General features: G+C 34.6%; 8 protein-coding genes across 57 annotated transcripts in view; 4 read left to right on the forward strand and 4 right to left on the reverse strand.

The window, feature by feature from the left end:
• Positions 1-961: 961 nt before the first annotated feature.
• On the reverse strand, positions 962-14,900 carry LOC106076171 (probable peptidyl-alpha-hydroxyglycine alpha-amidating lyase pgal-1). The gene is made up of 11 exons (XM_056030553.1): positions 14,741-14,900; positions 13,593-13,717; positions 12,620-12,747; positions 11,809-11,928; positions 5,679-5,751; positions 5,436-5,575; positions 4,882-4,958; positions 4,577-4,670; positions 3,387-3,508; positions 3,158-3,291; positions 962-1,977 (listed from the first exon to the last, which is right to left on the reverse strand). The coding sequence occupies exons 2-11, from the start codon at positions 13,713-13,715 to the stop codon at positions 1,837-1,839; spliced, it is 1,152 nt and encodes a 383-aa protein (XP_055886528.1). The 5' UTR covers positions 13,716-13,717; positions 14,741-14,900; the 3' UTR covers positions 962-1,836.
• Positions 14,901-17,905: 3,005 nt separating this feature from the next.
• Positions 17,906-30,106, forward strand: LOC106060398 (tubulin alpha-1A chain-like). Of its 2 annotated transcripts, none has more exons than XM_056030542.1 (10): positions 17,906-17,922; positions 18,177-18,388; positions 19,277-19,366; positions 20,216-20,348; positions 20,496-20,605; positions 20,830-21,021; positions 21,573-21,812; positions 23,791-23,950; positions 25,659-25,786; positions 26,604-26,771. In XM_056030542.1, the coding sequence occupies exons 2-10, from the start codon at positions 18,386-18,388 to the stop codon at positions 26,769-26,771; spliced, it is 1,224 nt and encodes a 407-aa protein (XP_055886517.1). In that variant the 5' UTR covers positions 17,906-17,922; positions 18,177-18,385. The 2 variants fall into 2 exon arrangements, with proteins under 2 accessions (XP_055886517.1, XP_055886507.1); XM_056030532.1 differs by lacking the exon at positions 17,906-17,922 and adding an exon at positions 29,562-30,106 and having other exon boundaries at positions 18,157-18,388; positions 26,604-26,767.
• Positions 30,107-30,493: 387 nt separating this feature from the next.
• On the reverse strand, positions 30,494-69,518 carry LOC106060397 (zinc finger protein 236-like). Of its 26 annotated transcripts, XM_056030450.1 has the most exons (4): positions 68,889-69,104; positions 61,809-62,920; positions 45,720-46,207; positions 44,136-44,251 (listed from the first exon to the last, which is right to left on the reverse strand). In XM_056030450.1, exons 2-3 carry the CDS (start codon positions 62,905-62,907, stop codon positions 45,756-45,758), a joined length of 1,551 nt encoding a protein of 516 aa, XP_055886425.1. In that variant the 5' UTR covers positions 62,908-62,920; positions 68,889-69,104; the 3' UTR covers positions 44,136-44,251; positions 45,720-45,755. The 26 variants fall into 26 exon arrangements, with proteins under 26 accessions (XP_013073711.2, XP_013073710.2, XP_013073714.2 ...); XM_013218257.2 differs by lacking the exons at positions 44,136-44,251; positions 45,720-46,207 and adding an exon at positions 30,494-31,109 and having other exon boundaries at positions 68,889-69,093; XM_013218256.2 differs by lacking the exons at positions 44,136-44,251; positions 45,720-46,207 and adding an exon at positions 30,966-31,588 and having other exon boundaries at positions 68,889-69,095.
• Positions 48,927-53,399, forward strand: LOC129926462 (uncharacterized). 3 transcript variants are annotated; one of them, XR_008778137.1, is made up of 5 exons: positions 48,927-50,251; positions 51,357-52,653; positions 52,772-52,836; positions 52,992-53,073; positions 53,181-53,399. XR_008778137.1 is itself a non-coding variant. In XM_056030666.1 (4 exons), the coding sequence occupies exons 1-4, from the start codon at positions 52,410-52,412 to the stop codon at positions 53,243-53,245; spliced, it is 456 nt and encodes a 151-aa protein (XP_055886641.1). In that variant the 5' UTR covers positions 48,927-52,409; the 3' UTR covers positions 53,246-53,399. The 3 variants fall into 3 exon arrangements, 1 of the variants encoding a protein (XP_055886641.1); XR_008778134.1 differs by having other exon boundaries at positions 48,927-49,804; XM_056030666.1 differs by having other exon boundaries at positions 48,927-52,653.
• Positions 69,519-73,780: 4,262 nt separating the features above from the next.
• LOC106060395 (methionine aminopeptidase 1D, mitochondrial-like) lies at positions 73,781-86,898 on the reverse strand. Of its 9 annotated transcripts, none has more exons than XM_056030583.1 (7): positions 86,774-86,898; positions 80,498-80,876; positions 78,179-78,370; positions 77,169-77,332; positions 76,717-76,814; positions 76,500-76,553; positions 73,781-75,944 (listed from the first exon to the last, which is right to left on the reverse strand). In XM_056030583.1, exons 2-7 carry the CDS (start codon positions 80,792-80,794, stop codon positions 75,796-75,798), a joined length of 954 nt encoding a protein of 317 aa, XP_055886558.1. In that variant the 5' UTR covers positions 80,795-80,876; positions 86,774-86,898; the 3' UTR covers positions 73,781-75,795. The 9 variants fall into 9 exon arrangements, with proteins under 9 accessions (XP_055886558.1, XP_055886586.1, XP_013073693.2 ...); XM_056030611.1 differs by having other exon boundaries at positions 86,782-86,841; XM_013218239.2 differs by having other exon boundaries at positions 86,663-86,798.
• LOC106060396 (protein canopy homolog 2-like) lies at positions 86,825-91,646 on the forward strand. 7 transcript variants are annotated; one of them, XM_056030626.1, is made up of 6 exons: positions 86,825-86,935; positions 89,127-89,224; positions 89,928-90,043; positions 90,538-90,735; positions 90,941-91,040; positions 91,217-91,646. In XM_056030626.1, exons 2-6 carry the CDS (start codon positions 89,140-89,142, stop codon positions 91,414-91,416), a joined length of 699 nt encoding a protein of 232 aa, XP_055886601.1. In that variant the 5' UTR covers positions 86,825-86,935; positions 89,127-89,139; the 3' UTR covers positions 91,417-91,646. The 7 variants fall into 7 exon arrangements, with proteins under 7 accessions (XP_055886601.1, XP_013073695.1, XP_055886613.1 ...); XM_013218241.2 differs by having other exon boundaries at positions 86,837-86,935; positions 89,132-89,224; XM_056030638.1 differs by lacking the exon at positions 86,825-86,935 and adding an exon at positions 87,035-87,212.
• Positions 91,647-99,015: 7,369 nt separating this feature from the next.
• LOC106059576 (negative elongation factor A-like) lies at positions 99,016-113,030 on the forward strand. The gene is made up of 11 exons (XM_013217244.2): positions 99,016-99,220; positions 100,587-100,764; positions 102,156-102,314; positions 103,450-103,536; positions 103,714-103,874; positions 104,612-104,675; positions 104,927-105,081; positions 105,186-105,291; positions 105,495-105,868; positions 108,097-108,196; positions 108,582-113,030. The coding sequence occupies exons 1-11, from the start codon at positions 99,020-99,022 to the stop codon at positions 108,758-108,760; spliced, it is 1,764 nt and encodes a 587-aa protein (XP_013072698.1). The 5' UTR covers positions 99,016-99,019; the 3' UTR covers positions 108,761-113,030.
• Positions 113,031-118,136: 5,106 nt separating this feature from the next.
• Positions 118,137-144,179, reverse strand: part of LOC106059561 (secretin receptor-like) — a 212,499-nt gene continuing 186,456 nt past the window's right edge. For 7 of the 8 annotated variants that reach the window (XM_056030692.1, XM_056030722.1, XM_056030698.1 and 4 more), the window contains 10 exons: positions 140,612-140,742; positions 138,259-138,353; positions 136,838-137,006; positions 134,721-134,877; positions 133,907-133,967; positions 132,558-132,627; positions 129,660-129,751; positions 121,937-122,075; positions 121,777-121,818; positions 118,137-120,916 (listed from right to left, as the gene is read on the reverse strand). In XM_056030692.1, coding sequence (XP_055886667.1) covers positions 120,566-120,916; positions 121,777-121,818; positions 121,937-122,075; positions 129,660-129,751; positions 132,558-132,627; positions 133,907-133,967; positions 134,721-134,877; positions 136,838-137,006; positions 138,259-138,353; positions 140,612-140,742 — 1,307 coding nt within the window. In that variant the 3' untranslated portion in view covers positions 118,137-120,565. The remainder of the gene's footprint in view (positions 120,917-121,776; positions 121,819-121,936; positions 122,076-129,659; positions 129,752-132,557; positions 132,628-133,906; positions 133,968-134,720; positions 134,878-136,837; positions 137,007-138,258; positions 138,354-140,611; positions 140,743-144,179) is intronic. The other variant, XM_056030704.1, reaches the window with a different exon arrangement.

Genomic DNA, 144,179 nt, shown 5'->3' on the forward strand with positions numbered 1-144,179 from the left:
AATCATCTTTTTTTAAAAGTAAAGTCTGTATTTTATAACATAAGATAAGGTCCAAAACAATGACTTATACTATAATACTATAATCGCGAGTAATAGGTCTTTTTACTATGCCTCTAATATCATAGTTACTTCTCATTCAAACCTCGAGAAAGACATACTCTCGTTTTTTTTCAATTGGAAGCTCTACTTTTTGTTTGAATCGGACAGAAATAAAGGCGTTGAATTAGTCATAGATTTATTACTATAATGTTTTTTGTTTGGTGTAATGCACAAATTGTAAGACAAATTTCCTTACGGATAATAAAGATTATTATTATTATTACAAAATTAATTTTTTGGACAAATGATACAGTTCTGTGCCAAAGTTGATTTTTAAATAAATGGGTAATTGACAATTATTGTTATGATTACAAAAAAATAAAACAAACAAAAAAACACCCAAACAACTCTGTACTGATAGGTTTGCAAAAATGTTACAGATTTGAACCTATACTGCTCTGTTTGAAAGTTGCGTAATCTGTACAATTATGAAACCTCTCACATTGTCGAACAAACCATCAACAGGAACATTCTGACCTGTTACATTCACTTCAACTCGACTGTTTCTTTGATTCTAGAACAGAAGTTTGTCCGTTACAGAAAGAAGGAGAGAATAAGAAAAGGAAAACATGAAAATAAAAGAGAGAAAGAATGAGATTGAAAAAGAGAAAAAAAAAAGAGAGATAGGAAAAGAAAGAATGAAATAGGGAAAAGGAAAACGGAAGGAGAAAGACAAAACAAAGAATGAAATAGGGAAAAGGAAAACGGAAGGAGAAAGACAAAACAAAGAATGAAATAGGGAAAAGGAAAACGGAAGGAGAAAGACAAAACAAAGAATGAAAGAAAAAAAAGAAACTTGAGAAAGTCAAATGAGTTGAACGTTACAGTCTAGACCAAGAAATGTAAATCAATGAAAACGTCGAACGATCAAAAGAATGAATTTTAATTTACTTTTAATAAAATATCACAAACAAAAATATCACTAACTTCTTTTGAAATAAAAGGTAAATTAACATTCTTGATGTGGCTTTATGGGGCGAAACAAATCAAAACATATGATATTTGGATTGCTGGGGGGAAAAACAACAACAATAACATATGATATTAACATGATCACATGACTAACAAAACAACATTCAATATTTTGTCAACAACATCTGACCTAACACTGCACCAATGTAGTGACTAAGACTTTTGTTCAAATTATTTTATAAGTGTAGCTCAGTTTGCTAACACCATAACTACATACATGCTACACCAATATAAACTCTAAAAGTGTCCGCTGTAGGCTTATAGAAAATTTTAGATTTAGAATATAATTTTTTTGTCTAAATCAACAATACACTACATGTCATAGATCAGCGTTATACCAAAATAAATAGGTTTGGCCTGTTGCAGCTTGAGCTAAAGAAAGTCAACTCATAGTTTGTGTCGACTAGTTCAACTTATAGTTCCAGCTAGTGTTGGTAGTAACAATAGTAATATTCCTATATCCGTTGTAATAGTTATATATTTAATGTATTGGTCTTTTAACAATAATTCAATTCTGACTTATAGGTCTACAATATAAGTTCCAAGTTGATGTAACACAATTTTAAATTAAACAAAATGGACAACTCTGGGTTAGCCATTTACTTTTTTGAATTACAAAATCTTCGCTACTTGATATTCATATTGTTTGTCACTTTGTGCAAAGTTCATGTTAAGAATCTATGTTTGTAACCAAGCATGGTAACATTTAGTCAAGTTGGTGCTAGCGGTTGATGGAATGCTCACATCGACCTGCCAATCAAGACATTAGGCCCCTCCCAGGACAGCTTCCCAGTTGGTTGTATATTTGTACACTCGCTGCTGGTCAAGATCTGCCAGGTAAAAGTCTTGTCCGTTTTTAGAGACACACAAGTCGTGGATCAAGGAGGGTCCAAGTTCAGCCATCTCCTGGACAATCGAAACAGTATCTCTTGAAATCAAAGAATTATTTTTGTTGTTTACATTAGTCGGTTGAAATGGATGGATTTAAATTAAATCTTTTCAATTGTGTACATACTTTTTGATATGAAATACAAACATTTACTTCATTTCAAAAATTTTATCTGTAACACTAGAAAGCTCATGTAGCCTGTAGGCTTGTAGTAAGGTCATTTGACAAGTTTTTCTTAGTAAATGATTTGTATCGGCAAGATACGTACCTGTATATTTTCTTCTATATTTTTTAAGAAGTAATGTACAGCCAAATATCAAATTGTAAGTTCGTGTTGACGAAATATTTTCTTTCTTTTTCTCTCCATCTCATTCTATTTGTCTGTTTCTCTCTCTCTCTCTCTCTTTCTCTCTCTCTCTCTCTCTCTCTCTCTTTCTCTCTCTCTCTCTCTCTCTCGATTTATCACAACGTGATCACAATTTCATTTTGACTCAAAATATACTTTACTTTTATCAAATGAAGTTAGTGAAAAGATAAAAGATTCAAGAAAACCATAAAACTAGGGAAGTAACCGGCTAAACTTCTTCGTATCTTTAGATTTATGATATTGGAGACTTTGATTATATCCCTTCAATATTGGAATACTGTTTATGGTAATCTTTGTATTTAAAAAAAATTCTAATTTAATATATAGTTTCCTTCTTTTTAACCGTGTTGACATGTTAAAAATAAAAGCACATTTCGTATTCCATATGCTGGGACAAAGTCATACAAGTGCTCCTTCTTCCCTAGTGCCGTTAGAGTACTGGATCAGCTAGGAAAATTCTAAGGATTACTTAATTATCCTTTAGGGTAGGTAGTGGAGGTGAAGCGATTTTGTTCTTTTTGTCAACTTTTCTTTTGTATCATGAAAATGCAGGTAGAACTCGTTATAGTTGGTATTTTAGATAACGTCACCAATAGCCTATAGCCTAAGGATAAAGTATATGTTTTTAAAAAAAATATTATCTTCAAAATTAAGGTCGCTATTGAAGAGTCCCTTATTTTCCGCCTAATCAAAAAGTTTCCAATTTAAAGGTGTCTAAATTACCGGGTGTTAAATTGCCGTTGTCTAAAGTACCGGGTGCCTATATTGCCGTTGCCTAAAGTACCGTTGCCTAAATTTACAGTTCTCAAACTTCCTAGATTCCTAATTACCTGTGTGATAAACGCCCAAGAAGTGACAAGGCGACCCTCGAGATCATAGGTGAAGGCCCGAGGTGGGTACAGAATTGAGTCGTTCTCAATAATGGGGGCCTCAGAAACAACTCCAGCAGCGACAACTTCCTGAGCTGTCAGGGGAAGTAATTATTATGTTTAAGAGACTGATGATGTTATTTAAAAAAATTGCTTAATTTAAAAAAAAAATTCTAATTAGTGAACCTACCAGCCTTGTTGTAAGCTATAGCAAACACTCGGCCAATCTCAGACTGTGGTATCAGAGTTCTGTTGAACTGTGCCTGGGATGGTGTCTGTGCTGAATGAAGGCCGGCGTTGTAGCATAACGCTCTAGACACGAAAAAAATTGTTGGAAACCAATGAAACTAACTGAATGAGATCTATACATGATTAATAAATAGAGTCAAGAAACAGGGACAACCGTAATAGTGTGGCTACAAATGGAACCAGATAGATTAAAAAGATACTTAGACACTCAATGTAGACTATCATAAAATTTGGCTGGAAAGATACAAAGTCACTTAATGTAGGCTATCAAAGAATCTGTATGGAATGATACAAAGTCACTTAATGTAGTCTATCAAAGAATCTGTCTGGAATGATACAAAGTCACTTAATATAGGCTATCAAAGAATCTGTCTGGAATGATATAAAGTCACTTAATGTAGGCTATCAAAGAATCTGTATGGAATGATACAAAGTCACTGAATATAGGCTATCAAAGAATCTGGAATGATACAAAGTCACTTAATGTAGGCTATCAAAGGTTCTGGAATGATACAAAGTCACTTAATGTAGGCTATCAAAGACTCTGGAATGATACAAAGTCACTTAATGTAGGCTATCAAAGACTCTGGAATGATACAAAGCCACTTAATGTAGGCTATCAAAGACTCTGGAATGATACAAAGCCACTTAATGTAGGCTATCAAAGACTCTGGAATGATACAAAGTCACTTAATGTAGGCTATCAAAGACTCTGGAATGATACAAAGTCACTTAATGTAAGCTATCAAAGACTCTGGAATGATACAAAGCCACTTAATGTAGGCTATCAAAGACTCTGGAATGATACTTTGTCGTTTTCTCTCCTTCAACTGCAGCACATTTTTATTCCCCCCCCCCCTGCTGCTTGATCTCTTGCAATTATAGTCAGCAGCTTTTTAATAGTATTTATGATCATTATATCATCTTGTAAGGTTTATAAGTGTGTCTTCTTTAATATGTAAGCAAACGTAAATATTGTGTCTATATAAGTAGGCTACTGTAAGCCTGTTTGGAACTCCATAATTGCTATCGTTAAATTTTGAAAACGATGACAGTGTTCTTGTCTAATATTTGTGAAAAGTGAGGTGTGTTTCAATTATCTTCAGCGCCTCATTTGAGCTGTTCTCTAACCTGCTATTTTCTCTGTCTGCTACACAGATCAGGTCCAACTCCTCTATAAGTGTCAGACTGTGAGGTATGTTCAATGTATATGGAGTCATGCCATCTGGAAATATTATTTTTAATCCAATGTTACATTTAGGCTACATGTTACATATAGGCTACATTTACATGCATACATTTATAACTAATCAAATTGAACTAGAAAAAATCATTTTCTTAACCAACTTTAAAAAAAAAATGCGTTTTGTACTTATACTGGTATTTCAAGAAAACAGATTCAAAGTTGACTAAGACTACAACTTCTAATTGCTTACTATTTCCTTCTTGAGCGCCCCACTGGGAAAGAAGTTTTCCTGTGCTGGAGAACTTGAGAACTCGATTGTTACAATAACTGGAGAATGTTAGAACACTTTGTGAAATAAGACACACACATATAGACACAGACTCATGCTCGCATATATAGACACATATATGACATAGGCTAACATTACAATCACATTGCAACAGATAAATTAATGAGAACTATTCCGGATTTATGTTTAACTTTTCTGTTGTTAATAAAGTTCTGGTGTTTTTTTTTTTAATTTTACAATGATACTTTATAATAAAGCGTTAACTTTTAGTGTTATGTAATCAAAACCAAAAAGATTTTAAAATTGTATTAGGATTAAGAAAAACAAAACACAAAATCTAACATTACTTGTAGGATTGGTTCAAGAAAATGTAACATGCTCAAAGTAGGAGAAAATCTTTGGTTAATCAGAAGTGACATAGCAAGAGTAAGTAAATCTAATTATTGGCTAACATTGACATTTGTGTGACAAATATGAATTCTATTGGTTAATTCTAAAGAAAAGTTGGCATTCACCCGTCAGCAACAAAAAAATCACCGTTGCTGGCCACAGCGACATCTGTCGGCTTACAGAAGTGTTTGTCATCGTCTCCAGACACAAATTTCTCGCCCAGTTCCAAGTCAGGCTTGGTGGCTCCCTTAGGAATTCTTAACACCTTTCAAAATACACACACACACACAAAAACAGAGAGTTGTCAAAAATATAATTGCAATTAATAGATTTAAAAAAATATTAGTATTCCTACATCTAATATTTACCTGATGTCTGCCGACGTCTGTGACCCAGATATTGTCTTTGTGATCGATTGTTAGACCATGAGGTACGTTGAAACTGGATGAATCAAAAATAAAAATGGATCAAAATTTCTACAAATTGCCAGCTCAAAGCCAACAAGTTTTCTTTCATATAGTCAAAAAGATTTCACTACAGAAAGATGATCTGAACAATTAGATATGTGAACGTCAAGTCCATTGTGAAGAAAAAAGGGCAACTTGGCAGACTGCAACAACTGGAGGGGCATTACTCTCCTCTCTGTCCCGGGCAAAGTTTTCAGCACTGTTTTGTTGAGATGGCTTCAACAGTCTGTAGATGAGAGGCTCAGAGAAGAACAAGCAGGTTTCCGAAGAGGCAGATCATGTGCAGAGCAGATCTTCGATCTACGAAATATCATAGAACAAAGTCTCGAGTACCGACAACGGCTAAAGATCAGTTTCGTAGACATTAAGAAAGCGTTTGATAGTGTCCACCGAGAATCACTATAGAAAATAGTTAGAGAATACGGCATCCCAGAAAAATTCGTCCAGATCCAACGACATCTATACAGTCAATCTAGTTTAAAACAGAAGAAGGAACAACCGAGTTTTTTTAGCACAGGTGTGAGACAGGGGTGCATCTTATCTCCCTTCCGTTTCCTCCTAGCCATCGACTACATAATGAGGAGAGCAATGAACCAGACTACCTTTGGTATTCCATGGTGTGAACAAAACCGAATGGCGGACTTGGACTTTGCCGACGACGTTGCTACTCGGGCTACAAATAAAAGCATACAAGAAATGACGGAGAGCCTAGATAGAGAGGCACCCAAAATTAGCCTCCTCATAAACTTGGATAAGACTAAAATATTGCGAGTGGGATATAATGCAAAGGATGCCCCCGTCAGACTTGGCGAGTCAAAGCTTGAAGAGTTGGACAAGTTCACATACTTTGGCAGCATTATAACAAATGATGGGTGTAGAATATTTGTATTACACAAATAACAAACTAGTGTTTAAGAGGGAAGACATATTAGGAACTCCGTTTATTACGTAAACACAAGCGGTGTTGCACTGACGCGCTAGTGTGCAAATGTACATATAATACTATTATGTTACATCTCTCTTCTTTAATTTAGAAAATCTATTTATCAGAATAACTAACAAACTAGTCAAACTAGTTCATCATAAATCAAGTCTCTTGGGGTTGTTAACTATTCTGCCTGAGCGTGTCACATAAGGTTCATTTGGTCTAGAGGTGTTAGAAGAAGCAGTGTGTAGTGGCGGCTCAAAATCTAGTGTAGTTTGTAATCTTGGACTCTCTAGATCTAGTGGTTCTGGTTGTTCTGAGATGTCATCTGGAAAGTCATAATTATTGTCAAATCTGTTTGCTTTCTCAGAAGACTTTCTGATGTGTTTTCTGTTTCTTCTGTAGACCTTATTTCCACTTTTGACATTATATGATCTAGGCTTAGAATGCTTCGAAACTACTGTTCCTGGTTTCCATTTAGAATTAAGTTGCATTCTGACTGTCGTTCCGTCTTGTAGTGGATTATGACTCTTAACTCCTTTCCTCTTATCAAAATAATGTTTCTGAGACTGTTTCTCGGAGTCAAAGTGTTTCTTCACCATCTTGAGATCTGGTGTCTTAGGTGTGAGTATTTCCTCGCTAGAAGGTAACAAATTTCTGGGTCGGCGTCCCATGAGTAATTGTGCTGGCGACAAATTAATATTACTCAGTGGAGTAGTTCTGTAGTCTAATAGCGACAGAAATTTGTCTTCGCTTTTCTTCCAAAGTTTCTTCACTGTTTGAATAGCTCTTTCAGCCTCACCATTAGAACTCTGAAAATGAGGACTCGACATTTCATGCTCTATTCCGTATGATTTACAGAAGTTCAGGAATTCCCTTGAAGCCAACTGTGGCCCGCTATCTGACCTTAACCTTCTAGGTATTCCATGGCATGCGAATATACTCTTCATTGCTTCGATGATGTCTGATGTAGTTCCCTGTGACAGTTCTTTGACATCAATAAACTTTGAGAAGTAGTCAACTAGAAGCACATACTTTTTCCCCTCAAAGTTAAACAGATCACACCCAACCATGCTGTATGGAAGGTCTGGTGTCTTGGTAGGCATTAGCGGTTCTGACACATTTTGATTCTGATGTTCAGCACACCTGCTACAATCCCTAACTGTCACTTCAATGTCTGCATTCATGCCTGGCCAATACATGACTTCTCTGGCTCGCTGCTTACACTTGACTATTCCTAAGTGAGACTTGTGAATCAGATTTAGCATGTATTTACGTAAGCTTGGTGGCATGACTATTCTCAGACCTTTGTATATAATACCATCCGAAGTTGATAACTGGTCTCTTGAATCCCAATATGGCCTGACTTCAATTGGAGTCTCGCTTCTTGTGTCTGGCCAACCAGTCATAATTACTTCCAGAAGCATTGAAAGTTCCTTGCTTGTACAGTCTTTAATTTCACTGTATTTCGAATCACTTACAGAGATCATATGCACTGAATCATCTGTAAATTCACATGTCTGTGTATCAGTATTTGGTAGATGTGCACGAGAAAGTGTATCGGAGATAAACATTTCCTTGCCTTTTCATGTATCGGAGATAAACATTTCCTTGCCTTTTCTATAACAGACTTTCAGATCATACCACTGCAGTCTTATTAGCATCTTCTGTATTCTCATTCGTGCTGACAATAGAGATTTCTTGAAGATTTGCTCCAGAGATTTGTGATCATTATAAACTGTTACTTCTTTACCAAATATGTAGCAGTGAAATTTGCTTGTACTATACACAATTGAGAGCATTTCCTTCTCAATTTGAGCATATCTTGTTTCTGTATCTGTGAGAGCTCTTGATGCGTATGCAATTATACGACCATCCTGAAGTAATACTGCTCGAAGTCCATCTTTACTTGCATCACATTCTATCTCTACGTTCTTGTTGACATCATAATATGCTAAAACTGGAGGGTTTGTACAAAGATGTTTCAATTCTTTGAAACTCTTGTTTTGTTCATGATTCCATTGAAATTCTACATCATCTTTTAGAAGCTTTCGTATTGGAGCTTCTGCTTGACTTAGATTAGGAATAAATTTGCTAGGTACTGAATTAAACCTAGAAATCTTCTGATTCCATCTTTGTCTTGAGGAGCTGGCATGTCAATAATTGCCTTTATCTTTGCTGAATCTGGTTCTAAACCTTTCTCTGACAAGATATGGCCGATATAAGGTACTCTGTTTTGCCTTATCTTGCACTTGTCATAGTTCAGCTTTAGATTGTACTTCGTTGCTCTTTGCATGACTTGTTTCAAAATGTGATCATGATGCTCAACATCTCTACCAGCTACTAGAATGTCGTCTATGATGACATATGCTCCTTCAATTCCTTGAAGCATTTCATCCATAATTCTTTGGTAAATTTCTGGCGCTGATTTAATACCATAAGGTAATCGTAACCATCTATATCTTCCCAGAGGTGTGTTGAAAGTTGTGAGAAATGAAGATTCTCTTTCAAGCTTTATTTGCATAAACCCTGACTTGGCATCGAGAACTGAGAATATCTTCGAATCTGGAATATTAGTGATCACATCTTCAATAGTTTTCATCGGGTGATGTTCCCTTCTGATTGCTTTATTGAGATCTTTTGGATCAATACATATTCTAACTTTGTCATTCCTGAACGAAACAACCATGGGGCTAACCCATTCAGTAGGTTCATGTACGGCAGTAATAAATCCATCAGCTTGCATTTCTATAAGTTTTTCTTCAACTTTATTGCGTAGAGATGCTGCTAAGCGACGTGGTGGATGAATAACTCCTTTAGCATTTTCCTGTAACTGAATCTTGTATTCTCCTGGCAGTGTTCCAGTTGTTTTCAGCATTTCAGGAAATTCTCTTTGTAACTCGTCTTTTGCCTTGGATTCTATGCTGTCTATCCGTTGTAGTAGTCCTAAACATTCTGCTGTGTCACCACTCAAAATGTTCTCTTGGCTAATGTCTACTACCTCAAACCTTGCTTTCACCTCTTGGATATTATTTTTCAAAGGTAGCACCACTGCTCCTAAAGTCTTAATAACATGATTAGAGTAAGACTTGAGCGACTTTGCAGAATAAGCAAGTTTTACTTTGTCTTTGAGCTTTTCAAACTCTGACTTGACAAGAATGTTACATCTTGCACCAGTGTCGATACGAAAAATTAATGTCTTGCCATGCACGACTAGTTTTACAGTCCACTTGTCTTCGACGACATTGATGTTCTCAATATTACCCTTTCTATACTGGCTACTTGCAGTGCTAACAGGTATAATATTTTCATCACTGTGACTGTCATCTTCTACTAGATTGACGTTGCGTCTTTTTCTGCACATTTGAAACCAGTGGTTTTTCTTTTTGCAGAAATTGCATGTGGTTCCTATTGCTGGACATTTTCCCTTTTCATGGTTCTTGCCGCATTTACTACATAACCTTTCTGAGTTGTCTTTAGACTTCTGCTTGAGTACATTGTGTGACCCTCTCTTGATTGTTAGAACTTCTTGGCCCCTAAACATTTTCACTTGGCTTTGCGACATCTCATATTGTTGTCCAATTTCTATAGCCTTGCTTAGAGTCAACTTCTGTCCCTGATCAAGAAGTCTTAATTGTACCTTTTCGTGTATGACTTCACTAATGATCAAATCAATAAGCATATCGTCTGGGTTGTCATACTCACAGTCCATAATGAGAAGCTTTAGGTCTTTAACAAAGTTATCAAAACTTTCTCCTTCTTCCTGCTTTCTCTGATGTGCTCTAAATCTAGACACTCTCTTATTTTGTCTTGGCCTTATGTAGTCTTCTATTTTCTTTAATAGCAATTGCGGATCTCCCTCTTCACTATCAGTAATATTTAGAGTTTTGTAAACCTCACGGCCTTGCTGACCTATCCACATTCCCAGCCATCCGGCTTTTTGTTTACTATCGGCACCAGCTAACGGTCCTTTGAAACAAAAGCTCACCTGCTGTTGAAAACTTATAAACTCTTGATACAGATCTTTAGCATTCCAATTCAAGATTGGTTGCTCAAAATAAAAAGAAGCCATTATTAGATTAATAAAAACCTTTGTCTGGACAGCTTTTCAAGTTTTATTCTGACACCATGTAGAATATTTGTATTACACAAATAACAAACTAGTGTTTAAGAGGGAAGACATATTAGGAACTCCGTTTATTACGTAAACACAAGCGGTGTTGCACTGACGCGTTAGTGTGCAAATGTACATATAATACTATTATGTTACAATGGGGATGTCTACCATGATGTAGCGTGCCGAACAGGAAAGGCGGGGAGCATTTTCCAAAAGGCTGCAGCCTATTTGGACAAGCCAAGCCATTGAACTTGAGACAAAATTACACCTTTTCAACACAATCGTCATCTCAACAGCAACATATGCATGTGAGACATGGAAGTCGTCTATCGAAATTGAGAAAAGACTAAATGTGACTCAACAAAAATGGTTGAGACGGATTTTGGGAGTCAGTCACACAGATCGGGTCTCAAACAAAGAAATCCTATGCCGAACTGGGAGTCGAACACTTAGTGAGGTTGTGACAGAGCGTCGCATGAGGTTTTCGGGGCATGTTCTCCGACTAAATGAACTACGCATACCGGTACCAAGAGTTGCGATGATATGGAGGCCAATACGAGGAAAGCGCAAACAGGGACGTCCTCGTATAACTTGGCGCCACATCTTCATGGAGGACCGCAAAACAGTAGACACCAGGTGGGAGGAGGCTTCAGACATTGCCAGTGACAGATCTTTGTGGAGACAACTTGCCGCCCAATGCGCCGAACGGCGCGGGAGGACTTAAGTAAGTAAGTAAGTAAGAAGAAATATAGTCAACTATAACTAAATAGTTTAGAATTTTAATCATCAAAATGTGACTGAAATTGTTGATCAATGATGAAGTGAAATTTTAATAAAATGTGTCACGCAGAAAAAATTCAGTTCGATTCGATAATGAAAAGTCAAAAGTCAATAAATGATTCAAAGTTTTTACTATGACGAAAGTGTAAGCTAACAATAGTAGGGAATTAAAACTAAAAAACATTTCTGTTAGTCTTTAGATAACTCACATATCTTTTCCAAAGCTTTCAATCTTCTGGCCAGATTTCGGATCAACTTTCAATATTGTGTCTTTTCCAATTGGTGTTTTGGCTTCGTCAGTCAGAATATCACTGTTTGCTTTATAAGTACTAAAAATAGAAGAACTAACATTTATAATTCATGCAGTGAAGTTGATTCAAAGAACGAATAAAGTATGCCAAAGAATATCTTGTAGTATTCATAAATAATTGTATAGATAAGAGAAAAAAAAATGTATTGGTCCAAACCAATGGAAATTCAGTTTGACTTCAATTGTTGACATCAGCATTACAATAATGATGTAAATGCAAATAGAAACAACTACTAAAAACACACACACATACAAACACAACCAGCGCTTAATAAATTGGGATCCTGCGTACTTCTTGGTGACGACGCATGACCTTGACTCACCCTAACTGGAGTGAAATAAAGTCGTTTTTGTTAGATCTTTCTGTTCCAGCCTTCAGCCAGAGTTGATGTAACGTAGTTAAATAGGTGCAGATTGTCTTACAGGGTTTTAAGTTTTGGAAAGGCATCTTTTATGAAAAAAGTTCTTTAAGAGAAGCTAGCTGTGCTGGACTGATATATGATGCTTTTTTTAATTAGTCTATTTAGTCGATGTATTTGTGCCATGAAAGTATTACTATATCCTACACTTTATAAATCTCTATATTATATTACCATATCCTGCAATTTATAAATCTCTATATTATATTTTTATATACATTATCATATACGTAGTGATAGTCTTTTTATGTCAGTGTTCTACCTTTCTACAACATTGTAGATTGTACTCACCTCATTGTCCAGGGTCTGTCTGCTCTGTGAAACACGTAGACATGTCCATCAGAGTCAACGTCAACTGCAGACACCTGACCAAGCTCGTCTCCCCCAATGTTGAAGTTTGGGTCCAGAACAGGGCGTGACTAAACAAAGAGCCGTTAGTTACTTGAAATAAACATTGAACATAGTATTTGTAGCTCTAGTTTATACATGTTTGTCTGGATGATTACTCTACTATGTAACAGTAGCCGTTTAATAATGTTATTTGTATTCCTGTTGCATTGTGTTACAAACTTCAGAATAGTTTCTACTGTCATAGGTGTAGGTGTAAGGAGGGAGAACGTTGAAATGAGAAAAATAGTATAGGCAGACATACAAACAGACAGACATACAGACAGGCAGACAGACATACAGACAGACAGACAGACATACAGACAGGCAGACATACAGACAGGCAGGCAGACATACAAACGGGCAGACAGACAGACAGACATACAGGCAGACATACAGACAGGCAGGCAGACATACAGACAGGCAGACAGACAGACAGGCAGACACCAGAAAGTCAAACAGTTAGATAATAGATAGATAGATAGATAGATAGATAGATAGATAGATAGATAGATAGATAGATAGATAGATAGAGACAGACAGACAGACAGACAGACAGGCAGACATCAGAAAGTCCAACAGTTAGATAATAGATAGATAATAGATAGATAGATAGATAGATAGATAGATAGATAGATAGATAGATAGATAGATAGATAGATAGATAGATAGATACAGACATACAGACAGGCAGACACCAGAAAGTCAAACAGTTAGATAATAGATAGATAGATAGATAGATAGATAGATAGATAGATAGATAGATAGATAGATAGATAGATACAGACAGACAGACAGACAAACAGAGACAGATAGACAGACTGACTGATTGATTGATTGATTGATGATTGATTGATTGATGGTACTCTACGTTTACCTGGTCGTTAGCACGCTGTAGAAAGTAATCCTTTAAATCCTGTGCTGTCCAATCATCATACAATAAAGGATAGGCTTTCGAGGTTGTTACTAAGGCAACAGCACAGAGCAGCCAGAGATACATGACTATAAACAATATATACACAAGTTGTTGGACGCGAGAAAGGCCAAAAAAAAAAAGTGAAAATGTTTACTACCTATTTATTACTATAATTACACCATAACATAAAAACACGACACACTGATATGAAATCGACTATTTCAACCTTTCAGAAAGATACCAAAGTTTGAATTATTGACAAGGCGGCGTGATATAAACTGCTTTGCAAGGCCATTCCAGCTGGGATATTCACTTTCGAATCTCGATTTAATTTTTTTTTCTTTTGATTTAACCAAGCCTCATGATGAGATCTGTTTGCATGGTCGCAATCTCTTAGGACTTATGAGCCTGACGGGAATCCCATCCCCCACAAAGAGGACCTGGGTTTAATGAGAATGCTATATATAAAAATAACAATAATGATAATATGAGAAGACTAATCAATGAATGTAGCCTACTTTCTAAGTTAATATTACAGTGTAAAAAAAATGGCGATTGAATTTTTTTTTTAATTTAATTTTTTTTTCTTCAATTTAATTAACCTAATGGATTTCATAAATGTTTTTGTGACACAATAACCGCAATCAGTGGAGCCTTGGTGCTGTTAGTAGATAATATCAGTGGCGTAACAAGGGATTTGGGGGCCCGGGGGGGGCTTGGCCTCTTTAGGGGCCCCTACATTTTTGATATTTTACATTTATGACATGAGATGATGCCGTAATATTTAATTTAAAAAAAATCGAACACTCATTTGGAGGACCTCCTCAAATTCTCCCACCATAGGTACGCCACTGGATAATATATAAATGTTTTTAACAATTTTACCCAAATTTCTCAATTGAAGTTACGTTTGTGAATAAACGTATAGTCTTAAGTCTATATTTACAGTACAGTGGGCGAAGATTTATATTGCAATTACTCGTCACAATACAATATCTCTGAAAAGAAAGTAATCCCACTAGATAACTTGATATTGAAATATCAATGGTACAATAGACTCAAACTTTTAGTAAATGTATACATGATCGATGATAATTAAAACTACGTACCTCCTATGAAGATCTACCTGTACTGTAGAGATGACTATGTCACTGGTCAGTGGATCAGCTTGAACTACAAATAAACAACACGCCTACACAACATGGCGGAACTTCTCAATGGCCCAATATGATAATGCGGGAGGACAACCCCAAAGAGCGCTATCGATTTTCTGGTTGCCAAGGAAACGAGAAGATCGATAGTTCTCATCCTATGACGTAAAAACAGGTCATCGCGCAGCGAGCATGGGAGAGTTTAGTAAGTGACGAGTGTTGGCATTGGGGGATGGAAAAGCTTGAGATATGTGACGTCACCTTGTCCAACAACAGGAAATATATCTCAATGTAACTAGCTGACACGATGTATTGCCCACGTTTTCAAGGATTCGTCTTGCAGGGAATGTTTCTATATTTTAGGAAGGAGATGGGGGGCTACTCCTCCCTTGAAACTTAGGAGAAGGAGGAAGTGTAGACACGTTTTACATACAAACTAAAAGATGGTTTTCTAAACTAAGACAACTAGTTGTTGCCTTCAATAAAAGGTTTCCAAATCAGTGTGTTTATGTTCGCGCTCGTGTGTGTGTATATGTGTTTGTTTACTCAATTTAAATTTCTTGTCCCCTGTAATCATTAAATCCATTCTTCATCGACCCCATTACATACACACGCACACATGTTTAGTGCAAAGTAGCGTCCCTTCAATAACTGTTTGATTTTAGTCCTTATTTGATTTCAGTCATTGTTTGATTTCAGTCATTATTTGATTTGAGTCATTGTTTGATTTGAGTCATTGTTTGATTTCAATCATTATTTTATTTCAGTCACTGTTTGATTTGAGTCCTTATTTGATTTCAGTCATTGTTTGATTTCTGTCATTATTTGATTTCAGTCATTGTTTGATTTCTGTCACTGTTTGATTTCAGTCACTGTTTGATTTCAGTCATTATTTGTTTTCAGTCATTGTTTGATTTCAGTCATTGTTTGATTTCAGTCATTAATTGATTTGAGTATTTGTTTGATTTCAGTCATTGTTTGATTTCAATCATTATTTGATTTCAGTCATTGTTTGATTTCAGTCCTTGTTTGATTTCAGTCATTGTTTGATTTCAGTCATTAATCGATTTGAGTCATTGTTTGATTTGAGTCATTTTTTTATTTCAGTCATGGTTTGATTTCAGTCATTGTTTGATTTCAGTCATTGTTTGATTTCAGTCATTGTTTGATTTCGGTCACTGTTTGATATCAGTCGTTGTTTGATTTCAGTCACTGTTTGTTTTCAGTCACTGTTTGATTTCAGTCATTTTTTGATTTCAGTCATTGTTTGATTTCAGTTATTGTTTGATTTCGGTCACTGTTTGATATCAGTAGTTGTTTGATTTCAGTCACTGTTTGTTTTCAGTCACTGTTTGATTTCAGTCATTGTTTGATTTCAGTCATTGTTTGATTTCAGTCATTGTTTGATTTCAGTCATTGTTTGATTTCAGTCATCGTTTGATTTCAGTCACTGTTTGATTTCAGTCACTGTTTGATTTCATTCATTGATTGATTTCAGTAATTGTTTGATTTCAGTCACTGTTTGATTTCAGTCATTGTTTGATTTCAGTCATTGTTTGATTTCAGCCATTGTTTGATTTCAGTCACTGTTTAATTTTAGTCACTGTTTGTTTTCAGTCATTGTTTGATTTCAGTCATTGTTTGATTTCCGTCACTGTTTGATTTCAGTCACTATTTGATTTCAGTCATTGTTTGATTTCAGTCACTGTTTTATTTCAGTCATTTTTTGACTTTATGAGAGCGAATTATTCATGTCTTCATCACAAATATTATTTTTTTTTGGGGGGGGGGGGTAAAAATTCTTTACTGGTTTATTTTCTTTTTATTTACATTTAATTTTTTACTTTTCCAGAGGAATCTATTTGTTGCTCACATTCCCACTTGATATTCCGCTGTTGATTTAGAAATGGCTGGTACCGGTAATAAGTATCTCGTGGGTTTGCATTTCTTGCTCCTCTATCATTGACCAGCAATGTCTTCCAAGAGGTCAAGGTCTTTGCAAGGCATTTCGTGTCTACTTGCAGCTATTGAGGTCTATTTAAGCCCGGAATCAGGGCCACCGCTGTAGCTGGCCGAGACCGGTTGAGTACGATATTTCTTTACTTTGTCGCTGGTACAAAAGTCTTATCCTAGAAATGTGGCCTGCCCATCAAAGTTGACACTACATTAGAATTGTAGACTATATGCACTGACTTTGTAGTATTATAGTGCCACGCCAATAAACAACAGCGAGTCTTCTTGAATATTCCCGTAAAATATTGTTACATCATCTATAATGACTGGATCGTGTGTCTTTCTTCAAGGTTTTCTTCACTGCGATCATGCAAAAAGAAATATATGATACTGTTTGTCTGTAAACCAGTTGTCTGTGAGACGCCAATGATTATGGGTCTGTTTATTGCCTAGGCCTACGTATTCTAAAAAAAAATTGTTTTAAGACTTAAATCGCATATTTATGTTGCAGAAAAGTTCTATAAAAGTATGAATATATACAGTGAGAGATATTTAGGAAATGTAGAGTCACCTGAACCAAAACCTACTTAGTCCTGGTTTTGAAATGTTTCATACAGGCAATAAGTAAGTGAGACTCAGGTCATTGGGACGTATGTACTCGCTCAATCTCTTTTCTCTCGTATGTATTTCCGCTACTCTAAAGATTACGTTTTTGTCGTTTTGTTAATAAATTGAAATAAATTTTCATAAGAAGCCTAAGTCCGATGTTTTCTTTGCAAAGCAAATTAATATTCAGCAATCAATTCTCTTCTCCTCCCCGTCACAACCACCCCTTACACATTTATAGGAAGCTTAAATGGAAGCTAGCCAAAAAAATATTGGTATTCTTTAAGTATTACGTTACCATGGCAATAGAAATCGATTATCGGTTACTACAAGCTGGCTAAATTCTTTTTATTTGATGCCACGAACATGGCGGAACTGAGACACAGCAAACGTGCCACAAAACCTGCACAGAGCCTATATATATAGGTACTGAGGTTTCTTATAAGAACAAAATACTAGGTCGATCTCCTTTTTGTTTGATCATGTGAAGATAAAAAGGCTAAAAGTTAAAAGAAAAAAAAAGTGAATTCCAAGGGGCAGTGTGCCATTTTTAAACAACTTTTCTTTTGATGTATTTCAATGTATGTATCTCTATTGTTATTTAGTTTTCTATCATATGCCAATTTTTCATATTTTGTAAAATGTATCTCACCTACTCTAATTGCTAATTAACCATAATAAACATATTCCACTACTCAAAACAAGAGCATATATAAACTCTTAAAATATAGTTCCGGCAATAAATCGGCCAGTTATTAATGCGCTGTAGCGATGCGTTTTGTCAAAATTCAGAGTTGTCGTGGTCTATTGAATGATTTTTTCTCTCTCCCCTAAGTGCCCGTTGCGGTGCCAGACCAGCAAGCTCCCCTACTGACCATCGCCTCATCATAGAGTGTCGATCCGGAAGCCTGGCACTCTCCGTGCTAGTGACCTCTGCAACAACAGAGATAACGTGCTGTTGGCAGAAGGTTTCAATTATTCAGATCATCAGTTTCAGTCACCCTATAGCTGTTGTGGACTTGTCGGGGTGAAAACATTTTGACAATGGTAAGTTTAATAGATCGTAGGCTTGCATGCACATTTATAAGTACAAGAAGGACTGTGAACCATGGAGCCAGAAAAATGTTATCTACTTGTCAATACTTTGGTTTCTTAAACACACTGTGTGTATTCTACAAACACACGCGCTAAAAAGCTTTATCTCAATTCAAGCCACCATCTTATTTAATGTTCAATGTTGTTCGCAAAGTGGATGTACATTTATTGGATTATATAAAAATATTATTTTATTGAGTCGCATTCGTTTATAGTTTTGATTGAAACATGGACACGATGGACTGCTAAAACTTAATACATTAACAAACAAATTGTTGTTGAATGTGCGCTTGGATTAAAAAAATCATTCCAATATTACATTTTCTTGGGATGCGTTCTACGAAGTAGGCCTACATTATTTTGTAAATTGCTTGTTACACAGCTAATTTAGGGACAAACATTTCAAATATTGTGATTGACTTGATCTGTTTGAGAGCGATATATGTTTTCAGGCTGAACCTAGAATAAACGGGTTAGACCTATACACGTAATCTTTAGCGTCCCGAACCAATTATTTACAACAACTCTGGTTCACAGACAAATGGTATATTAATAACTGTTAAACGACACCGAAATGGTACCCACGATAAATGATTACTAACATTAGGCTGGTTCACTAACAACTACTTAACGGGATATAAATAAATTAAATAATAATTAAATATTAATTATACCGCTCGATTAATTTATTTGCATTGAAAGTACCCACTGGAGATAAACGTTATGCATTTAAAATTAGTTTATAGCCACAATGCCCTGCACTTAATCTAGCTGACAAAGATAAACAGGGTACCTCAAGTAAAGAGAGAATAAGTTAAACATATTCCGAAATTCTTTCAGCGTGAATGTATCAGTGTCCACATTGGACAGGCCGGTGTCCAGATTGGCAACTCATGCTGGGAACTGTATTGTTTGGAGCATGGCATCCAGGTAAGAACTGAGTCGACGTGTTTTGTGTTCACAGACTGTATTTTAACGCATCAGATGTCCCCGAGTCCTACGCCTATTAATGTCCTAGTCTCATCGCTGAACCATGACATGTCTTGCTATCAAGACGCTATTCAATATTCTCTGTACTTACTTGTTCTAATATAAACAGTTAAAAGCCTTTGTCCATAGGGCCTACATTTTGTTAAAAGACTTTATCCAAAAACTGAGGCTCTTAAGTTTCCATCCCCTGCATTTTTTACTTGCATTATTGAAGCAAACTTGAGTCCAACAAGCTTCAATACACTTACGATACCTCTGAAGGCAAATAAAAAATACTTCGTTGTTTGACTAAAATTTTAAAGCACTTGAAATCTTTGAACATTTGTATACAATTAGGCTAATATAAAAATCCATCGACTCCAGGTAAACATCCCCCCCCCCCCAATAAAAAAATAGATAGGGTAAGATTTTAACAAATAATAGCAACTAATAAAATAAATAAAAAGGCCTATACTACGAAACGAAAAGGAAAAAATAAATCATAAAACATTTGAATAAATACATTGTCAATAAGTGTAAAACATCTTTTCATCTATAACGTTGTTTGTTACAAACGACATCTTTGGCCAATATACTAGTAGCCTATGACTAACACCTAAAACAAAATCGAACATAGGCCTAATTATAAAACCTGTGTCTAAATTGTATAGAAAATTCATTAGGATACACATAGGCTATTAGAATATCTTCTTCAGTTTCGACCAAGAGGTTGAATTAAACTATGAAAACAATGTTTGAATGTTTGTATTGATGTAGTGAATCACAAACATGGTATTCTCATCCAACCAGCCTGATGGTCAAATGCCATCCGACAAAACTGTTGGTAGTGGCGACGATTCTTTCAACACGTTCTTCAGTGAAACAGGTTCCGGCAAACATGTTCCTAGAGCAGTCTTTGTAGACTTGGAACCAACTGTTGTGGGTGAGACTTAGAGAACACGATTCCTTTGTATAGTGAACCTAGAATGTCTTTATAGAAAGTGAACTTGAAAAAAAAAACACATGCGTGTGTTGTTAATAATCATAGATTGTCCAAAGGAGTACGCACTTAACTCCTGTTTCTTTACAGATGAAGTTCGCAATGGCACATACCGGCAACTGTTTCATCCGGAACAACTTTTAACTGGCAAAGAAGATGCCGCCAATAATTACGCCAGAGGACATTACACAATTGGAAAGGCGAGTCAACAATTTTATAGATGAGATGAAGTTGGGAGAGATTTTTTAAAGAGAAGATTTAATGGCTTTTTTAAAATTTTAAGGTTTCCATTATATCGAGTACCGTACCTATAGTAATGGTATTAGTAATATGGGCTTTAATCTGTGCATTGCGATTAAAGGCTATATTATGGTACTTGATGTACTTACATGCGTTAAGTGGAGTTTTGTTTTTTTTCTTTTAGGAGATCGTAGACCTTGTCCAAGACAAGATCAGAAAGCTGGCCGAGATGTGCACAGGTCTGCAAGGATTCTTGTTGTTCCACAGTTTCGGTGGGGGCACTGGCTCGGGGTTTACCTCGCTCCTAATGGAGAAACTCAGTGTGGACTACGGGAAGAAGTCAAAGTTAGAGTTTTCCATCTATCCGGCACCTCAGGTAAGTCGACGTTTTGTTTTTTGGCGGTCTAATAATTGTAAAATGTGAAAAAGGGGGGGGGGGAAGGTTCATTTGTGGTCTAATAATTGTAAAAAAAAATGTTTGTTTGTAAAATGTTTTACATGTTTCGGATATTCCTTCAGAGTTGAAGATAGTTTACTTCCTAGTCCAGACCTCCCCTAGGACGACGGGGGATGGGAGCGGGCAGGGTTTGAATCCGGGACCATCGATAAATCCAAACGACAGACCAGTGCGCAAGCCGCACGACCAGGCAACCATCCAACGTTATTAAATGTGAGACTGGGTCATTTTTGGTATAATAATTGTAAAATGTGAGGGGGGGGGTCATTTGTGGTCTAATACCGTAATTGTAAAATGTGAGAGGGGGTCAATTGTGGTCTAATAATTGTAAAACATGAGTGAAAGGTCAATTGTCTTCTAATTGTTGTAGAACAATGTCCTAATGTCGCTTTGTTTAAAATGACTCGAAGTAAGTCCCAGTGATGTCTACTTGTCTAAATCTAATCCTTCCTTATTTTTTTTTGTTTTAGGTTTCCACTGCGGTTGTCGAGCCGTACAACTCTATTCTTACAACTCATACTACTCTGGAACATTCGGACTGTGCATTCATGGTCGATAATGAGGCTATCTATGACATCTGTCGCCGTAGCCTTGACATTGGACGTCCTTCTTACACCAACCTCAACCGTCTGATTGGACAAATCGTGTCTTCCATCACCGCCTCCCTCAGGTTTGACGGCGCCCTAAATGTGGATCTTACAGAATTTCAGGTCAGAACATCTCGGTATTCAACGACCTCAAATTTAAGTATTCCTCCTAAATCAAAATACAACCCTCTCATATTTCATGACAATATCTTACATATGAGCCAACGTAAGCTTTAACAAGATAAGGGGTTATATCTTAGGAGTCCGACCATCCTACACGACATGTTTGTGTCAATTCTTTTTACGTACAGAAAGTTTGAGCTGAGGTAAGAGTTTCTTAGTTTGTTACAAAGCTTAGATGAACTCACTCTGTCTGATTAAAGGTTGGACATGTTATTTCTCCCACACCCAAATCTGTGATCAAACTGAAATTTTGCACAATTGCTTCTTTTACCTGTGTTGGTTTAAGCCGAATTATTCCCCCTTTATATGTCATCGTCTGAGTCTTAGTGAACACAAACCTGAAAAATAGGACGGGACTATAGAAACAATAGATAGTTAACTATTTGTAATTTTTTTTTTTTGGTATCTCGAACAAGGGAAAGAAATTGTACTTGACTGATGTGGTGATATATACTTTGTAGAGAGAAAAATCTGAAACTAACAATAGATAACTATAAAACCTTCTACTTTCATAAGCACTTCCCTGGCACAGTGGTTAGTGTATTGGCCTGAGGAGGCTTAGCCCTCGAGTTTGAATTCAGGTCGATCTCTTTTTTTTTTTAATAAATGCATTTTAAAAGCCAGATATACCGGTACCCTTCTTCTCCTCCTACCCCCTTCCAACTGGTCCAGACATGTGATAGGATTATATAAGATAAGATCATAGAAAGCTAAGATTATGAAATTGCGCTAAACAAAAACAATTGATTTTAAAAAATGTAATGGATCAGTTTTATTATTGTTAGTTTAGATCTATTACAAATCTGATTATGCCTACGTGACTCATAAAACTAATTGATACAGCTACGCTTAATATAAGCTTTGTTTTTTTTTTTTTTTGTTTTTTTCTTGTCTTTGCTTTACGATTGATCATCTTAACTTTAGTGTGTGTATATGTGTGTGTGTGTGTGAGAGAGAGAGAGAGAGAGAGAGAGAGAGAGAGAGAGAGAGAAAGAAAGAAAGAGAAAGTCAGCGTTGAGGTTCGTGCTAACAGTTTATACGTGTGTGCTAACTACTATAGATACTGCCTTGCCTGTGTGCTAACTACTACAGATACTGCCTTGCCTGTGTGCTAACTACTACAGATACTGCCTTGCCTGTGTGCTAACTACTACAGATACTGCCTTGCCTGTGTGCTAACTACTACAGATACTGCCTTGCCTGTGTGCTAACTACTACAGATACTGCCTGACCTGTGTGCTAACTACTACAGATACTGCCTTGCCTGTGTGCTAACTACTACAGATACTGCCTTGCCTGTGCTTATTCAATGGCTATAAGAGCGACTCACTTGTCCTTTAACATTAGACAACACAGGTCAAGACATAGATAATAACAATAAATCTTTTTTAAAAAACAAATTTGCAACATAGGACTGCGATTCTGTCATGGAGGAAACAAAAACGCGAACGATTACGATCCGGTACAACATTGTAATTGCGGTATCGAATAATTTAGAACAACAATCCCATCTATGGTACTGTAGTTCGGGTATGACATTTCTAGAAGATAGAACACGTCCTTTAGAATTAGAGTGAAAGTTACTTACATCCCCGTGCAAAAGGCTATCATCCTAGTGCAATTTTTTTTTCTATGAATAAATCCCATCAGAATTCTATCACTTGGTACAGTCACTCAGTAAAACTATCCCCCTCTCCTTGGTTAGTTTAGCGATGGACTACTACAGACTTCTGATACTGAATTTATACGTTCTTTTAAATTTTATTCTTTTCTGTCCTTTCGTCAAATAAATTCTATAGATTATATATTATGTTTTTTATTCAGCCCTGTCGGTATTTTTAAGCTTCTGTTACTCTCCAATTATCTCGACTATTAGATTTCACTCTTTCCTATTATCAATGTCTTCATCCATACGCAGACCAACTTAGTGCCGTATCCACGCATCCACTTCCCACTGGCCACTTATGCACCTGTGATTTCAGCAGAGAAAGCCTGCCACGAACAATTGACTGTGGCAGAAATCACCAATGCTTGCTTTGAACCAGCTAACCAAATGGTCAAATGCAATCCTATGCAAGGTAATTTGTTTTTCTCTGGAAACTACAATGAATTATGGCTCGTGAGAGACATTTTGCAACGTAACATTTTACTTGGTTATCCACCCTGGGTTAAGTCTTTATATGTATTGGGAACAGTTGACACTAAATATCTTACTTGTTCTGAGTGATATCCAAGAGACGTTTAGAAAGAGAACCCTTGGACCGCGTCAAAAAAAGTGGTCATGACAAACTAGTGAGACTAAGCTTACAGGACCAGTAGTGACCAGGACTTGTATGTACCTCGATCGTGAATGACTAGATTTTGAACAGCTCTGTTTAGACAACACCTTCCTGACCGCGCATCACATTTTGGTTAGACTTTCTCTTGTTCTCTGGCTAACTGGCTTTGGTTAGACTTTCTCTTGTTCTCTGGCTAACTGGCTTTGGTTAGACTTTCTCTTGTTCTCTGGCTAACTGGCTTTGGTTAGACTTTCTCTTGTTCTCTGGCTAACTGGCTTTGGCCTAAGTGACACACAAGGGCGTAGCTAGGAATTTTCCATTGTTTGTGGGTCTGGGGGCTTGACCTCATTGGGGGCCCCTGCATTTTACGTAATATTCAATTTTTGATGTAAAAAAAAAAACTTATTGGGGGCCCCCCTCAAGTGGAGGCCCGGGGGGATTTTCAAATTCTCCCCCCCCCCTCCCACTGAGTGACAAATGTCCGTTTTTTTTTCCCTCTAGTTTATTGCAGTGGTGTATTTTTTTTAATAAAACTCGTCGAATCATGATCATTTTTTTACAGCTTATTAATTAAAAGTTATTTGTATTCACAACTGCTGATGAGTAGAAGACTCAGGGACATTATTCCAACTGATCCCAAACTATTGAAACCATCGGTAGCTGAAAATGCAGAGACATTACTCAACGAACGACAGATGAAAAGCAAAGTGAAATACGATGCAAAAGCAAGGTTACCTAAAGATTACTCTGTCGGGGAGAAGGTGAGAGTTCGTCTAGGACAAACATGGCAGAAAGCAGTCGTCATTAAGAAACATCCATCACCCAGATCTTACATCATAAAGACAAATGATGGAAAAATATACAGACGAAATCAACGGGTTTTAAACATGAGATACGAAGAAGACATTTCTGGATACTATGATACCGACAAAGACAATGAACAGCAAACTGTTAGAACAAACGAAACAGACAATTATAAACCAACATCTAGAGAACTTGTTGTGCCAGTCAAGACAACCAAAAGTGGTCGAGTTGTCAAAATTCCTTGTAACTTTAAAAGGAAGGATGTGATAATAGCTTCAAAAGGAAGGATGTGCTAATATTATATGATATTACGTCATTGTTTGTTGTTTATGTTTTGTGCGAAAGCAAAGAATCGGACGGAAATAAAAAGTTAGTTATATATGTCTACCTTGATAAAGACAGTCTCGTTATTATCATTATTAATTAGTAACGTCTATAATAATTTATTATTAATCTGTGACAACAGAACAGTGTTCATAGTACGCATTTATTGTTTCCTATTGGGGTGTAGGTGTCATGTTCATAGTACGCATTTATTGTTTCCTATTGGGGGGTAGGTGTCATGTTCATAGTACGCATTTATTGTTTCCTATTGGGGTGCAGGCCTATGTGTCATGTGACTACATATAGTCTCAAACCTGTACTCTGCTGCTACTTTCATTTGGTGGTATGAGTTGTCTTTTTCTGTACCGTATTTCTGCAGGTAAATATATGGCGTGTTGTCTCCTGTACCGAGGTGACGTGGTACCCAAGGATGTTAATGTCGCCATAGCAACAATTAAAACTAAACGAACCATACAGTTTGTAGACTGGTGCCCAACTGGTTTTAAGGTCAGTACAACCTCAAGAGGGAGAATGACTTAGTTCTGTTTTACATACCCCAGTCCCAGCAGACCATTTCTTTGAGGAAAAAGTGTCGTCTCATACTTAAGTAAGAATCACTTTGGCACATTTGCAATGTACCGATGGGGATATGAATTTATTGGCCTAGATAAGGCTAGATTTATATAATAATTGAAATGTGTGCATCAAACTGATGTAACCTAAATGAGTGTGGGAGTTGAATTATTATATAGTTTTACCAAATGTACAGAAATGAGTGTCTGGCACATCTTCATTGTGATTGGTTCGGTCGTCATACCCGTCGCCTTGCCATTCTCTTGTCTTGTCATGTAAGGTCACGTGGTTAACAGAGAACAACAAACACATTGGCCAACGTTAACGTTCGGGATGCTTGAATGTTTCATTTTATTAGGTACCGGAGCTGACAATGAGTTTGAGCTTAGGCACATCGGCACACTTTAGGCCATGTCGTAGCTGACAATGTGAATAGTAGATGCCTAAAAAAATTGAGGGGTGAGGACTATTTTTTTATTTTCATTTGGAAATTAAAAATTCAATTTTTTTTTCTACAAACGATTCAACGTTTATATAACTTTGGTATGTAGTAAGATTGTATGCATTGTGGATTAATGATCCCATTACAGGTAATGGTACTTGGTAATAAACTACTAACCTCACCATTTATCAGTATTTGTTAGTACCGGTGCAAACACTTTAGTAATGAATAGTTTGGTTCATTATTGTAGGAAAGTAAATATGTATGGTAGTTTGACTCTAAATATGGTATATTTGTAATACTATATAGGTAGGGATCAACTATCAACCTCCAACTGTAGTGCCTGGAGGTGACCTGGCCAAAGTCAGAAGAGCAGTCTGCATGTTGAGCAACACCACAGCAGTAGCTGAAGCTTGGGCCAGACTGGACCATAAGTTTGACTTAATGTACGCCAAGAGAGCTTTTGTCCACTGGTAAGTGACTTCATAGCTGTCCTAATTAAAAGCCCTTTCTTTGATCTATTTTATTACACGAGCTTTGTATGGGGTATCATTGAAAGGTTCCTTAGGTTTACTTCCTGTATCCTCAGAGAGGGACAACAACAGCGCTTAGAGTCAAATACCTTACCGGGGCAGTGTTTCATACAAAGTCTTTACAAGACAGCCGGGCCGAATTTACTACAGCACACTACTGTACAATCTACATTTCAAAAAATAAGTTTATAACAAAATATGCAAATTAAAAATAAGAAAATAACGGGAATGAGATATTAACCAGTCCTCTCTATTACTTTCTACACAAATATGAGATGACTTTAGTTGTTTTTTTTTATTTAAATGTAGTAATTTAGAAGATTGAAGAGGGTAGAGCCTTCACTTACTAGCATTAGACACAGTTGTCCTTGACTTAAATATATGTACTCTTTTCCGAATTGAAACGGAACTGTTCGACCATGAATTTTAAGTACGGTACCGGTACCCATGGGCGTAGCCAGGGGGGGGGGGTTGGGGTTCAACCCCCCCCCCCCCGAAATGAAATCCCCCCCCCCTTTGGGGGGGGATCGGAATTTAGTGAATGATTTTTTGCTTTGATTTTGTTTATTGTAGGTGAGATTTTAATACTAAACCATCAATTGCCCCAGCACAACCAATGGGGTTTTGAGTTTAAAACCCCTTACCAGGGGGGTTCGAGTTTAAAAACCCCTACCAGGGGTTTTGTGTTTAAAACCCCCTACCAGGGGTTTTGAGTTTTAAACCCCCTACTTGGGGTTTTTGCAGTTACCCCCCCCCCCTTCTATAAAACAAAACAAAACAAAAATGCAAACGAAAATTCCCTAATTCCAAGAGCACAGTTAAGGGAGATTTTCATTTTAAACCCCCCCTCAAAATTTACGATAAACCCCCTCTTCGATATAAAAAAAAGTTAATTACGCACTCAAAATGTTATGAGCGTATCTAAATGGGTTTTGACTTAGTTTTTAGTTTGAACCCCACTTCAGCGGGGTTTGAAGGTAAAAAATACCTCTTTAATAATAAAAACAAAGCAAATTATACACTCAAAATGTTTTGAGTGTAGTCAAAGGGGTTTTGAGTTTAAACTCCCCTCCAGTGGAGTTTGAAGCTAAAAAGTACCTCTTCAAAATAAATAAAAGCTAATTACTCACACTAAAATCTATGAACGCAGCCAAAGGGGATTTGAGTTTAAACCCCCCGCCAGGGGGGTTGGAGGCTAAAAAATACATCTTTAGTGTAAGAAAAAAAGCAAATTATGCACTCAAAATGCTATGAGCGTTCCCAAAAGGGGTTTTGAGTTTAAACCCCCATTCAGAGGGGTTTAATGCTAAAAATACCTCTCCAGTATAAAAAAAAAAAGCAAATTACACACTAAAATTATTTGAGCGTTGCCAATCCAATCGGGGGTTTTGAGTTTAAACCCTTCTTCTACAGATGGCGTTTGTTTAAAGTTTAAAACCCCTCCAAATGGTTTTGAGTTTAAGATCCCCCTACAGAGCATTTTGAGGTGGAAAACCCCCAACAGATGATTTTGACGATAAAACTTCTCTTTTCGATATAAAATCTAAAGCAAACTACACTCACTTAATTCCAAGAGCGTTTTCAAGAGTGGTTACACATTTTTACCAGTGGCAGGGCTCCCTTAATAAACTGTAGTGAATAGTCATCTGCCGAAATTGAAAAACACTAAATGTGGCTCAACAAAGATGGCTAAGACAGATTTTAGTAGTCAGTTATAGAGGTCGGGTTTAAATCAAGGAAATCCTATGCCGAACTGGGAGTCGACCCTTTAGTAAGATTGTGAGAGAGCGACGCATGAGGTTTGCGGGACATGTTCTCCGACAAAATGAATTACGCATAAGAAGAGTTGCAATGATATCCTAGTACAACTTGATGCCACTCATTCATTGAGGTCCTCATGGCAGGTGGGAAGAGGCTTCAGACATTACAAGTGACAGATTTTTATGGAAACAGCTTGACGTCAAATGTTCCGAACGGCGCGGTAGGGTCTAAGTCAGTAAGAATAGCACATTAGGTTTTTAAAATAAAACTTTTTAATAGCAGGAAAATGCACTGTAGATACCTCAGAATATGCATTTTGTTGGCTTTCAATACCAGAAATAGTGCTTGGCGGCTAGCGCTCCCCAGACCCCATTGCTAGTAATGGCAGGGAATCTACAATTTTATGGAAACAGCTTGACGGCAAATGCGCCAAACGGCGCAGGAGGGTCTAAGTCAGTAAGAATAGCACATTAGGTTTTTGAAATAAAACTTTTTAATAGCAGGAAAATGCACTGTAGATACCTCAGAATATGCATTTTGTTGGCTTTCAATATCAGAAATAGTGCTTGGCGGCGGGGCCTCGCCCCGCGCTGGGGGAGCTCCTAGCGCTCCCCCAGACCCCCTTGCTAATATTGGCGGGGAATCTACAATTTTTCCACTAACTCATGGAAGAACCTATTCTAGGGCACAATAAACGTCTTCCGAAAGAATGAAGGGTCAGAATGCAATAAAGATTATGTACACACACACACACACATAAATACATATAAAAAAAAAATTCGCGGGGGGGGGGGGGAGAAAAATCCCCCCCACCCAAACAAAAATCCTGGCTACGCCCATGCCGGTACCTATACATTTCACCGAGCTAGCACAGTTATGAGCATGACCAGAGTGACTGGAGGCATTACTTCTTGTGTGTGTCACTACTGTGTGTTTCACCAAGATTCACTAACTCTAGTTGTTCACTCTGCAGGTATGTGGGCGAAGGCATGGAGGAAGGAGAGTTTGCTGAGGCTCGAGAAGATCTAGCTGCCCTGGAAAAAGACTATGAAGAAGTTGGAGTCGATTCAATCGGTGAACATGCAGAAGAGGGAGGAGAAGACTTCTAAAAGGACAAGGCCTTAGTTTCGTTGTTTACATTAGTTTCGTTTTTCTTGTCCACTTGTGATTGATACAAGTTCCGACTTACTCGTACTTCTTTTAACTGACTGAACTACTCGCACTGTTGAAATGTAGTTTGGAAACTAGTGTAGGAGTTTTTAGTCCAATAGGTACCGTTACTTTGCTTGGGTGAATCAACTGTTATAATTACATTTGTAACCCTAACACCCAACATTCTATTATATCTATTTTACCATTAATCACTTGTAATGAAGGTGATGTGTATTTTATATGAAACAATCAGTATTGTTTAAATGATACATTTTTCATGTTTGTATGTACTGCTATGTAGAATAATTCCTGTGTGAACTGTTTTTTTTTATTCCACCAATAAACTCTGTATTGAGTGTTACCAAACAGTCTTCTGGCTCACATCATTTAATTACATACATAACTCAATTTAGAAATTTCTGAATTATTCCATCAATAAACTCTGTATTGAGTGTTACCAAACAGTCTTCTGGCTCACATCATTTAGTTACATACATAACTCAATTTAGAAATTTCTGAATTTTATTTCAACATATTTATTTTTGTTTCTGAGCTCACAACATAAAGTCAAAATAAAAACAATCAATGAACAACTTAGTGTCTCTGTACATGTGCATGCAATCAGAGCTGTTAGGGTTCATCAAATATACAGCACTAATTATTAATACAAATCTTAGAATTTATTTTAAAAAAACAAAACATTCTAAATACAAAATTTAAAAAAAATATATTTTATGTTCATTGTGATTTAAAAAAAAAAAGCAGTAACAAATGAAAATTAAAAGCAGTAACAAATGAAAATTAAAAGCAGTAACAAATGGAAGATAGAAAATGTAATCAATATCTTTAAATAAAAAAATTATGTATTTATGATTAGTCTCCTTATTCAAATGACTTCACATATGTCCATCATAGGAACCAACAAATGAATAAGACAAAGAGAGCTGCTTCTATTTACAATGGAAAATATGTTGGACATATTCTTCTTTAGATTGGAAGGTTTGAGAACATGAGGAGCAGGGCAATAATTTATGAATACATTTCAAGTGATTTTTCAAATGATGCTTGAATTTAAACTTAGAGTCACATACTGGACAAAAGAACTTTCTGTCACCATGTGTTGCCATATGTAAATGCAGGCCTCCCTTGGTCTGCAAGCCCTTACCACAGATGTCACAATGAAATGGCATATATGCAGCACTGCAAGCAGCCCTGTGATACTCGTACTCTGCTATGGAGGTGACAACCTGGGGACAATTTGGACAATATATAAGTTTACCTTCCAGAGCAGTAGGCCTACCAGGTGATAGCACAGTAGGAAGGTCCTGAAGTGAAGGGTGCCTCCTGGGCTTTCTTTGGTCAAGACCTCCTGGAACACAGAAAAATCTTTCTTTTTATGAACTGGTATTCATTGTATTTTGAGAAATCAGGCCAATGGACACATATTTAAATGAACATAATATTCATCTAATGTCTCAAAATTTGTCATACATTTTCCACACTGAGTCATTTTGTGTACACACTTAATGTGATTTTTTAAGTGATGTTTAAACTTGAACTTGGAGTTGCACAGGTCACAAGGAAAGACTCTTCCCCTGTGGCTTCGCATGTGAAGACGTAGGTGATCTTTAATGTAAAAAGCCTTTCCACAGAGCTCACATCGAAAAGGCAATGCTTCTTGATGATGCTCACACAAGTGCTTCTGATAAGCTTTGTGAGAAGGCAGTCTGAGATTACAGTAGCTACACCAGACCACATGCACAGCAGACCCGAATGATGAAGATGGCCCTAACCTTGAAACTTCAGCATGTAAACCATGTGCTGATCTTTGAGACTGATCCTTGCATTCTGAAATAAAATTATCTTGGTGAATTCAACTTGAAAATACTGAATACTAGCAACAGCTGAGATGATAGAAGCATTAAAAAGTAAAGGTTCTGTAAATGAACTAAACTATTCCAAACTGACTACAGCTTCCAAGATGTCGATTTAATTCAAGCTGGTCCTGGAAAGTCATCAAACAACGTCCACAAAGAACGAGGTTATGAATTCTTCTAGAATGTTCCTGCAAGTGGTGCTTCCTTTTAAATTTGAGAGCACACAGAGTGCAGGAAAAAGTTCTACCAGCATGACACTGCAGATGTAAATGCTGTCCAGACTTTGTCTGAAAACCTTGACCACAAATGTGGCAAGAGTAAGGCAACAGTTCAGGGTGTCTATGAGAGACATGCCTGTTGTAGAGTTTACCAGATGGGATACTGAGTTGACACTTCTCACACCATGCCAAAAGATTCCTATTTGCAGACTTGATTAAACCAAACCTGGGACCACTAGATACAGTGTTCACTTCTGAAATTAAATAATACAAACAAAGGAGTCACAGAGGATGTAGACTTCACAAGTGATTTTGTTTCACACTTGTTTAGATGATCAAAAATGCCCATTAAAAGTTTGTTGTACAGCCATTAAAAGCATTATTCAACATTCATTACAATTTATACCTTAAAAATTTATTATTAAAAAAAATAAAAAAAAAAATGTGCATGCAGGCTCTTCACAATTTAACAAACAAAAAAATATTTCCACAATGTGTTGTCACCAGAAATGTCATCTGGTTTCAATGAATTGCAAATCAAACATGAATTTTATTTATGTCAAGAGATTATGCACAAATTTCTAGTATAACAATGCCTAAATGTAATACTAATAGTATAAAAACATGCCAACAAATGCCAAAACTATAATAAAAAAAATAATTTTAAAGAATATTTTTAGTACAGCAATCTCTACTGACTATTTTCATAATGCTATCAAGCAAAATAGTTGCAGTTCAATACATGTTGGTGGTATTCCTCTCCAAGATTAAACACACCAGAACACTGAATACACTGTGCTGCTCTGTGAATGCCTCTCAAGTGGGTTTTTAAATGAACCTTCTGGTTAAATCTGGCATCACAAATGGTGCACATAAACTTCCTCCCCTGATGGGCCTGCATGTGCAACTGGAATCCTGTTAAAGACTGAAACCCTTTATTACACATCTGGCACCAGTAAGGCTTGTCAGGATTCTGTCTATATGTATCAACATAGTCTTCCATCAATCTATTGCTACCAAAGACTTTAGGTTGGTGTGAAGCAGGGGACACTCTGTCTAAAGATGTAACACATTTAATGGACACTGAAGTTGAATGACTAGCCATTTCAGAGGCAAGTTTCTCAGGTCCTGCAACAAAGAACATATGACCATCTTTAAACAAACTCAAATTAGACAATCCAAGAAAAGTAGACCAACATTATAACTGCAACAAAGAACATATGACCATCTTTAAACAAACTCAAATGTGACAATCCAAGAACAGTAGACCAACATTATAACTGCATTATTGTGCAGTTAACAAACAATATATAAAAAGAAGACCAGCTCTTTAGGACATAATCTTCCTATTACTTCTTTTTACACATTTCCATATGAACATTTAATTCCTTGATATCTTTGAAAGTGCCAAGACATTTGGAGCACATGTTCAGGTAATGAACAGCTCGAACATGACGCAGCAGATGATGTTTTAGTTTAAAGTTGGTACCACAATCTGGGCAGCTGAATGTCTTTCCTTTATGCGCCTGCATGTGATACAACATATTCTGTCTGCTTAAAACACCTTTGCCACATATTTTGCAACAAAAAGGCATCAGATGGCCATGGCTTTCACAAAGATGTTTCCTATAAGTTAAAGCATGCACAAATGTCTTATTACAGAAGGCACACTTATGAGGCGTAGCACTGGATGCTGAAGCCTGTTTTGGAAAACTTTGAAGCTCTTGTGTAATCATTGAAAGTCTGCCTGCAAAAAATAAAAGTTAAAAAAAAAAATACAGAAAATGGTTTGCAAATTTTACAGGTAATTTATTTCATTTTGAAAGCTGAAAAATTGTTTGCCCACAAAATAAGCAGGTCTAAGTATGATAAATTGGCACTGAAGTGTGCCATATATCATTTTCAAATAATGTTTAAACAAAATATAACAAAGAAAATGTTGAGTATGTGTATTGTCAGTGATCCTGCAATATGTGTTGATTGAACTCGTGTCCAATATTGAAAAGCAGTGAGCAGACAGTGCACTGGCTCAACTTATGAATCTTATTGAGATGAGTTTTCAGATGAGACTTTTGATTAAACTTTGAGTCACAAATAGTACACATAAATTTGCGCCCCTCATGAGCAAGTTTATGGTGATTCAGACCAGATGTGCTAAAAAAACCTTTTCCACACAGCTGGCATTGAAAAGGCATTTTGTTTCCATGAAACTGGGACAAATGGGTCTTAAAAGATGTGGAAAGAACTTTCTCTTGGCAATGTGGACATTCAGTCACATTATGGTCCTTTGATGCTTGAGTATATAAAGATTCTTGTAGTGGATACTGCAGGATTTGAGGGTCAATGCGATTCTTTTCCTTCATTTTTGGTTGTCTTCTTCTTCGGTATTTCTCTGAAATAACAGACAAAATTGTAGGATTTAACAATATGTTCTCCACCAGAAGTTTTCCTTTATTAAAGACTTCCAACAAAAACAAAAGTCTTTCTAAACAAGAAGTTTACATACACAACAAGCAATAGTTGTTTGTTAAGCAATCCTTTTTTGTATAAGAAAAAACAAGCAAAGTTTACTAAGATCTGAAGGAATTAAATTTTAAGTCGTGGTTTTTACAATGTAAAACATGTTGGTCATATTCAGAGCCTGTAGGATATACTCCATCACATGTTGAACAAGGCATGCATCCATGAATAGATATTAAATGCCGCTTAACTTTGCTTTTTTGAGTAAAAGTCACATCACATATTGGACATCGGAACTTCTGACCAGCATGGTTCCGTTTGTGATGGTAAAGTCCCGAGGTGCTCAAGAACCCCTTTCCACATAAACTACAATGAAAAGGCATGTTGTATCCATGAGCCTCTGAAAGATGTTTTTTGAGATTAGCAGCAAAAAGTTCTATGTTGCAGTGTCGGCAACGAGAAATATCCTTGGGTCCTAAAGGTAGTGAATCAGCAGACTGCCTGTATGGTGAACACAAAACTTTGAGAGGACCTTCAGAAGCAGAGCGTAAAATGTTTTTGTTTGTTCCATATCTGATATTGTCTGAAATAAAAAATAATGGTTCTAATTTCATATGCAGTCAGTTTCATCTACAAATTTTACATTTCAATTATTACTCTTATTACAATGACAGACTTCAGAGCATAATAGAAGAAAAAATTTACATTCATAACAATTGGACATGAAAAAAAAAAAAAGCAGTTGCTAAAAAATTCAACAAAAGGTATGAGCGATCTTTTGACAAGAACAAAATTTAACAAAATATTATCATGGATTACAATTCAACACATGCTTATTATATTCTTGGCCAAGTGGAAAGATTTGTTGACAAGATGCACATGGGGAATGATTGTGAAGGTTAATGAGATGTCTCTTTAGCTTATTTTTCTGCGACAGTTTTGCACCACAGAAACAACAAGAGAATGTAGTTCCTTTGTGAACCTCAATGTGATACTTTAATCCAGCAAGCGTTCGATAACCTTTTCCACACAGGTGGCAGGTAAAGGGGAGTTCATTATTCTGGTGTTCTACAATGTGGGATTGAAGCAGCTTTTCATCCATAAACTTCTGGGAACAAAAGTTGCAGCTGAGGGTTAACATAGGCAGCCTCTGTGCATAATTTCTGCTGGCACCAATTTCTCCAATTCGTCTAAGCTCTGAAAGATAAAATATGTTTTGTTAGTGTTCTTTCCTTCAGTAGAATGAGCAAACTATGGTTCACTTTTAAAAAATTGCAATTTTTTTTTTCCTCCTTTGTTTTAGAAACAGTTTAAAACATGGTGCTTAAATTCAGGACCCAGCTTAAGAATAGCTGAACAAGTGTTACACTGGGTGACACCATGCACATTTTTCAAATGGTATTTTAATGAGCTTTTCTGTGTTAACTGGGCATCACACACAGGGCAGTTGTAGAATTTTCCTTCATGGCCACGTATGTGGTAAGTCAGTCCCATTGAAGTCTGGTATCCCTTATGGCACAAATGACATGAGAATGGCATATTCTGACCATGTTGCTGTGATAAGTGCATTTTCAGTTCATGCTTATAAGAAAATTTCACAGCACAAATAGAGCACTTAAGACACTCAGAGTTATGGCTTTGTAAAGCAGATTTATTTGGGAATTCCAAGTTGCAGTTGGGGCATAGAAAGTTATTGATACCATCCAAGGACATTGGGCCCCTCATCCCTAAGGTACTTTTATGTACTTTTTTAGACTTAAACATTTGATCCATGAATGTTTGTGATGTTTGATCATCTTGTCTTACAGACTGAGTCAGAGGTGCCAATCCTGAAAGAAAAGAGAACTGTCTTACATATTTGAGTGAAATAATGTCAATTGTTAAAAATGGGATTTTTTTTTTTTACATTTTTTTTTACATATATTAACTTCAAAGGAGATCTCTTTGAATTACATTATTTGCAGTTTAATATATGCTGAGTGTATTCAGGACCAATATAGAATATTCCATTGCAAGTTGAGCATTGTGATGATTTGTGAAGAGATTTCAAGTGATTTTTCACTGAGCCTTTTCTTGTGAATTTAGCGTCACAAATGGGGCAAGTAAACACTACGCCTTCATGTTTCTCCATGTGATGTTTAAGACCTGTTAATGTGCTATAACATTTTCCGCAAACATGACAACTAAAGGGTGTGTCTTGGTGCTCTAGCTGCACATGCTTTGTTAAGTCTGGACGATTGGTGAAATGCTCAGGGCAGAAATGACAACCAAATCGTGCCAATGTGTCACTTCTGACAATCCCAGGTCTTTTAACTCCTGGAAAGCTATACTGTTCTTGAGTACTTGACACACAATATGGATCAACTTGACTCTTCTTAAAAACTTTTCCTGAAATGAGAACAGACACATAATGGTCTAAGCTGATTCTAAATGATAAATGAATGATAAAAACATGTCTTTCGATAAAAATGTTTACACTCAATGAACAATAAATCAACTTTGGCTGTGCAACTGACAAGAGGCTACATGCTGGTCATATTCAGTTCCTAGTTGAAATACAAGTAAACACATACTGCACTGTGTAGAGTTGTGTATGTTCCTTAAATGAGTTTTGCTTGTGAACTTTTGGGTGAATCGTTTTCCACACACAGGGCACATAAATTTTTTCCCAAAGTGGGCATGCTTGTGGTGAATCAAGCCCCTTTGTGACAAGTATCCTTTGCCACATAGTCTGCAGGTGAATGGCATCATGCTTCCATGAACATCAGACAAGTGTGACTTCAAATAATAATCACAAGAGAACACTTGAGAACAGTAGGGGCATCCCAGAGATCCAGAAGATGAGAATGTACTATGACTGCCTGGGCCATAGTGACACAGTTTATTAGAACTGTTTGACGCAGAGGATAATTCTTGACTTGGGTTGGAAACTATTTCATGTCCTGAAAAGAAATAAAGTGAGTTGACTAAAACCTCTATTGTTTTGGCAGTGATCTAGGTTATTTCTAAGTACAATCTCATCACTTGTGTAAGGACTGAGAGGGGGGGGGGGGGGGGGAAGAAGGTACTGTAGTGTTTATCTTCTCTGACAAATTTTAATATGCTGATCAAATTCTCTTCCAACTGGGAAGATTTGTGAACACTGGATACAAAGTTTGTGGCTATGAACGGAGTGGTAATGCCGCTTGAGGTTACTTTTCTGAGAAAATTTGCAACCACAAATGGTACATTGAAAGAATTTCCCCTTATGCCAAAGCATGTGAAGATGCAGGCCAGTATTACTAAGGTAGCCTTTTCCACATAATCTACAAGAAAATGGGAACTGGGTGCCAATAGCTGCTGCACTATGATTTCTAAGACCAGGAACACTTTCCAACAATGCTGGACCATGAATGGAATATCTCTCTAAAGCTGGAGTTTTAACACTGCTTTGACTAGTATAAAATTCATTCTGAGGAAGTTGTAAAGCTGTTGGTCTTAAAATGTGGCTTTGTCGCTTGGATAAGTTATCTGAAACAAATAAGTGGCATTACAATAATATGTATTGCAAGTAGTGGATTACTTATATGCCAAATATCCAATGTATCAAAAAAAAAAAAAAACAATCGCAAGTCAGATAATCAACATTATGCCAAAAAATAAAGGGCACACAATTTTTTGTAAACAAATTAATATCCTTTATTACTGATTAAAGATATATACATATATTTAAATGTACTACAATTTTATACAAGTTTATGAATAACGATGTTCTATTGTTCTATTTCCTGCAATACAGTGCATGCTGGTTGAATTCCACGCCTATTGGAAAGACATTTGAACATGTTGGACAAGGGGCACATGAATGAAACTGCTTTAAGTGTCTATTGACACTACTGTTTTGTGCAAACTTCAAATCACACAGAGGGCATACATAATATTTTCCTTCATGGCTGAGCTTGTGTAGGTAGAGTCCACGGGAACTGAGATAGCCTTTCCCACATATTGTGCACACAAATGGCATCATTTGACGATGAATATTTGCTAAATGATCTTTTAGAGCACTAGCAGAATGTGCCACAAAGGGGCAAAGTATGCATGAATGCTTTCTTGTTTTGAAGTAATTTGTATTAGAATTTCTATTTCTAGAAGCTGGCAGTTCCCCTGAAAAAAAAAAAATTTCAGGTCATTTTTCTTCATCAATTTTATATATCCACACATGTTGATTTTTTTCCTTGTTAAGTAACATTTAACAAAACATTACACACAATTTAAAATATGCTGTTCGAATTCTGTTCCACATGAAAGCACAGATGCACAATTGCGGCACTGCAAACAATTATGTTGATTTTTTAAATGTCTTTTCATAGTGCCTCTTTGAGTAAATTTTGAATCACAAACTGGACATTGGTATGACTTTCCTAAATGTGTTTCCATATGAAGAAAAAGACCAGCATTCGAAGCGTAGCCTTTACTGCAAACTTTGCAAACCAATGGAAGATGAGAGCTTGCATGTGGTGATTCAAGAAACAACGCCTCATTGGTTGCATTAAATAAGTCACCTTTCTGAATGACATTCTCTGATGGTAAGGGTGATATGTATCCGATAGTTTGCTGCTTTTTAACATGATAGTTGCTGCTTGTATTTACATAGTTCCTAGTCACCTTTTTAAAGGATTTATCATGTAAGCTCCAACGCTGAGCACCCAATTTGCCTGAAATGAAAATAAACAGCCATTTTATTTGACAACTTTTTTTGTTTTTTTTAAATCAAGACATTCTGTCCTGTCTATAAACAAGACTAATCACTTTTTAGTCAGCGAACATCAACATCAACTTGTATTATATTACATGTTTACACACACCAAGACAAAATTGTCCAAGGCCTGCCCAATGGCTCATGCACTATTAAAAGCTGTCCACGTTTTGTCCACATGTTCGCATGTGCTCTTTATATTCTGTGTCTAGTTTGAAGATTTGCCTACAACTGGAGCACTGGGTTGTCTTATGCACCATCCTCAAATGTCGCTTCATAGTGCTATTCTGAGTAAATCTGGAGTCACAAATTGGACACAGGTAAGTCTTTCCTTCATGTGCTTGCATGTGGAGTGACAAGCCAGAAAGACTAGCATATCCCTTGCTACACAGTGTACAAGTAAAAGGCATCTCATTTCCATGAAACTGTGACATATGACTTTTAAAATTTCCTCTATCCAAAAATGTTTCCTGACAAATGGGGCAAACTATACTAGCTAGTGATGATAAATGTGGCTCCAGCGAATAAGCAAACTGACTAACTGGCTTCCTATTTACAGATGGTAAACTTGTGCTCTTATTTCCACCTGAGATTAAAGACATGTGGTTAATATTTTTTCTGTCTCTTCCTCTTGATGATTTATATTTGTCTGAAACAAAAAAAATATTTAAAATTCACTTTTCATGCTGAGGTCAGTTCTTGTTTACATGGTTTTTCTGTTTTCAAAGTGTGCACCAGGGTAACAAAAATAAATGGTGAAAATTATAACCACACAAGAAGTTGGGTTTTTTTTTGTGTTTTTCTATCCCAAATTCTAAGAAACATTTGTAATGTAAGAATGCAGTAAACTTTATATTTAAGTCACAAACTAAACTAAGACAGCACAACATGGTAAACTAAATCATTTACTAAACAAAATAAAAGGGTTGGAATCATTTATTTTCTCAATAAAAACATTTAGATTACAGTATTGGAAATATTAGAACTATTACAATGTCTGTTTTTTATAAATTACTGGTATAACCATAGACAATTTGATTTTGAAAGTAAACCAAAAAAAAAAAATAAATAAAACATACAGAAAATTTCAGATATTTGTGTTACAAATAACTTTAATATTATTTAATGTTGAATGAAAATTAAAAATCCAAAATGCTTTAACAGTATATTTACATAATTTACATATAAATTGAAGACACTCATAAAACAATATACAAAAAAAAAATTGACTTTTAATGTCTACTTTTTAAATCAATAAAGCAACAATTTTATTTTTTTTCCCCTAACCAATGACCATAAAGATGCCAATAAGCCATTCCTAAAACGAAGTCTGCTCATGAAACCTTATTAAGTGCCTCTTTAAAGTACTTCTTTGGGTAAACTTTGATTCACATAATGGACACATAATCAGAGTTCCTTTATGAACTCGTATATGTCGATAGAGACCAGAAGAGCTATAATAACCTTTGCCACATTGCGTACAAGTGTATGGCAGATCTTGACCATGGGCTTGTGATAGATGTGTTCGCAGTAATGAGCTAGTCAAAAAGTTTTCTGAGCATTTGGGACATTGTAAATGTAGAAACTGATCTGATAAATCAGTTAAAGGGAAGGTCTCAAAATGAGCTGAAGCTGCATCTTCAAAATGAGGATAGTTAGTTCTTGAAGAGGCTGGCATCTTCCCTGGCCTGAAATTTCGAGTTGAGGACTTACTTGCTCCTGAAAGAGATAAAACAATGTCATTCTCACTCTTGACCTTGAAATATTGGCTAGTTATTCCAGTGACATTAATTATCACCACTGGCAGTCTTTTATTGTATGTATCATCTCCATAAGTTGATATTAAAAAGTGGCTCAAATAAAACAAGAATATTGTACCCTAAAAATTATTATGATTAAGATACTTGAAAGCTCTAAAAACACACACACAAAATTTACATTTAAAGATTTTCAACCATTAATTTATGGACTCCTATTAAATGTGTTTTGAGGTGATGCTTCATCATAAATTTAGAGCTGCACACGTGACATTCAAATTTCCTTTCCTCGTGAGTACTCTTATGATGATAGTGGGCAGATTTGGAAAAAAAACCTTTGCCACAAACAGTACACCTCAAAGGTAACTTATCACCATGAGAGTGGGATAAATGTATTTTGTACAGTGGCCATGTAAAATAAGGTTTTCTACAATAGCAGCATAAATACTGCTGAGTGTTAAGTGGTGCTTCCAATCCCAGATGGTTAGCCTGAAGAAATGGTTGTCTTTGGTGCTTATAGAAAATGTCCTTATAGCTTTTATCATCTGTGGAGTCCAACTCTGAAATGAAGAAAATGTTACTTCTATAAGTAAATCCACACAGCGTCAGGAACAGTGCAAATATTTTGACAAATTATTATTAAAGATCACATTTTTTTTATATTAAGTCATCTAGTTATGAGGCGCCATTTTTATATTTAGGATGAAACTTTTTCACATGATCTTTCATGTGGTGTTTGTGTTTGAATTTGGCTCCACAAAATTCACATGGAAACAGCCAGCCCAAATGTGTGCGCTTGTGATGACGAAGACCAGAGTAGCTGATGAATCCCTTGCCACAGATTTCACATTTAAATGGAAGTTGCTCACTGTGATTATAAGATATATGTTGTTTCAATAAAAATGGTGTAGAAACAGAGCATCCACAGAAACTGCAAATGCAAGTATCAACTAATGGATAACTTAAACTGACATCTGGGCTTGATAAAGAATCCTGTGAAATTCTAGGAGGTGGAGCACGAAGTCTGTCAAATGCTTGCTTTAAACGTGAACCTGAAAAAAAATTAAGGGTTGGATGTTCACATTTTACCGGTAGGCATTATTAGATGAAAATGACTAATGACAACATGACATGATCCACTTGACACTTTCTATCAAAATGATGTTTACAAGATATACAATAGTGCCAAATCTATTAGACTTATTTCCCACAATGTAGAATGTGTGCATTCAATTCCTCCTTTGTGCTAAAATGTGAAGAACAGTATGTACACAACAACAGCTTGTGTACAGCTTTCAAATGGCTGACTAAATATTGCTTACGCTTTAACTGTAGATCACATACATGGCAAGAGAATCTAAGAGATCCATGATCCTCGATATGTCTGGAAAGTCCTGATTGAGTGTAAAATCCTTTAGTGCAAAGTGAGCATGAAAATGGCATCTGATCACCATGATGTGCTGACATATGCTTTTGAAGAAGTGTACGAGATAGTGTGATTTGAAAGCAATAAGGACATTTATAATGGTTTTCATTTCTTGTTGAGGCAAACTCATTAGATTGATAGTGTCTAGACTCAGAGCTTATCTCATATGTCACTGGATTAAAGTTTCTTCTAGATTCATTGCTAGATGCCGCTGAATAAGGGTTATGTCCAAGTCTATTTAGCTTCAACTTTGAATCCTCTCTCCCTGAAAAAAATAGAATGTTTAAAACACCTGTGGAATATTTCCTTACTTTAATAGAACTAAATTAAAGCACATGTCAGAACTAGATTTAGTAGAATTCCATTAAAATAGTATGCTAAGGAATAATTTGAAAAGCAAAAAGCTGAATTTTATCTCAATGTTTAAACATGGTTCTATCAGATCCACAAATCAATAAATGAGAGTTAAATTCTGGTCCAGCAGGAAATGCAGTTGAACAGTTTTGACATTCTTTCAATTTATGAACTCCCAAAACATGTCTTTTTAAATTATGCTTATGCTGAAATCTAGCATCACAAATAGCACAAACAAATTGACGTCCATTATGAGCCTCTATGTGGTGCCTCAATCCTGTCAGTGAAAAAAATCCTTTTTGACATATTGAACAGCAAAAAGGTAGAGCATTCTTTTCTCTGTGGCAGTCGTTCATATGTTTCTGGTACATTACTCTAGTATCAAGTTTACAATCGCAAAAAGAACACTCTATACTTTTTTCAGAAGTTTTGATAAAATCTAGATTAGAATACTGCGTTGAACCGTAAGTATTTCCTTGCAAACGTTCAAATCCATTTTCTCTTCTATTTCCAACAGTTTTATTTTGTAAGCAGTGAAGCTGACCTTGACTTGGAAAAGTTTTTCTTCCTGAAACAGAGAAAGTTTTTACACGATTGTTTATTGGCCAATATGTTCCTTTGTAAACAATTTGAAGTACAAATTAAACCAAAGATGACACAATAATACATAAGTACAATCGGGGCTCATTCAGCCAGGTGATAGCAACTCCAATTCTTCCTTGTTCATTCATTACATTTTTTTGCTTCATTGATCTCTTATGATCATTTACAGTAATTACAAACTTTTATTAGTCACATCACATTTAACCAGCATTTCAAAAACATTTGTTAACACCATATCCCTTTACATCCAGTTGAGCTACAATCATCTGATTCTACATTAAATAAGTTTTGACTTGAAATGTTTTATTCATTTTTTCCTTTTTTCAAGCAACTTAATAAAAATACATATGGTTTTAAAACCAATAGCCCCATATTTTATTTTCTTGAAATAATAAAAAACAATTGCTTGTATAAATACTTCAATACTTTTGATTATGACACAAACAAAAACAAATTACAGAATTCATAAATACTTCTTCATGTTTATATATTTATACATTCTTAAAAAAAAAAGAATTACATGTATCATGTAAATGTGTGTTAGACTAAAGGGAAGTGCCTTCTTTAGATGCATCACAATCCAGAATATGAAAATTAAAATCATCGCCTTTCCTAAAAAGGCCATTACAATACATGCACTTTTTCAGTCCATGGCTCGTCTCTAAATGTCTTCCAATGTTTTTCTTGTGTTTGAACTTGACATTACAGATATGACAGGAATAAACAATAGTATCATGCACAGAGCTATGCTGACGTAAACGTTCTTTAGTTACAAAACTTTTGCAGCAAATGTTACAAGTTAAGCAATCAGAACCACTAAACAGACCAACTAGAGATCCTGAGGCATGAACTTCATTAAAGTGGAACTGATATGTAACACCAAATGGAAGTGTACAATTGCAAAGAGTACAATAATCAGTTTGATCATTCAGTACTTTTCCTCTTTCTCTAAAAGGAAACTGACTGAAAGTTTCATCTGTAGATGCATGTTGGGATATGACAAGTGGTAAATGAAGAGCTGATTTCAATTGACGGCGGCGTTTGGATGAATACTTTCGTCGAGAACCTTTATCATAAAGACCTGCAACAAACAAAATTCTTGAATATGAAATAAGTCATTTTTTTATCTTTGTTTTTAAAGTCTGAATGTTAACAATGTCAATAGCTAGACAAACTGCAAGATTTATAAAAGACTATTTATTTGTCTTGTCTTTGCAGGAAGCTACATGGTCCCCATAGTCAAATCCAGAGATATAGTTTTTACACTGCCTGCATTCTCTCATGTTATGGCTAATTTCAATGTGCCTTTTCATATTTCTGCTGTATTTAAATTTGTGACGACATATAAAGCACTCTGAATGAACCAGATGACTCTCCATATGATGTTTGCGTCCTGAATAGGAGAAAAATCCTTTTCCACACACAGAGCAGTTAAAAGGATATGTTGCTTGTAGCCCATGATGAATTTCTTTCATATGACGGTTCAGGCTTATCTTATTATCAAATTGTTCAAGGCAATACTGACATCCAAGTTTATGCAATACTGAAATGCTATCAAGCTTAGGGGGACCTAGTGCACTACTATTTAAGTCAGAATTTCTGTGGGATGAGCTATACTTATTTATAAATCTGCCATGACTTTCATTGTTAAGATTCTTTGTAGCAGAATGCTGATGCTTCAAACTTGTATCTGTTTGTCTGTAATACTCTTCTGAAACAAAAGAATGAAATTTGGCATAATATCCTTGAAAGAGTGATCCTTTATAAAAACCCAAAACCCCTTTCATGAAATATGTGAAAGTATTTAGTTTTTTGTTGCTATCGTTTCCATTTTTCTAAGCACTGGTTACATTTGTTTAAAAAAGCAAAAATTCAAGCATTTGAACACACATGTCTGTTAATTTCATGGATGTTATAATTGAGATGACAGTAGCGGCACACTTTTAGTCCATGTACAGTTTCCACATGACGATTTAAGTTTCTCTTAAAAGTAAATTGTGAATTGCACATAGTACATTGAAATGTATGCCCTGTATGTTGGATTTCATGTTGATGCAATCCAACTTTGGAAAAAAAACCTTTATGACAGTGGGAACAAGTGTAGGGCAAGCTCTTGGACTCTCTATGAAGACTGTTCATGTGCCTTTGATAATGAAGTCTGTTATGAAATTCTAAATGGCAATAGTTGCATTCATGTACTGTTCCATCAGACAGAGGGTGATATTCACTCCATTCATCTATTACGTGATTGTGTAAAGGCCTAACAGAGGTGACATCATGAGAAAATCTGGATGTTTGAGACAAATTTCTTGATTTTTGAGCCATTAACGTTACTGGCCCAGTATCAACTGTGGTATTGAGTTGAGTGACAAAATGCTCTGAAAAAAAGTTTTGAAAATAGTATTTTTGGTGACATAAGGTTTATAGGCTGTTAAATAAAATAGTTGACTTTCTATGATCATTATGAAATTATTATTGCAAACTCCATTTACAAGCGCAAAATTAAAAAAAAAATGGCAATAATTTTTGATGATCAAAAGCAAAATTACCTAAAATTCACTAATGAACAAAAAAATACTGCTGCTTTATGACATTACACCATGAGCTAACTTTTCATGTGCTCGGAGAGAAGATCTGTGAGCATACTTTGAGCCACAAAGTAAACACTCAAAATTCATAGGTTTTCCATGCACAGCCATGTGACCTTCTAAATGTAGTCTTCTTTGAAATCCTTTGCCACAAATTTCACAATAAACTTGAAATAAACCCATGTGTTTGAATTTCATATGATTGCTAAGAGATGAATGAGTTAAATATTTTTTGTGGCATATAGGACACAAAAAACGCTGCAATTCAGGATCAAAAGGACACTCTGCTTTAGAAGGAATCTGAACACTGTTTGGTGTACATTTTTCTGTGTCCTCCAAAGCACTGACTTGAAATTTAGATAAAAAAGTTAACGGTTTCTTCGATTGTTTGCCATAATGATGAGTGCCAATATATTTAGAAGAATCATATAAGTTGCCTTGTGAAATATCTGAAATAAGAAAATTAAAGATACACCCGTTTGCTATTTAAAGTGAATGAAATCACTAGGATCACTCACTTTTAGAGATATATATAAAAAAATATTTTTGCCCACAAAAAAAACAAAAAACATTTAAGTGTTTGACATAACACAAATACTAAAGATAATAAACAAAAACATTCATAGAGCATGAATTATTCATTCTCTTTCAATGCAGCAAACAAAAATAAAGCAATAGGTTTTTTAATTCACAGTAAGTTTCAAGTTTCAATAAATTCATTTATTTTCACAAACAAAAATTCCGAAATAAAAAAAACACATTTACTGCCAAAATTAATTCAGTCATTCAAATCCTTCAATCAATAATTAATTCTTAAAACAGTGAAAATTCCAAAAACGTATTTTATTATAAACAGCTATTTATATTATTGTACATCAATGAAAAAATGAGTACAATTGTTTAAAAATAATCATTAGGTAAAGAAAAATTCATATAAAAATGGAGTATACTGTGCATATTATTATATTTACTATATATAATACAGACCTAATTTGTTGATGATGAATAGTTTAGAAAACAATGAATATTGAACGAACAATATGTATTTAAAATTGAATGATGAATAACATTTTATTGAAATAAAAATTTTAAAAAGATTATACTTTAACTAACCTATTTTAAAACTAACTAAAACGGAAATGTATTTCAACAGAAAACTTCATTGTGCATTGCCATTCTATTTGTTTTTATAGAATACTAAGTGTCCTTCATTATAGTTTATATTTACTAGAGATAAACGTAGGCTTTAAAAATAATCACTGTTATGCTGTAGAATCTAGAAATCACAAACTCTGGTGTTCTGTTTTTGGTTTATAATGCCATGCTCATAAAAAATAATATACATTCTTAGAAATTTTTAACATTTTTGCATTTTTTTTTATTTTTTTTTTTGCTAATAATAGTAGGAACAAAAGGCACCTATTATAGTTGTGATTGTTAATATAAAAAAACTGAGTTAGGAAAAAGTCATTAAAAATTTTTTATGTGTTCATATCACAAACTGTGAGACTATGTGACAGCAACATTGGGAAGATGTAATAAGATTAAATAAAATGATCTGCTTTTAAATTTTTTGTATGTTACCAAACATGCATACAATGTGCATTCTTACTTTTTTTAGAACAAAAATAAACAATTTCGGTAGATGATAGTAATTCACATAAAAACACATAGATGCCTCCATGCCAAAATGGAAATGTGTATTGCCAGAAGGCCTGGAATGTGTATTTTGAGGGGCAATTGTGTATATTCCTAAATATATAAGAAATATATATCCTAAAAATTAACAGAGCATAAAGTTATGTAAATTCTGTACATTTTTCTTAATATTTACACATTTAGTCTTAGTCATAAACTTTTCTAGAATATGTTAGAATGTTGCCTCTAGTGTTTTATTCCTGATTCCATAAAAGCACCAGCAGAAAATGCATTCAAAAGAATTGGAATTTTTGTTAGAAGGGAATTTAGACTTAACCAAATGCAATGATTTGTTTGGTTAGATCAGTGGCATCTAGTTTTATAAAAATAGATTTGTTTATAGGTTATAGTATGCAGACACTGGAAATATTTTATCACTTGTTGAAAGAATTCAGATTTTTTTCTTTCAAAACAATATTTGCAGTGTAAGCAATGAAAGCTTTGGCATCCTCTACAATCACTATTAACAAAATTTTAATTTTTTTTTTCAGAAAGATAATCCTAATTAAACATTGAACTTGTTTCTAATATAGAACATGGGCTATTTATTGAGTCTGCTGAATTTATATAAACACCCTAGCTATTGTAAGAAGCTTTTTTGGGTTGTGATGCTTGAAGTTGTTTTGAAAAGAAACAGATGTACTTTAGCAAGGAATCAACAATTTATTGCTTTTTATTCTGCATAAGAAAAAGCATTTCTTTTTCAAACACATTCAGCCTTTAAAGTCCCTGATTTCTTTCTATGAATTTAGACATTCAATAAGTAATGAAACCTAGTTAAGTCACTAGTGACTATAGCAGTAGCTTTAAATCAATCTGCCATAAAATACTTTCTACTTTTAAAGTCATGGTCATCAGTTTGATTTTCTTTGAGCTGCTAAGAGAGAGAGAGAGAAATTAAGCTCAACCACCATTTTTGCCAATAAAACCTCTGCCCTTCTCACTTTCATCCAAAAGAACTCTCACCTGAATTTGGTGCTTTACAAAAAATCGAATCTAGATCAAGAGGCACCTTCACTAACATTGATTTGTTTTTAATATTTAGTTCTAGATCTAAATCTAAGTCAAGTAGACACTTGATCACATCTAGAATCTATATCTACTAGATCCATTTAGTTTGGAAATCTCTAAATCTCTAATCTCTATATTCTAAATCTAGATTTACATAAATTCATAGTGTCTTGAATATTCTCAATCAGTTTGAAGACAAATAAACACTATTTTTTTAGATCAAGAAGATATAGCAAAATAGTTTAAATAAGTGCACGGTAAAAAAAAAAAAAAAAGAGCAATACCATCTTGTGGTAGTTCTAATAAAAAGTCCATTTCTAGGAATTGACACACTACATATTTGTGAAAAAATGTTTGCATATATTTAACTTTAAAAACAAAAGGGTTGACACACTACATATATGTGACTAGCAGTGATGGGAACAGACTTTAAATTTTTTTGGGGGGAAATTTTGTATATTGTTTGTATATGAGTGTTTCTCCAGTACTGGTTACAACTAGGTGTTGGTTCACTAAAAAGTCCGTATTTCATAAGATTGTTATTCAAATGTGACAATTTGCATTACATTGCATTAAGAAATGGTTAATCTATAAATTTTGATATTTTGAGCTCATAAGGTGCTAGGGAAATATTGAAATTGTAAAAAATGTGTGAAATTACTACCCAAAATGGCAGCTTTTGATGTAACACGGAACACCATGGTATGATTGAATTAATATCGTACTAAAACCAAGCGGCATAAAACTTCCATCTTTGTTGGAATATGTTAACAAGATCCTCATATTTCAATGTCATTATTTAGTTTTTCTCAAGGTTATCAAAATATTGATTAAACACGGCCACAAAAAGGCGTTTGAGGCGCATCGCGATGTGTCCCACTTTATACGGAATTACAATCCTCTATGAATTGTAAACAAGAAATAAATAATACGCTCAACATTGCATTTCTGTTACAACAAGCATTAAAGATTTCTTTTAAAGTATTTTTTTTGTTAAAAGCTTTCTAAACATGCATAACGAGCTTAAAATAGGTCGAGGTGTCCCAGATGAAGCGCCTGTGCTGCGTGTGTTAAGAATGGGATTATTTTTCCCACAACACTACTTTTTATGAATGAGAGTTCTTTTGAGCATCACAGGTATTGTGTAGAACAAAAAAAGTGCCGCTTCCGCTGGAAATACTAGCGTAGTAATTAACAGGAGTACGTAAACAATAGCGTGTCCCACAATTAACCATTGATGCGCCTCAAGCGTCGACACGATCAATCGCCGGCAATCTTGCACAAAAACCTCATTTAATCTGTTTTTTGTGATCTTTTGTGAATCAACAACCCATCAGGTACGTAGATATTTCATTATTCTACTGAAATTTAAGCTTATTACAAATAAGTTTGATTGCAATATCCAAATCGAAGTGCTTTTTTTATTACGAGGTTACTAAATTTAACCATTCAATCATGACGTCACGTGAAGCGTCTTGAACACAATTTAGTCTTAAATCGTAAAGTTAATCAATTTTAAAGCCTGTTACTAAACAAAAAGTTTATATTTCTAAAACAATTATGTTGATGTAATAGTAGACGTGTGTAGCGATTTAAAATAATTAATTTGTTTTTATTTTGAGAAGTAAATTGGATTAGGCGTTGAGGCGCTCCTTGGGACCCCGTGCTGGTGTTTTCCATGCATAAATTATGGCGTCACATGTAGCGTCTAATGCGAGTTCAGGATTTGTTACGTTTTCTGTATTCATGGAAGTTTTAATTAAGATTAAATGATTTTAATATATGTAATAAACTATTTTCATAATTAATCATTTTAAATGAACATTTTTTGACATCTTTTATTTTATATTTTTTGTAATTTTACTTTACATCGTTTGGGGCGTTTCAGTGGACACTACTCCGTTTGTTTACAAATGGTGTCCTAGTTTGCGTCTGTTAAGTCCAAATAGATTTTAGTGATAGTTTGTTAAAGATTTTACAGTGTCAGATAATATTAGCTACATCTAAAAGAAATAAAGCGGTACTGTTTAAGAAATATTAAATAATTAAAATTTACTTATTACTGTAAATAAGATTTAGAACTATTAGATCTTTCGTTTGAGGCGCATCTCGGACACTTGTCTTTAAAACTTTAAAGAGCTTAACTCTAGATCTAGAAATCTAGACTGATTAGACCTCTAGACCTAAATCTAGATTTACTCTAGATCTAGATCTAATTATGTAATTCATTATCTAGATTTACTCTAGATCTAGATCTAATTATGTAATTCATTATATTATAGCTAGATTTACTCTTGAGTCTTGATCTAGACCTAGAGTAGAGTAGAATAGTCTAGTCAGTCTAGATCTAATTCAATATCTAGATTTAGATCTAAACTAGATTATTAGATTAGAAATCATTAGATCTTTTATGAATCTAGACTAGTGACTCTAGACTAGATCATTTATGACTAGATTAGAATCTAATTTTAGATTTAATAATATATTTTTCTTTAAATTGACCAGTATCTAGAAAAATATCTAGAGACTAGATCTATATTATAGACCTATTCTATATTAAAATGTAGATATAGTATCTAAAACAAAGTTTGGTTTAACCTGCACTTAATTTCCATTGTATTGTTTATACAGTATATTCAATTATATTGTATTCAGTTCTTTCAGTCTACCACTGAATGATTATAACTTAAGTTAATATAATTAACAGTACTAGTCCTATACTATTGATTGAGTCTATCCCTATCAAGCAATTATGGGCATTACTAGACTAGATTTAAATAATGCACCAATATATAATATATTATATGTTTATGAAATTTATTAGTAGGCCTATATTATATATAATAGATCTATTTATTTAGATACTTATACATTTTTTATAAATTACAGATTTCAGTAATGGAGTATCTGTTAGAGTTTCAAGGCGTCTACAAGCCAAGAAAGACTCTAAATTTACAAGCATCAAAGCCTGAGTCTCTAACACGTGTTGCTGTTTTAGAGCAGAGAGAAAAGGAAAGGTTGAGAAAAGCTGCATACAGGGCCTAGTTAAGCCCACATGAAAAAGCTTGGATAAACAGAAAACGCAAAGAAAGAAAACAGCAAGCTAATAGTCCACTTAATGTCATCTCAGCAGAGGTTGGTGAATCACTAGGTACTGGATTCCAGACTCCAGTGGCAAAAAGAATGGCTGTTTTAAGGGCTTTGATGAAATTGCCTAGGTCACCCAAGAAATATGCTGCAGTTTTTGATGGTCTCACACAAATATGCTCCCCAAGAAAAAGTAAAAGCTGTCCATGACATACGCTTTCTGCGCCTACCTGAGAGAAGAAAGCTCATCCTTCTAAACAACATTAAAGAAAGTATCAAAACCTAACTACACTCCACCAGCAAAAAAAAAGTCAGATGTCTAGTGCTCATAGACAAGTACTCTGCAGTATCCTTAGTAAGTACAACAAACTCAGAGGTTGTGCTACTCATTTCTAACATTTGGTCAAGAAGTTTTATGTCCAAGTGCAAATCAGAACAAATTGCAAGAAAAAAAATGACGTGATTGCATTGCACAAAATGCCTTGGAAACAATATTCATTTTTTACAGTAGAGGGAACTGATCCCTCTCAATCATCTGTTAGTGCTCAAACAGGAAAACGTTTCATGCAAAAGCTACTTAACATAAGATGCAGTCTTGCTTATGTGAGTTGTGTTTGAAGATTTTTCTTTATATAGAGGGCATTAATAAATTTCTGATCAAAAAAGGACACAGAGCTGACATTAATAAATCCAGCTTCATCACTTGACTTAACTCTATGCCCAAGAACTAATGCCAATTGTTTTCATAAGCTGCAGTGCATTGAAAGATCATGTAGCAACTGTGGTGTGGATTTAATTAACAAGTATTGAGCCTTTAAAAAATTGCACAGATGAATTAGCAGAGTGGAGTATAGTATGTGGTCAAAGATGACGGATGAGTATGTTCATAGTGATGGTACACTGCAAAAGGTATCAAAGTGGCGACCAGTAAATAAAGAAGGATCTTTTAATGACCTAGTGAGAGGTATTACACCTAACACTATTGCTTACAGAAATAGAAGCTGTTTCTGCTATCCATACAGAAATTCATATGGCAGTCAGTGCCTGCATGATGAAACATGTGGCTCTTGGAAGGTGTTCAAACTTCAGAAACAAAATGGTAAGTACTTGTATTTATTTATTTTTAAATAGCACTTTACAATTATCTGAGAAAAAAACATTATTCATTTTAAAATTACGTAATTGATTTCTAAATGAAAGTGTTTCTTTTTCTTCAGTAGTGCAATCTCAGTCAAATCTTGAAGACTCTTTGGATGTCAGTCCCATATGCTCAAATTCAAAGGTAAAGAGCTTTTACATATAAACATTTTAAACATTTTCATTGAATCTTATGTTACCTGTATTGTATAAGTTGTTTTTTAATAATATACCTTGCTAAATAATTTTAGACTCATTTTAGAAATTAAGTATTTCAGCCTCATGTTGTTGTTTTTTCAGGCCCAAACAATTTTCTTCACTCATCAAAAGTACATTGTAAATAGCTGTGTGATTGTCAAGTATGGGGAAATATTCTATCCAGGTATAATTTTTTGCACTGTGTACCTTTTAATTTCAATAAACAAGTTCAAAGTATGTTTTAGATTGAAGTATTAACTTTTCAACATTGCTGGTAATTTTTTCTAACAGGAGTTGTGATAGAAGTCCTGGATGATCAGCGCAGAAATAATTTTTTAAAAAGGCACAGAAATTAAAGAAATATATAAATATATATATCCAGAAGTGCAGGACATACAGTTAGTGTATGCAGACATGATTGTTACTGAAGTGATGTTGATACCAATGGCAATAGTTTGAGAGTGGAATGTTTTGATTTCTGAATTTTTCAAATAAAATTTGTGTACAGTTTTATGTGTTTTCTTTTCTTTCTTTTTTTTTTCAAACCTTTTTCTGTGTGTTAAAACTAACAAAAGATATAAAATATATATTTGTCAATAATTAAAAATAATAATGATCATTCACTTGTGCACAGATAAGACAAAAATATAAACTTATAAACATTATTTAAAAAAATGGTGTCCCATGAAGCACCCGCGACATTTTGTGAAATTAAAGCAGCATTTTTACAAATGGGTACTTTATGACTAGAATAGTAACTTAATAACAAGTCTAATGGATCACTTTAGTGCAAAAATAAAATAATTTCTATATTCTCACAGAATATCTTTTAAAAAAACTTTAACTTGTAGTGTCACAGGTGCTACGGTGTCCCAAATTTTGAATTAAGCTCAAATCCACTTTTTCTATGCAAAAGCATAAATTTCAGTATCTAAAGACTAATATCAATAAAGACAGTTATATTATGCTAAAATACAATGAATTTATCAATTGGTCGTTGTTAAATTATCAAGTGGTGTCCCGGTGATGCACCTGTGACGCAAAAGGGGGTACCCCTTGAATAGACACTGCTGTCAAAATCTACATCTTGCAATTCATTTTCTATTGATAAATTCTTAAAGTGAACTGGTTGAAGAAGTGAATACAGTTGAAATGAAACCAAAAACTTCAACTTTAATTTTTAGCATAATGTGACACTTTTTGGCACCAGTACTGGAGAAACACTCATATATAGAGTAGAGGAGAAAGCTTTTTTTCAGATGCTTTATACCTAGGTCCAGGCAGTCTGAACATTCTATAATAGATAACTGCTTTACTGGTATTGTAACAACTTCTATCTCAAACAACTATAAAGAGTAAATGTGTTTGAAAATCAAAACATGCTTGAGTTTTGGAAATACTTCAAAAGTATGAGCTACATTTCTGTTTGTTTCACTGATTATTAAATTTTGTACAGGAGAAACTGTTTATTAAACTTAGTACATGAAGTCCACCCAAAAAATGCTCTGAAAAGCAATTGAGAGAAAGCTGCTGAATCTCTGCTGAGTTGCAAGACAAGGAAGAACAACCAGATGAGGAGCAATGCTTGAAGAGAATGTTAAACAAAAAAATTGCACATTGAGGCTTCCTTATGTGACACTTTTTCATGCTGATACAAGTTGTTCACAACAAGTGGATCTCTACCACACTGGGCTTTTAAAGCATTAATAATGATTAGTTATTAGATATAGATAAAACTTAAATAAATATTTCTCTAAATCTATCTATAATCTAGATCTACTTAAATCTAATAACTTGGATCTCTAGTGACTCTAGATCCAATATATTATTATTAGATCTATATTCTATCAGACTTATAGTCAGTAACTCACTATAGTCATGTAAAGTAGGCCTACATGTATAAAATCTATATATTATATATATTATATAGATCTAGATGGCCGGTAGGTAGGTCTACTAGAATACTAGATCTTATAAATCTTATAATAGATCTAGATGTCTAAATCTAATCCCATTCGAACTCATGGAAGTCGGCAGGCAGGGTTCAAATTAGAAAAATCTAGGGGCCATCGTAACAAAAGAGCAAAAATTAATAGCGCATAGCGGCCAGGCATCATGATACTCTGTGATACTTTTCTGAATTTTTCAAAAGCTGGCAAACAGCCATTGAAGTCTAGACGCTCTAGATAATCTAGATAAAAGTATTCAAATTAAAGAAACTAGATATTTTATCTAGAATATATCTATCTAAACTGATTCAGACCACTCTAGACCGAGATCTAAATGTAAGACAATACAGTAACATGAGATTCTTTTTTTAAATATAACTTTAACTGTGTCAAAAGACCGGATGTGCGAATGTTCAAAACAAATCAAAAATCTTATTTCGCATTCTTCTGAAAATTGAAAAATAATAAAATCATTAAAAAAAAAATTTTGAAAAAAAAATAAGATTTTTTTGTTCAAAAAAAAAAAAAAAAAAAAATGTTGGGGAAAATTTCGGATTTTTTTGGCTAGAAAATCGGATCAGAAGAAATTTTTGGAATTCCGAAATTTTTCGGAAAATTCTCACATCACTGGACTAGCAACATTTTTTTTTTAAATTTTGTTGCTGTTTTTTTTTTTTTTTTTTTTTTTTTTGCGGGGAAATGCACAGTATTGTGTTAAAATAATGTATTTTAAGGAAAAAATGTTTCAATATATTTAATTTAAAAAACAAAGGGGTTTTCAAACGCATTCAGGAGACCAAAAGTAGCTTTGCAACTATTATAGAGAAATCAGATTTTCAATAACACTTTTAGTTTTTTGAGATTCTAATGTGATAAATGGACAACACAAAAAAAGCAGCTTTCAGATAAAATAAAAGAACTCACATGGCTAGAAAGAAAATATCATAGCCTACAGAAATATAATATAATTAAATCTATTCTTTAAAAAAAAAAAAAGCAATGGTAAGACTAAGTTTGTTTGTTTTTTGTTATTTTTAATAACTTTTTTTTTAATCTCACACTTTTAAATTATTAAACAAAGTTCTAAGAATGATCCTGACAATAAGAAGAAAAATAAAGACATCAGTATGTTTGTGATTTATGTTTTGGACATTTTTTTATTGAAAGCCACACCCAGCTCAATACAATCAATGTGGACATGATTAATACCCCCCTCCCCAAAGACTCCTATGGTGCCTTAAATCACTTTGTCTGCATGTTGTCTTGTAATAAACCAAGTGGCAATTCTATTGCAACACTTGGTAGGAGTTTGATCAAATATATGGTAATAGACATATACACATGAGATATTTTTTTTTTAATTATAAAATGTTACCAGTATCTAAACAGCCAATAAATTGCTGACAAAGAAGATAAAGCTGCACCAAGAATTTGTGAGTTGGAAAGTAACACAATTTCAAATAAGAATTACTAACATTCCAAGTAGAAATGAGACAGTTAATGTAAAATAGACTAAAATCAGGAAAACCTTATATAAATTTTATTAACATCTACTGTAATAAGGCTGGTTTCTAAGTGTACTTATTGATATTACATATATATTTTTAAAAAAATGAGAAACTACCCTCTGCTTAAAATTTATAACATTTACCCAGTTTACCACTGTAAGAATAATACTGTACTGTATTCTAAATCTGACATTCTTGAAAAATGTTTAGTGGAGGGGGAAAAAAGCATGATAATCATGGTTCATACAACTTTTGTAAAACTGAATTCCATACTTTTATGTTTTCCAGACTCACTAAAAATAAAGAGGATGGTTGCCAGGGCATGTGGTATGCGCTCTGGACTGTTGTATCTATGGTCTTGGGTTTGAACCTTGCCTGCAGCTATCCACTGCTGTCTTGAGAGATGTTTGGACTAAAGGTGTAATAATAATCTTCAATTCTGAAGAAAAATCCTTGTAGCACCTAAGCAACTTTAATTATACAGTAGTCTAATAGATCTAACTTAGATGTTAAATCTTATTCTAAATCACAACGCTAGTCTAATATTTTTAGAATTTTTATAGAATCTAGATTTACAGTGGCTTAAACATTAGATTTGAGTTAAAAAGCAAGTCAAACACGGCGTTCGGGGGCCGCATGCGGCCCGCGACCACCTTGCATGCGGCCCGCTTGGCCACCTTATATCAAAATAATGTTAAACTATTACGCTGTAAAATAAAAGATGACAAGCTACTTAAATTTAAAAAATTGTATTTGTTAAACCGAACATCGAGATAGAGTCTGCAGTGAAAGCCAGCTATATTTCCAAACTTAATTGCAAGCCATAATAAATCATTTAGTGAAAGGGATATTGTGAAGGAGTGTATCGTTAAAGCTGCCGAAGTAATTTGTTCAGAAAAGGTGAAAGTATTCAAAGAAATAGCGTTAACTGGGACACTGTGGCAGATAGAATAAATGACATGTCAATCAGCTAGCGTGAACAATTAAAGAACAAAATAGATTTTGAATTATTTTCATTGGCTTTCGATGAATCAACTGATGTAACGGGTGTAGCACAGTTGGCTATATTCATAGGGGCCTGTGACAGGAATTTTGAGGAGCTACTTGAGCTTTGTTGTATGCATAACACCACAACAAGCAAGGATGTTTTTGAGAAATAACAGGTGATATTGCAGTACAATTTACCTTTGGTAAAGCTAGCTAGTCTAACAATGGATGGGGCACTAACCATTATGAAATGGTTTTGATGCAAAGCTACTTGCAAAAATAAGAGAGACTAATACTAATATTAAATTTGCTAATTTTCAGTGCATAATGCACCAAGGAACATAACACACAAAGCCACTACAATTCCAACATGTCATAAGACTGGTTTCAGTCACTATCAATTTTAATCGTGCCCGTGGCTTTAATCATCGCCAATTTTCAATGTTTCTGAATGACACTGGACACGAAATTTGCTGGCTCTCCTGTCATAAAGAATTGAAGAGATTTTTTGTACTGCGTGAAGAAATTGTATTGTTTCTGAACATGAAAGGTGAACCTGTTGAACATTTCCATACTGACGAATGGGTTCAGGATTTGGCATTTGCAATTGATCTCACTGGTCACCTGCAAGACTTGAATTTGAAACTTCAAAGTAAAGACTAAATTGTCACAACTGCGTGTGATCATGTAAGTGCTTTCAAGCAAAATTACGACTGTGGATAAACCAAATATGAAGAGAAAATCTTGTTCACTTCTCAACGTGTCAGGAAATAAAAGGATTAAATACGGCTACAACATTTGGTAAATATGTCTTACACCTGGAATCGTTAGTAGATGCTTCCACTGGCCATTTTCATTACTTTGTTTCATACTAGCAAGAATTTTCATTGTTTTTATCTCCATTTTCATCTGCTTCTGAAAATGCTGCTGGTAATGTGCAACTAGAGCTGATAGAATAGCAGTTTGATTCTTTGTTGAAAGCGATGTATAAAGAAGTGCATCGCCAAAATTTAGTTATTTACCTAACGGTACATTGAATTGCGGAAATTTGCAGCCAGAATTCTAGCTATTTTTGCAAGCATTGATCTCTGTGAACAGTTCTTTTCTATAATGAAAGCTACAAAAACATCTCACAGTTCGAGATTATCTGATCAAAATTTGTCGTCAGTGATGATAGTGTCAGTGGCAAACAAACTTTTACCCGATATTAATAAACTTGTATCCCAGAAAGATGTCAAGCATCAGGACAAAGAAATAAAATGTGCAATTTTTAATTACTAAATTGTACTACAAATTTAGCTAACTAAGGGACATGTATACCATTAATTATTACATTCTATTGTATTGTTTCTAATTTACATAAAACTAGTAAGCTGTTTTGCAACTGATTTTTGGCTGTGGCCCCTCAGGCCATAGTAAGTTTTTTATGTGGCCCATACACCTTAACGAGTTTGACATGCCTGCTTTAAATCTATCTAGCCTATATTACCTCTACTATAATACCTTTGAAAGAGATAAGTTTAAGATCTAGTGTTATTGTCTTGAAATTGAATTTTACTTATCAGTGCAACCCACTCAGACAAATCTATACTTGGGTTTTGAACTTTGAAGAATTTAGATCAGTAGCTTTATGTTGTCTATAGATCTAGATGTAGAATAGATTCTAGATCTAGAATCTTGTAGATCTATGATATACTAGTTTTAGTAAATTTTATTATAATTAGGTTTTTAAATCTATACCATTGAGCTCTATATTATAATATGCAATTCTAATTCTGTTTAATTAAATCTATATATTATAGCATCCTCTTTGATAATATTAATATATTATCAAACTTCCTGAAATCCGCAACAAATTTATTTTGTAATGGTAGTCTACTTTTGTCTACTTATACCCTATCACAAATATTAATTTGTTTGTTTTTTTTTAACAGGAAAAACATTGATTTTAATATCTAGATCTAAAGCTATATAATGTGAGATCTAAATCTAGACCTAGATCAAGACTAAATCTAGTAGTAGATTTAGTCATTCTTGTGGCCTAGTTTTTTAGTTTATAAGTTTAGACTCAAGATCTATACTTTACTAACTAGATATAATTTTTTTCTCTTCATTTAACTGGGTAAATATTGTGCATAAATATAAGATCTAGATCTAGGCCAAAAGCTGTAGCTTCCCGACAAATGCTAACTGAAATTTGTTTGTCCAATAATGATTTTCAAGATATTTTACAGGTTTTTGAAGGTAAAAATTTGAGATTTTAAAGGTATATAGCATAGCAGTAGAAAAAGCAATGAAATAGACAAAATATACACATCAGGGTTCTTAGTTCAATTTCAAGAAAGTTGTAAGCGACAGAAAAAAAAAAAAAAAATAAGGATGCTGTTCAAAAAACATAAAACCAAAGGATTTATTATGTTAAATGTAGACCTAAATGTTAAATGTGGACCTATTGTCTTTTCTCTTTTTGATAAACCTATTATGGAAAATAATGGACCTAAATTAATTACAAATGGTGCCTTTCTTCTCTTTCATAAATAGAAGATCTATCCTTATTTGTGTTTTTTTTAATTATATTTAATAAAATCCTCAAATTTAAAATAAAATAAAATTAAGTGCTGAATGACTGCATGATATTATTTAAAATGATAGAAACAAGAATTAACAAAAGATCCATAAAAACAAATAGGTGACACTATTATACCAGTAATGCCTGAAAGAGAGATAAAGTAAAGTGAACTATCTATATATGGCCAAAGCTTGTGAGGGAGAGGACAGGTTGCGTGAAAGTGTGATAGGGGTGAGGTAAGTTCTAGATCTACCACTAATTACAAAAAGGTTCTGTGTAACTCAAAGAGAGGTTTGAGAATAACAGTAAATCACAGCAGAAAAGGCAGGGTGGGGCAAACTAGTGAAAAGGAAAAAATGATTTAATTTCATTTATCTAAAACTTAACAAGAGACTGAAATTGTGTTATTGTAGTGAGTTAAAAGATTTTCTTAAAGGATATTATTACTTAAGTCTACTACATTTACTTTATTTATCACAAGTTGATTTTGTCTATATTATAAATAAAGTTCTATTTAGTTTTGTTCACAAAAGGATGTAAACCAAGTTATTTGAAGTTTATTGGTTTTAAGATACATTACGCCTACAACAGTTTAGTTGTCTACCAGCAGTTTGGTGCTACAAGTCAACAACCGGTAACAACACAGAGCTACCAAGAGACATCAAAGAATTTCTTGCCTGCAGACAGACCTTTACATGCTCAGATTATAATTCCAATAATAAGAGAGCTAATTCAAATTTATTACTATTATATTTACATCTTTTAGATATTGGCCAAGTACTAAATTATCTATTCAACTTTCTGCGTTTCAAGTCATATTTTTGTAAAGTTTTTTTTTCCTTTTTACATAATGAACGAGATTTACAGATTAATGATGTCATAGATCTGTAAAAATCAAATAATATATACATATAAATAAAAACAGTACTTCCAACTTGGAAGACACTTTTTTTCCAGGTAGTAATATTGTACCGAGAACTCAGTATTATTTATGGTATAAGAATAATTCAGCCAAGGTGTAATCATAATACTCCTCAAATGTAGATTTAGATTAGATACCAGTATAAAAATAATTTCTTCTATTAGATTTTTAACGGATTTATGCTTAAGAGGAAAACAAAATTTTAATTGTATTTTTCTTTTCTTTTAAAAGAGTTTCTCTTCATGTAAAAGTTAAACACAACTTTTTAAAAATGGAAATAGTAATTTAATGGGTTACAAATAAAATTACTTTGTTGACATCTGCCTTGTTCAAAAATTTTTAATCCACAATGCTGTTAATAATTTTTTAATGACTTATCTTTTGTGTTTGTGTGTATAATATGCATATAGATATAGATATTTCCGCTTAGTTAACATCTAATAGATGGATGGATTGGCATAGTTTCCATAAATCATTTTTCTTACAGTTGTTTGTAGAATTTTTTTTTAAAGAAAAATGTGTATGTTTTTTTTTAACCACTGAGGGAGAAATAGAAGAATGGCCAGTTTTTGTGACATAAAATATTAAATTTAAATATTTTTTTTTTAAAAGGCCTTAGTAGAAAGAAAAAGAAAATACTAAGGGATTTATTCCCACTCTGTATTAAACAGAATTGTTTGAAATGTCTGAATAGCTATTGCATACATTACATACATTTAATGAAAAATAAAGGTACTATTTTTTTTTAATGCACAATGAAGTTTACCATATAGATTATTGCCAGTATTGATATTTTGTTTTAGTTTTAATTAAGAAAAAAAAAATTACACGGCTATCACAAAAAATTTTTTTTTTATCTTTTCATTCAATTTAAATAGGACAATAAATACCATTTAATAAAATGGTTTCTTTCTTTTTGAACTCTTAAAACAAAATATCAATAGTTTGGCTTAAATTATTAAAGTAAATTTTATAAGTACTTACGAGATTCTGCAAACATGGCCTGTACATCTTCATCTTCATCGTCTATTTCAATAACCTCAAATTGACCAGTGTCACTTGATCCTTCTCCAGCATCTGAATAAACAGATTGAGGGTAATTTCCCTCTTCTTCCTCATAATCCAAATGCATCTCTGAAGCAGGCGCCATGCTTTCGCCATGAGCACTTTCTCCATGAGTGTCATCTGCAACATCATCAGTACATTTGCTGCTAGATGGTTTATTTAGTTCAGATGTTTCTGGTAATTTAGCAGTTGTACTTTGTTTGTCTGTCACAGAAGTCTCATCAGTAAGTTCCGAAGTGGAGGGCTGAAGGAAAGTTCCTTTAAATTCTGCTTCAGGTTCAGTACTATCATCTGCTTGGGATGTGTCTTCACTAGGTAATGCACAGCTATCAGGATCTTTTTTAATATCAGCAGCAGATAAAGGTTCATTAGATTTATAGTCACTAGTTTGCTCTGCATTATCAGATTCATTTCTTTCAGATTCATTCTCTAAAACTTCTTGCTTAATGTTTATTTGTGAATCTTCAGTGGCATTGCTAGAATTTTGACTCTGGGGCATTTTAAAACTATCTCCTGGTAAATTAGAATATGATGCTGTCTGTGCTGAAGAAACAGTTTCACTATATTGAGATCGTTCTCCTCTAAGTCGCTTAGGAGCTCTCCAGTCCCTTTCCATAGCACGTTTCTGTGAGCCCCGGAGGACATATGACTGGGAAAATGATGAAGTGCTCTGGTGAGATGCCTGATAAGAACTTCTGAATGGTCGAGGATATGGAGTAGAAGTTGTGAATTCAGAAACAGGAGAACAAGAGCCATCACGAGTTTGTTTAATCTGTTCTTTCTTGGCAAGAAAACTATTGCTGACAAAAGTCATTGAATTAGTGTTGCTCTTCAGTACCCTTTCATTAAGCACATAATCCACTTTCCTTCCACAGTCAATACTTACATTAATATAACCAACAATTTCAATGCCAGTGTCAAAATCCATACATCCATGGCATAAAGCCTGCAGAGATTTGCTAAGGCTTGATATAAACCTATTTGCAACGGTTACATCTAGCTGCTGAAATTCTGGCATTCTGAAGTATGTTCTGAAAAAAAAAAAATTAAATATGAGAATATATTTAAAATTATTAGTTACACTATTCAGTTGTTGTTTTTTAACCAAAATGTATTACAGCAGAACATTGTTAGGGTGATCATAGCTTGAAAACACACAAAATTCTTAATCTTATATTAATTATTTTTATTTGCGCAAAATATATTTTTATAACAATAGCATTCAGAACTCTTAGCATGCAAGTTTCTCAAGAGACATGTTCATGGAAACCACATAATGTGCATGTTTGAGAACAATAACAACAGTCAGTCATACTTATAAAAATAAAGCTCAACTGTTTCTATGTTCAACAGTTAACAAGAGTATCAAGTAGAGTGACTGACCAATCTTACTTCTCCAATGTATGACAGTTACCCATTAAAGTAGGGTGAACTCCATTGTAACCTAAATTAATGGGATTTAGGGACAACTTCTGGTTCAATTTTTAATTTAATTTTTAAATTTAGGCCCACCCTAAATTTGAGACCTCTCAAATCCAAATGAAAGGGAGATGGATCTGCAAAGAAAAATTAGTGGGTTCACAAATAATCAATAAAAATATTAGTAAAAAAAAAATCTTCAAAAGTAATAGCAATATAATAAATCCAACAGCAATATAATCAGAATTTATTACTTTGTGTTTTTATTTCTGCATCTTTTAACATGCACTTATAGCACAATGCTCAACCTATAACTTAAAAAATCAGGACTTGGACATAATGTCCAGATCTAGTGTTAATCACTGCCATCACATACATCAATAACATTTCCTATTATATAAAGATAAACTCATATTCGATCATTTAATAATTCTTTATCTTCATCAAAGCATGACAACCCAGTGTACAAAATGTAATTTGTTCATGTGGCTGTCAAGATTTTTGAAAATGCAAAATACAAGAGCCATGTCAAATTTCAAATATTTCACACATCAATTTTTCATATGAAAGAAAAATTTAAATACTATTTTGCTTTTCATTTCCCAAACTTCATGCACTACACCAGAGTATTCAAATTGCTTAGAGTTGTACTTAAGAATACAAGATTTACTATTATATGGAGAAAATTTTACAGAGGATGGTTTGATTCATGATGCAGTGTAGGAAAACAATACTGTTCTTTGGTTTAGGTTTTAGTTAAAAATCCCCATATTATTTTCCCCAAAATAATTAGAGGTGCATCTATAATAATAAATAATATTCTTTTTTTTACACATCAGTCATGGTTGTATAAAGAGTATTATTATATTTAGAAGTGAAATTTTAGAATATATTAGTCCTTATAAGCTTGATTTTATTGCAGTTAAGACACAGAGGTATGTCTTTAAAATTTAAGAGAATTATTTCCACATTCACTTTTCTTTGAAAACACAATTGTACCTTTGCTAATGGATTTACTCAAATTACCTTTATTCATGAAAATCAGTGTTAAAATATCTTATAAACTATTTATTTCATTATAATAGTTGAAACTGAGTAAAATTTAAACAACGTATGTGATTTAGTGAAATCAGCAGGCTACTAGCTCACTGGTACTACAATTTCTTACAGGTAAATTGGAAAGTTCTGATAAAGTATTTTAATGATGTACTAACTGAAAATTGTTTTTTCAAAGATCATTTTTTAATTTCACCTCCCTATTTTATCTCTCTATAATAAATCAACAAACAAACAAATAAATCAAATGCAACATGTTTTTCAACATAAGATCAGAAACAGTGATGTCCAAAACTGGTTGTTCGGAATAAATTTTGGTAAGAAAATCTTAATTACTGTATTAATTTTTTTTTAATGAAATCAAACAACTTGGTTTATGAATCAAATAAATCAGCTCCAAAAACATAATTAATTTTGGCGGGTGTCAATGAATTCGTCATCCTTTTGTCTGTAAAAATCACTATTTTGTAATGTATCACTAAGCATAGTAAAATTAAATCTGATGTGAAGAGGGGTTGGGTTGGTTTTCAGAGGCGTTAAAGTTTTCGACATGATTTTTTTCCCTGTCATAGTTGTTCGCCGGTTTTGAGATTTATCAGCCACATCAAAGGAAATATATATAAAACATGTTAATTGTTATTATTAAGAAATTTCACCCTTAATTGCTTAATTTTATTTTTTTGTACATTAGCGCAACCAAACGAGCCATATTATCACTTTTCCCATGCTCCACGCTTTCATTCTCGGCTTGTAACTGACGTCACACCAAGGCCACTACTTTGGGCCTAGCCTAGCTAGTCGCGATAGGGAAAAAAATCGCCTCAGTTACGGGGGAGTCCTCTCTACTCTACATTATTGTCTCTACAGGGCACTTTTTTTTCCAGTAGCACAGCTCGACTAGCGCAGTGCGTGCCTGTCTCATATTAGCCTTTTTTTTTAGTGTCTCCACTCTTATGATATGCTTTGGAGACATGGAAAAAAAGGGAGGAGGAGGAGGCTTCATACTCTCTTTTGATTTTGACAATTTCTTTTTTTAGACCAAACATAGCATAGTGCGTATATACTATGGCAGAAAACAGATTTTCCATTGAAAATGCATTTTTGGGAATCTGAATTCATTATCCCCTTAAATAGACCATCTGTTGCGTTTTTGTTTGTTTTGATAGATAGATCTATGTTTGTGGAAGCTTTGTTAGCAAAATTTTGTTGAAATTCGTTTTTGTAAAGATTTTATGGTTTTGTGAATTCCCTGAAGTATTCAAAATGCGAAGCACAGGATTTACTTTTGGATTTATGTGATCCGGTTTGAAAAGGTAAGAAGCATATAATTTTTTATATTCATATACAAAAAAGACATTCTTACCATACAAAAATGGCTGTTATACAAAATCCAGGGGGAGGGGAGTGAATTGATTGTTTTTTTTTGTCTTAGATTTTTAAAAAAATGACCTTGATGACACTACACAATTTGTGCAGAGCTAGTCCACATGCACTATTTTATTTTTTTTTACACTTAAATATTGCCTATTTTATTTAAACGTTTTACATTTTCAATTTGAGAAATAATAATGTTTTATTATCAGTACTAATACATAAATATATATATATATCTTATCCGATCGGAAAAGCTTCTCCGGAAATAGGCATCAATAGCTTTTTTGAAAACACGTTTTTTATTCATTCAAGTGGAATCCATCAGAGAAGGCACATCTCAGAATTGAGATTTTTATCTGTAAAAGCCACATGCTTACTATTTTTAAATTAATATTGACTATTACGGTAATTATTATGCTTTAATGTTAGTGCTTCGCAATCATCAATATCATAGGCGTCAATATGTCGGCCATAATGCATAACTGCCGACACATGTGTACATGGTTGCAGAGCAAAAAAAAAGTTAGGAAAACATTGATTTTTAACTTAGATCTAAATCTAAATTGGAATTCTAAAGATATAATCTATTTTAGATCATAATGAATATGTTTTAACGCGATCAAAAATAAATAAATGAAATCTAGTAATACTAGATCCAATACATGGACATAGATCTAGTAGATCGAAATCATATGATATATTATCTCTAGATCTAACATTTTCTAGATTCGGTCTAGAAATTTTGTGAGCGTGGTTAACATATTGTCATTCAAATCTAAATCTATATGATGAGAGGTAATTTTAGATATAGAATTCAAAATGTTTAGATTTAGGCTTCTAATTTTTATAGAGATGTGTTTTATTAAGCGCACACACCACTGCCGATACACGCGTACATGGTTGCAGCGTAAAAAAAGTTATAATAGAATCTAAAAATCTAAATGTTAACATGAAAATTAATAATTAAATACGGTATTGCTAGATTAGATCTAAAAAAAAAATGCTGACCGGTAAAAATCGAGTGTGCTGTATTCCTTCCATTGTTTAGAATAATTTAGATCTAGTAACTAGTAGATCTAGATTCTATCTAGAGCTACCAAAATAAAGCAGATACTGACATTTTTGTTTAAAAAAGCATTGTAAATCTAGACACTAGATCTAATAATACTTGTTATGTTTGTGATTTATAGATCTAGTCTAGAATAGTCTAGATCTACATTCTAGAAATCTAAGACTAAATCTCTATTGAATAGATCTACTTATGACAAACTTAAAGACATCGCTTAAAACAACAACAAACACATATAAACCAAATAAATGTTTTTATTTCTTTTCTCAGCAACAATTACAACAGATACAAAAATTGAGATTATTTGAGATAGTAAACAGAAAACACCATGCACCTCTGAGTTTTTAAAAGCCAATTATATTAGGGCTAGAGTCTAAACCTCTAATTCTAATGCCTAGATCTAGAAATGAACAAGAACTAGATCTATTTATATCTTGATAATATTAATTTAATATTAGATCTTTTCTAGTCTAAAATACATCCATACCCTTTATCTAAAATTGATATTGATATAAATAGTATGTAAAAAAATGAAGATAAAAAAAAGTGACTTTATGGTAGGGTGGGCCGAAGAGGGGGCTTATTAATTAGTTATAAATACATTTTAAAGTTGTTTGTTTTTTCAAATGTTCTATAAATATACTTAACTTTGTTACACAGTTTTATGTTAATAATATTGTGAATTTGTGAAATTCATGGAATATTGGACATATTTTCTGTGAATGGTGGATTTTTCATTATTAGGGGTAAGTGTGTTTGAATAGTTTGATCTCATTTTTCTATGTTAAATACTTGTCCGATGATAATGAATTTAATAATTTAGTATTTTTGGATTCCTCTGTTCTTGGGCATTAAATTTGATACATATTATGTCAAAACAGATAATGGTTTTGTTATTCAGGATGATGATAAAGTATAATTTGCAACTTTTTTTTTTTACAGAGGGGGTGGGGTCGAGCTCAATTAACAGGCATAAATGTCTTAAAACACTTATTGATATATTTTTTTCAAATGTTCTATAAATATACTTTACTTTGTGATACATTTTTCTATTAATAATATTGTGAATTTGTGAAATTCATGGATTATTGGACATATCATCTGTGAGTGATGGATTTTTCATTATTAGAGGTAAGTGTGTTTGACCTCATTTTTCCAAGTTAAATAATTGTCTGTTGCTTCTGATTTTATTTTTTTTTAATTTCTCTATTCTTGGGCAATAAATTTGATATATAATATGTCAATAAAAGCCAATTTGAAATTGGTAAAAAAAAAATGGTCTAGTAAAAGTAGAATGTTGAGAGCTCAATCTGTTTTCCGCCCTATCACAACCCATAATGCCATAAATGGTGCGCATGCGCAATATTTACGAGGAAGATGGGTAGAAACATTCAAATAAAGAAGATTTAATAATAATAAACTCCGAATAAAGTGAGGTGACCGATATGCAAGACGAAACCTGGGTGGCCGACAACCATCGTTAGGCTTTAAGACATAATAATAAAATAAAATCATAAAAATGGCAGTAATATTAGTAATAATATTATTAATATAAATATGGTCTAGAATCCAGTCAATCTAATCTAGAAGATTCTAGATTCTACTCTACAGATTACTGTGACTGTCCTCAAACTCAAACAGTCAGTGGAACAGCATTCTGATTCTTTTTTTTATTCAATTGAATCAACTGTGACTGTGAGTCTGAGTCTGAGTGTGGTGAGACCTGTACTGCTGTAGTAGTACTGTAGTGAAGTGTAGTGTGTCCTGATTTATGATCATATGAATATGATTATGAAATAATGAATGATGCCAATGACAATGTTGAATATGAATGATGATAATATGATGGCATATCAAATCTGAAATCAAAGTTTAGATTTAGTGACAAAAGTCAAGTGTCGAAGTGAGACAAGTCCAAGTCAAAGTTGAAAGTGAATAGTCACCGTAGTGATTCAAAAAAAAAAAGATCTCCGAAACGGCGAGAGACGTCTCGGTCAGAGCAATAGGTTTAAATAAAAAGACTGTCCTGAGTCAAAATCTATACTTAGATCTCAATAAAATAGAAACGTAAACAAATCTACCTTAAGTTACAAGGATGAAATGATAAATATTTAAATCTAATTAAATGAAGGTAACAACGCCATTTTGTTAAGAGCCTCAATCTGAAAAAATTGCCGGTTTGCCAGAAATAACAAGACTTTGTGATGCCAAAATAAGTTTACAAAATTGTGAATGCTTTTTGTTTTAATCTATAGTGTTTTATCATATATAAAATATGTATTTTCATGACTAGAATGTTAAAAATAAAATGTTACACTACAACTTCAATATTACTTTTAAAAGGATGAAGAATAACATTTAACCTTTAATTGGCCGACAAATAACAAACCAACAACAATGCCCGTCACGTGACACGCACGCTATGTTGCGACAATGCTTTGGGGTGTGCAAGTGTAGTCAGGGATTCCAGCTTTCCTGACCAGTGTTGTGCCCTGTTTAGTAACCTAATGAAACACTACAAGAAGAAATGTCTTGATCCTAGGCTTTATTGGACAAGAATGACAGAAACAGTTCACGATAACACAGTACATACTCACACACAAGCTGACCTGGATACCAAGACATTTTGACACATAAGAACAGATCCGTTCACAACACACAACAAGAACATAAATACCCAACACCCTGGTACAAAAAAAAAAATAGAAACCTAAATAAAGAGTAAAGTAGATGCTAACAAGGAAAGCACACATAACCAACATCCTGTGAGTTGTCGCTGAATATAATGCACGTCTTTAGAAGATATATATATATATATATATATATATATAAAAGCTCGCTAACTACTTTACGCTATTTCGCCAAGCTTATCGACCATCCATCAGATGGCTTTGGTACTATAAAGTAAGAACACGAATTACTCCCTTGGGGGCGCTCCTCTCTCCGCTCTTCAGCAGAATACCGCTTACATCTGAAATGGTTGTGATGTAATGCACTTCCAGTTGGTGAGGTCTATTCAGATAGAAATGTCGGTAAAAAGCCATGGACAAATAAATAGACGTTTAGGAAACAGTGCTGGACCAAAGTAAAAAAGTGTCACGGCTGAATCAATGACAATTGTTTCACTGAACAAATGAACTTGGCAAAGTGAGCTACGTAACAGTCTAACCTGCAAACACACCCTTGTCAATTAACCTAAAACGACCCTAAAAATCAGTGGTAGGCATACGTTTAACGTAACAGCAGATTTGTGAAATATGCAATAATATGTTCAATGTGGCCAATGATTTACATTGGAAATACGGGCAGGGTCTAAAAATTCGAGAACACCCTTAGAGACTCGGAAAATAGTTAAACTAAGTACATCTCTATTTTAATAGTAGACTACAGACAGGGCCGGCGCGAGGGTTTCGTGCGAAATTTTAAAATGCGCCCCCTTCCCCCCTTTTTTTCTAGAAAAAAAAATCATTAAGACTGAGTTGGACGCTGTACCATGCGTTGTTTCTTTTTTTTTTCCTTCTGTAATCGCACCGTTGTCGTATCCCTCGTGCTCTCTTAGATGTTTTATTTCCATTTTTGTCTATTACGAAGTCACAAATCCCTTCTCCAGTTGTATCAGTAATTGGGCCAGAAAATATATTTGTTTAATCCTACCCATTTATCATAAATTAGTTCGACCGCAGTGCACCTTCCTTATTTAACAGGCTTTTACGTCAGATTCTTCTGCGTTCTCTATTAGGCCTATGTTGGAAATTTCAGATGACTATAGTAGGCCTATAATATCTAAGATGAACTGTAATGTAGTTTCCAGATAATACATTTGCACTAGGTACGTTAATTTCACCATCGTCACTGCATAGCCACCACTCAATCGCTTAACCTCTTCTCACCACACACTCCATAACACCTCTTTTTGTCAGGATGTTGTGCCCTCCCCCCTCCATATGAGAGGAACTAGCGCCCGCCCCCCCCCCAGTGGCGTAGCAAGGTACCCGTGGGCCCGGGTTCAAGAACATCTTGGTGGGCCCCCCTCCAGCCAATAAGACAAATTTAGTGTGTGACAAAATGAGTAATCTAAATGCAAAGACATTCCAATGTAAAGATCGTAACTTTAAAAAAAAAAAGTGTTTCTAAAGGATTGTTTTAAGGTCATACGTTGTGAACGAGTGGGCATTGGCATCGTATTGGTTTCAAAATCATCCACCTCAAGAAAACAAAGAAACAACCTTCGAATGGATGGTTTTGAGGTCATACGATGAGAATGTATGGGCATTGGCATCGTATTGGTTTCAAAATCAACCACCGCTGGAATCGGCTATCGGAATAATTTAAAAAGGCACTCGCTGAACCTCCAAGAAAACATTTAACATCTATATTTCATTTAGTATGGGGATTTAACCCAGGACTTGTGTGACAGGCTCGAGCTAAATGGGAGATGGCATAAACACGGCTTGGTGTTGGACCGAATTGATGTTGGAAATCAAGTACCTGTGCTTCTTGTGACTGAATTAGAGACAGTATTATAAGCGCACATTCTTAAAAGCACGGGATAAAACGATATTATTAATTAATATCTATTCGTTTTAAGACACATTAGGAAGTAATATTGGACTATTCGTGTTAAGTTAAATTTTAATTTAGGTGATGGCCAGAGACTGTAGATGTATACGACGTAACCACTGCCTTCTACACAAGTAAATATCACACCATTACTGCGATGACTATAGGACCTAACCACAACCTGCTACACAAGTAAATATCACTCCAGTAATGCGAGGACTATAGGACGTAACCACAACCTGCTACACAAGTAAATATCACACTAGTACTCCGGGTTCAATAACATCTTGATGGGCTCCTCTCCAGCCAATAAGACAAATTTAGTGTGTGACAAAAATGAGTAAACTAAATGTAAAGACATTCCAATGTAAAGATCGTACCTTTTTCTTAAAAAAAGTAATTATGTCATAACGTTTGATTCAGTAAGGACTGCACGTAAGTAATAGTGTCTTAAAAGTCAATGTTTTTACAACTTCTTAACAGAGTTAAACTCCTTAAAAGTGTTTCAAATGAGCAAACAAATGTTCTGCCTAAGTTCTAATGTAGGCTCCAACTGGCTTTGAGGCATGGGCCCAAGCGTAATGAGCTCCTTCGCGCCATGGTTGCTACGCCACAGCTGTGGGCCCCTATTGCTTGTGTGCCCGGGTCATTGAACCCCTTCGCGACATGGATGATACACCACTGCCCCCCCTCCCCCAGTGAAAATGTTTTTAAAATTGACTTTTTAATTACCGGTAATAGATCTAGTTACAGAGCGGGCTATTCGACTTAAAACAAATAATACAAACAACCCGCGAAAATTCAAGGCTAGAAATGAGTACGCGCTAATGGAAAAACTTGTGGGAGTCCCTTGCACGCTGCTCTATTTTATTTGTTCTAGTTTCCAAAATAAGTAAGAGTAAGAATGTTCCTTTTAAAAAAAAATAACAATCATTAGTGATTAAGAGAAAAATAGTCGCTCTATAAGCTGTATTAATGAGGTATATTGTATTTTGAAAAAAAGCATTTTTACCGCCCCCAAAAGGGGAATAGCCGCTATTAGTTTTGTGTGGTCTGTCAGTCCGTCCGTCCCGTTTAGATCTCATAAAGTAGAAAAGATATTGAAAATCCGATTTCATGATATTTTAGATCTTTCGAAATTCTGTTGAAACGGCTACTTAATTCTTTTATAAAGCGAAAAAAATATATTAAAAAATCAACAATGCAAGCGCTTTTTCTTAAAAAAAAAAAAACACTATTTTTACAACTATTCACTATTAATAATAATGACAAGGTTACAAAGACAGTATGTGTGGAAATACTTAACTCAAAATCGGCCCCCGAAGTGTTCCACCCAGGCGGGTAAAAAGGCAGGTATCAATATTTTCAGAAAGATCATCAGAATTAAATTCGATCAAAGAAAAATGACAGAGAAGAATGGAGAAAGAAGGTTGGCAGATCTTGTGTGGTGCCCCAGCGGTCCAGCAGCCCAAAGGATAGGTGAAAGTGAATGTCAAGTTAAATGTGAGCCTGGCCTAACTGATGTCTTATAATGAATATCTAGTTGATCTAATTGTTTTGCAAATGGTCAATCTCTAATTTCTAAAAAAAAAATTAAAATTTCGTAACCCTTTAGTTAAGTGTTCTATATGTTGGATGTAGCACTGCAGTTCACGCGATAATATGAAAAATTACTTATTAATTGTTGTTTTAAATTATGTTCCACTTATATGCTTACTAAATAGATTTTTTTCTCTTTTAAAAAAAGTAAAAAAAAAAAATTTCGTGTAAATGTAGTAACACTTTAGATACTCCCTCCCCCACTGGTCCATTGTAAAAATTGGACCATAGTGCACTTAGCATGCTTTAAGCAAGAAAGTTGCGCTTTATTAAACGATAATTAAAAGCCATCATATCCAGTGATAAAGGCAACTTGATTCACTGTTGATCTGCCTTTTCTAAAGCCAGCTTGGGCTTCGGTAAGATCTTAAGGATTCGAACGAGTCTGTTACCACTCGTTTCCTAAGTTTCCATGTACAGCTGGTGATGCTAACTGCACTGCAGCTGTTCAGTTTTATTTCTTTGTTTAACATGCTTTAGTATGGGATCAAAATATTCACTTTTTGTTCGATAAAGAAGGGAAGATAAAACAGTGAAGAGAATGGACCTCATTCACCAATCGTAAACAAACATTTAGCCACGTGATAATATTGATATAAATACGAAAAAAACTGTCACGTGATAGTCATTGTGTATTATGTAATTTGTATATAAGAGATAGAGAATCACGTGGCTAAATGTTTCCACTCATAACATCCACTGTACATTACACCACACAGCTCAGTGTGAACCAAATTGTAGGCTAAATAAAAGACATTTTGAGTTTAAGGAGGTAAAAGCTCAATTATTATAAAATAAATAAAACAAAAAAAAATTGAAACATGAGTTGTACTTTAATACCAAATAACAAACTTTAGACCATATGCCAACCTAGATGACGAGGTAGACTTCTGTGTTGCTTGTGCCAGTGCTGCTTTTGGCAGACTTCAAGAACAAGTGTGGCAACTGAGAGGACTCAGCATATCTATAAAAGTGAAAATTTACAGTCTTTCCTTCATTCTTATATGTACCAGAGTTCTGGAAATTATATTCCCGCCACATCAAAAAGCTAAAACCCCATCCACCTACGCGGTCTAAGAAAAATTAACCAGGTGAACTGGTTTGACCACATATCAGACATTGAAATCCTACAGTTGTCACATATGAACAGTATCTAAGCCACAGCAAAAAAAAAGCCCAATTTCGATGGGCTGGACATGTTGTTAGAAAATTGCTTCCCAAGAGACTTCTTTATGGGGAGCATTGTGTGCAGGAAAGGGCTGGGGGGGGGGGGTCAACACAAGCGATACAAATAAGAGCTCCCCCAAGGAATGTGATATTGACAATCACGGCTGGGAAACACTAGCACTCTATCGCTCCTCATGGCGTGAAACCGTGAGTGTCGGAGTTTCAAGATACGAGGCAAGGAGAGTGGCTAGCATGAAAGAACGTGCGTAGAGCCAACAAAAGGTGAGAGAAGAAGCAGCTAGGCCTATCTGCAGTAGACCCAACTTACCCATGACGTGTGTGCCGGCATTTTAAAGCGAGGATTGGACTTCGAGTTCATAAGAAATGAGAAATGTGCTCATCTTCAAGACGAAGGAGGAGCTACATTTTAATATCAACTTGTAATTGTTAGCCTAAATATGAACCTATAAATTCAAGGCAATCATTTCCCCTGGGAAAAGAGATATGGTGTTCACTTTAGTGTATTGAGTGAATCAAATGCCTATATCTATTTTTTAATTTGCACTTTCTTGTTGATTTTGTGGGGCTATTATCAAGAATCAAATACAATAGTCAAATAATAATTTGCTATTATAAATAAAAGGAGAATAAAAATTCTGCAGCATTGAGGCTACACCCAAACATTGGAAAAGCTTCAGAAAAATCAGAAGCAGGCGACCCTTAAGCATCTTGTAGCAAACCATGGCAGAACCTGTGATGCGCTGATCCCAAACCAGCAATTCAATTCCTTAGGACACATCAGATGCAAAAAACAGGGGGGAACTGCTGAGAGGGCGACATCATTCAGACCATAGCTAATACCAACGTTTTCATCTCATCTGTATGAGACAATCCATAGTCACTTTGCAACTGATGGAGGCCATAGGATTATGAAAAGAAAAAAATGTTTTGCCCTAAAACCCAATGAGTATATTGTTATCATTGGCAGTCAGACTTTATAAAGTTTCCCTTTCAAACCTTGTGATCTATAGGGCAGATGATGTAAAGGTCATCTGTTTCTGTGGCATACTGTTAAGGAGGGTTTCATGTCTTTCACTGCACACCAGCAAAGCCACTTAAATACCGTACTGTAAAACAAAAAAAAAAGGCAGTCCGAAAGTTTGACGTTCTGGATAATTGACATCCAGATAAATGACATTCTCCTGTAATATGATGTACAAAAAATGATATAGCTTGGACAAGAATCATGATATAGATTGAAAAAAAAAAATCCAAATTAAAAATACATGACAAAAATTAGACTAGCTATTTTTATTTTTACTTATTCGCCCATTAATAAATTGTAAAAATTAACTCAATTTCTCTATTATTTGAATATAAAGATAGCATAATCACACAAATTTTAATTCATCATAAGTTGGAGACATGAACAGAATAAAGAAACATTTATTGTATATAACAACATCAAAGGCATAATTGAGGTGTGGAGATGAATAAAGTATTTTTAAAGGTAATAAAATTGTCTTCTAATAATAAAATATTTTCATTATATATAATATATCTATTTATATCTAGTTAATTTATTTTCTTTATCAGCACAGATATTTTTGTCATATTTGATTTTTTTTATAAATTGTATATACACTTTACTATTTTTTTCTCTCAAGCTTGCATTGTTAAAATTTCAAATCCTCCTCGAGTGACTAATATTGTGTGCTCAAACTGTGCTGATCTACTGCCATCTTGTGTGACAACAGTCCAACCATCATCTTCAATTCTTATGTCAGGAGATCCATCACACAGAATTGGTTCTAAATAAAATAAATATTTAAGAAAGTAATGCTACCCATAATCTATCAAACAGCTTTTACTATGATTAAATGTCTTTTACTTTCCCCTTTTCTATTTTTACACCAATGAGCTGACTCAAGAAGATCTTCAACTTTATAGTTAAATCAAAATTAGTAGGATTCCAATTCACAATTATGGGTTTGGCAACAAAACTACTCCACAGTTCACAGTTCATAGATCTTGTAAAGCCAGTTATTTGATTAACTTTTAAAATATTTTTTTAAATACTGTACATTTTACTTTTCTATCCTCAGAGAAAATTGCTTCTCTTTGTATCACCTTAGTTCTAAAATGTTTTTATTAAGTAAGGAAATTTCATAACTGATGTTTAAAAAAAGGTATATTTTTATGAATACATTTTCATGACTAAAACAATAAACATAACATTTCAGTTAAACTTTTCTAAGACAGAGATTAATTTTTATTTCATCACGAAATATTTTCTTCTTAAGATGAACTTGATTTACGCACATAAATTTTGCTGCTTTCAAATATTTTGTTCAGTAAATATCTACCTATTGTAAATGTCATTCCCTCCAGCATTTTTTGATCTCCAACCAGATCACAGGCTGAAAATAAGCATGCAAATAAATAACTTAATCCTTTTTACAAACACAACCTATAGCATTGAAGAATTCATGTTAAAACAAAACTAGATGCTAATAAATTTGTAAATATATGTGATAATTTTATAAAAACATTTTCTTCATATAAAAAAACATTGACACTTACGAACATGAACAATATCAGGTGGTCCATGAAAATACCTTCCAATACCATGACCACAAAAAAATGGCACAACTTGAAAACCTGCCTCAGTTGCAGTGTTGCTAATGGCAACCAAAAGAAATGAGATGTATTTTAATTAATAGAGGTGAACAGATTGGGCTAAAAAAAATGAAACCTAAAATATTGTTATTAGTTCAAAGAATGTTTTGACTTAATCTATAATTATCAAAATGATTTTAAAGAACAGATATCTGACAGTGTTTCTAATTTAGACATATATTTATTAAGTACATATATTAATTAGCTCATGTCATGATGTTGTATAATTAAAAAACACTACTGAAGAATGTTGGGTGAGACTAGAATGCATTAGGATAGCATTAGCCTAGCTAGTAAATCAATAGTCTCTAATATTAAAGTCAATTCTACATGTAGATTAAAGAAATATTTCTTACTAAATAATATCTCCAATGACAGACAGAGGTGTGCCATGGCTGCACACTCTAATACCAGCATCCCTACACCTTTCAGCAGCCTTGACCAGAGATTTACTTTGTTCATCAGCTTCTCCTATTATAAATGTCTCAGAAGTGTCACCATGGTAACCTTTGTAAAATACCTGAGAGAAAAATGCAGAAGGGTGGCTGAAAAAAACAACACAGTAACAAGGACTCAACCTTTTAATAAGCAATAAATATAAAATGAATTGATAGTTTCTCTATTATTATTACTATAAAATCATTTTTAAAAACTACTTCTGTACAGTGCATCTTTCATGCTATAGCAGACTCACTGCACTAGGGTCCAATCTCTTATGTGGACCAGCGGCAACGGGGGGGGGGGGGGGGGGGGATTATCTGGGAAATTTCTGTGTTGACTTTCACTCAGCAAGCACAAATCAGGACAAGCCCAGGATTTGAACTCAACTTCCCTTGACAGCCTCACATCCCACTAACTATATATTAGCATTATATAGTAAATAAAAAAATATATAAAGATCTATCTATATATACATATATATTGTTATAACCCTGCCATGCACACAGCCAGCCAGCCTAGCTAGTGCAGAAGGTGTGCACTGTTAGAAACTAGACTGAGAAGGATGTTTACATTAGGAAGAAGATAAGGGAGTTCCACCTAAGTCTAGAGTTTATGAAGAGGCTGTGCTCAAGGCAGATGTTGTTCTATGTATTTGTGATGTCCCCAAGTAAATAAACATTGTTGCCTCGTTGAGTTGCCTCCCTTAAGTTATTACAATATCTATACATATATAAAGTAAAAACAAATTAGCTGGTGTAAAAAAAAATGTGATTGATGATCAGATTTTAAAATATGACTATAAAAAACTATGTACAATATGACTATGAAAATATAAATAAATAAGTTAAAATAAGAAAGAAATAACAATGTTTGAGATGTCTGTTCAGTTTGAAATATTATTTTCTTTACGATGCTTCAAACTTACTGTCACATCCACGTTTATAATATCCCCATTTTTTAGAGTATGTGAGCCTGGTATACCATGACACACTACTTCATTCACGGATGTGCAAACAGACTTAGGAAAACCTTTAAAATTTAGGGGCGATGGGTATGCACCTGCTTCAATGCATTTGGCATACACTAAGGCATCTATTTCATCAGTGCGCATTCCAATCTAAAAAAAATTTAATTAAAAAAACAATTATTCTAAATGCAAACCTTTTGTTAATTGAATTTTAAATAAAATAAATGATAATGATAATCTTTATTATCCGTAAGGAAATTTGTCTTACAATTTGTGCATTACACCAAACAAAGAACATTATAACTATAAGAAACCAAAGTTTACATTCACACCAGACTCACTCATAATTTACATGTGACAAAGTTTATACCAGATTGTTCTTATTTAATGATTTGATTGCCAGGGGAACAAAAGAGTGTTTGTGTCTGTTTGTCTTTGCTATCGGTGTCTTGTATCTCTTTTGTGATGGTAAAATCACAAAATCCTGACACAAAGGGTGATTCTTTATTTCGAGGATCTTGTTAGCTTTTTTATAGATGTTTGTCTCAAACAACTGCCCAAATGGGGTTTGTTTTTTGCCAATGATTTTGCCAGCAGCATTTAGGATTCTATAAAGTTTATTTTTATTTTTAATGCTCAGATTACCATACCAGGCAGTGATATTGAAACTTAAAATATTGCAGATGTGAGCGTGATAAAACATAGCCAAGGCCTTTTCGCTAACATTAAACGAGGACAGTTTTCTTAGTAATCGTAATCTTTGCTGCCCTTTTTTGCTGATATAATCAGTATTTGCAGTAAAATTTTGTTTATTGTCTAGGATAGTACCAAGGTATTTAAAGGTTTGCACAATTTCAATAGTCTCTCCAGCTACAGAAACAATATCATTTTCCTTCTTGTCCCTACGAAAATCGATTATCATTTCTTTGTTTTTTTTTACATTTAATAATAAAAAATTATCTTTACAGTATTCTTCAATGTGTTCTATTTCTTTGAAATACTCATTTACGTCTGAGCTCTCTGAAAGCAGGGCAAGAAGAGCCGCATCATCAGCGAATTTTGTGAAGGAGCAACAAGAACTATCGGATTGAAAATCATTGGTGTACAAAATGAACCACAATGGCAATGTCACAGCCCACTGGGGCGCCCCTGTGTTAACTATGCGTTCATTAGATATAACATTGTTTACCCTAACCCTCTGAGCTCTCTGGGTCAAAAATTCATTAGCCCATAGTATTATGTATGGACTAATCTATATATAACTATATATAACTGTACCATAGCTACTGTAAGAATGAAGTGATACGATTGGTCAAATCTAGTTTCCCTTTCAGTATTGTTGAGGGAAGTGACGTATGCCTAACCTAAAACCAAATCTCAAAGAACCCCGTTTTTTTTTTTGAGATGTCATGAATTTACTGACTAATTTATTAAATATAAATGTTTCTAAGCATTTAAATAAAAAAATGGTAAAATGTTTACTATTACAAATTTGTACGCAAAATTTAAATATGTCAATAACTCAAATTTGAAAAACCATCGGAGTTTCCCTTTAAATGTAAATACATCATTTTTTATAAAACAATATTTAAAAGTCTTTTATGGCACTCTCCCACTTATCTATTCAAAATTTAGAAGTTTTACCCAGTTATTCCTAAACAGGTAATCTGAATAATAAAAGTTTTTTTCAATGATAGACCAAAAGTAGTGTGTATTTGAGTGTGTAAGACTAAATTGTGGAAAGGGACATCCTTTTCAAATCATTCCATGTGAGAAGCAAATCAAATGCATTTAATGCCCAAGAGCTCATAGAATTTACAGACCAAAAGTGTGTGGTAAGGGAAGCATTATATATTATGGGTTGTTTCATTGCAGTGAAAAAACAACATAAACCTACTTTTTTGTTTTGGTTAGTTAATCCATGTACTGGTAATAACTGATGAGCAACAAAAAAGAGCATTCAAGTAACAGGGGAACACAATTTCACCCTTTAAAGGCTACTAGAATACACAGAGGGCAAAAGTGTCTCTTGCTGTGGACATTATAATGTGAATAGCTTCTTGAAAAACACAAAAGAGGCGATGGAATCAATATATAAAAACTTTTTCAACATAGCCAATTACATTATATATTATATAGAATGTAATTAGCATTACACACCATCTATGCCTGTTGATTTGATCCCAGGCTATGTTTAATTTGTGCATTAAAGATGCTAATTGAACTAGATTCTATTAATTATATCTAACCTGATCAAAAAATGTGTTCACAACTTACCTTTAAGTTATTTCCTACAAATTTCAGAATGGAAGCTGCAAGCAAGCAAGCAGGCCTCATATCATTGATCTCTTGTGGTGACTTGATTTCTGCTGAATGGGGCACAACATAATCCTCACCGGTTACATAAGGGGGCAAAGATATTGTTTTAGGAATAATTAGTTTAGAGTAAGATTTGCTTTTTGGACTGTTAGAGTTACAGCTGCGCCTTGCTAATAGAGGTTTTTTCAATAAACAAAAAGATGAGATTATACTATTTTTTGGATACATAACAACCAGGGAAATTTTTGATGTCATTTTATATAATACCAAGAATAATACTTGATGATGAAGTTTTATTGTACATAGATGAGATCTAGATCTGTAGATTTCTCATTTTCTGAAGAAAAAAAAACATCTATAATTAATGTTTTTACCCAAAAAAAAAATTAGAATAAATAATATATATTTAGTCTAATTAGATCTTTATTAGAAAAACAATAATGTAACAATATAGATCTAGATAGAATCTATCTTATCTTATATAATACAGACGTTACTTAAAAAAAGAAGATTATTACGTCCTACGGGTCACATGCATTTAGTCATACATATTAATCAATGATCTAAATTTTGCCAAGTCACTGGTTTTCCTGGCTAGCTCAGCCTCAGGCCAACCCATTCCATGCTCTAACAGCACTAGGGAAGAAGGAGCATTTGTACAAATTTGTCTAGTCCTAGATTTCTAGATCTAGAGCTAGAAACTAGAATGGCTAGATTGCCGCTAGAATTGGCTAGCTAGATCTATTCTAGAATGTCTATAGAATGTCTATACTAGGACTAGATATATTATAATTTATAATTATATAATCTATATCTGAGCCACACGTGAAGGCCAGGAGCCATTACCACAGACAGGAGAAGGTGCAAAGCCGAGCAACTGGCGCCTAAACCAGTAAGCTTCGGGCAGGAGGGGCTCGTTAGTCTTGGTTGGCTACCCATCTAGGAGAAGGAAAACTCTGAATCCAAACCTCCGCTGCCCTGTGGCTATACCCAAACACGGGAAAGGCTTCGGGAGACAGCCCTGAGGAAAAATCAGGAGCTGGTGACCCTTAGGCAGACTGTGGCACACCGTGCTACAGCCTGGCAGATCCTGCGGCGCTACTGATCCCAAACTGTATTGGATATTCCGTTCCTTTGGTCACATCAGCTGCGTGGAGAGGGGGGAACTGCTGTGTGGGCGACATCATTCCGACCATAAACAATGCCCAGGCTTTCATCTCACCTATTCAAAGCTCTAACCCCAAAAACTGGAGAGGACACTCCAGCTTTGCCTTTGGCGTCGGTCAAACACGGGAAGTGGCAGTCATCAGTTATAAGCTCAAATGCTCAATTGATGTAGAGCATGGTGCCAGGGGCCACTTTCGTCGGTGGGAGGAATCCTAGGATTCCAATGGACAGCTACCACCCGCCTCAAGCTGGGCAGTACCCCCAGCCAACAAGGTGCTGTCCCATCATGCCTGTCTTCCTCATTTGGGTACACGAGAATAGACAAAATCTGAAAAGCAGGCACAAAGCCAATGTACCAGTCGACATGAAGAAAAAAAAGAGGAGCTCCACTCTTAAACTGGGCACATGGAATGTGTGTACTCTAGAAACTGGACTTAATGAAAACTTATCAGACATAGAAGATGTCAGAAAATCTGCAATAATAAACGATGAACTGTCCAGGCTCAAAGTAGACATTGCCGCCCTTCAGGAAACTTGTTTAGCTGACTCTGGTTCAATCAAAGAAAAAGACTACTCCTTCTTCTGGCAAGGCAAAGCCGAAAGTGAAGTAAGGGAACATGGCAATGGTTCAGAAAGACTCCTATCACTACGCCTTAACACATCTATTGGACATGTGACTTTGATATGTGCCTACGCTCCTACTCTGAGCTCCACACCAGAGGCGAAAGATATGTTTTATGACAACCTTTCGTCTGCTCTTAGCGAGATCCCAACTACGGAATAGGTTATCATCCTCAGCAACCTAAATGCACGCATTGGATCTGACAACTCTGCATGGGACAGCTGTATTGGGCGTTTTGGTGTCGGAAAAGTAAATGAAAATGGACAAAGGCTCCTCGAGGTTTGCTCACTACACTCCCTCTGTGTCACTAATACCTACATCAAGACTAAACCTCAGCACAGAGTATCTTGGCGGCATCCTCGCTCCAAACACTGGCACCAACTAGACCTAATCATGGTAAGACAAAAGTGCTTAAAATTTGTCAAACTTACCAGGTCCTATCACAGTGCAGACTGCGACACAGATAACTCCTTGGTATGTTGTAATCTTCTCCCCCCAAAAATCCACCATACCAAGCAGATTGGAAGACCCCAATCGGATGTAAGCAAGATGTGTCACCCTGATCTCCAGATACAGTTTGCGGAATCTTTTGAACGCGAGTATAAAAATATCTCTGGAAATACAGCAACAGAAAAATGGGAACACCTCAAGTCCACCATACAAAAGACTTCCCTGGAAATCTTTGGAAGAAAAATTACAAAACAAAATGATTAGTTTGACTCTAAAGCAGCTATTTTAGCACCTGTCATCAGAGCAAAGAGAGATGCACTCGCTACTTACAAGGCAAAACCTACCCAACACAACCTGTTAAGTCTGAAAGAAGCTAGAGCCAATGCACAGAGGACAGCAAGGATCTGTGCCAATGAATACTGGGTAGAGCTGAGTGAGAATATTCAGCTTGCAGCCCAAGTGGGCAACATAAGAGGGATGTACGAAGGAATCAAAAAGGCTCTCGGACCCTCCCAAAACAAGACAGCACCTCTTAAATCAACCACTGGGGAAATTATCACAGACAAGTGCCAACAAATGCACAGATGGGTTTAACATTACTCTGAGCTCTACGCCACAACAAGCTCAGTCTCTGACTCAGCCCTTAAGGCCATCATAGAATTACCCACGATGAACGAGCTAGATGAAACACCCACCCTTTCAGAGCTTAACAAAGCCATAGACAACATTGCTGCCCACAAAGCACCCGGATGCGATGGTATCCCCCCAGATCTTCTAAAACAATGCAAAACTACTCTAATCCAACCTCTACACGAACTGCTTTGCAAATGTTGGCAAGAAGGTGCTGTGCCACAAGACCTGCGGGATGCTAAAATCATTACACTGTATAAGAACAAAGGTGACAGAAGCGACTGCAATAATTACAGGGGAATCTCCCTCCTAAGTATTGTAGGCAAAGTCTTAGCTCGAGTGATACTTCCCAGGCTACAAAAACTCGCTGATCGGGTCTATCCAGAATCACAATGCGGCTTTTGCTCAGGGAGATCCATGATTGACATGATTTTCTCCATCCGCCAACTCCAGGAAAAGTGCAGAGAACAAAGGATGCCTTTGTACATTGCGTTTATTGACCTGACAAAGGCCTTCGATCTAGTTAGCAGAGATGGCCTCTTTAAAATTTTACAGATAATAGGCTGTCCACCCAAGCTACTAAATGTAATCATATCTTTCCACCAAAATATGATGGGTACAGTGCAATTCAACGGTTCAAGCTCTGAAAGATTCAGTATAAACAGCGGAGTTAAACAAGGATGTGTCCTGGCCCAACCCTCTTTGGAATACTATTTTCACTGCTAATCCACAGCGCGTTTGACAAATCCACCGAAGGCATCTATCTCCAATCCAGATTTGATGGCAAACTCCTAAATATTGCCAGACTGAGGGCCAAAACTAAAATCAGAGCCACCTCCTAAGAGATATGCTATTCGCGGATAGTGGCACACACGCAAGAGGAACTTCAGTCACTAATGTCCCGCTTCTCTCAGGCCTGTAAAGAATATGGCTTGACTATTAGCACGAAGAAAACAAATGTTATGGGACCACCTGCTACAGCACCACCCTCCATCCTCATTAACGATAACAAGCTGGACGCCGTAAACGAATTCTGCTATCTGGGATCCACAATTACAGATGACCTGTCTCTAGAAGAGGAGATAAAAAAACGCATAGGGAAGGCTGCCTCGACCTTCGCTAGACTCAGGCCAAGAGTTTGGGAAAACCATAAGCTAACTACGGTGACCAAAATGGAAGTCTACAAGGCATGTGTTATGAGTACACTGCTGTATGGCAGTGAATTATGGACCACCTATGCAAAGCAAGAGAGAAAACTGAACTCATTCTATTTGAGATGTCTCCGTAGGATCTTGAATGTCACATGGAAAGAAAAAGTGTGCAATACTGAGATTCTTGCGCGATCAGGTATTCCCAGCATCTTTACAGCCCTCAGACAACGCCAAATGCGCTGGCTTGGACATGTTCACCGGATGGAGGACAAGCGCATCCCAAAAGTCATCCTCTATGGTCAACTCGCGACTGGCACAAGAAAAACTGGTTGCCCCCACCTCCATTACATAGATGTAATAAAACGTGACCTCAAATCAGTGAACATCAATACTGACAATTGGGAAGACATAGCTCTAGACCGCAACAGATGGAGAGAGACAGTGACCAAAAAAGCTATGGACAGTGAAAGTACATGGGTCTCAGCTCAGGAAGAAAAACGTACAATCCGAAAAACGGCCAGCTCCTCTACCACCGAAGCAAAAGCCACCCTAACCTGCGCTATCTGTGGACAGGAGTGTCTCTCCAAAATAGGGCTCCACAGCCACATGAGGAAGTGTGCTCTGAGTTCAACCATAGTCGTTCTACAACTGAAGGAGGAAAATGATGAAAATGAATCTATATCTATTATCTATGTATATATAGTTATATAGACTCAGAGATCTATATAGAGTAGTTTACAAAAGACAGTTTGTGTGGAAACACAAACTCAAAATCGGCCCCCGAAGTAAAATGTTTTACATAATTCGGATAATCCTTCAGATCCTTCAGAGTTGAAGATAGTTTACTTCCTAGTCCAAACCTCCCGCAGGATGATGGGGGATGGGAGCAGGCAGGGTTTGAACCTTCGATCGTCGATAAATCCAAACGACAGTCCAGCGTGCAAACCGCACGACCAGTGGTCCACCCAGGTAGGCTTCAATATTTTCAGAAAGAACATCCGAATGAAATTATATCAAAGACAAATGAGAGATAAGAATGGAGAAAGAAGGTTAACAGATCTTGTGTAGTGCCCCAACCGTCCCGCAGATCAAAGGATACGTGAAAGTGAATGTAAAGTTAGATGTGAACCTGGCCTAACTAGTTTGTGGTCTATAGGGCAGATGATGTAAAGTTCACCTGTTTTTGTGGCCTACGGTTAACGAGGGTGCCAGCACAACGACCAACCACCTTTGCTTTTCCCCAACTAATGTCAGGTACCCATTAGAGCTGGGTAGACTCAGAAGTTGAAAATCCCAGTCTTCACCAGGATTCGAATCTGGGACCCTCGGTTCGAACTAAATAAGTTAATTGTTTTGAAAAGGCTCAATCTCATTTTCGAATCCTAAAAAAAAAAAAAAAAAAAAAAAAAAAAAAAAAAAAAAAAAAATTCCGCTATATAGAAAAAATGTTCACGAAAATGATGTTTATAAGATTACTATTCGTCTTATATTAGGTCTAACATATAATGCATACTTGATCTAATTAGCTTTTTCTTATAAAAAACTGCTTGCATAATTGATTTTAAAAATTAGAATTTTCGCTTTCAGGAAAAAAAAAAAGTAGCCGTTGCATCAGAACTATGAATGGTCTAAAATATTGTGAAGTCAGATTTTCAATATCTCTTCGGATCATTACCTATATCTTCTAGTTTACGAGATCTAAACGGGACGGACGGACAGATATTTCGCACAAAACTAATAGCGTCTTTTCCCCTTTCGGGGGCCGCTAAAAAACACAAACATTCAACACACATCTATTTAATTATTAATATTTAATTTATGTAGATCTAGTCATCCTTATTCTCCTTAAACTAAAGAAGATTTTGATACTTCATTTTCTATTCTATGTAGTCAAACCATTGTAAAATAATCATAATGCCAATGCGCTGTCAAAGTCAAACTTTCTAATTTGGGCCTAGCCCTAGGTAAGTAGGTTTATAAATCTACTAGATTCTAGTTTCTAGTCTACAGCCTAGGCCTAGCTCTAGGTGTCCGAATAGCATAAACATGATAAACTACTCTCGTATCAAGTATGGAATCTAACTTTATCTTAGATCTACAGACTACACTAACACTACTGTGGTGATCTAGACTCTAGTCTAGATATTAATTATCTTCAAATTGTTTCTAGATTCTAGACTATTTTTTTTTCTTTTTGTTTATTCTGGAAGTAACCTTATGACCTCTGACTGATGCCGAATAAAATTGAAAAAGTAGACTTGATTTGTTTTCGTAGATGTTTTTTTGGGTTGTCGACAACTTTTTTATTTTTTCTTATGGATTGTAGACTCTATTCATTTATATTCAAAAACATTGTCAAGAGCTTGGAAAATCTAGGTTCTAGATCTAGATTTCTTTATATTTATAAAATAATAGATCTTGGATATTCACTAGATCTAGAATCTATAAATAATTCTATCAATCTAGATCTAGTATCCATCGGGCCATCGGTTCCATCCATCCATCCCAGGCAGTGGCATTACACTTTTTAGATCCCATGTGATGAGGGCTCTGGCCTGTTTCAACTTAAACACATCCTCTATGATCCTTCCAATCTCTCCTACCCTGGGCCTTTCGTCTCCCTAGCCCTAGATCTAGTCATAGTCAAAGTCTAGTATATTATACTAATTACTATATAGTTCTTTTCAAAGGAGTAGATCTAGATCTATATATATAGACTCTACATAGCATCTCTAGATTTATATTTGAATTATTTATAGATCTCTATATTAGTCTGGAGTCTACAGCCTTAGGCTAAGCCTTAGCCGTCTTGGTTTTAAATTTATAGATCTATAAATTATAATCTAGTTTGTTAGATTACTAGAAGAAAGGACTAGCTAAGATTAAGTTCTAGATCTAGAGTCTAGGTGTCATTTTATTAGTGGTTTACTCAATTACTGGTTAGTTGCCGGGCGTTAGTGCCATGACACTATCTAATAATTGTAATCTAGTAATCTAGGTCTATTATATAGCTCTATTCAACCGTCTATTGTAAACTCTAGAGATCTAGAAATTTCTAGATCTAATCTATAGACTATAGAATTTCATTTATATAATATAAATATACTCTATTTAATAAGTATAAAAAAAGGAGTCTATAGTTCTATAGTCACTTATATATCTGTCTAGTCTACTACACTACTAACTACTAGAGACATAGGTCATACTCATAGTGATACACTGAACTGATATATTATACTATATATAAAAATTATATATAGATAGTATAGTCAATAGTGATAATAGTCAATGTCTTCTATACTATACTAGTATACTATTATCACCATCATATAATAGATCTAAAGCTAGTCTGCTAGTGACATCTAGTCTAGTATTCTAGTTTAATAGTAGTTTGTCTAGAGATCATCTAGATTCTAGTAATAGCCAGTATAGACTATACTTGACTATATAATAGAATAATTTAATAATTTCAATAAATGTACTCTTTTATAGATTTATATATATAATATAAATTATATAGTGTATATATGTAGTATTAAAGGGAAACTCCGATAGTTTTTCAAATTTGAGTTATTGACATATTTAAATTCTGTGTAAAAAGTTGTAATAGTAAACATTATATCATTTTTTATTTAAATGCTTAGAAAATTTTATATTTAATAAATTAGTCAGTAAATTCTTGACATCCAAAAAAAAAAGGGATTCCTTGAGATTTTGTTTTAAGTTATTTCATGCGTCACTTCCCTAAACAATACTGAAAGAGAAACTTGATTTAACCAATCGTATCGCTTCATTCTTACAGTAGCTGTTAGGCTATTAGGCTTAGTGACGGCCTAGTCCAGAGCTATATATATAAACATGTATAGATAGATCCAAAAGCATTAGGATAACCAACTCGAGAAAAAAAAGTAACATTTTCATCTAAGCCTCTCCCTATCCCAAGTAAATAGATTGTGTGTCTGAATGATTCGAACAAGCTGGTCAGTGTAAGGCTAGTCGAGACTACGTGTAGTCGGTCATGACAAGAAAACCAAGCGATAGTGTTTGTTGTGTGTTGAGTGGTCTGGCGAGAAAATACACACTGCCGTGATTAGTCAAGCATGTAAATCTACTTTTAATACGCATTTTTTCTTTGCTTACAAGATCCTAGATCTAACTGCATAGACAAAGATATATTTCTTTTACGAGATGTAAACTTTGCTGTATGGTCCCCAGTTATACAATAAGTCAATAGATTAAAACACCTTTGTGACGTCACATAGAAACTCGGTGAAAGTCTGACTGTTTTGGATGCGCAGGAAAATTACTTAGGAAAAACATCAATTATTATTATTATTATTGCAAATAATAAAAAAAAGAAGAATATATTCATTATCTGTAAATGAAAACACATATTATATCAAAAATTGTCAAAACCTTCGGAGTTTCCCTTTAAATAGATCTAAATCCCTCATTAAAACAAATTAGATCTCTAGAGTCAATCTAGATATAAAATATAATAAAATATAATGTACAAGATCTACTCTAGTCTAGAGATACAGATTTTTTTCTTTGTGATTTTTTCAAGCTCAGATTAGTGCATGATGATATTACATTTATTTTTGGTCTTCATTTGTCTTCTTCAATCTGTTACTGTCATTGAAGGACAGAAGAAATATTGCAGTGGTAAGTTCTAGTCTTTTCAAAGCTGTAAAAAGAGTTTGTCTTAATCATAATGGTGCATGATGTTTTGGCACCAGTGCCGTTTTGGAGCTAGAAGTTCTGACGATTAAAAAAAAGACATTGTAAGTGATATTAGTGACATAACAATAATTACACAACAAACTTAAATATCCCAATAAATAAAAATAATTATTGCTTTTCATATATAAAATGCATTTGAATACAAACACACATAAAAACATAGTCATTTGAGATATTATTCTTTTAAAAGAAATGAACATTTATAATGTGTCTAAAACATTTTACAGGAACAAAACTGGATCTTGCTGAATATCATGACAATATTCTAACATTCAAGGCCAGTATACACATGCTGATCTGCCTTGTATGTCTCTCACTCTTCAGTATCCGCCCATCCCACCTTTTCTTAATTTAAATTTATTTGATCTGTGTTCTTCTAAGTAAAAAAAAAAGTGTGTGTCTTAGATGCCAGAAGAATTAATATATGAAGCTAAGAATGCAGCAAAACCTTCCCAAGACCACCCTAGCTGACAGATGGGGGGGGGGGGGGGGGTAGCTGAACCTAAATTTAAATTGTCTAAGAAGGGCATCACTTGTAAATGTTTGAGAAACACTATAATTTATCTAATTCTCCATGCCATTTTTTTCCCTGATCCATTATTTATAATTTTAATCATACTTTCAGTCTGTCGTGCTTTGGTTAGTGAGGTTGAATGGTTGATTAGTCAGGTAGATCCTAAGAAAAGTATTCAAGTTGGAAGCTTCAGGGTTGATCCTAATGGAAATCAGAAAATTAAAGATGTAAGATTAAATAATTTATTTTCAATTTATTAGTGGCACCTTTATAGAAAAGCCTCTATTTTGTAATTTCAATTTGTGTCACATTTGGTTCTTAAAATTAAGTAAAAAAAAAAGCTTTCATTATTGCCTTCTTCATGCTTAGATACAACTGCTATTTTTAGTCTTCTAAAAGAAAATAAAAATAAAATAACATCATTTTATTACTACTATCTTGTCTTCAATCATCTTCAGTTTATTCTCAACCATCCAATTGGCTATATCAACATTTGAAACCATCTTTCTGATTTAATAATGTTTAACATAGAACTATTGTAATTTCTGCTTCTGTTCTAATTGATATCTGTTTTAGGATTAATTGTCATTAGTTTCAAAGGTTCATTCAACTGTCTAAAAACTCCTAACATATATAATGTAAATTTAATAGTTTTTGTCCTCTTTTCCAAAATATTTTGTAATATTTTAAATATTTATACTTGTCATTAATATTTTTGCAGAAGCAATATGCTAGATCTGAGCTTCACATTGAAGAAATAATTGAATCAGTTTGTGAAAATCTGCAAAACAATTATGCCTGGCTTGACTTTGATGATGGGACAGGTCAGATGGTCAGAACTGTTGGTTTTAATGGAGAGAAGCTGGATGACAAAGGTTTCAATTTAGATCGAGAGAAAGGAAGAAAATTAAAATATCAGGTATTGGCTTAAGTTTACTTTTGTTGAAATATTTTTTTTAGAGATTCTTATTAGATATCACAGTGGAATTCATGCCACATTAAGCCACCAATCGCATTCTTCACATTTTTCTGAAAAGTTTCTACCCCTTCTTCTCTCACAAGTATCACTTAGTTTGATGCTGGATGATTTGAAATAGAATGTAATTTATCCTTTTTTTTTTCAGTGTGATAATTTTTTGGAGGACCATGAAGAAGAATTAATAACTTTGTTTCAAAATGAACACATTCCAAACTATGAAGTGTTTATATGTGCTAATAAATTAGGTAATTATTTGTTTTTCAGGCCATTCTGGTAAAATATATTATGATTTTTAGATAATAAAATATATTACTTAGTACATTAAAACTATTGACTCATTAGGCTGATGTGTAACATGACTAATTAAGATCTTTGGCTGTATGTAGGTATTTCCTATAAAATATTGGCTTTCTTTAAACAGCTGTTTGCTCCAACAAAGATGTTGCCATGCCTTTGTTTACTCTACCCAAAGCTAAAGATGAAGTGGAAATTGGGGATGCTGCATCAAATGCTGATGTTAAGGATGGTGGAGCCACTGAGGATGTTGAAAGTGATGATGTGAATCTTGATGAAACAAACTCTGACAGTTACAGAGACAATGATTTCAGTGATGAGCTTTAATGACTTGTTTTGTTTTATGTGGTTGAGATGAATGAAGTATTAAATGTGTATATATCAGCAACTAAAGAAAATTAGGCAAGTTTGATAGTTTTAAATGAATTTTCTTGTTTATCTTGCTCACTCTCCTTGTTATTTGCATTACATAATGTATATTTGTGTGTTAAAGCGTTTTTTTAATTTTTTGAAAGAGATGGTATAACCTATACGTTAATAAACTTTTTTTTTTTTAATAGTTCTTTTAATTGTTTTTATTTTGGTTTAAACCTGCAGAACTCTCATTATTTGAAAAGAAGAAAATCAAATATTAATTTCAATTTTACAATACTCAAGTTGTACAATTTGTACAAATAATAGTGGCATAGAATTTGTAGAAAAGTATAAAAAAAAAATATAAACATAAAAGTATTATTATAATAATCATAGTATTTAAAAAGTTCACACTTTCGAAAAATATAATTCAAGTCTCACATCATTGTAATTACTGTTAATTACCATTGATGATTTCTAGTGAAATATGAGCATGTGATTATTTTCACTCTAATGTGATGCAATTTCTTAATAAAATAAAGACAATGAGTACAAAATGTTACCTGAATTTTAATTATAATGCAATGTATAATTCAATCAGGCACAATCATTTCTCATGTTACAATAGTTGAGTTGAAACAAAAATGCATTTATTGTAAGATCGCATATATTTTATTAGATACAACAAACACTCATTATCTCCCATCTACATAATATTAATAATTCATATATTCTGTGAAATACAACAAGCACACGTTACCTCCAATAATATCATTAAGAATATGTTTCTATAGAAGTCTAGCTTCACTGTGTTTTTAACATAATTTTTAGCGATTCATGATTCTTGAATGCCAGAACTAATTTATTTCTGTTTCACCATGAAGGCCACATTAATTAGATTTTGTGTGCCACCACCTGTTTCATATTTACTCCGATTTTTTTTTTTGCACTTATTATGTATGCAAATAAAAATGCATGCAATAGTAATAATAATTCAATTTATATAGCGCTGATAACAAAAATAATGTAGGATCAAGGTGACATAAACACGAGAAATGACAAACTAATCTTAAAAGTTTTGAATTTCTTCTTGATTGTTGTGAAGCATGTTCTTAGAGATCAGGGTACAAAGGCATTTCTTTAATGTAGATGCACTGATGACAAGGTGGGGCCACCTTGCAGTCGTTTTTGCATTCACAGGAAGCCAATAGTGTGTATGCAAGGGCACTGGTGCGAAATCGCGTCTTGTTGTTCGTTGGATTATACCTGCAGCGCTGTTCTGAATTCGCTGCAGCTTAGCGATTTGGACCTGCTAGCATGGCATTGCAGTAGTCAAGGCAGGAGAGTATGCAACCTATATTTTTGTTGACTCTGTTGTCAAATATGGTCGCAGCTGCACACATAGACCCTTTCAGAGCTGACTTGTGTGTGTGTCAAACGATAGAGTTGAGTCAAAGAAAACTCCAAGATTGTGGATTTCATGGACAAAAGGAAGAGGAACTATCCTATTTTTTTAACGAAAATGTCAAGGGAATAGGAACGTAATATACCTACTGGAGGAAAATGTGATGCCCCGCACAACTTGATGCACCGTGCGGCCCGCACCAATCACACGTTGCTAGCTACACCTCTGATTTGTCTTAAATTTGAAAGCTTTTTTTTTAAAAGCCAAAAAAAAAAATTTTTAAAATTGCTAAAAAAAATGAGTTTGGGGAATAATCAAATTTAACATTGGAATCTACTAGGCTATATATACCGAAGACAAAACCAACAGGCATTTTCCTAGATAATTTTATGACTGAACTAAACTATACAATTTGTAGTCTGCTTCTTCTCTCAGCTTTTTGTTGGTAGAAGAAGAAGCAGGCCTATCTGCAACTGACCAAACCCACCCATGCCACATATGCGGCCGGCTTTTTAAAGCGAGGATTGGACTTTATAGTCATCTTCGAGTCCGTAGGAAATGAGAAATATGCTCATCTTCGATCACGAAGGAGGAGCAATACAATTTGTAGCAATTATTTTATCATCTCACCATAACCCTTTGAACCGAAAATACGGCCCACGAGCAACACATCCGGCCAGCGACGTTGTTTCCTTAGATCCGCAGAGACGTCTGCACAAAGTGTGGAAAACCCTTCTCCACACAAAAAAATTGAGACAAATATCTTTCCCTACGTTAGAGTAGATAGCTTGGTACTGATAATAAGTCAACAAATTTGTTTTATAAAGAAAGAGTGGCTATTTTTTAAAGAACATAACATAAAACACCTTTATGAAACCAAACACATAAATAAACAAGGTTACAAAGACAGTTTGTGTGGAAACGCAAATTCAAAATCGGCCCTCGAAGTGGTCCACCCAGGCAGGTAAAAAGGCAGGTTTCAATATTTTCACAAAGAACTTCAGAATGAAATTCTAGCAAAGACAAATGACAGAGAAGAAAAAAAAAACATTTACGTAAGAAGAAGATTCCTGTTCTGGTGGTGCTGCAGTTTACACGATAATATGAAAAACTACTTATTAATTGTTGTTTTAAATTATGTCCAACATTATATGCATACTAAATAATTTTTTTGTGTGGAAATTTAGTAGTTACTATAACAGAACTTACTTAACTTAGCAATACAAATGTAAAAAAAAATGTATGTATATTTTAAAAAATCTAAAACCGTTTGCATAAATGTGTTAAAAATATAGTAAATGGTGATCTCCCCTAATGAAGAGCCTTCCGTGTTTGTTACTATTAAAAGTGAATAGTTGTAAAAGTGGAGTATTTTTATGAAAAAAAAAAAAAAACTTATTGCATAAGTGATTTTAAAAAATTAGATTTTTCGATTTCAGAAAAGAAAAATGTAGCCATTGCATCAGAACTTTGAATTTAAAGTATTAAATTGTGATGTCGGATTTTCACTATCTTTTCTAGTTTACCATATTTAAACGGGACGGACGGACGGACAGACATTTCACACAAAACTAATAGCGCCTTTTCCCCTTTCGTGGGCCGCTAATAAGGCGGCATTCTTGGTATGAAACGTGAATATTAGATTAAACCTAGAGTGGAGGAAAGATGAGAATATTACCAGAAAGAGACAAGAAAATGAATCGGCTGTAAGGCTAGTTTAAGAGTTCCGACGGAAAATGCATAAAAAAGTGCGTACGAGCTATGGTTGAAGAAATATATTGTGAAAAGAAGAACGCTGTTGAAGCTGTCAGTCTATAAAACAAGACGAAAAAAAAGATAATGGCAAATATCTGCATTCAAAACTAACAGACAAACCAAATTTTGAGATGTTTTCTATTGCCGATAACGCGAGTCTACCGACATATCTGATTCCGCTCAAAATCGAGGTATTTATTCGAGTTACAAACAGCAGTTTAGAAATAAGTAGCTATGTAGAGCATTCATGGGATCACTACTGGCGAAGTCCTGTCAAAGAAGTTTCAACCATCACAGAAGATCTTACTCTTCCTTGGGAGAAATGAGTGGGAGTGACTATACTGATGTTGCCAGAATCATGGTTGAAAGCAAGAGTTGTTAAATATTGAACATTTCTATGACAAACCAATTTTAGATTTAAAAGAATTTATTATATAAACATCGAAATTGACAACTATGATGCCCACATCCATTGAAAAAAAAGTATAAAAATAACCATCGTGTTGTTATTTAAATGTTCTTTGAACTGGATTTAGGGCCTATATGAAGGACAAAGTTTTGATGGTACATACTTTATTGTTCTATAGGATCTGAATGAGATTTTTAGAAACATAGTTTGAGACTGATATGCTCTGTCATAATTTAATTGTGGAATATCTAAAAGTTAAATTAAAAAAAAAATTCTTTGCTTGTGTATCTTTTAGTCCATATAAGGTTGTAAAAGTGGGTAGCTGATTGCTGAAAGAAGGAATCAAGCCTCTAAGAATTAATTAAAGGCTTAAAAAAGAAAAAATATTTGTCAAAAAATATGATGCATCCTAAGGAACAGCTATTGCCTATACAATTTGGGAAAAGCGGCGTTGCAGATCGACTTTGCCAGGGTGTAGCAGTACTGTTATCTTAAACTGCTTAATTGTCACCGGCTCCTAATTTTCCTAAGAGTTGACTCCCGAATCCTGTTCCATGTTTGGGTATATCTGCAAAAATATCAGCACTCCACTACCTATAAAAAGCTTCTAATGAAATGCGACATAGCCTTTGATAACAAGTCCATCCTTTAGGTGTGGCTCGTATATATGTTCTGGCTGTCATTATTTTTTTAAAAATTAAAATTAAAAATTAAAAACAAAGTATATTATACCCTCTCGGAAATCGAACCCTCAACCATCGACTCTAATCTCCGATAGTGTAGGCCTACGACTGAGCTAACCAGCAGATATTACTTTTATGAAAGATATGGACTTATGATAAATAGGCCTACTTTTTAATTAAAGTTTCTTTGAAGAGAAAAACCTTTAAATTTTATATGCATTATTTTGCAAATATTGCTTCAAATGCTTAAACTTTAGTTGGCCCTAAAAGTCTAAATATAGTAGTGCTGATGTAAGTTAAAAATAGATGACATCGTATTGCAACAGTTATCTTTATTGGAAGTGGTAACCTTTGAAAATTTTGTTTTCGTTATATAACGATATAGATAACTCATTTGATGTTTAAATAATAAAATTTTGCATTTTTTATTCCCAAAAATCTTTTAGCTAATTAAACAGTTAAAATGGTAATAAATTAATAAAGGTATTTTAAGTTTCTATTTTCTAAAAATTATTAAAGAAAATTATCGATTATTATTAATTTTATAAAACATTTACATATTTTAAATATTGAACATTTTTATTGTAAACCAATTTTAGATTAAAACAAAAAATTGTATATAAATAGCAAAACTAGTTATCACGGAAGTGTGGCATATAATATATAGCTACAACGGCCATAAATAAACTTTTTTTTTTTTTGGTTGCTATTTCAGACGGGTTGCTAACTTTGTAGGGGCATCAAACGTTTTCAGTAAAAACTACTACATGAGGAAATGAAAACTAATGTATTTAAAATGTTTACTAAAATGTAGAACAGCTTAGGCTTAAATCAGATAATTTATTAGATTTGCTTAAATTTCTGAAATTACGAGCACACATATGCTTATATACCCTCTGTTGAAGCCATGACACATGTTGTTATTTCAATTTAATGTTCTTTAAACTGGATTTAGGGCCTATATGAAGGATGAAGTTTTGATACGGTACATATTTTACTTTATTGTTCTGTTGGATCTGATTTAACAATTATAGAGATGTGGGATCAGTAAATGAGAGTTTTAGAAAGTTTAAGACTGATACGCTATGTCATGATTTAATTGTGGAATATCTAGGCCTAAAATTATTTTTTTTTAAATTATTTGCTTGTGTATCTTTTAGGTCATAAGGTTGTAAAAGTGGGTAGATTTGATCGATGAAAGACGGAATCAAGCATATATGAGAGAAGGCTAAAAAAAAATAATTAAAAAATTGACAAATATAAAGAATTATAAATTCGGTGCTTTAGGACTTCGCGTCTCTCCTATGCAGTTTGATAAAGTTTGTTGTTTTTTTAAAGATTATTTATTCTGAAGTAGGCCTTCAGAGTTGAAGAAAGTTTACTTCCTAGTCCGACGGGGGATGGAGCGGGCAGGATTTGAACCCAGGACCATCGATAAAATAAGTCCGAACGACAGTCAGCGCGCCAACCGCACGACCAGGCCACTATTTTAAAAGTAGTATAGTACCCTACAAACAAAGCCCTATCGAAACCATTCTGGCGCGGTGTGGGGTAATAAGGTTTCATTGGGTAGATTGACCTACTTACATTACCAAAAATTGTATTGTATGCTAGTGTTCAAACCCAAAAATGTAATATAGCATGTCCATTACTTTATAAATATGTTGACATTATAGCTAGATGTATATAGAGATCATGCACTGATTCAATTATTCATTATAATTTCCAAACAATTGTGTCAAATAATTCTATTGCTAGATCTAAATCATCAGTGTGAAAGTAGACCTATGTAAAAGGTTAAAAATCTCATACTAAGCCATTGAGCTGCATCTGAACAAAAAGGGCATTATAAACAAAAAATCACTAATGAATTTGTTTTAAACTACAGTATTGAAAAACATTAAATATTATCTCTAATTAAGCCATAATAAAATTTAATGACTGAACCATCGGAGACAGTATTTGCATAATACCTAATTGAGCCTTAAATATGTCAGTTACTAAACCATTAGGGCCAGCATCGGACCGATAATGGCACAATAAGGGTTATCCCTAATTGAGCCCTAATAAATATTTCAGTTACTAAACCATTCGGGCCAGCATCGGACCGATAATGGCACAATAAGGGTTATCCCTAATTGAGCCCTAATAAATATTTCAGTTACTAAACCATTGGGGCCAGCATTGGACCGATAATGGCACAATAAGGGCTATCCCTAATTCAGCCCTAATAAATATTTCAGTTACTAAACCATTCAGGCCAGCATCGGACCGATAATGGCACAATAAGGGTTATCCCTAACTGAACCCCAATGAAAATCTCAGTTACTAAACCATTGGGGCTAGTATGGGCTTGATTAGGGCGCGATTCTGGAAATCCCTAATGAATCCGGAAGTGGGTTTACCCATTCTGGGCCGATATTGGCACGATTAGGGTTGCCCGTATTGGTCCCTAATGGGAACCTAATGACGCCAATGTGCAAACGGTATGCGCGCCCATTAGGGCGCCATTTGGGCTATTTAGGGCTGCAATTAGGGCAAAGGGGGATAACCCTAATTAAAATTGATACTGGGCTGTAATGGGCATGTTTATAGGGTATGATTCGTCGAGAGGGAAGGTAGAAATAATGAAAAATGCAACTTATGTTATCTTCTTATCTTATATAATACAGACGCTACTTCAAAAAAAGAAGATGATTGCGTCCTACGCGTCATGCATGTTAACCAATGACCCAAATTCTGCCAAGTCACTGTTTTTTTCTGGTTGGCTCAGGCAACCCATTTCATGCTCTAATAGCACTAGGGAAGAAGGAGCAATATTTGTACAAATTTGTCCTAGCAGATGGAACGAGGAATGTGCCTTTATCCTTGTGTCGTTCTGAGATTTTATTAGATTTTGTTATAGTTTCATCAATTTGGGAATGGCAGTTTTCATTTATTAACTAACTGTTCTTATATATAGTCTGTATAAATCAAGCAAGCGGTGTTAGATCATGGTGTAAGATCTATACAGTATTTTATATATTATATAGATCTAAATCAGAACGCAATACTTCCAGATAGAGTATGTGATATATTTAAAGAGTATCTTATTCAAAGCCTGCTATGATCTGACAGTATCGAGCATTTGTTTTTAAGATTAAATTACTATTTTTCACTCGCAAATGATATTTTTTTCAAATAAAAAAAAATAAAAAATACTTTATGTTCATTTAATAATAATATACTACAGATTTAAATATTTTTAATTGAAATAATTTAGAAAAATGTAATCGATTACTGATTAAATCTAATTGAGTAGTTTAAAACTAAGACTCTTTTAAGATGGCCGCCGGAGATACAGCTCTCTGGCTTCATAACAAATTGGGTTCTACTGACGATTTGTGGTCTGGAAAAAGTATTTGCTCTCAATTATCACAAGAAAGGCTAATAAACATTCAAGATTGTTTCCATGCGTTACAATCCCATGTTAAAGTAAAATTGTTATTATCATTTTTACACATTCCTCGACGAAATGTTGAACAGGTGTGTAACACTGTACTGTCAAACTGACTAACTCAACTCTTACTCTGTCGTCTCTGACTCTGTGTTGACGTTTTTTTTTTGTTAATAAAATGTGTATTTATCAATTTTTGAATTTATGATTACAGCCTTATGACTTATTTTTTTTTTTAGCCTAGGGCCTAGAGCAGTAAAGTTAGATCTAGAGAGACTATTTACTTGGCTGCAGTACTGCCAGACTGGCTTTCATAAATGATAAAGTCTAAAGTTGTCTACTCACTTTTTCACAATTTTACGTTACATTAATTAAAATTTAAAAAAAAATTAAAATATTTTATATTTTAACAGAACTTTCCAATCATCATTGGCAATGGTGTATAAATTATGACTGTATGTTTAACAGTTAGAAATTTTTAATTTTTTTTTTGGTTGTGTTTTGACGTAACACTGAGCGCAATGGAACAAGTGAGAGGAGAGCTTGTCGCTGGCTAAGCCAGGCAAGACACACCACCAGGTCAAAAGTTGAAGTTGAGTTTTGTAGGCAATAGAATTCAATAGATCTACTTATTAACCTTCTTAAGACAACGGAGCTGATCTATCAGCCCAAGGCTATTTGGGAAAAAGATTAACCAACCGATCTGTCGGCCGCAATGTTTCCAACCACAAGATTTGCTAGCAAGTGTTTGTATCAGCCAATCAGAATAGTTTTTACTATTTCTACACATTAGTAGACTGTAATGGCGGTTTCCTTTGCTGATTTTATATGATATTTTGTTTGTATTGATTTTTTTGAAGTTAGCTAGCGACAGGTGAAATTTTTAACATGTCAGCCAGTGATATTGATAAAAGCAAACTCACTGACTAATTTCATTTACTCTGATAGCCTTAATAAAAATCAGGGCAGTATTGAGGAAAACTAAGATTTCACTAGATTTAGTAAAGTGTTTATGATGTCTATTCATGGTAACATGGTTTAGAGTTTAGAGGTAAGGGTGCGGAGCTAGATAGAGAAGACCCATTTGAGCACCAAGATCAAGGGATAAGCACCCCATAGACTTTTTTATGCTCTTTTTTACTATCAATTTAGTTCAAAAGTTTGTCACGGCCAGGTGCTGAGTTGTTTTTTTCTTACTAGTAATATCAACACTCCCAGTATTTTAGACTCATACTTCACCAAAATGTATCTTTTTCTAAAAACAAAAGTAACCGTATTCTAAGACTAAGTCATGTGCTTTTAATTCTTAAAAAAATTACTACCAACTTTCAATCTAAAATTGTTGGCAGTGAAAGATTTATATCAAATATATATATTGGTTTAATATGATTTTAACTTACCAGATTGAAACCAATGTAATTTATAATTTATGTGCTGTACATCTATTCAATCCAGTGGCAATCTGATTTGGAAGAAATCATATCCCTGGGGATTAATGATCCTGATCCATGGGTTGCCACCATAGGCGAAATTATGAGGGAGTTCCCATCAACCGGTGCTCTGCTCTTGGTGGAACAGGATAACAGATCTGACTCCAACATGTTGGTTTGTTTGGATGAAATCAAACTGCTTGGTAGGTACATCATTAAGTGCTTTCTTTTAAGAATCTAATTTAAACATTTTATATTAATTTATTTATATTCATCTGCAATATAAAAGACAAGCTCATTAAACATCCAGGTGAATGCCGACAACATATAATATGATTTATATGTATAACATACATAATATATGACAAATTTGTGGCTGAATATACAACTCCAGAAGGGGTTTTCACTGTCACAAAAGAGGACATTCAAGGTCAATGTGGTGGCCAACAATGTATTTGATCTCATATCATTTGAATAATCATAGTATAGTATATAAATAGGTCATTAATATTATTTTTACTGAGTATTATTAAAAACAATTTTATCATATAGCTGACTGTTATCTCTTTCAGTGCGAATTATTTTGATTGAAAAAAAATATATAAAAATTTCTGGGCTAAACAAAAATCTGCACTAGGGGTGTTAGAGTTACTAAAACTAACAGAAATTTTTTGTTTATTATTTAATCTAACATATCCAATTTTATTTTAAAGGAAAATGAATTGGCTATAAAAGTAATAAATAAATTAAATTATTCAGGACAATATTTTTTTTTTATTAAGTTTAAACTGAGCACTGAAAAAGGAAATATAAAATTTAAAAAAAAAATTGTTATACTGTAGTATTTAACCCATTAATTATATATTTAATTCATAAATATTGAAAAACTACAAAATTTTAAGTAAATACATTTTATTATTTTAAATTTCATATAAAAATAACAGATGCACAAAAAAATTGATTGTATTATTTCATACTGGGTACAAAAATAGGTACCATTAACATCCAATTTACAATAAAAAAAATAACTCTCACATCCGGAATCTAAAACATAACTTGACATTAAAAAGAGACTGACATAAATATTATATATCAAGTTACTCGCTGAGAGTAACGCCGCTCTCACCAGTGCTAGTAAAGTTACTCGCTTACAGTAACACCACACTGAAAGAGCTAATTCCTAGGACTTTTTTCAAATGTTTTACAATATTTAATGAGATCATTCAAATTAATATGTGCAAGTCAATTTTAAGTCCCCTATGATGACCAGTCTTATCTAAAAAAAAATATATGTATATATTATCAGTCTGGAAACATACAAATTGAAGGACATTTGTGTTTTCTTTGCATTACATAGTGTTGAATGCTTACTGAAGAAGATAGTAGACTCAATTCACTTACTCAATATTTTTTAATATCCATTTTTATGAAATTGTAGTGACTTGTGCCACCTTTACATCTTGAAGTATCTTTTACTTAGGGCACAGAATTGATTCTTGGGCTATTGTCAACAATATAAACTTTGACATTAATATTACTTTAGAATTTTTAATTGAATTAAATTATAATACCACCATATTATGATATTACTTAGCTAAAAATTCAACTGTGAGCATGATGCCTCTTGAGTGTCAATACCTGAACAAGGCAGCTCTAACAGCAGCAGCCGGCCATATTCCAGAGGCATCAAAACATTTCACTGTAAAAAGAAAACCTAAGTCTGCAGCTCTGCGTGCAGAGATAATACAGAAATGTAAGTAGTTCATCTAATTCATAACAAACACATTGTTTTTACTATCATTGTGTTGTTAACTATTTTGGTATAATAAGCAGACCTGCCTACCGTTACGCAAAATGCGTATTCGTTACGCAAAATCTCCCAAAAATGACCGCCAGTACGCAAATACGCATTTAACCCGTCGCGTTACGCATTTCGTATGCTTTTTTTTTCTCCTCTCTAGACTAGCTTACAAGCGGTCACGGAGGTCACGCTAAGCCCACCTGTGGGGAGAGGGGCGAAACAGAAAAGGTGGGGTGAACACAATGTGCCCAGATCTATACGTTGATTGGTACTTAATAGCAATTAGATGTCTATAGAAATGAAGAACGCGTGAGTGAGGGAGTGGCGGGCTGGTACCAGGTTGGTACCGTCAGTTAGCTGATACACCAACGTGACTTTTTTTTTTGTAAGTTCATGAGTAGAAATTAATTATTGGTGCATTCCTGATTCTCGTATTCATTTGTATAGAAAAAAAATCGAAGAGCTATCGATTCAAAACACATTGAGTGACATTGTAGATATCTAGTCTAGATCTAGATTCTAGATCTAGAATCTAGATAACTTGTTATACAGGGATAGATCTAGCTCGAGTCTAGCTAGTCATTACGTTATGATTCTCTACATTACCCTACAAACTAGTTATAGATCTAGATCTAGTATGATTTAGATTGACTAGATCTAGATCGATAACATTTACTACCATCTAGTCTAGATCTAGACTAGATTCTTAGTCTTAGTATAGAATAGGTCAAGTATGAAGGTAGGCCTACGAAAGTTTGGATCTAGCGGATCCACGGCATCGGTAACACTTTTGAGCCCAGATCTAGAGTAGATTATATTCATTATATAGACATAGATCCAGATCTAGTCTAGAAATCAACTCTATTGATCTAGATTTAGATTGTAGATCTAATCATGACATCTAATATTATATATATATATATAGATATATATAGATATATATGACAAAATAGAGGATCACGTAAGTGTTACGCATTCTGGTGCCAAAATACGCATTTTGACCGTAAGTGTTACGCATTTGGACTTTTTTTTGGTAGGCAGGTCTGAATAAGAAATATTTATTAAAAAGTAATATTCATGTCAACAGCTTCAGAATCTGTATCAAACAAAAGAAACCATGCCTCAAGCTCGGTACCAATAAAATCTAGAAGTTTTGCCAAAGCTATGGATATTAGTAAGTATTTTTTTTAGGGTAAAGATGATAAACTGTATACATATGTTTTGTTTTCTTTAGGCTAATTGATTATAAATAAAAAAAATTTTCACCTAGCATTCAAAATCTTATTAGGGAAAAATATATAAATATATGTGTATAATATTTTGGTATTTTCATGTTTCTTATCTATTTCAGCGCCTCTAAAAATGACACCAACACGTTCGTCTCTATCAGGTACTGATTTTAGATCTCCTAATAGTTCATTAAGGCTGAATTCATCCTTGAGTCGTTCCCCCATCACTCCATTACCAATATCTGCTCGTCCGGGATCTGCAAAAAAAGATACTAAAATTAAAGTAAGTTTTGATTTAATTGAGACTCAAAATCCATTAAATAGCACAAAGATTTTAATATCTTATTATGAAGTGCAAACCAGTTAAGTTAAAAAAAAGTCTGCCAACTCACCTGCATTTTAACTTTAACCCATTTTAACCCACTGAAAGTTTACTCATTGTCTTTTGTACTTTCTATACTTCTGTTTAAAAAAGATTTTACTACGTAAACTTGGATGTCACCATCCACTTCAATGAACTAGGAATAAATGCAACTTTTTGGCTTCTGAAAACACACCTTTTTGTTTTTGAACTTAAATTATGCATATTTCATTTCAACACATCTAGATCAACAAATTATTGAAATAGACAGTTCATCATATATATACAATTACAAGTTTCTATAATGATACCACTACTGTCTCCATCATGTTCAAAATAGCCATGTCTAATCTTGTTCATTTTTCATGAACTAATAACTTATCAGCTATTTTTTAATGTAAAAGTATGTGTTTGGGATTGAGATTATCTGTAGCTCAAACAATTACAAAAGGGCCTCATATTTTTCCTACAATGTTGGTTAATGATAATGAAGGTCTTGATGGAAAAGGGATTTATCAAAAGCACTTTTCATTTTTTGTTATATTACAAAAACAGAAGCTTTTCCATATGAAAAAAAAAAACTACGTTTTATGTCTATGTTATATCCTGAAATAATTTATGTTGTATGCATTTTCACAATGTATTTTTGTATATTTTAGTTGCTTGAGATTGAAGAAATGCCTGTTGGAGCTAAAGAAGCTAAAAGAAGAAAGAAAATAGCAGGTAATGGAATTTTGTTATTTGTTCTATTTTATGTTATTCACCAATAATTATGTAGTAGATGGGGGTCTTATTGTTACAAGTGACTTTCAAGTAGGAATAAGTGGTTCATCATATAATATATTACCCCAAAAAAATGTTTAGCCCTATTAAGTTTCTTGACAAGATTTATATAATTACACTTACAACCCATTATATTGCAAGATTAATTGAATGCAGGCATTCAAAATGTTTCATTGTTGCTTCATCAACAGATATGGCTCAAGAAGCTCAGAAAAAGGAAGCCGCTGCAGTGGCTGCAGCAAATGCTGGTGGTGTCAGTCCTGTTGTTACATCTCCCACAACGCCCTCTACTGTTGCATCCTATACACCTGACTATGCTGCTGGACTCTTGGCCCCAGTAACGCCGGTAAAATATTTCCCTTAATTTTTTTTCTTAAATTTATTGTAATTTTTAAACTTTCTAAGCTACTGATAAATAATATTCAATATTGTTTTTTTAAATTTCAACAGAAAATGCCAATCACAGTTTTGAGTGTTGCACCATCAGCCCTTTCTCAGCCAACTCCAGCATACTTACCAAACTCAGTCAGACAGAATGCACCAACCACAATTGGTGGTATGTTAAACTATAAAAAAAATCTTTGTTTGAAATTATTTATCTAGTACAAATATTCAGCTAGTATTTATTTATAAATGCTGAAATTGTATTATATAATTTTCTTTACATATTGTCAGGCTCTCTGATCGCTTTCTTTTATTTATTACAGTCTCCAAAAAGTATTTTATGATTTTAAAATATTCTGTTAAACAAATTTTCAGAAATTGGAACAATATCTTCAGTTCTACCAATCACTAAACAGAATCTCTCACAACAGCTTAAGCAGCAGTTACTTCAGCAGCCACAGGGTATCCGGCAAACTGCCCCCACCCCAATCACCATGATGTCTCCCATACTCATCGCACAGCAGCCATCCTTCACTACCACAGTTATAACACAGTCTAACACAGCACTTTTCACCACTGCAGCATCTCCAGCAACTGCTTCATTGCCAACAGCAATCGTAAGGCCGCAACAGACTGTTCTGCTGCAGCAAGGGGCAAAGCTTGGGGTACAACCTCAGTTAGTAGCTGTGGCCCCTTCGATCGCCCCATCTCAACCTCAGCCAGCTGCAAAGAAAGGATTATCTTTGACTGTAAGTACTTTCTTTTTCCTTGTTTTTAACTCTTCAATAACAAACCATTTTTTTTTTTTAATGTAAAGGAAAATTTTTTTTTTTATAAATCTGAAAGTTGTGTGAAAGATTAAATTGGGAGTACTGAAATCTTATTCATAGTTCTGCTTTATACTTGTGTGGAGAAAAAATTTAAACACGAATATTATATTACAAGATGTAGTGGGTGTTACATAGGACACCAATGTTAAATATACCAATATTAAATAGTTTTTTTTATCAATATATAATCTACAATACAACTTTTTATTTAGTGTTTAAATACATTTAAATTATATCAATTTTTCTTTTATTAGGGATTCACAAAATAGTTGTCTTTAGCCACAAAGAGATTATTATGCCTTTGTGTGTGTGTGTCATCAGCAAGCATTTCAAGTGAAAATAAACTGTGTTAACGTAAATTAATTATTGATATTTTTAATAACAGAAGCAGAGTAAGGAGCTGACCACTTTTACTTCGTTTACAATTCATAGACAACTCCAATTAAAGTGGGACACTTCTTGATGCATCAAAACATAAAAGTCTGTGCAATACTCCTTAGTTTTAAAAGAATAATACTTCAACCTTACCCAAGTGTTCCATGTTACGTCAAAAGATGCCTTTTTGTGTACTATTTCACACATTTTTTACAATTTTTTAAAATTACACTATACACCTTTCAAGTTCAGAACATCTTATAACCATTTCTAAATACAATAAAATGAAAATTGGGACATTTTAATTAAAAATGTTTTAAATGTAGACTTTTAAGTGAATCAAACCTATTGGTGCCTAGTACTCAGTGATGGGAATTTTCTGAAAATGTTCAGAATTCCCTGAAAATTTTCGGAATTCCGAAAATTTCTTCTGATCCGATTTTCTAACAAAAAAAAAAAGAAATTTTTCCCTGACATAAAAAAAAAAATCCTACTTTTTTTTTTTCTTTTTTTTTAATGATTATAATCATAATAATAATCATTACTAATGTTTTTAAAGTCCAGTGTAGTTGTGCCATAGTCCTAGAGATCCACTTCTTGTAAACAACTTGTATCTGCATGAAAAAGTGTCACAAAGGAAGCCTCAATATGCAGTTTTATTGCTAAGACATTCTCTTCCACAAAAGCATTGCTCCTCATCTGGTTGTTCTTGCTTGTCTTGCTTAAGAAGTCAGCAGAGATTCAGCAGCTTTCTTTTTGGTGGACTTCATGTAGGCCTACAAAGTTTAATAATCAGTTTCTCATGTACAAAATGTAATATCCATTGAAACAAACAGAAGTGTAGCTCATACTTTTGAAGTATTTCTATAACTCATGTTTTGATTTTCAAACACATTAATTCTTTATAGTTGTTTGAGAGAGAAGTTGTTACAATACCAGTAAAGCATTTATCTATTATAGAATGCTCAGACTGACTGGACCCTGATAAAAAGCATCTGCAAAAAGCTTTCTCCTCTCATCTTTTAGTACAAACAATAGTGCCTTGCATGCATTTTGTGTGCAGTAAAGCGTATGCAGTGTAGGCCTAATCATTATGTAATACAACAATATTTAAAGAAAATAATTTATATATAATTAATTCTGCATAATTTAAAAAAAATTCAGCTTCTTTTTTTAAGTCGTGCGACCGGCTAGTTAAAAAATGCAGGTGTACAAAATTTCCTAAAATTTTTCAAAGTCTGTTCCCATCACTGAGTACTGGAGAAACACTCATATGGAATTGTAATTCAACACAGAATTAGACATGAATTATTTCACAACCAGAAATTGAAACTTAAGTCTTAAAATTAGCTGAGCCAACAAAGCTCAGCTAAAAGTAGGAGAATGCTTTGGAAACGTTCCCCAAAAAACATACACACACATATTGTAAATTTTGTGGACAGAATCACATCTTCATGGTAAACTAAAAAAAAAAAAAAAAAATCAAGGGGGGAAAGGGGGGAGAGAAAAATTTACACAGTTACTAGTGGTAATTTGATCCCTGTGTGTCATTAAGAATGCGCTAATTGATCTGATTTAATAAAAAGTATGCCACTTAGATATATAATGGAAGTAAACTATCTTTTGGGAAAGTACAGTAAATTGTATAAAAATCAACAATAGAGCAACATGTGATTTTATATTTATAAATGCTAAAGCGTAATATATGCTCATTTAGTACTTGATTTACACACCATATTCAATCTTTTTTTTTCTACTCATAAATGTTACAGAAAGAACAAATGATAGAAGCTCAGGAAATGTTTAAAGCATCCAACAAAGTGTCTCGACCAGAGAAAGCTTTGATATTGGGCTTTATGGCTGGCTCAAGAGGTATAGTTCGGTTTATTATTTTATGATTTAAAAACATTTCATAAAAATAAAAAAGGCATATGCCTTTTTTATATATATATATATATATCAGAGCTTGCATTCTCTCTCTATAGAGTGTTAGATCAAATTTAAACCCAATAATAGTTCAGAAAAGGAGATTGTTTTCTATTATGTTCAAAAGATACTTTTTTTGTTCAGTCACATTTTTCACATTTTGGGGGGCGGGGAAAGTGGACCAATTGCTTTGATGGACCCACTTTATGCTACTGTGACAAAATTGCACAATGCTTCACCAACGTTTTAAAGTAGAAGATATACATATATATATATATGTACTTTGTTGATAAGTTAAAATTGATAAGATTCTTTTTCTCTTTTTTTCTAGAAAATCCCTGCCCACAGCAAGGCTCAGTTTTAAATATAAAACTTAGTGAGAAAGAAGAATTAGTTCAAATGCCTGATGGCACAGTGAAAAAGAAAGTGGAAGATATTTATTTCCAAATGAACTATGCAACAGGAGAGTGGAAGAGAATCCACAAGCTCCGAGATATGGCTGTTTCATGACAAGGGCTTTCCCTGCTATTACAGTGGCTGTTCATTATTGATATATTATTTATCCCCTGCCAAGTCTTGAGGATTCAACCAGATATCTATGGAAATTCAACCAATTTTATAAAATAAGTTAAAAATTGTTTCTTAGATTTTTTTCTCAAAGGTAGTATTTTGTAATCTGTAATTTAAAAAAAAACAATAACATTTAAGTAGCCAAATATTTTGTTCACTTAGTGATGAGAAAACTAAAATATTTCTTGTAAAATGTAATTGGAGATTATTATTTTTTTTTTTTGCCAAACCTGTCAATTATTAGAATAAGAATAATGTATAACATAATATTTATGTATTGCTAAGTTTATATTATACCTTCTGTCATCCTTTATGGTTCCTTGTGAACACTCAAACATATTTAGAGATCATACTGGGTATTATTAAACTTTGCTAACTTTTCTTTATAGTTATACTTTTTTGTGGTCTTGATTTTGCTACCCAGGCTTTCAACATGACATCAAGGCTGTGTTGAAATAACTGCATATCAAATAATTGTAAAAGATGTTTGCATTTCAGCAGACTATCTCCTCTGTACACTCTTGCACTTTTTGAAGTATTCAACTGATTACATCTTTATTCCTTGTTTTTTTTAGTATTTTGGCTTCTATCAATAAAATAAGAATTCCTAGACTTCTGTTCTTACAATAAACTTGTGGCCACTATTTCTAAAAAAAAATAGATTTAAGATTAACAATTTATTGTTAGGAAGTAATTTCTTGGTATTTGTATTATACAGGGCTTTTTTTTGTGACGGTACGCACTGGTACAGCATACCTGCGCCTTTTTGAAAAAATTATTACTTTTCTTGTATTTTAACGTATATTATTAATTTTTAGTAGTTAAAAGTTAGGCAATCAACTACTGAGTACCGGCACCTATTTTTTTTTTTTTTTTTTTTTTTTTTTACAAAAAAAGCACTGTATATATATATAATATATATTATTCAAGGTATTACTAAATAGATTCCACTGTCAAAAGTTCTAGATACATTTGAGATGACGTTGGAATTTTTTTAAAATTAAAATATGGAATAAAAATAATTTGGAATGAGATTTCAGACTTACCACAAAAAAAAAAGCTTTTGCAACAACCAATTTTTGGTTATACTATATGTTATTGAAAAAAATATTTATATACACATGTAAATGTACTCTAAAGAAAGACACTTTTGTAGTTAAGGTTAGTTTGTGCACCTTGAGTGTTGGTATGTTCACATTATTATTATTTTTGTTAAATAAAAAAAAGTACCTATTTGTAACTTGACTTAACCATATAGCACATGTATGGATTTTAAAAAGAATGATAAAAGTATTTTAGATTTGTTAAAGTATCTTTGTTGAGTACCCATTAAGGTCAAGCTTGCACCCTTTTATGATCTTGACCTAAGGGAGGGATTTTACCCAGAGGTCTTCCATAAGCTATATCCTTTAATTACATTTATTTTTGTGGGACATTGCTCCTTGAGCCCACCATTCACCCTTCCTAGTGAGACTGAGGCTGAGCTTACTAAAGAATCCTCCATAGTACTACAATGTTACTGTAACACCTCTAACAGTGAGAGCGTCGTTACTGCATCTAATGATCCTCATGAGGAATGGCATGGCTGATATAGAATGGCTTAGTGTAGCCTATCTTTCGTCCTCTTCCACATGTAATGCTTGTTGACTGTAACTTGCTGTAGGAGGAAATTTTTTGTTTCCAGTTAGTCAGTCTCCAAAACAGACATTTCCATGAGGGTGCCATGCAGAGGCTGGGTAAAGTACCACCAATTATAAGAATGTTTTGTACAGATGAAATATTTTCTGAATATTAACTGCCAAACTTGTACACTATGTTAAATCTCTTGTGGTTCATGCTGGACATCAAAATTTTGAAGGTAAACATTTGAAATTTTATGAATTGAAATATAAATTGTTAAAAAGTGAGAGCATTTCTTTGATTTGATTGTTTGGTTCCTGTAGCAGTGAGACATTGTTCTAGACAACTCTCTTCCTCTAAGATACACACCATGCTAAACATTTTTGATGGATACATTGATTTGTAGATTATTGTACAAACTATTTCTGTAATGTAAGTCAGCCAAAGGTTTTGTGATATTCATTTTTCATCACTTTGATCTAACTCTTGGAATCATTGTCTTTGTTTCATTTTGTACTTCATCACTTGAGTTCAATTGCAAGACATACTTTTAGTTTTCAAAGTGTTTTCTAGTAAGCATAACAATTGAACCAGATCTGATTTCATAGTCAGGCGTTATAATTTTTGTTTAAAACACTAGTTTATCATAATAAGTCCATTTCTTGAATTATTTGAAGAAAGATGTTCATAAGCTTAAGAAAAAGTTGTTTCTTTACAAAATGTGCAATCACCTTTTTTTTTTTTTTGTTGTTGTTATTATTGTTGAAGTTGTGAACTGTAAAAAAAAAAGTTTTTTTTAACATTCTGAATGTTCAGGTAACACTGTAACAGTTTTTTTTTTAAACTTAAAAACTAGACTGTGTATGTATATATATATATATATTATCAGCAGCAGCAAAAGTAATTGTATTCAATGAAAGCCATGTTTTGTTCCTGACACCATTGTACATATGCTACTTATCATTGCTCAACATTCATTTCAATTAGAGTCTTAATTTCTCTTCAAGTCCAATCAAATTTTGTGTAAAACATTTACAACCAATCTTCTGCAAAATAGATGTTTCCTTGAGTAGTTTCAGAAGTGTTAAAAACATTGGTTCACACAGTTGTCTGTTCTTCTTTTCCTGAGGTTTTCTCTTTCTACATTTTTTGTGATTGTTTGAAAATAAAATAAGTTGGAACACTGTATTTGATGAAACTTGAGACTCTTTGGGACTCTTGATGTCTTAATATAGATAATTTCATCTCCTAACATTCTCCTATGACTACAGACTAATTGCTGTGACAACAGATTAATTGCTGGTTTCCTCATGACTTGCATCACCATGGGCAGTGTACCAAACAAAACTTTCTATTAGTTATCTGAAAGAACATATAATAGTGCATTTCAAGCTAAGTTTACTTTAATAATTTTTCATTTGGAAACATTTGTCTGTTCACCCTGTACACTACTCTGATGTCCACATAAAGCCAATGTAACTAACCCTAACCTTGTCTTCATCTAATGGCAGATAGTCTTTCTGTTTTGTTTTTTATGAGCCATGGCCAGAAAAATGTTTATTGGAATTATTTACATTTTAAATTGTTTTCACATAAGATTATTATTCCCTTTGCAACCAATAACTGAATTCGCTGAAATAATTATGAAGTTAATATTTTAAACTAATTTCTGAAGCATTAGCACTAATGTATTGTTACACATAGTTAGAAAATATCTTTAGAATTTTCTTTGGATATATTTGCCAAATAAAAACACATATTTTTTTGGGTTGTAATTATTCATGTAAATTAAAAATGCTAGATCTCCTGCCTATTTAAACAAATTTATAGAGGACACATTCAATGAAATGTCTAAATGATGAAACAAAAATTATTCAAAATTTGTAACCATAGTAGGCATACTCTGTACATTATTATAGTTAAGTTTTTGTCACATCCATGTATACATTCAGACACCTTGTCACTTGCATGTATACATTCAGACACCTTAGGTCTTTGAAATATTGATATATAGCATTTGAATTACTTTTTCTTATGGGAGCATCAATCATTGTCACCTTAATATTTCTATCTACACTGTCATGGAATAAGATGTTGAGATGACTTCCTAGAGGAGGACATTGAAAAACATTTCCAAATTGTGTTCACTAAAAAGAAACAATCACAGCACTTTGTCTAGTCGTTCTCTGGCCTGCTGGATCACGGTGCTGATGCTGCATTTTGTTCACTGTGTACCTCACCCAAGTGGAACAGTCAGCATTAATGATCTATCCCCCAAGTTACTTCAGAGGTAGAATATTCTAACCTTAACTTGTTGAAGACTGGAATGTTTTTGGTTAACTGCACCATACATCTCTGAAGCAAGTTCAAGTGGTTGGACTGACCACATTTACACATTGAAGTCTAAACTAGAGGAACATCACCTCTTCGGCCCCACCCCCATCTTTGTTATTTAAATTTCTATTTTGTCCACATCTAGACATGTCATTGTACATAGTCATCAAAATATTTCATTTCACTCTTCAGTTTAGTGCATACAAAAATACATGTATGTTGAAATATGTTTTTGAAATAAAATTGTTCAACCTTTTCATTTGTTTGAATGATGTATCACGCCCTTAACTAGTTGACTTACAATGTTAAGTAGGCAGGTCACAGTTTAAATAATGAAATTCTCATACCTTGAAGTACCACATTTAGGAAATTCATGGACCTAGACTCCTCCTAGACTCCTCCTAGACTCCTAGACTCCTCCTAGACCTTCACACTCTTTGTGGTCGGCGCATCAATATCTTGCATACATTTTAACTTGTAAATTGAAGACCTCTCTCATTAGAAAAATAAGATTCTTACATTGTACCGTGACCTGTATTCACTTGTTAATCTAGTCGTGCATTGTAATTCAAAACTTAAAGCTACAATACATTTTATTCGTATGCACTTTGTACAACCATCAACAACAAATTGCAATGAAGTGAACACTGTCAAAACCAAAATTCATCGACTCAAGAAAATGTAAAATCGGCAAAACAATAATTATAATTAAACTTTTCTATACAGCAACCATCAGCAGTCTAATTAACTTCACTGGCACAAAGACATAGACTAAATTAAAAAAGCACCGATATCAGGTGGTCAATTGTAGTCAAACTGAATTTCCATTTGATTGGACCAATAAAATATCTAAGCATCTCTCAAGTGCATTATGTCGCTCCTTTTTGTTTGAAATCTCCATCGATATCAAACTGGAATCTTTAGAAGACAAACGTGGTCATCGCACCTCTCTTATATTGAGTGCATATAAATATAAGACTTTGCATTGCTTAAAAGGGTAAAGCTATATAGTCAGTGCGAAATGTTTCCTTTGACCCCATTTATTTCCTTAACGGTACTTTCGATGTTAGACAAGGGTTATGCCTCTTTGAAGAAATAACACTAAAAATTCAAGATATTTAGAGAAGATATCCTTATTCAACTTTTGTGTTTAAATCGATGTTTGACCCAGTTCTGCCTAACCGATATTATAGTTATCCGTTTTTGTTAAATTTGTCATACATTTAGAGCTAATTATAGAGGTCTATCAAGTTGAATGAATATATTTTAAATGCTATATACAGGCTTACAAAGCACAAGAACAACAAACTTTGTTGGATGCATGCCTGGTCGTGTGGTATTGGCTCTGGACTAGCGTTCGATGGTCTCGAGGCGGCGACTATCATATCAAGGTCTGACACGACATGGAAGTACGGCCATGTCCAGACTGGCCACATGACTACATCACACATTTCTAAAAAGAAGAGCGCGATGTGTAATACTTGTGTCACCTGACTGTAGCACACATCCTCCTCGGATACCAGAAGGAAATATTTGAACACAAACAACCTCAAAACCCTGTGTGACAACCTCAATGCTGGGGAACTACTGGGTCCAGGAAGTGGGATTGACTGCTAGAGTTGATTGGGGGAAAGTACATATATTTACAGGGCCGGCCTTAACAAGTGTGGGGCCCTAGCTCATTGTGCGGGGCCCAGTCTGGGTAGGGAGGGATAATTATAATAAGTGAAAATTAAGATTTTGTATTAGAAAATAAGTTCGTCTTTATATTTTATTCCTTCTTTACTAAGTACAAAATCATGATCAAATTTTCCGAGCCTTGCATGTGGCGAAATCATACAGTATATCATCAAAGTTCTGTTTTCTACATACATCACGTCCAATAGCAAGAATTGCCAATTTGTTAAATCTTCGTGAATTGTTGACCTCAGGTAATTCTTGTTTAGTTTGAGGCGCGAGAAGCCTCTTTCACCAGAGGCCACATTTACGTTAATGGTTAAAAATACTCTGCAACAAAGTAGTTTGGGAAAGCAGCGTATCTATCATTAGTGCATTTATAAGCTAAAATTTCTACCGGGGTTTTGAGGGGGGGGGTATTTGGAATATGTCTTAAAGATGATAATTTTGTCTTTTTTTTTCATGAGACTTTTATGGGTTTTCAGGAGATTTTAATAATTTCAGGATATATCCAGGAGCACCTGGAAAATCAGGAGGCCTCGGCAACCCTGTTATAATGGTTTAATTTAATAATTTACACATAGAATTAGCGCGGGGCCTATGAAAGTGCAGGGACCACTGCAGACGCATAGGTTGTAGTGGCCTTAGGTCAGCCTTGTATATTTACTACAGATTTTTTAAACTTTATGAACTAAAACTATCATTGATTAATATTCGAACTTTAAATAAGCTGATTTCAATACTTTAATTGTAATTTGTACAGTTTTTAGCTTCCTATTTGTGTTTACTGGAGTGGATAAAGGGAACCCTTTAAAAATTATAGGCCACGATATGTCCTGAAATGTAGCGATGTGCCAAAAAATCAAATCAATGATACAGGTCTCGAACCCTGCCCTCTCCACCCCCTCCTGGTCTTGCGGGACGTTTGAGCTAGAATGAAATAATCTTCAAATCTGAAGGAACATCCAAAAGATGTAAACCATGTCATTATTACCATTTTTTAAGACTACGTGATATGACTAGAGAATATTGTCAGCAAAGGCAGACTGCACTGCAAATTCAATATTGTAATGACTTGTGGATAGTACACTAAAAATGTCACCGTATGACATTGACAGTGTACTTTTTAAAAGTGAAATCAATGCAGCCTTTTTATTACCGACTTATGAACAACCAGCTATCTTGCTAGCCGTTTATTCATTCTTGGAACAGAAGGAGTAAATGTTGAACAGCTGTCATTTGAATAGCACTAAGGAAGCTCCTTTGGTACTACCCGAGGACAGGTCTATGCAATTGTGGATTAGACTTAGGGCTACTGCAAACACTAACAATCTATGATCTCCCAGAGAGAGGAATAAACGTCATTGAAAGCCCAGCTTGAAGCCTTTGATTGTAAAACTGTTTTACAAATTTCAGAGTTAAATATAATCTTAACTCAAACCTCCCGCAGGAAGAAGGGGGATGGCAGCGGGCAAGGTATGAACACAGGAACATCGAGACGACAGAATGACAGTCCAGAGCGCGTACCGCACGACCAGGCCGCACATATCAACAAGTTTCAAAAGAGGTCTCGAAAACTTTTACGCCATATTTTATATTTCTATGTTATGTAAAGGTGAGTAAACTCAATTGAAGTTATTTATTCTTAGATTTTGGGAAGTAGATTCTTTGAAATGCTATATAAACCATGTGGCGTGAGGCTAACTAATGGTCTGATAATATAACTAGGCTATCAAAGCAATGGTAACACCAAGGCTACACAGACATTAATTTTTTTTTAATTTTCAACATTTAAAGTCAATCGAAGTAACTATACATTCATTTTTAAATAACAATAATGCTTTATATGTAATAGTTAACACAAAGAATTAAAATATTTTTTTTACAGACATTAACAGAATAATAGACAGCATGTATATGTCCTGACATAACATACCTTAGCGTCCTTGTTGTACAAATAGATTCAAGAGACAAGTTTCAAAAGGGTCGAGCCTCTTCTGTTTTGTACAATCACCGGGTGTGAGGAATTTGAAAAGCAATAACATAAAGCTTGCTAGTCTTGAAGGGTCCTGTCATAACGGTATTTAGTTGCCATTAAAATCTAAATCTTCTTATTTTTTCTCATGTAATATGTTCGAGGGTTCAGACCAGTAATCTTGTAACAGATTAAAATATAATGTTGATATTATTATATGGATAGAAAGGAACACCAAGCCCCTTACACTTGTCTATCCAACCAGTATGGGTAGTCTGTAGGCCTATGGGCTAATTGACGAAAGTATTATAGTAGTGTATAGATATCAAGCAAGACTACATTTATAACCACAGACCTATAGAAAGAGAGACTTGGAATTTTATGTTATCAATCGCCTATTTTCGGCAATTAGGAACGAACTGATGAAGATTTGTGTATTCTACAGTTGAAAACCTTCTACTGCGATCATTGTCGTGTTTGATTCGAGCCTTGCGACAAAAAAATGTAACAAAAATTTAAAACTAAAAAGTATGAACAAATGTCGTGGCAATGGTGACATTATGTCACGATTTCACTGGTAATCATAAACAAGACTGATGGCCAATATTTAATAACTGCCTCTTTAATATAAGTAGACAAAATCTTACAAATTTGGAGTTGTGCTGTTGTACAAACTGAGGATGTCAAGTTGTATTTTATAGGAAACGCGATTTCAAAGAATCTGAATCGCCGTTTTGTAACATTTGCTTTTAATTCATCAAAATAAATCGAAAAATAAAATATCGAATAAAAATCTTATTGTCCATAGATTTATATAACAATTTTATTTGGAACATGCTAAATCTTACATTTGAAATATTTTGATTACTTACTTTAAAATATGAAATTTTAGAAATCTTCAATCATTTGTGTTTCAAAACTAGTTGAACAGAGGCGTGATGTTTGCGTAAGAGGTACATACAGTTGAAGAGCTAAGTTGACTCAGTTGAATACCTTAAGCCAACCGTAGCAATAGATGGATCATCACTAAAAGACATAAAAACACATCGTCATGTAAACTGTGTAAACTTTGAAAGAGTAACGTCAGCTTCCAAGTACAATTGTAACTTTATTCTTCGCTAGTGCTCTCTATACTACTACTACATGGTTGTGAAAGTTAAATTATGAACGCTGAGTCTGAAAGATGGATTCAAGCCTCTGAGAGTAAATGCTACAGAAAACTGCTGGGTATCAGATACAATGAAAAGAAAACAACTAAGTCTGTACTATTACAAGTCAACACTCTGGCTGGCAACGAGGAGGAACTTCTAAATACTGTGAAGAGACAAAATCTGAGCTGGTTCAGATGTCTATTGTAACTTCGTAAGACATGGTTAGCTTTCAAAGAGATCAACCTTCAAGTTACAGTGGAGGTAGAACAAAGAAATGGTCATCTAAAGAAAAGATGGCTGGACAACGTGATAGAATGGACCGGGTCTCTCTTGAGATTTAGAACTGCTGATGATGGTAAAGAGTGGAAGGATTTGATAACGCGAGTTATCACAGCACCCTTACGACGAAACTCAGGGCCAGATAAGAATGCCGTTTTAAACATTATATTTTCTATAAAGCTATTTTAAAAACTTGATGACCATTTAGTGCGACATTATCCTGCTCGAGGTTGTACGGTGGATATAGTGCAATAGTGCTAGTCATAGTAACCTTATCATGTTGTTTTTTTTTTGTTGTTTTTATTGAAATCACGAACTGCCACCATTTTAGAAGTATTGAATCTAATTTTAATCTACGGTTATCTCCCCTTCTCTGATCACCTTACAGCTTGGAATAATGATAAATATTATTGACAGTTTTTTTTTTCATGTTATGTTTTGACATTGGAATAACTCTCCCGAGCGTCCTTTCTGTCAAAGTATTCATGAAATCAAATTGTCATAAATCATTAGAAGGATAAGGATTTCATTGAACTATGTTGAACCTCTAATGAATATTTGGGATAGATTGGAACCTAAGACACTGGGATACTACGCGATATTTAATCAACTTGTTTTTGTGTGTGGAGAAAATTATTTTCTTATACATGTAATAAAGAAAAAAGTAAAGTTCCCCTTTCAGACCTTGCGATCTATGGGGCAGATGATGTAAAGGTCATCTGTTTCTGTGTCGCACGGTCAACGAGGGTGTCATGTGGCCAGCAAAACGACCAACCGTCTTTACTTTTTCCCAACTAATGTCAGGTACCCATTAGAGCTCTTTGAACTCAGAGGTGCCCTACAGATCCCGAAAGTAAAAATCCCAGTCTTCAACAGGTTTCGCGCCCGGGACCACCGGTAAGGAAGCTCATTACCACTCAACCGGCACACCCCTACTATACATGCAACCTAATAGTCCTAATATAAATCTCCAGTATTCCTAATGTGTTGGTATGTAATAAATGGATACCGTTTAATTAGCCTATGTGATAATAGTGATTAAAGAAACACACGCACATATATATATATATAAAATATAATATATTTATAGTCTTAATGTTAGCATGTAGTCTGTAGTTTGATTTATATTAAAAACAAAATTTACGGACAGGAAAAGATTTTTTTTTATTCCTGAACATTGTAATGTCTGTTCTTTAAATGTTTGATCATTATGTAAATAGACACCAATATAAATATAGAAAGATATATATACACAGACATATATAATGTCAGTCCTCCAAAAATACTTTTGCAACTTTATCAGCTTTGTCATTTTTCCTATTGCACATTATTAGTTTGTTTCAGTTGACATTTATATCTAGTAATGACATGGTAAACATTCTTGACATTTATGCCAATAACTAAATATCAATGACATTTATAAAATTCACTACAGGCTGTTCATCCAGTTCCAAATCGTGTCAACATTTGGCTAGAGTTAGCACAGGGCCCTAATAGTTTGTAAACTAATAAATACAAGAGATTGTCAGGTACGGCAGTGGGAACATTTCTTTTAGGGACCTTCCTGATTTGCACGATTGTTTTGAATGAAAGTGAAAACATGTGTCGTTTCAGTTTTGTATTCAACTAAAAAAGGAAAAAAAAAAAAAAAAGATGACAGATATTACACACGGCAGTCGTGTCTGTTTTGTAACAACCTGATGGTTCAACGCTGACATTTAAAACTTAGTCTCCTCGGGTTGTCGCGCTGTAAAGAATGTCAGAATGGATCTTTTCTAGCTTTCGAAAGCATTTTTTTTCCAAAATGGATTGGAGCAGCCTCCTTTGACGCCATTACAAGAAGCACTACTCAATCTGAACACAGTATGTTTAAATACCCTAGTCCAACTACACTGTAGATCTGTCACGCAATACAAAGCTTTACTTTTGGTACACCTATCCATAACCAATATACTCCAATAATTCATGACCTATATACTCCATTCATATGAACCGAAAATTTATGGACAAATGTGCTGTTTTTCTTATTAATTGAGTCTTTCACAAAAAGTTTCAGAATTCCTTTAGGCAGCAGGCAGGGTTCGAACTCGCCCCCATCAAGTCGCAGCCACCACAAAATCATTTTTGTTAATAACACAAGGCTGAGTTTTTTTTGCTCAAATTCTTTTTCTCCTTACCAAACATTTTCAAGGCAACAGTCAAGGGAATTATGTTCAAAGTTTTCTTTCTCTTTGTAGATGATTATACACTCACGCAGACTATTCTATGTGAATAACAAATTTGAAGCCTTTCCAGCCCAAACTTTTCATGAGGATGTGCCATGTGTTGAGTCTGAACTGATTGGTCGAAGACTTACTCTCTGTGCTGTGTAGTGTTTCATTCAATTGTCGAGTCTGAACTGATTGGTCGAAGACTTACTCTCTGTGCTGTGTAGTGTTTCATTCAATAGTTGAGTCTGAACTGATTGGTCGAAGACTTACTCTCTGTGCTGTGTAGTGTTTCATTCAATAGTTGAGTCTGAACTGATATGAAACACTCATTCAATGAAAGATTTGCTCTCTTTGGTGCATTGCCAATGAACAGTTGGACTTACTGTGTAAACAATGTTTTGACTTCAACAATACCACCATTTAAAATCAATGTTTACACCAGTGCTAGTCTAGAGCACTAAAGAACGATGAATAAAAAAACAAATATGTCAACATGTCATCACGTAAGCCCGTTTAAGTGACCTTCACCTTCGGAACTGCCAGTCTGTTTAAACATCAGAGATTGCTCCTCGGCTTCAATTATGGTGCTTCTGCCGTTTCCGCTTCCTAATGCACTTTTTAAGGGGCGCATCGATATGGCCGCATTTTTGCAGGAAAAGGCAGCATTGCTTCCCTTGAAGCTACCATCTCCTGCGTGATCAGGAATCTGCGTCATGGAGGCGTTGGACTCCCGGGGTCTGGAGAGGTACGTGGCGTACGTCACGTTCTGGCTGCTGCTCCTGCCTTTAGGCAAATGATGGAGCCTCGTGATACGGAACCTCTGCCACTTCTTTTTAATTTCACTTTGCACCTGAGAGGAAAACATGGATAAGTGTTACAATGTGACAGAGGAAAACATTGATATGTGTTACAATGTTACAGGGGAAAACATTGACACGTGTTACAATGTGACAGAGAAAAACATTGATAAGTGTAACAATGTGACAGAGGAAAAAGTTGATAAGTGTTACAGTATGACATAGAAAAAAACATTGGTAAGTGACGTAGTGTTACAATGTGACGAGCTCAATGAAAAGTATTTTCACCAACGTGATCTAAGTGTAATTTTTTATGTTAAAAAAAAAGCTTTCTAGACATGTTTCATTGACTGGTGGCTGTAGTCAAGTAAAGACAAATAATACAATGGAAACATGGATTCATGTTGAGACGAAATTACTCTAAAAAAATATTTTCCATTTCAGATCTTTGATTTATAGGGCAGATGACGTAATGGCCATCTGTTTCTAGGGCAGACGGCTAACGACTTTACTTTCCCAAATTACTGTCAGGTAAAGTTGGCTGGACAGAGGAGTCCTACAAAACCAGACATTCAAAATGCCAGTCGTCACTGAGATTCGAAGCCGAAACCCCCCGGTTTGGAGGAAGCCAAGCGCTTGACTACTCAGAGATCTCTAACAAAGAAGTTGGGACAGTAAGGCAACTGTAAGTTTCAAGGATGCATCCCACAAATTGGGTCTGTGCATATTAATAGCATTAATTACATAGGACTAAATCCCTATTAGTCTATCTGCGCTCTATCGTCTTATCTCATCCATTATATTATAGACAAAACATGCACGGTTTGCTTCAGATGAATAATTTCATCTTCGTCTCATCTAGTCATAGTTCAAGCACTAACCTGCATAAAAGGTCAAAGGTCACTTGACTTACCTCCCCATTCATGAAACAAAACAACACAGCGACAAAAAATCCCTGTGGAGACAAATAGTCGAATTCCATTACACAGAAGAGTCATTTAAACATCAATGTATAATAATATTTATATATTTTATATAGTTCAAAAAAGTATTTTTTTTAAAAATCGTGTTACCTGCACTGAATTGAAAAACATTTCAAAGTAAAGCTGGATCAGTTCGGCTGTTGGGTTCACATTGTTCGGTAGACCAGCAAAGACGATATAGTGGACTCCAAACAGAGGTATCAAGACAAGCGTGGACTTGGCCAGTTTCCTGTGCAAAGACATTTTCCAGAATTAAATTTAGGATTGTGGGAGTTCGTGATCAACACATAACAATGAAAACAAACAAAATATCACAGACAACCTTTCAAGTTCAGACAAGCACGCGTGGGCTTACGTTCGCGTTTCTGTATGTGTGTGTGTGTGTGAGTGTGTGTATGTATGTTTGTGGGAGCTGCGTAACTGTAGGCTATATGTTTGTGCAGTGATGCCCAACCTAATTCGACCAGAGGGCCATTACAATTTGCAACACTCATCTCGCGGGCCACATGGTATATGGTAGAAAACTGTGTTTTTGATACTTTTTTATAGATTATTCGACAATTATATTTTTTTTACGCGTCAGACAATACCTTCATTTCTCTACTTAAAATGTGAGCAACGGTGTAGGTATCTTTACCACCGAGTCATTTTGTGGTCTCTTTTTTGGTAAATATTACCATGGATCCTCCAATATCTAGGTTTGGTTTAACAATCTTTTAGTCGTGACTCAAACCAAGAATGACGCCATAATTATTGTATAAGGCCGTTTTTATGCTGCTGTTTTATTAAACAGCCACACTTTCTTTATAAAATAAATATGTTGGCTTATTTTCATTTTCAACAAAAAAAAAAAAAAAGAGTAAAGATCTGCTAACTTTTCCTGGTAGATTCCACATTCAGAGTTCCATTTAATAAACACACAAATGTTAAAGATCATGATACCAATCCATCAGAGAAAAAGTGAGAGCCCAAACGTAGGTTAAGATACATTTTTTCTACCTTTTGTTTAGTGCCGACGTTTCGGCGGGCCGGATGGAACCACGTCGCGGGCCGGACCTGGCCCGCAGGTCGTATTTTGGGCATGACCGTGTTCGTGTGTAAGAGTGCGTGAGTGTGTATGGGCGAGTGAGGTTAAAAATCAAATTTTTCTAAAATCTTTTAATTTCACTTTGAATTCTGTAGCAACAAAGTCCCTTCCCATGTTTGGGTATAGCTGCAAGGCAGCAGATGTTTGAATTCAGAGTTTTCCTTCTTCTAAGTGGGTAGCCAGCCAACGCTAACGAGACCATCCTACCCAAAGCTTACTGGTTTAGCCTTTAAGCATCAATTATTCGCCTTTGCCCCTCTCCTAATATCTGAGCAACACGTGAAGTTTGTCAGATAGTAGAGCGCTTATTTCACTTATAACTTCCAGCATAAAAAAACTGGCTACAACCAGGCAGAGCTTGTGACGCCGCTGACCCCAAACTGTTTCGTTACTCGCCCTTCCTTTGGTTAGATCAGCTGCATGTAAACAATGGGGGGGGGGGGGGGGGAGAGATGCATTGCGGGCGACATCATTCCGACCATAGCTAATAGCAAGGCATTCCTCTCATGTCCACGAGATGATACATGGTCGTTTCACAAACTAAAGGAGGTCATACTGTACATACTAGTTACAAACTCAAACATGTTTGACTAGGACACAAATACATAGCCTGATGGCGTAATGTAAGCTTACAACTCAAACATTGTCATCGAACACAATTGTAGGAGCTTAAACATAAGCAACACGATCAAAAATATTTCTCAGAAAATGAAACTGAAATAATAAATGTTTTAAATTTGTCTGCCTAAACTACTCGTCTAAATTTATGCATAATCTCTCTGCGTAAAACATATGTAGGCCTATAAACTGTCTGCTTAAAACATGTGTAGGCCTATAAACTGTCTGCGTAAAACATATGTAGGCCTATAAACTGTCTGCTTAAAACATGTGTAGGCCTATAAACTGTCTGCTTAAAACATGTGTAGGCCTATAAACTGTCTGCTTAAAACATGTGTAGGCCTATAAACTGTCTGCTTAAAACATATGTAGGCCTATAAACTGTCTGCTTAAAACATGTGTAGGCCTATAATCTGTCTGCGTAAAACATATGTAGGCCTATAAACTGTCTGCTTAAAACATATGTAGGTCTATAAACTGTCTGCTTAAAACATATGTAGGTCTATAAAGTGTCTGCTTAAAACATATGTAGGCCTATAAACTGTCTGCTTAAAACATATGTACGTCTATAAACTGTCTGCTTAAAACATGTGTAGGCCTATAATCTGTCTGCGTAAAACATATGTAGGCCTATAAACTGTCTGCTTAAAACATATGTAGGTCTATAAACTGTCTGCTTAAAACATATGTAGGTATATAAAGTGTCTGCTTAAAACATATGTAGGCCTATAAACTGTCTGCTTAAAACATATGTACGTCTATAAACTGTCTGCTTAAAACATATGTAGGTCTATAAACTGTCTGCTTAAAACATATGTAGGTCTATAAACTGTCTGCTTAAAACATATGTACGTCTATAAACTGTCTGCTTAAAACATATGTAGGTCTATAAACTGTCTGCTTAAAACATATGTAGGTCTATAAAGTGTCTGCTTAAAACATATGTAGGCCTATAAACTGTCTGCTTAAAACATATGTACGTCTATAAACTGTCTGCTTAAAACATATGTAGGTCTATAAACTGTCTGCTTAAAACATATGTACGTCTATAAACTGTCTGCTTAAAACATATGTAGGTCTATAAACTGTCTGCTTAAAACATATGTAGGTCTATAAAGTGTCTGCTTAAAACATATGTAGGCCTATAAACTGTCTGCTTAAAACATATGTACGTCTATAAACTGTCTGCTTAAAACATATGTACGTCTATAAACTGTCTGCTTAAAACATATGTAGGCCTATAAACTGTCTGCTTAAAACATATGTAGGCCTATAAACTGTCTGCTTAAAACATATGTAGGCCTATAAACTGTCTGCTTAAAACATATTTAGGCCTATAAACTGTCTGCTTAACTCATACGTATAAACCGTTTCCTTCAAACATATGTATAAACTATTTTGAAGACAAGGTGACAGAGGCTGATAGTATTACACACAGTCACATCTTGATGACGTCCTATAGTATTGAAAGAACCGATGTCTCACTTTTGTCTATAAACTTCTCAAAATAGCTGACACGCCTACGTACGGTTTATCAAGAAAAAAACAAACTCTAGTTTAAAAAATTGATAAAGATCACCTTCTTTCTCCACTTAAGTCTGTTCATGACAGTAATGGTCTAATAATGGTCATATCATGGTCTACGATGAAATGGTGAGTTAAATGTGAATGACGTAATGTGTAAGAACTGACCCACTTGGAGGGAGGCCAATGAGTTTTACATTTTAGACAAGTCCTGAGATGTCTCTCTTTATAGACTTATCTTGAAAAAAAAACAAAACATAGCTATAAACTTTTGATTACACATTACCTCACTACATAGAGCTTAGAAAATTTGATTCTGCAGTTCTTAAAAAGTGAACAAGAATTATCAAATAACCTTACAAGAACATGAGCGATGATCACTTCCTAACCCATACCAGATACACCAATTAGCCAGCTCTTTAGTGTTTTCCCGCCATAGACGAACATCTCTAATGCTATCCCCAATCCGACATGATAGAAGTAATTCACTTGAATACAAGTGAGTAGTTTTTTCAAACAATTCAATTCTAAATCATTGTCTCTTATTCAAAGAACATGTTATGTTTCATTGACAAACTATTGCCTTTGTTCTATAAAAAAAATGTGCCTGAATGACAATGTGTTTGTTACTTCTTCAATATAAATCAATGGTTTTAAATCCGATCAGAAAATAAATCTAAAACACCACTAGATAGATATAAAAATAAACGTGCATACAAATATTTTTGGGGCATTATTTATTGTGTTTGCTAAATGGATTGTCTGTTAGAAATGTCTCTCCAGAATGTCTTCAGGTTACTCGAGGCCTGACAGTGTGTGCCTGCACAGCATTTAAATCTTCCTCTAAAATTTCTTTTCTTTTCATTTCGGCACATTTCATCGTTGGGAATGACAGAAGAGGGAAAAAAAATGAAGCAAACCTCTTGAAAATAATGTTCAATATTTATTGTTGAGAAAATAGCTTCACAAGTTCACCTCTGCCCTCTGACCCTGACCTCTTGTCATCTCGCTTCCTCTTTTAGACTCAGCTTCAAGCTATTTTTTTTTCTCCTCTAAGCTAGCTCAAATAATTCTCCAGATTAATGTTAGGTCGAATGAAAGCCTATAATGTAGTCAGCCTCAAACGTTATTTGATAAGGACATGAAAGTACACATTACCATTACCATAAGAAGTAGTATCAGTTTTTTTCCAATGAGTTTTTTTTTTAAAGAAAAAAAACAAAACAAGATTTAAAAAAAAAGAGTTTGTGTTTTCCCACGATCACTGGATCGTGATACTGGCGCCCCCTAGTGAACGTTTGTCAATGTCTTCCCGTCATCATCGTGGCGCTTTCATGGAAACGTTTGTAGAAGGAAGTGGACAAGAGAGAAAAGGAACCATAACCTCCAGAGGGCTTCGGGGGTAAGGATGAAAGAAGGGCTCGCCAAACTTTGATCAATCTTCAACGCCATTTCTCACGGACATAGTACGCTGGCATTCTCATGTTCAGTGACGATCATTAGGAAGAATATCAAGCATTTCCTTGTAGTACTCGGCCTCCGGTCTCGCCGGGTTTGGCTCAGTAAAATGGCTCGAGGAGGCCTGACCTTGCAAGATAGATGTGCTTAAATGATTATTTAGTTGAGGGGAGATACTTTCGAACATATGAAGAGCCTATCTCTTCTTCCTGGTACCTGGAAAGAAAACTTGGCTGTCCGGTATGAGTGCAATAAAAAAAAAACATCGTGTTTTTTTTTAAATATGTAAAAACTAAATGCATACAAAGTGCGGTTTCTTCAAACAAATTAAACGTTTTCGGTAAACTGTTAGAGATGAATACATTGCAAAAATACACAAGTAAGTACTATTATATCACTATTAGATCATTATTTGGACAAATAAAAAACTGTATGTTTAGATGTTACAAAACACAAAATAATACAGTCCTTCTCTGCATGTCAGGGTAATCTACTATACCACATACTATTATTCTCAATACATATTATATAAATGTTTTGTGTATTGTTTTTAAAGCATTGTATCTTTGTGAAAAATAATTGGTTTAATTTGCAAAATTAATTTTAAAACAAAGAGGTTACTTTTCTAAAGACTAAAAATAGAAGTTACATTTAACTACAAAATATGGTGAAATCGTATTTTCAATAACAGACTTGCAGACATATCACAGTGGTTTTCTCCCCTTACAAGGACCTCTAATAATTAAGACATGATAAAGAAATCATTGTTATAAACTTAACAGTTGAAGTGAACATTCATTCAAAACATAAAAATCGAAAGCTCTCTCTATATATATATATGTAAGCTATGTGAAACCAACGATCGTTCTCAGTAACCTTCCTTTCCCAGGTGTTTGTTACTGACTTAAGATCGCTCATATCAAGGTAATCGAAAAAAGAAAAGATTAAACAAATCTAACTTTGGCAGATAATTTATAGATCAGTTTTACATAATGATTAATTTAATACGTTTTTATAGGTCAGTTAATGGTACCCTATCTTTTAGAATATTTATACCATCAATGGAAGACCAATTGATACGGTGCGCGCTTGTGTGGTTACCATTTTGTTCTTGTTGGTAAAATAGTTTAGATCTTCTATGCAAGAACTATGTGTGAACATTCAAACTTCACAGTCATGCCGGATATAGAAGAAGGAGGATACACATCTTTTTAATGAAACTAAATACTTTTGTTCCTCAACTTGGAATCCTACAAAATATTTAAACACTTTACAAATACGCAAATCTATTTAATGTCACTTGTAAATTCACAGAAGTAGACAAAATAAACTTTATTTTGAAGCTCCACGCTCTCGCGGCTTTTCTCTTCCGCTGCTGATATAGTGTTCCCAATCCGCGTTTCTACCATTGCTCGAACGAGCCATTAATCTATTTTTATATGGAAATTTCATTCTCTGCTAAGAGCAAGCTATTGTATTTGTTCGAAGCTAAACAATTGTGAACAACGTATTTAGGTCAAGAATAAAGCCTCGAAGCGTTATTATGAGTATCTTATAAACATTTTATCTATTTTAATTCCCGAGACCTTGACGCGTACATTACGTCAAACCAATCTATGCCTAAACATAGAATTAGTTTCTCTAAACAATGAAAATCTGACAATGACATAATGATAGAAGATTTCTATAGAATGTTTCTCTATGTTATCGTTATAAGTAAACCTCTAGTCTAGCATGCTCAATACTTTTCAGAATTCAAGAACATTTGTGGACGGAGAGGTTTCTGCTAAAGGTTTATGTGAGAGATTTTTGCTCGGGTTATATGATAAAGGTTATGCCAAAGGTTTATGGTAAGCTTTTAAGCAAGAGGTTTGTGTTAAGGTTTTATGCTAAAGGTTTATGCTTGAGGTATATCATCAATGTTTATGCTAGAGGTTTATGCTCAACCTTTTTGACTATTGAGCCATTTAAGTTATTAAGTTTTAGACACACGTTTCAAGGGCTGCATCACCGTTTAAAAGATAATACTCCAATCAGGCTCCAATCAGACTTCAATCAGGCTCCAATCAGCATCAGGCTCCAATAAGACTTCCATCAGGCTGAAATCAGGTTTCAAACATACTCCAATCATTATCCAATCAGACTTCAGCCAGGCTCTAATCCGGCTCCAAACAGGCTTCAATGAGGCTCAATCAGGTTCAAAATTGACTTCCATCAGGCTTTATTCAGACTCCAATCAGGCTCTAATCAGACTTCAATCAGGCTCCAATTATACTGCAATCTGCCTCCTATCGGACTCTAATGGAACCGGATTTAATTTCTACTGTGGTCAGAACTTTCAAACTCCGGATAGAACCGAACTGAGCTTTCTTTATATCCTTACGCTTTTAAAATTTAAAATTCTAACACAGAAAATGTAAATGTTAGCGTCTTCCAAAAAATGATTCTAAAAACAATAGATTCTAAATCTGTTTTTTTTAAAAACACTGAATAATAATAAACAGCTAAAACGTAAGGAAGAAATGAATTTCGGAAACCTGCAAGGAAGACCCGAACAAAAAGAGGAAGACCCGAACAAAAAGCAGGGAGATAACTGAGACTTTATTATATATTTACGCTTTTTGTTTTCTTTTAAACCTTTTCATTTTGTTTTCACTGTTTACATTATGACCCAAGAATTTCGTTAGCATCACAAAAATTCTATCCGGATTTGATTATTTGCAAAATGTTTCAATTAATCTAAATTACAAAATTACAGAATAGCTTAGGACATGCATAGGTTTAGTATAAGAATAGCAAACGTATCAAAGCTGGGTTAAAAAGAATATAAATAATAATCAGAATAATTGTCAGCTTCGTAAGCGCTCAAGGTTACTCAAAGCGATGAAATATATATATATATATAATATATATGACATATATGATATATGATATATATGGTATACCAACATGCCAAGTGATTTTCTAGAAAGTATTTCTCCTGTCTTTAGTCACCCTTATCTGGAGGATAAAGGTCAAAGGTGATGTCATGCGTTATCAACAAAACCTAAACAAGCGCTCAACGTGCCAAGCCAGGAGGAGCGTGAGTAAGAGGAGGAAGAAAGAGGACCATTGGACAGCTCTCACCTGTACCTGAACTTCTTAGCTTCCGGGGAGTTGACCGCATTTAGTTTGGTGAACAGCACGCGCAGAATGTTCAGGAAAAATATAAAGTTGACCTGCATGAACACGAAGAGAACAATGTAACAAAGTCAGCTAGATAAATATAGGGATACATTACTTTGTTCTTACATAGTGATATGAAAACAAATGATCACACTACTATCTTATTAAAGTTACAAAGCTTAAGTCTGTCTATCAGGCACACATTGTGTCGTTATTTCTCCTACTTCCCATTTCGGTTCAAATTGAAACTTTGCACTGTTATTCCTTTCCCTAACATAACATAGTAAAACAAAAGTAAGGTTCCCCTTTCAGACCTTGTGGTCTATAGGGCAGATGATGTAAAGGTCATCTGTTTCTGTGGCCTATGGTTAACGAGGGTATCATGTGGCCAGCACAACGACCAACAGCCTTTACATAACATACAATCAATAAATGAAATAATCCACTTAATTAATTAATTAATGATAATGGATTAATTTTGTTTCATATAGAAAAAGGGAAAATAAAACTTAAAATATTGAGAGGTATCTGTAAATGTGAAGTTCTTTCATATATTTATATATATATATATATATTTAGATTTATCTTTTCTTTTATTTCTTTACATATATTAAAGTGACGTTTTTTTATAAAGGTAATTTAGCTAAAACAGCAACAACAACAACAACATCAATTTAACACTAACATGTGCATGAGTAGAAAAACAGAGATATTTATTTTGATTGAAGAGAGTCAGACGTTTTGCAAGCCACACAATTCCATCATAACTGTTGACAAGATTTGGAGTACTGGCAAAAATTATAATAATTCCTATAATGTTAATCAAAGACTGATTTTTTTTTCATAGATTGCAATATTGAATATATAAATATACTTTTTAGCTGACATATATTGTGTGAACTCTATTCTCTGAAGAGCATATTACATGTTGAAGGTTTGTTGAAAGTTTCACTGATGCATCGTATGAATTTTAAAACAGGGGGTGAGGTTTTGATTTAATGAGAAACTGAAGCTTGTCTAGTCATACTGATTGCATATCTTACACTAGGAATGTGGCCTGTATTTCTTAATAAACAGATCAGAATATCAACGGCAATTGTTTTAATTTAGGTATCGATGAATTAATTTGAATAGAAACAAGCAAACTGCATATGGTTTTTTTTTTCAGTCAAGTCTAAATTTCTTTTTGTCTATAATTGTTACAGGGACTATTACTGGTGCAGTAGTTTGGGTTTATCTTTTCATATTATGTAAAAATGTTACATTTTAATCTAATGCCTTTCTGTAGAAATTTTGATTTTTAATCATGGACCTTTCCAAAGAAACGTTTCTAAATCCATGATCTTTTGGTAGAAATGTTGAGTTTGAGTCCAGGACGTTTCTGCAGAAATTTTGTACTATTTAAACTCAGGACCTTTCTGGGGAAAGGTTGTATTTAAATCTAAGATTTTTCTGTAGAAGTTTTGTATTTAAATCCAGGACCTTTATGTAGAAATGTTGTATTTAAACCCATGATCTTTCTGGAGAAATTTATCAAAATTTAAATTCAGCAACTTTCTGTAGAAATTTCTCAATTTCAATCCAGGACCTTTCTGTAGAGATGTACTATTTAGCTTGAGTCTAGAAACAGTAGCTACACCTATTAAAAGACAATGGCTTCGTTATTATGAATCTGTAAGCAAATGACATGTAGCTAGTATAGAGATCTAGACCAAAGGATGAATATCTGGTGTAGACATTTTGATCATTACATAATTGCACTACAAATTTATTTCGTATCATTTCGATAACATGTATTATTTCCCCTTTTTGGCGCCTATTTTTTTCTTCTCTGTGTTAATGATGTTTTAATTAGATTTTCAGTTTACTCTCTCGACTCATTATAAAGAAATAATTAAAGGGACACTATCTGTCAACTTTTAGCCATGAAACAAGTTATCTCATCTTGGTTAGTAGGTTATGAGGAAAGAGGTCAGAGAGAAAAAAAGTAAATCTCTCTCTCTCTCTCTCTCTCTCTCTCACTCTCTCTCTCTCTCTCTCTCTCTCTCTCTCTTAGTGTACGTATTTAATGAGCACAGTGTAATTTGTACACCATTTGTCCAGGAAAAGAGACGGGGGGTGGGGGGAGGAAAACGTGGTCCCTACTGGTGTATAATGATATTAAAGGTGATTAGATTAAGCCGTGATGGGAAAATATAACTGAAGTTAAAGTTTCCATTAGTCACGTTTGGAAGCTCACACTTTCTGGTTTCATTAACATTAATACCACTGACCACTAGGACCACTAGGACCACTAGGCGTGGGCGTGGGTCATATAGTCAAACGTTCAGTGAGACGCTTGTGTATGTAGGCCAGAAAAAGAAAGAGAGAGAGAAAGAAAGAGAGAGAAAAGAAGAGAGAAATCAGAGCTAGAGAGTGTGACATTTTTGCACTGTTTGTTTAAAGGTCAAGGATGAGAGGGAGAACTTATCAGCGGTCTATCATTAGAACAACTTTTATTTGAATTTTCAACCACAAGCCAAACATTGGAGCTTCACCCCCCCCCCCCCAAACATTGGAGCTTCACACACCCCCCCCCCCAAACATTGGAGCTGCACCCCCCCCCCCCAAACATTGGAGCTTCACCCCCCCCCCCCCCAAACATTGGAGCTAACCCCCCCCCCCCCCAACATTAAATATTAAATATTAGTTGACAGATATTTCATAAACTTCTCTTAGATGGAGGTTGTTTTAACTAGACAAGACTTACCACTAGAGATGATTAAATTTATCCTGACATACCACTACAGATAGATATGCTTATCCTGACCTAAGACTTACCACTACAGATAGATATGCTTATCCTGACCTAAGACTTACCACTATAGATAAAACTATAGGGCCTCTCATAATCCAGAAATATCCTGGCGTTGGGTTAGTGTTCCAGCAACTAAACAAATCAAACAAACATTTTATTTGTGTATAATAATTAAGCTGTTTAAAAAAGTAAAAACTTCAAATACATAAAACGAGAGAGAAAGAGAGAGAGAGAGAGTGAGAGTAGAGAGAGAGAGAGAGAGAGTGAGAGTGAGAGAAAGAGAGAAAGAGTGAGAGTGAGAGAAGAGACAGAGAGCGAGAGAGAGTGAGAGAGAGAGAGAGAGAATGAGAGAGAGAGAGAGAGAATGAGAGAGAGAGAGAGAGAGAGAGAGAGAGAGTGAGAGAGATCTAAACAAAGGTCAGAATGAAAAACACAGAGAGAAAAAGACAGGAGTGAGAGACAGAGACAGAGAGAAAGAGAGATGATCGGAAGATAGTGAGAAAAGCAAAGAGAGAGAGAGAGAAGAGAGAGAAACATAAAAAAAAAAGAAAATGGATGCTTGCGACGCCCCGCTTCTCCATTTTTTTAAAAACAATAGCAACTATTATCATTATTTACTTTATTACACTATTATATGAACATTTATTACACAACATGTATAGAAAGTAACGCAATAGGCGCCAGTGGCTTAATTAAAGTTACCTCAATTGTACGTTACACTAAATATCAACCATACATCTTTACAAGGCTGTAACAAGAGCCATTACTGATAGTGATATGCTAAATCTAAATTGCGGGGCCCCTTCCAGGTGCGGGCCCAATTTGGAGCAATCGGCTAAGGCCGCCTCTGGGCCCTACATTCAAAAACATCATGTACAAAACAACCGAAAATAATTGAGAGCAAATGCCGTCACTTCAATCAAACTGCTTTCCTGACAGCAGTGTTTGATATAATCATTCCTTTCTAGATTGCATAAAAAAAAATGTAAGCTAAAAATGAATCCTTTTTTTTAAAAAAAAGGATACGTTTTAGATATTTGATATTTCTTTTTTTTTTTTAAAGTGTGGTTGTTTTCTCTGTAAATACTGCCATGTTTTCCCTAAGCGCACGTCACATGATTGCCACTAACGTCACGTGATTGCACACTAACATCAAAATTAGAATGGAGTACAGGAGTTTCCATTTCCTGGGTCAGATTTCAATTTTACATTTCCCGCTGTGGGAAAAAAAAACAACAACAATGGAGCGCTGTGTTCGCTTGTTGCGTGTGTGTGTGTATGAGGGGGTAGCGTTTTTAAAGAAACAAAATAATTTGCCAACAACTAAGGCTAAAGGAGTTGGCAATTTTCGAGATGTCGCCATCTCGAGTTTGTTGTGGAGTGAGTGGCTGACAAGAGAATCAATACTCACTAAATGTCTTCCAGTGTGGACCTCACTATGACCCAGGGCACGACAAACAATGCCGGAGAGGCTGAAACACAAATAGAAACATATCACTCAATGCCAAGTTTCTTTTAGCTTTGAATAAGTTCTTTGCTAAACTTTTCAAACTCGACTTTGTTCGCTTTTAACAAAATTATAATGTTTACTTTATTTAAGTAACTCAACTTAATAATATATAAATTATTCTATATTAATAACATATTTCAGTTGTTACTTATTTGAAAGAAGCCCATGGAACAGTTCAACCCAACACTAAAGGGGGAAGCGCTTGGAGCTATTGGATCCATTCTCTTTCTAAACTGAGGGGCTCATCTGGCAGTTTGATCTGTTTCTTTCTTAGCAGAGAGTCTTTGGGGTAATTGGATCTAGTTTCTGTCTAAACTGAGGGGCTGTTAACTTTAAGTTTATTTGTGTCAATGGCCATGGGTTGACAAGGACAACGACCAACCGCTTTGCTTTCACCTAAGAGATGCTGGTGCACTAAATCCTCAACTAAGAATCCTAGCCTCTCATTGGATATGAGATCAAGATTCCCATGTCGGCAGTCTAGCCCTGCAGGTTACATTACACTGACTATTTTTAAAGCTTTTTTTTCTACCTCAATTTTGTTTTTTTAAGTTGTAGTTTCTGTGAAGCTATTTATGATTTCTGATGTATGTGTTTTCTCCCATAATTGTCAGTAATGAGTGACTTAGCAAGATTTATTGCAAGATTTATTGCAAGAAGTTTAGTTTTTTTACCTAAACATCTTCAGAGTGGATCTCACTTAGTACTCACTTACCCCAGCCCAGCAGTATGTAGAGTTTGACTGTAGCCCGCTCTGAGAACACAGCCACGGAGAGGATCATATGAAGATACAGAGCCTCAGCAAAGATCCACATGTAGTTGGCACCAAGAATGTAGTGAAAGAAAGTGAAAAATAATTTGCATTCCCAGTGCTGTGGACAGATTGGTATAGTCACTAAGAAGGTTTCTGTTGAGATTGTATTAGCTCTAAATCTCAATGTCAAATTTTACCTCTAGTAGATCCTAAGAGTTTTTGCAAGTTTAGTTTTTTGTTTGTCTTAAGATGACCCCCCCCCCTTATTCCCTTCACTGTCTCAGTCCATGCATTAAAAGGAGCGATACCTGGACCTTTTTTTTTGGGGTTCAATTTATTGAACTCTTTTGTTTTACAGCCCCTACGCTTTTGGCGTTTTTTTTTATAGAAATAAATAGATATACTTCCAAATCTCCTGTATGACGTCGGGATTCGAACAAGGGACCACCGTGATGAGTCTAGAGCGCATACCACGCTAGCAGACATCCTTCTTATATAGAAAAAAACAACTCGTTTCAAAAATTTGTCAGCTAGTATTTTTGGGCGCGTTTGTTAATAGTAAAAGTCATATGTTTCCTGTTTACTTAATCTGATCATTTTAGTTTTAAATCTCAAAGTATTATCCAGTCTATCAAGACGTATTCTGCATCTACATTCATGTGAAAGAAGTTTGACTGTTAGATAAATAGTCATCATTTGACCATTCTGGATGTCACTAAATTCAGTTTAATCTACCCTTGTGATCCAATCATTTCTATTGACTTCTTGACTTCTTACAAGTATTGTAGATAGTACCCAAAGTAAAAATATCCAGGAGGTACTCATCCATCCACTAAGTACACCCCCATCAAGTACACATGAACTTTTAGCACCGTTGACTCAAATGTCTCAATTCTGCAGCTTGAAGTAGAAATGAATCCAAATGGAGGTTCGCTCTATGACAGTGGTGCATCTAAAACATATGAGCAGAGATGACTCGAGGATCAACTGCTACTCTTGAGATATTTTATAAATTAAAATCGTTCTTACAAAGCAGAAGATAATTACGTCCTACGCTTATCCATATGTTCATCTAGTCGTGCCTGTGTTAGTGAGAGGCTTAATGAAATTCTACCAAAGCATTGGTTTTCCTGTCTGATTCAAGCAACCCGTTCCAAGCTCTAATGGCACTATTTCTCTATAACGTTTTCGCTTCTTTTTACAATACCTCTGTTCAACTCATACCTTCACGGAAACTAGGTGGGCAAAACCTGGACGCAGATCTCAAAAACGGCTCTAACGATTTTCCTAGAAATATGACAGTTGCTGTATATGTCCTTTTTTTTTTTAAAAAAAAAAGCAACTAACTTCATGCAACCTGGAAACTGAAGGGTGACACTCCCAGGACGCCGGAACGCTGATTTAAAAAAAAACGACTTTAACGATTTTCCTAAAAATTTAACAGTAGCTGTATATCGAAGAGAAAAGAATGACGAGCTCGTTGGTCTCACGAGGAAAACTCGAGTTTGACTGTTATAATTGTTCAAGTATAAAAATAAATAAAATTGAAATTTGGCTAGAGAACTAGATCTAGGTTAAAATCAAACATCGGTTTTGAAAGGACTGACGCGTTCGGGAATTTCCGAAAGTAAGGCATTATTGATTCAAGAGTTTAATAAATAAATGTTCATGAAAATTTTGTGTATCATCTTCTTTGTCTACATCTAGTAGATCTACCATTGGAATATTATAAAAATTTAGTAGATCTGTACATTCACCTAACTAGGAATCTTTCTCGTGGGCAGGGAGATGGAGGGGGGGGGGATAAAAATGTTCCATTGTTTTGAATCTTACATTCATGAGTTATTCAGAGAAAAGTAATCGCTCTAGAAGCTGTATAAAGGATGTATTGTCTTTTTAAAAAAAGAATGTTTATTGTTATTCTTGTTTTATTGCTTAAATAACGTAATCTTGACCTTCGACAGCAAAATGTAATAATAATAACAAAAAAAAAAAAGATTAATGTGAATAAAATTGATGATGAACGAATCACCAATTTAGATTTGTTGTTGTTAATATTTTAAAATTATTAATATTACCGAGCTTTCGTTTTTAAAAATATTGACTCCATTGCTGTCTTGGATGATGTCATCGGGAAAGCCCAAACCTTCAACCAGAAGATTCTCTTTCATAAAGGAAAAGGAAGCTCTCAAGATAAATGAGAAGAACAAATTAAGGTGAATTGTGTTCCTTGGGCAGCGCAGTTTTCTGAAACATACAAGTCAACATTTTGTCAAGTCGAAGAAAAAACGTGTATCTGTTTCGAGAGAACCTTGCACTGAATCAACTGTCCAGTCCGTGTTCTAGATTTAATTAAAGCAAAAATAGATCTTTATTTATTCTAAAAAAAATATTTATATTAGACTTTTAAATAATGCATATAAATTAATGCTGAGAAAAATGAGAGAAGATATAAATATTTATTGTAGGGGAAGATCAATGGAGTCGGTTATGTCCCAGTATGCATAAACATATATCTTGGCATTATAAGCAGAGTGTATAGCCTGGTCAAGTCTAGTACAGAACAGTGATGTTTTAAACTTTTCTACTCACTCTAGTGCTGTTCCCCCCCTCCCCCCCCCCCCGCTTTACAGCTATTTGATTTTCTTGATCTAAATCACTGGTCATTTCAATTAAAACTTAAAGAGGTTTGCTTTTAACATTTTGATCTAAAAACACAAGATCAATTTGAAACTTTACACAATTATTCTTGTTGATAACACATGAATCTATTTAAAAAAAAAACAATTAATTAATCACTACTGATTAATTAATTTTGTGTTATATAAAAAAAGGAAAACAAATCTTGCAGTATTGATAGAAATGGCTGTAATTGTGCGATTCATTCACTTATAACTCGTTTTTTTTATTTTTAAAGTATTTTGTTGTTACAAATACTTGTTACTTTAGTTGGGCATGCTGGCTCTGGCAGACAAATAATTGAAACAAACCAAAAGTGTAGCTCACGATGTGGACAAATCTTAAACGGTTCAATCTTTTGTGACGCCTGGGTTTATGCTGAAGAGTTTCCTAAATTAATAACCCAAAATAGCTTTGAATTAGTTAAAAAATTGTGGGAAAATAAACCAAAAAAAAAAAAGGTTTGAACTCAGCAGGGTAATCCTTAGATCTAAAGAGAAGATAGTTGAGTTTTATTTTCAAACGTTCTTTGGAGGAAGAGTTTTCAAGAGGTTTTTGTTTCTTTTTCAAGTAAAATGTAAACGTTTTTTTTTTTAAATAAATATTTTAAAAAATTCTTTTTAATTTTTATTATTTAAATATTGATGGTAAGGTTAACACGACCTAAGCAGTTTTGCACTAGAGGACACAAAATGTCTTCAGATCGTCTGGAGGTTTTCAGGCGGGGGGGGGGGGGTCAGGGTGTGTTGTCAGGCGGGGTGGGGGGTGTCAGGGGGGTTGTCATGTCAGGCGGAGGGTTGGTCAGGGTTGGTCCACTTACTTGAGGCTGATCATAATGAAGATGGAGAGCACGAGAGAGCCGAGTGACACCCCATAGCCGACATTGTACATCAGCTTGATACGTGGCACGTGGGACTGGCGGAGAGAAACGATTGGTTGGGTTAGACAACATAAAAAAAAGAGTGAAATCCATTTGTCAACATAATATAAGACATATATCTAAAACAAAAAAAAACAAGGCCAAGGAGGGACTAAAATGTCGATTTCATCAAGGCCGACAGAGTAGCGAGCCATGGCCATATATAAAAGTTCACACGAGCGTCAGTGCTAGTTAGTAGAGAGTCTCTTACAAAACAAACATTTCCTTTCCCCTCTCTTGTGTGTACCAGTTGTCTATTAACAGTTTCGCTCAGCTAAGAGTTTGTTTGTAAAATGTTTTACTTATTTCGGATGTTTCTTCAGAGTTGAAGATAGTCTGTTTCCTAGACCAAACCTCCTTCTGCTGCAGAGCCGGATCAGAAAGTGGTCATCCCTACCTCTTATAGTTTCAATATAAATGCCTTTAATACAATCAATAAATCTCAAAGCATGTCAGTGAAATAGAGAACTTGTCAATGGAATCTATTTCCCCATTGTCTTAGAGTTATAAATGTAGGTTCCGTTTACAATTTTATATTATAGGAAAGTGAGTGCGCATCTATAAGGGCACTGGCCTGGGAAGCTGCAGGCTTTTACAATTAAATCCGGCCCTGAAAGTTAGAACCAAGACTTTTTTGGTCAGTTTTTTTTTTATTATTTATAATTCCTTGATATGAACAGTACCTCCCCTCTCCTATCCCCAAAATAAAAAAAACAAATATCTCTTTTATTCTATTTTCTTCTTGAGCACACTGTTTCAACAAGAGCTATGACATTCGTTTTAAATCAAATCTTTCTCTGTTCCCCCACTCTCGCTAGCTCTTTGTCTCTAGAGAGTCTTTTATTTCTCATTATCTGTTTACCACTTTCTCCATCTCTTCCTCTCTCTCTCTCGCATTCTTTCTCTTTCTCTCTCACTCTCTATTTCTCTCTTACTACACCTGAATACGAGTCCCAGTTAAATAAAATTTAAGTTTATCTTTAGCTTAGCAATCTTAAATGCCAATAGTCCTACCACAACAGAGACAACCAACATGTAGTCCTACCACAACAGAGACAACAAACATGTAGTCCTACCACAACAGAGACAACCAACATGTAGTCCTACCACAACAGAGACAACCAACATGTAGTCCTACCACAACAGAGACAACCAACATGTAGTCCTACCACAACAGAGACAACCAACATGTAGTCCTACCACAACAAAGACAACCAACATGTAGTCCTACCACAACAGAGACAACCAACATGTAGTCCTACCACAACAGAGACAACCAACATGTAGTCCTACCACAACAGAGACAACCAACATGTAGTCCTACCACAACAGAGACAACCAACATGTAGTCCTACCACAACAGAGACAACCAACATGTAGTCCTACCACAACAGAGACAACCAACATGTAGTCCTACCACAACAGAGACAACCAACATGTAGTCCTACCACAACAAAGACAACCAACATGTAGTCCTACCACAACAGAGACAACCAACATGTAGTCCTACCACAACAGAGACAACCAACATGTAGTCCTACCACAACAGAGACAACCAACATGTAGTCCTACCACAACAGAGACAACCAACATGTAGTCCAACCACAACAGAGACAACAAACATGTAGTCCTACCACAACAGAGACAACCAACATGTAGTCCTACCACAACAGAGACAACCAACATGTAGTCCAACCACAACAGAGACAACCAACATGTAGTCCAACCACAACAGAGACAACCAACATGTAGTCCTACCACAACAGAGACAACCAACATGTAGTCCAACCACAACAGAGACAACAAACATGTAGTCCTACCACAACAGAGACAACCAACATGTAGTCCTACCACAACAGAGACAACCAACATGTAGTCCTACCACAACAGAGACAACAAACATGTAGTCCTACCACAACAGAGACAACCAACATGTAGTCCTACCACAACAGAGACAACCAACATGTAGTCCTACCACAACAGAGACAACCAGCATGTAGTCCTACCACAACAGAGACAACCAACATGTAGTCCTACCACAACAGAGACAACCAACATGTAGTCCTACCACAACAGAGACAACCAGCATGTAGTCCTACCACAACAGAGACAACCAACATGTAGTCCTACCACAACAGAGACAACCAACATGTAGTCCTACCACAACAGAGACAACCAACATGTAGTCCTACCACAACAGAGACAACCAACATGTAGTCCTACCACAACAGAGACAACCAACATGTAGTCCTACCACAAGGTTCGATGGTGTCTCTGTCTCAATAAACACTCGATCCGTACATGATCTCAGGTCAGTCCATGTAGAATTCTGAACATGATTAAAAAACCAGGTTCCGTTCTTAAGGCATGTCCGTTTGGCATTTTCTGGGATTAGATAGACAAAACTGATATTTACAGAACAAATCTACATCAGAGTTAAAAGATTGAGGTGTGGCCCATTAGATTCTTAAACAGCGCATGGAACAGAGACATTCATTCTAGTTCTATGAACATAAAGTTCAAGGTTAAAGCTGTAATAAAAATAGACAGGAGGTACACATTCACCATGACAAGAGGTACACATTCACCATGACAGAATGTTAATGCAAACATTAACCATGACAGGATGTAAACATTCACCATGACAGGATGTAAACATTCACCATGACATAATGCAGTGGCGTCACTATGGGGTGCGGGGGGTACGGCAAAAAAAAGCAATAAAAAAAAAGACAGACAACTTGAAAAATGTGTCAGTAAATAGATTCAAAAGAATTAAATTTTTAAATACAAAATTATGCATAATGGGTAAAAATTCAAAAGCAATACGTTTTTTCTTGCTTGTTGTTTTGATAATAGACCTAAGTAGACATGTTAAAAATGAGAAAATCATGAGAAGACTGAAGAACCTTTATCAGGCTTTAAGATTTAGAAAACTTTGGTACTCTGTCTTAGACTTCAAAAAAGGCAACAACAACAACAACAAAACAAAAAACAACAATTGACAGGGAAGTCATTGCTATGATCAACTTAAAGAAAGGAAATAAAGAGGAACATCTCGCACAGACTTATTGATATCACAATGTTTCTTGAAGGCAGTCATGCGCACTCAAATGTTAGAAATTTGTTTACAAATGTTTTAACAGACCCCGTAAAGAGACAAATGCTACAAAGTACTGTGGTATTTTGTATCATAGCACACCTAACATACATCTCTGAAGTTATAAGATATTTTAAGATTAGCAATGGTAGCGTTCAAATGACAGAAATGTTTTTAGGATTTTTCCCTTCAAAGAAAACCAAAGCTGATGGTACCAGTTCTGATATCGTAAAATGCTTGGGCCTGACTTAGTGATGTGTTGAACTCATGGATAAGATAATGCAGCTACAATATCTGGAAGTCATGAAGGAGTGCAGGCAATATTTAAAAAGCAACAACAGAAAAGCAATTTTAATGGATGTGTACATTGTTTATGTGGTCAAAGTTTAGAAACTACTTCCTGCATGGTATTTTATGTACTCGTAAACATTTTTTCTTTCTTCGCCGCTTTTACCATTCGAAGGGGTCTTTTAAGTAATCACCCTGGAGCATCATTAAAATGTCTATAAACAACTTGCTGGAGCTCTCATCATTCTGGAGCATCATTAAAATGTCTATAAACAACTGGCTGGAGCGCTCATCATTCTGGAGTATCATTGAAATGTCTATAAACAACTTGCTAAAGCGCTCATCATTCTGGAGTATCAATGAAATGTCTATAAACAACTTGCTAAAGCGCTCATCATTCTGGAGTATCATTAAAATGTCTATAAACAATTGGCTGGAGCGCTCATCATTCTGGAGTATCAATGAAATGTCTATAAACAACTTGCTAAAGCGCTCATCATACTGGAGTATCATTAAAATGTCTATAAACAACTGGCTGGAGCGCTCATCATTCTGGAGTATCATTGAAATGTCTATAAACAACTTGCTAAAGCGCTCATCATTCTGGAGTATCATTGAAATGTCTATAAACAACTGGCTGGAGCGCTCATCATTCTGGAGTATCAATGAAATGTCTATAAACAACTTGCTAAAACGCTCATCATACTGGAGTATCATTAAAATGTCTATAAACAACTGGCTGGAGCGCTCATCATTCTGGAGTATCAATGAAATGTCTATAAACAACTTGCTAAAGCGCTCATCATACTGGAGTATCATTAAAATGTCTATAAACAACTGGCTGGAGCGCTCATCATTCTGGAGTATCATTGAAATGTCTATAAACAACTTGCTAAAGCGCTCATCATTCTGGAGTATCATTGAAATGTCTATAAACAACTGGCTGGAGCGCTCATCATTCTGGAGTATCAATGAAATGTCTATAAACAACTTGCTAAAACGCTCATCATACTGGAGTATCATTAAAATGTCTATAAACAACTGGCTGGAGCGCTCATCATTCTGGAGTATCATTGAAATGTCTATAAACAACTTGCTAAAGCGCTCATCATTCTGGAGTATCATTGAAATGTCTATAAACAACTGGCTGGAGCGCTCATCATTCTGGAGTATCAATGAAATGTCTATAAACAACTTGCTAAAGCGCTCATCATTCTGGAGTATCATTGAAATGTCTATAAACAACTGGCTGGAGCGCTCATCATACTACGGTTAGAACCGTAAAAGAACGAATTGATGTTTTAGGGCGATTTAATTTCTTCATAAAATACAGACACTAGATGCGCAGCTAAAATACATTTCCCTAGTGCTATTAGAGCATTGAATGTGTTGCTTGAGTCAGCCAGGAAAGCTAATGACCTGGCAGAATTTAAGTCATTGATTAACATGCATAACTAGATTGACCTAGGAATATCCGTAGGACGAAGTCATCTTTTTTGTTTGTTTGAAGTAACGTCTTTATTTCATAAGATAAGAAGATGAGAACAAGAGGTGAATGCTGGGAGTGCTTTAATCCCTTTAACATTGAGCCAGACGACAAGATATTTTAACAGAAATACAAAAACTAGAATACATCTACAGGTAGCAAAGGTTCATTTTGAAGAAGCTCAAACTGGGAAAGTATTACAATTTAGAATTCAAATGGAATAACAATGGGGCTTAAGTGTGACAAGTCAAAAACTCGCTGTCAGATTCACTCTAAATTATCACAGCATTAATTATTATTTTTCATTATTTATTTATTTTATTTCAATTATTTCCCCGTCCTAACCCCAATTTCTTCACCCGCGCCACCTTTTCCTCTCCAGGCTAGACTTAGTTGACCACATTGGAGATAGCTAAGGCGCGTCCTTTCATTTATCTGACCTTGATCGGGGAAAGGTAAACACACAAACTCTTTTGTCTTACCCGCCGGATGTCTGAAGGACGGTCGCGGTTCACACCACCTTGGTTTGAATGCAAGCTAATCCTTCTCCCCCCCCCCTTCTCTCACGTCTCTCTTTGATCTAAGAGATTACCCTGGTCAACACACCGCGTGATATTCCAAGGTGCGGCTCCCACCTCGAGTCAAATCCACCCACGTGTAAGATAAATCTTAGCCTAGGGCATTTCCTGTGTCCGCCCACATTCTCCAGGCCGGTTTATAAGTAGATTCAAATCAAGCCAGACCCTTTCACTCCTCTATCGCTGTCGATCGAGTCTGGACTATATCATTTATTCTCCCTCCTAGAGGAATACCTGGTGGTAAGCCGAACTTAATCACAAGTTCCATCTTAATTGCTATGTGTATATTTCCATTGGATTTTATCATGTGTATTTTGCCTAGTTCATTTATATTTAATTGGTGCATTGTGTATTTCTCACTGGCCCTCCC

This window comes from Biomphalaria glabrata, chromosome 1 (assembly GCF_947242115.1).
Source record: "Biomphalaria glabrata chromosome 1, xgBioGlab47.1, whole genome shotgun sequence".
Lineage (NCBI taxonomy): Eukaryota > Metazoa > Mollusca > Gastropoda > Planorbidae > Biomphalaria > Biomphalaria glabrata.

What these genes read in the sequence shown, in the direction of transcription:
- LOC106076171 (XM_056030553.1), bottom strand. Translation starts at nt 13,715, where the DNA reads ATGTATCTCTGGCTGCTCTGTGCTGTTGCCTTAGTAACAACCTCGAAA. An exon ending in GATTTTTTTGTTGCTGACGG is followed by an intron (nt 4,959 to 5,435) that starts GTGAATGCCAAC and finishes AACATTCTCCAG; the next exon opens with TTATTGTAACAATCGAGTTC. An exon ending in GCAGACAGAGAAAATAGCAG is followed by an intron (nt 3,509 to 4,576) that starts GTTAGAGAACAG and finishes TTTCGTGTCTAG; the next exon opens with AGCGTTATGCTACAACGCCG.
- LOC106060398 (XM_056030532.1), top strand. An exon ending in CTTGGAACCAACTGTTGTGG is followed by an intron (nt 20,349 to 20,495) that starts GTGAGACTTAGA and finishes GTTTCTTTACAG; the next exon opens with ATGAAGTTCGCAATGGCACA. An exon ending in AAGAGAGCTTTTGTCCACTG is followed by an intron (nt 26,768 to 29,561) that starts GTAAGTGACTTC and finishes TTCACTCTGCAG; the next exon opens with GTATGTGGGCGAAGGCATGG.
- LOC129926462 (XM_056030666.1), top strand. Translation starts at nt 52,410, where the DNA reads ATGTGGTCAAAGATGACGGATGAGTATGTTCATAGTGATGGTACACTG. An exon ending in CAAACTTCAGAAACAAAATG is followed by an intron (nt 52,654 to 52,771) that starts GTAAGTACTTGT and finishes CTTTTTCTTCAG; the next exon opens with TAGTGCAATCTCAGTCAAAT. An exon ending in CCATATGCTCAAATTCAAAG is followed by an intron (nt 52,837 to 52,991) that starts GTAAAGAGCTTT and finishes TTGTTTTTTCAG; the next exon opens with GCCCAAACAATTTTCTTCAC.
- LOC106060397 (XM_056030404.1), bottom strand. Translation starts at nt 62,907, where the DNA reads ATGCCAGAATTTCAGCAGCTAGATGTAACCGTTGCAAATAGGTTTATA. An exon ending in GGCCATGTTTGCAGAATCTC is followed by an intron (nt 44,252 to 61,808) that starts GTAAGTACTTAT and finishes TGTTTGTTGCAG; the next exon opens with GTCTTTATGATAAAGGTTCT.
- LOC106060395 (XM_056030583.1), bottom strand. Translation starts at nt 80,794, where the DNA reads ATGACATCAAAAATTTCCCTGGTTGTTATGTATCCAAAAAATAGTATA. An exon ending in ACCTGATATTGTTCATGTTC is followed by an intron (nt 76,554 to 76,716) that starts GTAAGTGTCAAT and finishes GCTTATTTTCAG; the next exon opens with CCTGTGATCTGGTTGGAGAT. An exon ending in GGGAATGACATTTACAATAG is followed by an intron (nt 75,945 to 76,499) that starts GTAGATATTTAC and finishes TATTTTATTTAG; the next exon opens with AACCAATTCTGTGTGATGGA.
- LOC106060396 (XM_056030626.1), top strand. Translation starts at nt 89,140, where the DNA reads ATGATGATATTACATTTATTTTTGGTCTTCATTTGTCTTCTTCAATCT. An exon ending in GAAGAAAATTAAAATATCAG is followed by an intron (nt 90,736 to 90,940) that starts GTATTGGCTTAA and finishes TTTTTTTTTCAG; the next exon opens with TGTGATAATTTTTTGGAGGA. An exon ending in TATATGTGCTAATAAATTAG is followed by an intron (nt 91,041 to 91,216) that starts GTAATTATTTGT and finishes TTCTTTAAACAG; the next exon opens with CTGTTTGCTCCAACAAAGAT.
- LOC106059576 (XM_013217244.2), top strand. Translation starts at nt 99,020, where the DNA reads ATGGCCGCCGGAGATACAGCTCTCTGGCTTCATAACAAATTGGGTTCT. An exon ending in TGCAGAGATAATACAGAAAT is followed by an intron (nt 102,315 to 103,449) that starts GTAAGTAGTTCA and finishes TCATGTCAACAG; the next exon opens with CTTCAGAATCTGTATCAAAC. An exon ending in TGCCAAAGCTATGGATATTA is followed by an intron (nt 103,537 to 103,713) that starts GTAAGTATTTTT and finishes TATCTATTTCAG; the next exon opens with CGCCTCTAAAAATGACACCA.